Source organism: Erinaceus europaeus, chromosome 16 (assembly GCF_950295315.1).
Source record: "Erinaceus europaeus chromosome 16, mEriEur2.1, whole genome shotgun sequence".
Taxonomy (NCBI): domain Eukaryota; kingdom Metazoa; phylum Chordata; class Mammalia; order Eulipotyphla; family Erinaceidae; genus Erinaceus; species Erinaceus europaeus.
Genome location: NC_080177.1, coordinates 69,889,501 through 70,032,656, shown reverse-complemented (window position 1 = coordinate 70,032,656; position 143,156 = coordinate 69,889,501). Strand labels below are relative to the sequence as shown.

Here is a 143,156-nt window from a genome sequence, read left to right as displayed (position 1 = left end):
CCTCTAAGAGCCAGGAAAAATACAAAGGTGACCTGAGACTGGACCCAATATTTCACATGGCAAAAAAGAGTCTATGTGATGGGTGGCATTTAGAAAATGCCCTATATAGTCAGACATTAGCCTGCCCTTATGCATGTATCCTGACATTTGTCTCCCTGGTATATGTACAGTTAAAAATAGTCTTGGGGGCGGCAGGCAGTAGCACAGCAGGTTAAGCGCACATGGCACAAAGTGCAAGGACCAGCATAAAGATCCTGGTTTGAACTCCTGGCTCCCCACCTACAGGGAGGTCATTTCATGAGAGGTGAAGCAGGTCTGCAAGTGTGTCTATCTTTCTCTCCCCCTCTCTATCTTCCCCTTTCTCTCTGTCCTATCCAGCAACAACAGCAATGGCAATAATAACAAGGGCAACAAAATGGGAAAAATGGCCTCCGGGAGCAGTGGGTTCACAGTGCAGGTACCGAGTCCCAGTAATAACCCTGGAGGCAAATATATATATAGATATTCTTTAGGGGGTAGGGGGTGGCACACCTGGTTAAGTGCTCACATTATAGTGCACAAGGGCCCAGGTTCAAGCCCCTAGTTCCCATCTAAATGGGGAAAGCTTCATGAGTGTTGAAGTAGGGCTGCAGGTGTCTCTGTTTCTCTCCCTCTCTACTTCCCCCTCCCCTCTCTTTCTCGATCCAATAATAAGCAAATATATATATATATATATATTTAAATTCTTTGATGTTCCTCATTCCTATTTGATGTTATCCCTACCTTTGTCAATAAAGACCTTGTTGGAGTTTTCTGCTTGGGATTGTACACTCACACTGTCCCATCATGGGATGTCGTGTGTGTGTGTATCATCTCCTGGCTCTTCTATCACCATCAATGGTGTCAGAAGTGAATCCCTCCATCCTGGGTCACAACAGTCTCAGGATCCAGCAGTGTAAGTTGCTGCTGACCCTGGGTTAGAGAAGCCACCTCCTGCAGCCTCCTGTTATGTGTCCAAAAGCTAGCCACCTCCCCACCAACACATGCTGCTCCACCATGCTGGACACAGAGTCTCCATGGAACTGCCAGAGACAACTTCAGGAGGCATCAAAATCCTCTGCAGGATGCCCTCCCTGTTCTCTGTGGCCTAGATGTCTGCTGCCACACACTCAAGCACTCTGGCTCTGCTAAGGAAAACCAGGGGGCGGTGGGGAATACTCTCTGACCATAATTCAGGCAACTCTGTGTCTCCCCACTGCTAACTCCATTCCTAATTTTCTTTAATTTTTAAGACTTATTTATATAATGAATAGGAGGGAGAGAAAGATGAGCTAGCAGATAGACAGATAGATAGATAGATAGATAGATAGATAGATAGATAGATAGATATGGACAGAGAGAGAGGGAGAGACCAGAGTACCACTCTGGTCATATGCAGTGACAGAGATCACACCTGGGGCCTCAGCTTTGGAAAGTATGTGTTCTACTTGCTATCTTTTAGCCCAATCCCATTAATGGTTCAAGAAACGACAATGAGGGGTGGGTATAGATAGCATAATGGTTATGCAACAGGCTCCAAGGTCCCAGGTTCTATAAGAACTCAACCACAATAAGAGCAGTGCTGGGATGGGGGGGGGGGGAATATATAGTAAGCAGTCTAGAAGATGGCACAGTGGATAAAGCAGTGGACACTCATCCATAAGTGCATACAGCTTCTTTTTTTCTTTATTTTATTTTATTTTATTTTTTTAACTGGGGGAATTAATGGTTTGCAGTCAACAGTAAAATACAATAGTTTGTACATGTGCAACATTTCCCAGTTTTCCACATAACAATTCAACTCCCACTAGGTCCTCCTCTGCCATGCATACAGTTTCTGCATAGCTGTCTGCTTGGCTGCTTAATAACAATTCTTTGCACAACCTTCACAATTCTGTAAAGTTGAAATGAAGTCAAAACAAAAAACTAAAAGAAAATGATGACTTCTTCCCATCAGGTTTGATTAAAAGCAAAATGACCCAGGTAGAAGGAAACTGTCTTCTCTATAGTGACAAGGTCATTGTTTACACAAATGAAATTGATGTCTTCCACGTGGAAATCAGCTGTGCTGCTACTGCTTATGAAAAGGCTCCTCACTTTCCCATCAAACTGAAATACAACTTTTTGTTTATATTCAGTTTGTGGGCATAATGAGATCTTTTGTAAACTCCCCCCTCTATTTGACCACCTAACTACTTAGTAATTGATGTCCTTAGCATTCTGATTTCCTAGGAGTCGGGTAGTAGTGGAGCAGGTTAAGCGCAGATGGCACAAAGCGCAAAGACTGGAGTAAGGATCCTGGTTTGAGCCCCGGCTCCCCACCTGCAAGGGAGTCGCTTCACAGGCGATGAAGCAGGTCTGCAGGTGTCTGTCTTTCTCTCCCCCTCTCTGTCTTCCCTTTCTCTCTCCATTTCTCTCTGTCCTATCCAACGACATCAATAGCAACAACAATAAACCAACAAGGGCAACAAAAAAAGGAATAAATAAATATTTTTTTAAAAAGCGTTCTGATTTCCTATGAAATTTAAAACATATTCTTCTGTGTGAGAAGGCAACCACTTCACTGCTAGTTTTTAATGTTTCCTCCCCCAAAAAAATTAAAAAATAAAAAACTTCCTTAACTGGGTCAGCAAAATAGCTCACTTGGATAGTACTCTGCTTTGCCATGTGTACAACACAGGTTCAAGCCTGACCCCCATGGGGCAGAGTGGTGGTGCGCCTGGTTGAGCACACATGATACAGTGCACAAGGACCTGGGTTAAAGCTGCTGGTCTCCACCTGCAGGGGGAAAGCTTTGTGAGTGGTGAAGCAGTACTGCAGGTATCTCTCTATCTTCCCCTTCCCTCTCAATTCTGACTGTCTCTATCCAGTAATAAATAAAGATAATTTTTTTTAAAAAATTAAGCCCAGCCCCCACCACAATGAAGAAAGAGCTTCAGTGCCGTGGTCTCTTGCCTTCTGTCAAAAAAAAAAATTTTTTTTATTAAGATAGTTATTCCTTCAGTTACAATGCTGTTCATTTTACTCACATATTCACATATACACATAGGTTAATATTCTATTCACGTTGCCTTGTATTTCTTTTGGAAAGACTCGTTTTTTTTTCTCTAATATTAAGACTTCCACAGGCACCTAACCCCAGCCATAACCCTGGAAGAAGGGAAAAAAAAAATTAAGACTTTCCAAAAGCATAACCAATCCTCCTATTCACTCAGGTTTTCTATAAAGTGATGTTCTTAAAAAGGTTACCTTTCTTGTTAAACACACAAAGCATTTTATAGTTTTTTTGTTGTTGCTAGAGTTCTTGCAAATACATTGTTTTCTCCACTTGCTATCCCTTAGTGATATTTTACTAAAATCTCTTAGGTGTCATATAACTATATCACCAGCTTGAAGAAATGTGTTCATCTCTTCTTTTCTGATGTGTTCATCAGCGATTTCATTTTATGCCACTGTATTTGCTAGAAAGCCAGCAAGATAATATCAAGTAACAATATTGGTGGCAAGCATCCTTATCTGCCTCTTAAATTTAATTGAAACCATTTTTCAATTAGCTTTACTAGTACATTGAGGAATTGGTTTTTGTTACATATAAGAACTCTGTTTCTATTCCTATGTTTTATAGAATTTTAAAGTTAAGAACACAGTAAATGGTTGCTAAATTTTATCAAGTAATTTCCCAGCATCTATTGATAGGATCATATTATTTTTCTTTAATCTGTTGTTGTCACAGAGTTTCCTAGATTCGCTGATAGTGAACACACTTATATTTCTGGAGTAAGCTTTCCTAACTCTTGATTTATTTTCCTTTTGATGAATGTTAGATATTCTTTACTGCTTTTTAATCTAGGCCTCCTTCTGTGTTCTAAAGCAAGCTTGGTCTCTATCTCTCTCTTTTATTTCCAGGTTTTAGGTTTAAGTTATTTTGTTTCCACAAAATGAATCATGGAGATTTCCATCTTTTCCTACCACCCAGAACAGTTTAAATAACACTGAATTATCTGGTCTTGAAATATTAGGCAAAATAAAGCTATAAATCTATCTTGTTCTTTCTCTTTTTTCAACATTAAATCTTTCTGGTCCTTAATATTTAATTGTGGGTGAGGGTAGGTAGCATAATGGCTATACAAGGAGACTCATGCCTGAAGCTCTGAGGTCCCAGGTTCAATCCCCTGCACCACCATAAACCAGAGCTGAACAGGGCTCTGGTAAAATAAATAAATAAAAAAAATTAAAAATTTAATTGTTTACATTTAGGTCACGGTATCTTGCTTGTCCAATACTCATCATTTACAGTTAGCAAAACATCATTTAAAAAATAATAAGTACATTCATGCCACAGGATTCCATCGGATTTCTCATAATTATGTTGTCTTAATATTGCACTTATCCACTCATTCTGAAATTCCTAATCTTGAATGAAAAGTTCTTACAGTGGTCCAGGAGGTGGCACAGTGGATAAAGCATTGAACTCTCAAGCATGAAGTCCCAAGTTCACTTCCTGGCAGCATATGTGCCAGAGTGATGTCTGGTTCTTTCTCTCTCCCTATCCCTCTCATTAATAAATAAATAAATAATTTTTTTTAAATTCTTACAACAGCAAGAGAAAAAAAGTTCTTACAACTGAAAACAAAACATTTTCAACAAAGTAAACATTGCAAGAGGAATAGGCAATGATGAAGCATAAGTGATGTGCAGAAAACAGAAATACACGTACGTGGTTTATAAAGGTTTTGTTTAATCTGACCGGCTATCTTATGTCAATCAGTGCTGCCTAAATACTCTTGTGGAGACACCTGCAGCATTGCTTCACCACTCGTGAAGCTTCCCCCTTGTAGGTGGGGACCAGGGGTTTGAATCTGCATCCTGAATCATAGAACAAACAACTTTTATATAAGACTCTAGGTCTGCTCCCCAGTATCACATATGCCAGAGTTGAGCAATGCTCTGGTCTTTTTTTCTTGTTTAGAGAAATAAATCTTTTTTTGAATCAACATTGTGTATATTAAAAATAGAATCGCCAATTACATTGTGCCATCTGAACAATGGCTTAACTACACATCGGAATTAAACTTACTCTCCCACAATGAAAACTACAAAGTAAGGAAGTTGCTTAAGAAATCGTCCCAGAACTTCATGAGTCTTTATTTTGAAATGATCTATGTAGAAATGAACACAGTAAATTTTTGAAAAGACACACTCCTTGATTCAATCCAACAAAGATTTATAACTCCGAGACTAAAGGAAAAAAAATTCTGAAGAATCCCAGGAAGACAGTAGTAATGAGGTTACCAAAAGAAACGAGGATAATGTGACCAGGGAGGTGGCTCAATGGTCCATGCCTAGAGGGGCAGGTTTCATCCCTGGCACCACACATCCTGAATGTCTGCCTTTCTCATGAAATAAAATAAACAAGTCTGATGCAAGGGGAAAATAGCACAGTGGTTTCTGCAACAAATTGTCATGCGTGTGGCTCCAAGGTGCCAGGTTCAACCCCTGACACACTCCACATTTCTCCTGATGAAACAAGGTCACAGGATTCTCTTTGTAATTCTCAGCACAGCTGAATATTTGAGTAACAATCTGTTTGTCATAAGCCTCAAATCAAAGTGCTAAGGTACAAAGGCCTCTTTCAATCAACAGCTGATAAATAAACATAATTTCATTGCTAAAGGCAGATTTAAAAAAAGAAAAAGATAAAGAATGTTTGCCTAGTTCCTAGTGCTGCTGTGACATCGATTTCAGAGTCAAAGAGAGGGGTCTAAATTATAACAACTGATAACAAAGCACCAGCTAAGTTTCTCAGATGTAGGGTCATTATCTGGGGTACTCATTTTAAATCACTTTGGGAAAGAAAAATTATTGAGGCTGAACTTCATAAAGTCTGAAAAGGTAGGGTGTGTGTGTGTGTGTCTATTTCTCAGGCACTAAGAAAAGTCTGCAGGTCTTGATAAGGAAGTTTAAATTGCCTTAAGAAAACAAAGGCATCTATAATTGGTGGAAACATTATTGTGCAAGTTACAATCGAAACCATGATCATTATCGCAAAATATAGTAACTAGACCCAAGTATGTAGAGTCACATTCCTTTCTCACTTTTCTTTCTTTCTCTTCCTCTTTCTTTCTTTCTTTCTTTCTTCCACTTCATTAGTGGGGTTCAGTGGGCAAACGCTAGAAGAAGAAGTGGGGTTCAGTGCTATTATGAATCCACTGCTCCTGGCAGTTTTTTTTTTCATATTTTATTTGATAGGACAGAGAGAGATTGAGGGAGGAGGGGAGGGAAGATCGGGAGAAAGAAAGACAGACACCTGCAAAGTTGCTACACTACTTGTAAAACCTCCTCCCTACAAGTGGGGAGTGGAATCCGGGTATTTGCACGTGTTAATATGTGCATTCAACCTGGTGTGCCATCGCCTGACATGTTGTAATCACTTTCTAACAAACTAAACACCTCTACTTGAAAACAGAGTTCCCCTTAACTAAATTATTGCAACAAGTGCCACCATGCCAAGATATGCTGCTACTGCCTTTTTGCTTCGAATTGTATTCAGAGATGCCAAGCCAAAGATGTCAACCTTTCAATCCCAATCATTGGGTGAGACCTTTCCTAACACATGGGATCACCCAGCAACCCTTCAGATGGTGTTTTCTCTATCAAAGTTACAGATCCTAAATATAGGCTAGGGCCTAGGGAACTGGATACATATCCACACATATCCATAAGTTAGCAGCAACTATATACCTCACAGTAAAAGTGCTTAATAGTCTGCTGTGATTAGACTCAGAACTAATTAGCTGGGGGGAGGGGGCTGGTTGGTAATTCAGCTTTCTAGTCCTATTCTCGACTCTGACACCATATTATCAACAATATTTTTAGAAGCCAAGCAGTGACACACCTGGTTAAGCACTCACATTACAATATTTTTAGACTGCCTCTATGTTAGTTATCAAGCTGAAGCAAAAAATGATCCAAGTCATGGGCCTTTAGGAACATGAGTAAAATAGATTCTTAGCTTCTTTCACCATAAAATCTCTATTCTCATCTTCTCTATTCCTACTTTTTGGTTCCTGTTTATTAAACATTTTGTCCTGGTTTATATCTTACTGCCTTTCACCCACCAAGTTGTAGATGCTACTATGATTCCATCCTGAAGTCCCTAGGCAGAAGAACTCACCGATATGTCCCAGAACCTCATCTTTCCAGAGCCCTACCCAACTAGGGAAAGATAGAAACAAGTTGGGGGTGTGGATTAACCTGCCAACATCCATGTCCAGTGAATAAGCAACTACATAAGCCAGAACTCCCACCTTCTTCACACCATAAAGAATTTTGGTCCATATTCCCAGAGAGGTAAATGTTAGGTATACGTTAGACCAGAGGGTTCTGAACTCCAGTTCGATTGGGACCCAGAGAGAGAAGGAAGGACATACAACTGAGGGGTAGGGAGCATCTGGGAGTACTTCAATCAGAGCTCAGAACTCACCCAAGGACACAAGTGACCAATGCCTAATTCTCATCCTGTTGGGTGGATTCAAACTGCTTCACCTGATGTTGCCCCAATAGGCCTGGAAATGGCTTCCTCCAACCTCTACAGGCTTCCCCTGTGGCCAATTCCTGGCACTCTTACTCCCACCTGTAGAGATGGTGAGGAGATGGGAGTGAGAGAGTTTTCAGAAGCTAGAATGCCCATGCAGAGCACTGGCCCACATATGTGCACTGGGAGACCTGACAAATGAGCATCGCAGGGCAGCACCCCAGGGAAACAGTGGGAGGCTTTCAGCACCCATTGACCTGGATTTGTGAATCAAGGGGGAGCACAGGCTCCTAAGGATTTCTCCCAGTGAGATGAATAACTTTGGGAGAGATAGGATATTGTATGGTGTTTGTAGAAAGTTATATTGTATTGAAATTGAAATATGCACTATGCACAAGGACCAAGTTCAAGTCCCTGGTCAACACCTGTAGGGGTAAAGCTTCACAAGTGGTGAAGCAGTATGGCAGGTCTCTCTCTCTCTCTCTCTATCTCTCTGTCTCCCCTTCCTCCTCAATTTATCACTGTCTCTATCCAATAAATAGTAAATAAATAAAATATTAAAAGAAGAAACTGAAATCTGCTGAGAATGTAGCCTAAGTCATCTCAACACACACACACACACACACACAAAATATATGTGATTCTGTTTGTTAATGCTATCACAGTAAACCAGGGGAAAAAATGCAGTCCCACTCTGCATTTCTCTCTATCTATTCCACCCAGGACCTCAGCTCCCAGCTCCAGTGAGAGAGGGGTCAGGATACTTAAGGTACTATGTTACCGGGTGGGGGTTCTTTCATCCCTGTTAGATCAGGTCTGCCTCCTGTTCAGCAGGAGTCCCCAGTTTCCAAGGCACAGCTGAGTTTATTACTTTAATTGAGAGTGTTGGTCTTTACATCTTCAAAACAACAAAAACTTTTACTTGCAAAGTTGGACTAAGTGCAGCTAAGAGAATTGGGGAGAAACTGAGAGAAGCTCATTATACTAATGCTCAGGGGATCCCAGCCCCAGCAAAACTTTGGAGAAGAGCAGATCCCTTAAGAAAACAAATCTGCAATCCAAAGCTTTCAGACCTGATGCCACCTTCACAAATGGATGTGTTTGTTCCAGGAGCAGTTCACCCACGATGCCCTAGAAGCCCCTGTCCACAGAAGAAATGCCATCTCACAGGTACAGGGCCAGTGTGAGGAGGAACTAAGTCAGCATCAATCCCAGTCACTCCTCTTAGTCCAGGATGAGGGGAAGGGAGGACTGCACCACATGAAGACTCTACTCTCCCCAAGCTTGCCCTAGGGAGCACCTGCTGGAAAATGGAGGACGGCAGCACCCTCTGAACTCACCGGGTCCTGGGAGCTCCACGAGGACAAAGTCCAAGGACACCATCCTCCCACCCAGGTCGTGCAGCCAGCCACTCTGGAAGCGTTGGTCAGGGCAGGTGTTCTTAGAGGATGGCACTGAAGTCAGGAGTGATGCAGCCCGCAGACCAGCAACCTGACGTCTACACGTGGAGCCCACAGACCACATAGGAAACTCAGGAAACACCCAGGAGAGCCAGGCATCCTCTGCAAGTCTGTGAGTGGTGTACTTTGGATGGGCTGCTGGAACTTTCCAGAGGGCTATTAGACCAGTGAGGTGACCTCGACCTTGACACTACAGAGGGTGGGAGGGCAGAAGTAGCTTCCTCAAACCATCCTCATTCAAACACTAGTTTTTTTTCTACTCCTTTGCAACATGTTGACAGGCCCTGATCCCATGTGACTATCACTCCTATATTCAGTGTTTTCCCAATCAGAGCCATTAAATCACTCACTCACATTAAGAAACTCACCCCACCTTTACCATGTAGGATTCTTCCTTTAGAAGACCCAAAGCTCTGAACAACATCAAGTCTGAGTAAAAATCTTAATGCTTTTTCTTAGATGGTGAAGGCCACCCTCCTAAGGATACTAGAAGCGTCCAAAAGACCACGCAGTTCCAAACAAGGTAGGACAAACTTCCAGACCATCCATAGAGACTGTTGCATTGACTGCTACATGACTGACTCTTAAAGCAATGCATTTAAGTCCAGTTGCTGGTGCAACAATGACCTGGTGCTCAGCTGCCAAGAAAATATCCCTCTCACTCATTAAGCAAGTAGACCACTTCCATTTTTGCCATCAGGTTATTATTCAGGCTCAGTGCCTGTACAACTCCATGATTTCTGGTGGCCGATTTTTGTTTGGTTGGTTGGTTTGTTGGTTTGGTTTGGTTTGGTTTGGTTTGGTTTGGTTTGGCTTGGTTTTTTAATGGTAGGTGAAAGATAGACAGGGAGAGAGAGAGGAGAGACAACTGTAGCAGTGCATCACTACTTGTGACGCTTCACCCTGCAGAAGGGGGGACCAGAAGGCTTGAACCCAGGTCCTCAAACATGGTAACATGTGTTTTCCCGGGTGAGCCACCACCTAGTTCCTTCCATCACTTTCTTTTTTTTTCTTTTAATTATATTTATTTATTTTTCCCTTTTGTTGCCCTTGTTGTTTTTATTGTTGTTGTTGATGTCATTGTTGGATGGGACAGAAAGAAATGGAGAGAGGAGGAGAAGACAGATGGGGAGAGACAGATGGACACCTGCAGACCTGCTTCACCGTCTGTGAAGCGACTCCCCTGCAGGTGGGGAGCCGGGGGCTCGAACCAGAATCCTTACTGCGGTACTTGGACTTTGTGCCACGTGCGCTTAACCCGCTGCGCTACTCCCCTCTTTCCACCACTTTCTTTTGTATCTGGAAGCAAACTCCCACACACACAAGTGTTGACCTGTTCTTGAAATAGTATCTCCCGGCCTGTTTATGCGCTGTATCGTTGCTCTGGTCACAGTGTCTTTTGCGGGTCATCGGTCATCCGTGTGAGCTCTTGAATGAGACTGCATCTGGAACTTCCTCTCCCCCTCCACTCTAATCTGGCTCTTCTCCGTTAATCTACATATCTTCTCTTTCTCTCACTGTTTCCCACATAGGACTTCTAAGTATGACTCACTCTCTTAGCTCCTGATGGTGCTCTGGACATAACATTTCTGCTGGGTTCCGCTTTTGTTCTGGAAAGAGTTGGTCGCATTTTCTCGATCACCTGGACTCACCTTTGAACCAGGATTGAGCTGGAGACACTTCTTTTGCAATTTGTTAATGAATTTAGAAAACATTCGACCTAGAAATGACCCCTGGGGAGTAACTTTTGTTATGCCCCCAGAGACAGATCAGTTATTTGGTGTTCTCTGAAAGTGAATGAGGGGCTGGGTGGTGGCGCACCTGGTTGAGCACACATTACGATGCGTGTAAGGACCCAGGTTTGAGCCCCAGGTCCCCACCTGCAGGGAGAAAGCTTTGTAAGTGGTGCAGCAGGACTGCAGATGTCTTTCTTTTCTCCTTCTCTCTATCTCCCCTTACACCCTTGATTTCTGGCTGTCTCTATCCAATGAATAAATATAATAAAAATACATACATAAAATAGACTTAATAAATAAACAGTGAAAGGTAGGTGTCTGTGGAATGTTTGAATGGTGTGTCCTGTACTAAAGGAACAATTTCTGTAAAGGTTAGTCATCATCCTCTCTACTAATGCCCTCTAGCTTCCCCTTCATCCTAGGTGCAGAGACCGGGAGCCATTATTTTATTATTATTATTATTATTATTATTATTATTATTATATAATACTACAGCTCTGACTGATCATTAAGCTAACAGTAGATAATGCTTAAGGTAGGAAATTTTCAGGAATAGTGACTTTAAAGAGAAGTCTTTTTTTTTTTTTTAAAGGATATACATGTGGTCCCAGAGAACCTGTGTTCAATTTCCAGCAACATCATAGCCAGAGTTGAGTAGAGCTTTGATCTTTCTCATCCTCACTCATAGATATGTTTTTTTTCTCCTTCTCCTCCTTCTTCTTCTTTATGCCACCAAGGCTATCACTGTAGTTCTACTATTCTTGGTGGTCAGTTTTATTTTTACTTATTTTTTCATGTAGAGGTACAAATAGGGAGGTAGGAAGAGAGGAGGAGGAAGAGATGGAGCAAGAAAGAGAGGAGCCTGCAGCACTGCTTCACGGCTTAGCAAGTTACTCCCTGCAGATGGGAACTAAGAGTTTGAGCCTGAGCATTCAATCATGTGTGCTTTACTATAGCAACCACCACCTGGCACAATAAATATTATCCAAAGTAATCAAGGCAAATTTTCTGTATTGAAGTTATAGTTAAGCCTCCCTGAAAAACAACACAGAAAATCCTCTAACACAGAGACATAGCAGGGATCAAACACGACACAGATACCCCAAGAGTTTAAAAAAAAATCAACTCTGGATAGTCAGTGCTGGGGGTGGGTATTCTTCACAGAAATAATGGATTTCTTCTTCTAAAAAAGGTGATGCTCATTCCTCTAACTTCCAGGAGCCTCATCCTCCAAAACATCACAACCCCTGATGTCACACACCTCTGATCAGTCAGCCCCAGCAAAGGGCAGAAGAATCAAGGAGAACCACACCACCATCACCGAGTTTGTCCTGCTGGGGCTCTCAGATGCCTGTGAGCTGCAGATGCTCATCTTCCTGGGGCTCCTCCTGACTTACCTCCTCACTCTGCTGGGGAACCTCCTCATTGTGGTCATCACCCTCCTAGACAGGCGCCTCCACACCCCCATGTACTACTTCCTCCGCAACTTTGCTGTCCTGGAGATCTGGTTCACCTCCAACATCTTCCCCAAGATGCTCACCAACATCCTCACTGGAGTCAAGACCATCTCCCTCCCAGCATGCTTCCTACAGAGTTTTCTCTATTTCTTCCTAGGCACTGCAGAGTTCCTCCTCCTGGCGGTGATGTCCTTTGACAGGTACGTGGCCATATGCCATCCTCTGCGCTATGCCACCATCATGAACAAAAGGCTCTGTGTCCAGCTAGTCCTCTGCTCTTGGACAACAGGATTCCTTCTTATCATCTTTCCAAGTGTCATCACAATTCAGCAGCCATTCTGTGGCCCCAATGTCATCAACCATTTCTTCTGTGACAATTTCCCCCTCCTGGAACTCATCTGTGCAGACACAAGCCCGATAGAGCTCCTGGGCTTTGTGGTCGCCATCTTCAGCCTGCTGGGCACCCTGTCTGTCACGGCCACCTGCTACGGCCACATCCTGCACACCATCCTGCGCATCCCCTCAGTCAAGGAGAGGCAGAAAGCCTTCTCCACCTGCTCCTCACACATCATTGTCGTGTCTCTCTTCTATGGCAGCTGCATCTTCATGTATATCCGGTCAGGCAAGGGTGGCCAGGGGGAGGACCACAACAAGGTGGTGGCTTTGCTCAACACTGTGGTCACCCCCATGCTCAACCCCTTCATCTACACCCTCAGGAACAAACAGGTGAAGCATGTGTTTAGGGAGCAGATGAATAAACTCTTCTTATAAGTTCTGTGGTCAATGGATAGATAAGATTCCAGACTATTTAAGGGGATATCAGAACCTTGCAAGACCGAGTCATTTCTTATCACAAAAGGTCCTAAATCTTGTTTCATGAGTGCAAGTCAGCATAAACTCAAGTTCTTTCTGGACCTCCAAGTCATGTTTATAAATTATGAAATTAATAGAATGTTTCTGATGCTTTTATATGTGTCTGCCTATCTCCATAGTAAAACATCACTTTGAGAACAGGAGTTGGCTCTGCAATTCACTATACACCACAGGAAGCAATGTACTGTCATAAACCATGTAAATCCTCATAAGTACTTGAAGACTGATTGATTTGGTATGGCCTGTTTTCCCAACACTCTCAGAAGAATCTGGTCTTTTAGAAATGGCCTCATTTCCCAGAATCACTCTTTTTACTGGTAATGCTCCTATCTGCAAGAACTCAAAAATTACAAAGGCTAATTACTTATTATATATATACTACCTATGCTTTCTTAGTATTTAAATTCATCAGAGCAGGGGTAGATAATATATTCATTATGCAAAGAAACTCTCATGCCTGGGGCTCCAAAGTCCCAGGTGCAATCCCCACCCCATGTCACACACACACATACACACACACACACACACATACACAATCATAAGCCGGAGCTGAGCAGCACTCTGCTGAGGAAAAGAAAATGAAATAAAGAGAAAAAACTCATCAAAATTGTAAGGAAGTTATAGGACAACATCAAGAATCAACATTTGCATCATAAAAGGGTGCCAGAAAGAGAAGAGGGGGAAAAAAGGAAAATAACTTTTTTTTTTTTTTAAAGAAAGGCAGACTACCACACTCAGCACCTCATTTGGATGTGTCTGGAGTCTTGGCAGCTTGACTATCCTACATTCACCTACAAATGGACCTTGAGAGCTTGTCTGGAGGTCCTAGCAGGGGAGCGTAGCTACTCATATAACCTGGACCTAAGACTGTTCCGTCTCTATTCAGGGGAAAGCTGTTCTCTTCAACTGATCGTGCAGCTCAGGAGGGACGCACATGGAGCAGTGAGGGAGGAAGGGGACACCCGTCTAATCAGCCAGATCAGCCAAATCAACCCCGGCAATCAATGGGGTGACAGATGTTGTAGCCAGATCACCCTCACATCTGAAAATAATTCTTTATTTGAAGAAGTATTAGCCAGGAAATCCATGAAACTGAAATAAATAGATCCTCACATCCAGAAAGCTCTAAGAGTTCCAAACAAACAAACAAATAAAATCCAAACTTAAGTATACCAAGATATATATATAATACTGAAAATGGCAAAGATCAAAGATGTAGAGAGGATTTGTAAACCAGCAAAAGAAAAAGCAGTCACCTAAAATGTAATTTCCATAAGATTCTCAGCTAGAGCTCTAAAAGCTAGAAAAGACTAGCAGGATATTAACAGAAAAGACCTACATTCAATAATACTCTACCCAGCTAGGCTATCACTCAGGTTTAAGGGAATAATGAAGAACTTTCTAGAAAGAAAAACTAGTTAAAAGAGTTGGCACTAAACTGGTCCTACAATAAACACTAAAGGGACATCTAAAAAAGGAAAAAACTATATAGAGGAAGTGGGAGGTTCCTGCTGTCTTATGGTTTAAGAAGACAATAGATAGTTATTGCTATAATCATATTATTTGGTAATTGGGTTAACTTTGAAATATCTTTTTGTTAGGATTTGCTGTATCATACACAACATCACCATAATTTATGTCCTTTGACATTACTTGTATATAGCTGTGCCACCGGTTTCTTCTGTTCTCCCTGGTCTAAGCTTTTTATTTATTTATTTATTTCCTTTTGTTGCCCTTGTTGTTTCATTGTTATAGTTATTGATGTCGTCGTTGGTGGATAGGACAGAGAGAAATGGAAAGAGGAGGGGAAGACAAAGAGGGGGAGAGAAAGATAAGACACTTGCAGACCTGCTTCACCACCTGTGAAGCGACTCCCCTGAAGGTGGGGAAGCCAGGGGTTCGAACAAGGATCCACTCGCTGGCTCTTAAGCTTTGCGCCACCTGTGCTTAACCCGCTGTGCTACCGCCTGACTCCCCTGGTCTAAGCTTTTAAGAAAGTCAACATATCAAAGACTCAGCCTATGTATTAAAAAGATTCAGTCTGTGCTTTAAGAAGTTTGAGACATTCAATCAATTTTCCCCTCTCATATTAATTAGTGATTTATATGACTACAAATCAATAGGAGTGTACATAAACACCAATCCCACCACCAAAAGACTGTGTCGCATTCCATCTCCCCTCCCCCCTACCCCACCCCCAACCTCCCACCCCTCACACCCCGTGAAGCTTAGCATCCACCCTCACCCTCAACCCAGGGTTTTTACTTTGGTGTCCTACTCCAAATTTAGTCAAATCCTGCTTTTAGTTTTCCTTTCTGTTCTTCTTTCTCAACTTCTGTTTATGAGTGGGATCATCCCATACTCATCTTTATCTTTCTGACTTAGCTCACTTAACATAATTCCTTCTAGCTCCATCCAAGATGGGTCAGAGAAAGTGGATTCATTGTTCTTAATAGCTGCATAGTATTCCATTGTGTATATATACCACAGCTTTCTCAGCCATTCATCTGTTGTTGGGCACCTGGATTGCTTCCTGGTTTTAGCTACTATGAATTGTGCTGCTATGAATATAGGTGTACAAATATCTTTTTGGTTGGGTGTTATGGAGTCCTTGGGGTATATCCCTAGGAGAGGGAACAATGTGTCATATGGAAGGTCCATGTCTAGCCTTGTGAGAGCAGTCTCCAGAGTCTAGCCTCTGGAGACTGCTCTCCAGAGAGGCTGGACCAATTTACATTCCCACCAGCAGTGCAGAAGGGTTCCTCTGTCCCCACAGCCTCTCCAGCATTTGTTGCTGCTGTCCTTTTTGATGTATGCCATTCTCACAGGAGTGAGGTGGTATCTCAATGTTGTCTTTATTTGCATTTCTCTGACAATCAGGGTTGCATTGGATCGACCTTCTCATGGTGCATCCCGTGAGTACCCATTCATTGGGGAAACTGATGATCCTTCCTAGCCGACTGAATCCACATGGATCCCAGTCACTTTCAAAGCCAGCAACAAGCAGCTCCTGACAGCTTTGCTGTTGACTGGTTACGGAAGAAGGGCAAACGCTAGAAGAAGAAGTGACCTGGAGCAAACTTCCCAGCCCTATGTTTTAATTGTTTTATTTCTTTTGAGGGGGACAAAGAGACTGAAAAGCATGTTATCATAGTTTCCACTATCCATGAACTGCCTTGGGGCTCCCACATGATACCAGCGCTCAAACCTAGGACTTCACATGGAAGAAATTATATGCCTTATCAGTTAAGCTACCTCCCAAGCCTTAAAAAAAAAAACAAAACACTTTCCTAGTCTCCTTATTCAGATGGGTGAAATCAGTTAGCTGGGCAAGAAATGTCATTGCAGAAATAAGCATTTTGTAAGCAGTTAATATTTTGGGACAGCAAAATTAGCTCTTAGATAGTGTGCTGCTTTGTCAGGTGTGACCAAGGCTCAAGCCTGGCCCCCACTGCATTAAGAAAACATTGACGCTTTGGTTTGGACACACATATACACACAGCTCTCTGTATCTCTTTCTGAAAAAAATAATTTTTTAAGTCAGCCCAGAGCAGTGAAGCCTGAGGATGAAAAAATAAAGTTGATGTTTCAAAACTATGATACATGGGGTACTGACTAGATACTGGAAAGGATAAAAAATGCAGTCCAACTCCTGCTATCAGGATTTACTCAGGATTATTCAGAGCTTGTAGAGAGATACAGAGGGGAAAACCAAGCATAATAAATTATTTAGTGGGGCCGGGTGGTGGTGCACCTGGTTGAACACACGTTACAATGTGCAAAGCCCTGGGTTTGAGCCCCAAATCTCCATTTGCAGGGGGAAAGCTTTGTAAGTAGTGAAGCAGTGCTACAGGTGTCTCTTTCTTTCCCCTTCTCTATAGTCTCCTACCCTCTCAATTTCTGGCTGTCTCTACCCAATAAATAAAGATAATTTTTTTAAAAAATTAAAAATTTTTTAATTATTATTTATTTCCCCTTTTATTGGCCTTGTTGTTTTATTGTTGTTGTTGTTGTTGTTATCGTTGTTGGATAGGACAAATAGAAATGAAGAGAGGAGGGGAAGACAGAGAGGGGGAGAGAGAGAAAAAGAGACACCTGCAGACCTGCTTCACGGCCTGTGAAGTGACTCCCCTGCAGGTGGGGAGCCAAGGCTCGAACCAGGATCCTTATGCTAGTCCTTGCACTTTGCGCCATGTGTGCTTAACCCACTGCGCTACTGCCCGACCCCCTAAAAATTTAAGTTATGGGGATCGGGTGGAGTAAGAATCCTGGTTCCAGCCCCTGGCTCCCCACCTGCTGGGAGGTCACTTCACAGGCAGGCAGTGAAGCAGGTCTGCAGGTGTCTGTCTTTCTCTCCCCGTCTTAGTCTCCACTCCTCTCTCGATTTCTCTCTGTCCTAGCCAACAACGACAACAATAATAATAACAACAAGAATAACAACAAGGGCAACAAAATGGGAAAAATAGTCTCCAGGAGCAGTGGATTCATAGTGCAGGCACCGAGCCCCAGCAATAACTCTGGAGGCAAAATAAATAAACAAATAAATAAGTTATAAATTATTTAGTGAGGTCAGGGAGATAGCCTAATGGTTTATGCAAAAGACTAATGCCTGAGGCTTCAAGGTCCTAGGTTAAATACCTAGCACCACAGTAAGACAAAGCTGAGAAGTGTTCTGAAGAGAGAAAGAAAGAAAGAAAGAAAGGAAGGAAGAAAGAAAGAAAGAAAAGTTGAGGGAGGAAGGAAGGAAGGGAGGGAGGGAGGGAGGAAGGAAGGAAGGAAGGAAGGAAGGGAGGAAGGCTAAAGTATAGTTTAGCGCAATACCAGAATATATATTTATAGATAAGCGTGTGATTAGATAGATACTGAAGAGAACTACTCAGAATAGTTTTCCATAGAAAACTGAACTTTTCCAAAGGTTGGAAAAACATTTCAAATAGGAAGAAGTGCATATGCAAAGCGTGGAGGTGAGAGAGAACGTGACACTTTCAAGTGAGCATTTAGCTTGGTTCTGTGAGAAGAATGATGGGAAAAGAAACTAGAGTCATAGGTAAACCACAAAGACCAGAAGGATGTTTTTTGGAGGGGTGACGTTATCATAGACTAGAAAATAATACAATGTGTTTTGTTGCTTTGATTTTTTTTTTCAGTTTGTCTATTTGTTGTTGGTGATGGTGGTTGGTTGGTTGTTTGGTTTTACCAGAGCACTGTTAAACTCTGGCTTCATGAAAATGTTTATGCAGTACAACTATTGTAAAACTAATGTGAAGATACTATTTAAAAAGATTTTCCCCCCCCCAAAAAAAAGAAAATGTTTCTGGATAGGCACTATGCAGTCTTCTCAGCCCAATACCATGTGTTTTGTGTACTTACAAGCTCATTCTAGCAGAATATGAAAAGATTCGGAGAGAAAGAAAGAAAAAAAAACAGAGCAGAGCTCTGGCACATGACACAGTGGTGTCAGGGATCAAACTTGCGACCTCCTGCCTGCAAGTCTGTTTTCCAACCATGGAGCAACCTCCTTGGCCCCAGGGAAAGAAATGTAATCGCAGAAGGTAGAGTAAAATCATTTCACATTTAGAATTCAGGTTCAGGAAAAGTCCGATGAGCCAGGGTCAGGCTTGTGTCCTGAGAACTTGCATTGTAGGGAGAAGAGCAGACCTGAGGGGGGAACAAGACTCACTCACAGGCCATGGGTGCCTGGAAGAGACTTGGTACTTGGTCCTTCAGTCACATATTCATGTCCTGTGCTTTACCAATTAAGCTTCCTGGAAATTAAATCTTTGATGATCTAGTCACATCTACAAATATGTATAACAATCATTTCACAGTGTATGTATATTAAGTCATCCGAGTGTATGCATTAAACACATGTAATTTTATCACGTCTCAATACAGCTGAGAAAAGTAGTCCTAACTTACATATATATATATATATATATATATATATGGGATGCCAGAGTACTGCACAGTCCTGGCTTATGGTGGTTCTGAACATCTATGAATAACCATTATACTATCTTTCTAGTCTCTAATATTTTTTTTCAATCATTCCCTTTTTACCTTCCCCTAGACTCCACCAGCCAGCATCTCTGGTTCCAGTGAAGTCAAGCTTCCAGATAAGTTGTTACAACCTGTAAACAATAACAATAGCAATGCTTCATATTAAGCAGGAGCCACTAGTTTCAAGGACAATTGCTTGAAGGAAAGTAATTTGTTGCTCATAGTAGCTAACCAAAGAAACTTCTGTTTACAAAGCTGAAGTAATACAGCCAGGAAAATTGGAGAGGGGCTGAGAGAAGCTCATTATACTAATGCTCAGGGGATCCCAGCCCCAGCAAAACTTTGGAGAAGAGCAGATCCCTTAAGAAAACAAATCTGCAATCCAAAGCTTTCAGACCTGATGCCACCTTCACAAATGGATGTGTTTGTTCCAGGAGCAGTTCACCCACGATGCCCTAGAAGCCCCTGTCCACAGAAGAAATGCCATCTCACAGGTACAGGGCCAGTGTGAGGAGGAACTAAGTCAGCATCAATCCCAGTCACTCCTCTTAGTCCAGGATGAGGGGAAGGGAGGACTGCACCACATGAAGACTCTACTCTCCCCAAGCTTGCCCTAGGGAGCACCTGCTGGAAAATGGAGGACGGCAGCACCCTCTGAACTCACCGGGTCCTGGGAGCTCCACGAGGACAAAGTCCAAGGACACCATCCTCCCACCCAGGTCGTGCAGCCAGCCACTCTGGAAGCGTTGGTCAGGGCAGGTGTTCTTAGAGGATGGCACTGAAGTCAGGAGTGATGCAGCCCGCAGACCAGCAACCTGACGTCTACACGTGGAGCCCACAGACCACATAGCAAACTCAGGAAACACCCAGGAGAGCCAGGCATCCTCTGCAAGCCTGTGATGGGCTGCTGGAACTTTCCAGAGAGCTAGCCCAGTGGGGCGAAAATAGTGTGGATAGTCCAATATCGCATTCTCTACAAATATCACCCAGCTGTTCCTTTATCCCAATCTAAACTGTGTCCCAATTTTATTTTCCAGGTACTGGCAAATACTTCTTAGTTCAGTTTGACTGATCATTAAGGTAGTACTTTAAGTAAAAGACTCTGGGGTGGGTGGGTGGGTGGGGAGAATACAGGTCCATGAAAGATGATGAATGACATAGTGGGGGTTGTATTATTAAATGGGAATCTGGGGAATGTTATGCATGTACAAACTATTGTATTTACTGTTGAATGTAAAAAATTAATTCCCCAATAAAGAAATAAATTATTTTTTTAAAAAAGGTAGTACTTTAAGGAAGAAAACTTCCAGGGAAGCTGATTTAGAGATAGATAGATAGATAGATAGGTAGGGGGTGGGAGACAGTCTAAGGATTCTACACCATTCTGAAATATGCAATGCTGAGGATCAAACCCAGAGCCTCATTCAGCCTCACTCAGTGGGCCTTGCACTTTTCTTTTTTTTTTTTTAATTTTTTTTTTTTTTTATCCCTCTGGGAGCATGGACCCAGGGTTATTGTGGGTTGCAGAAGGTAGAAGGTCTGGCTTCTGTAATTGCTTCCCTGCTGAACATGAACTTTTCTAAAAGAGTTATTTCCCTGAGCACCAAACTGACTTCTTACTGCCAAGGAGGTGGTGCATGTAATCCTGGGTTTGATCACCAGCATCACATATGCCAAGGTGATGCTCTAGTCTCTCTCTCTCTTACCCTTCTCTCTCATAAATTAAAAAAAAATTTTAACTTTACTTTATATGATAGGACAGAGAGAAATTGAGAGGGAACTGGGGTAGAGAAGGGGAGACAGAGACCCTGCAGCCCTACTTCACAGCTCATAAAGCTCCTCTCTGCAGGTGGAAATAAATATATATTTTTTTAAACCTGACTTGTGCTTGCACAATGTGAGCTCCACTCTCAGTATCGATTTTTTCCTTTATTTATTTTTATTTTATTTTGATATGACAGATAAGTTGAGAGGAAAAAAGAAGATAGAAAGGGAGAGACAGGGGCCAGGTGGTGGCACATCTGCCTGAGTGCACGTTACAATGTGCAAGGCCACAGGTTTCAGTCCCTGATCCCCACCTGCAGGGGGAAAGCCTCACAAGTGGTGAAGCAGTGCTTCAAGTGTCTCTGTCTCTCTTCCTCTCTATCCCCCCTTCCCTTTTGATTTCTGGCTGTCTTTATCCAATAAATAAAGATAATTAAAAAATTAAAGAAGGGGATAGAGACACCTGAAGTACTGCTTTACACATGGTAACATGCATTTTTTAATTTTTTTTACTGATTTAATAATAATTGACAAGACTGTAGGATTAGAGGGATACAATTCCCACCATGAGAGTTCCACATCCCATCCCTCCACTGGATGCTTTCTTATTCTTTATCCCCCTGTGGGTATGGATCCAGGATCCTTATGGGGTGCAGAAGGTGGAAGGTCTGCCTTCTATAATTGAATCTCTGCTGGACATGGGCAACGGAGAGGTACAACCATACTCTTAGCCTGTTTCTATCTTTCCCTAGTGGGGTAGGGCTCTTCTACCAGGTGCATCATCACCTAGTGACCTAAAACATGACCTCTAGAGAGAGATCTTTCCAAGGGCTTTGAGCTTCTCCTCTTGAAAAAAAGAAAATTAACCCTGCAGTCATCACTTTTAGTCTAAAGCACAGGCATGACAAGAACCCGCTGAAAATGTAATTCTCACTCCTCTCACTTCCAGGAGCCTCATCCTCCAAAACATCACAACCCCTGATGTCACACACCTCTGATCAGTCAGCCCCAGCAAAGGGCAGAAGAATCAAGGAGAACCACACCACCATCACCGAGTTTGTCCTGCTGGGGCTCTCAGATGCCTGTGAGCTGCAGATGCTCATCTTCCTGGGGCTCCTCCTGACCTACCTCCTCACTCTGCTGGGGAACCTCCTCATTGTGGTCATCACCCTCCTAGACAGGCGCCTCCACACCCCCATGTACTACTTCCTCCGCAACTTTGCTGTCCTGGAGATCTGGTTCACCTCCAACATCTTCCCCAAGATGCTCACCAACATCCTCACTGGAGTCAAGACCATCTCCCTCCCAGCATGCTTCCTACAGAGTTTTCTCTATTTCTTCCTAGGCACTGCAGAGTTCCTCCTCCTGGCGGTGATGTCCTTTGACAGGTACGTGGCCATATGCCATCCTCTGCGCTATGCCACCATCATGAACAAAAGGCTCTGTGTCCAGCTAGTCCTCTGCTCTTGGACAACAGGATTCCTTCTTATCATCTTTCCAAGTGTCATCACATTTCAGCAGCCATTCTGTGGCCCCAATGTCATCAACCATTTCTTCTGTGACAATTTCCCCCTCCTGGAACTCATCTGTGCAGACACAAGCCCGATAGAGCTCCTGGGCTTTGTGGTCGCCATCTTCAGCCTGCTGGGCACCCTGTCTGTCACGGCCACCTGCTACGGCCACATCCTGCACACCATCCTGCGCATCCCCTCAGTCAAGGAGAGGCAGAAAGCCTTCTCCACCTGCTCCTCACACATCATTGTCGTGTCTCTCTTCTATGGCAGCTGCATCTTCATGTATATCCGGTCAGGCAAGGGTGGCCAGGGGGAGGACCACAACAAGGTGGTGGCTTTGCTCAACACTGTGGTCACCCCCATGCTCAACCCCTTCATCTACACCCTCAGGAACAAACAGGTGAAGCATGTGTTTAGGGAGCAGGTGAGTAAACTCTTCTTACAAATTCTGTGGGCACCAGGGCTGAGCTAATTCAGACTGAGCTCATCCAGATTAGCTAAAGGTATATCAGGCCCCTACAAGTATCAGTCCTTATCAGAAAAGGTCCTGATGACTGGTTTCCAGGATGTCACTCACTGCAATTCTGTATAAACTTGAAAGCTTCCTGAACCCTCATATCAACTTTTTTTTTATCAAAGTGATTAGTTATGCTCATCCCATTGATTTTGGCCTGATTTTCCAACAGAACAACATACTTGCTGAAGGCCAGATCTATCTCTGTAGTTAATTACAAGTATAGAGTGACAATCCATTATCATAGATCATATAAATGTACAGTATGTACTTGCAGACTAGCTTAAAACTTTGTGCCTGAGGCTGGGAGTATGGATCCACCTGTCTATGCCCATGTTCAATGGGGAAGCAATTAAAGAAGCCAGACCTTCCACCTTCTGCATTCCACACTGACCTTGTGTCCATATTCCCAGAGGGTTAAAGAACAGGAAAGCTATCAGGGGAGCGGATGGGATAGGAGCGGAGATCTGGTAGTGGGAATTGTGTGGAGTTGTACCCCTTTTATCCTATGGTTTTGTCAAGGTTTCCTTTTTATAAATAAAATAATAATAATAAAACGAATAGGAAAGCTATCAGGGGAACAGGATAGGATATGGAGTTCTGGTGGTGGGGATTGTGTGGAGTTGTACCCCTCTTATCCTATGGTTTTGTCAATGTTTCCTTTTTATAAAAAAAAAGAAAAACAACTTTGTGCCTGTGCCTCTGAGACAGTCAGTGAAAGAATAGTTCTGTTGGCACTGTCTTTGTTTCACACGTATAGTCCTCTTTCATGTACACACTCCTATCATCAAGAACTAAAAATCACTAAAACTAATAGCTTATTATTTTGAAAAGATGATTATATTAATTTCTTATTTCAATTGATAATACTTATTCTACCAACTAGTCAGTGCTTCCCTGAATCTAATGTTCCCATCTGTAAAAATGGAATAACATCACACATACACACACATACGACAATGAACCACAATGAAAGTCACATGGGACATTCTATGATAAGTGTCTTATATGGTAGCTGATACATATAAGTCCTCAACAAATGTTGTTGTTTTGCGCGGGCTATGTTGTTTTTGCCGGGCTGGCTTCACGGGCAGGTAACAGACGACCAGGGACTCATGGTTGAGCTGTAGGCAGTATCTCTTTATTCATGCAGGACGCAGCGCAATCTAAGACGAGCTAAGCTAAACTAAAGGTAAAGTACCCTAAAACTCACAATGCTGTCTTTATATATACTTGCCAAGTAGGGTGGAAACAGGATGTGACATAGAGAGGGTGTAGAGAAAAGTGACTGCCGAAAATCAGAGTGTGACAAGGAGGGGGTGGAGCAGGCGAGAATCCTATCACTGAACCACCAATGCCCTGGAGGGAGTGCTTTATGTAAATGTAAAAGTGATTTATGTAAATAGACCAAAGCTTTGAATGGGATTAAATCTATCCCTATATAGGCATATAGTTAAGCAGAAGCCAGGGGGAGCTGGCATACTATCCAACAAAATGTTAGTTCCTTTTTGTCTATTTTTAACCCTACCTCCCTTCTTCACCTTTGAATTTCACACTAGTCATTATCTGGTATTAAATATTGCTATTAGACATAATTTAACTAAACTGTTGTAAATTACAATATAAAAATTTACATTAAATGTGATACAGTGTACATACAGTATTTGTTCTATTTCAGTTTGAACCTATCATAGTCATGATTTTGATAAAGACAAAAATAAAGTCGTGATGATAAATGTATAGCATGTATTAGCATACTAATGCATTCCCAACTAATTATCATACTAATGTCATATTTTGAAAAATGTAGTTCATATTATGGGAGATAATACTACACTGTTCCTTCTGAAGAATTTTAAATCTAAAAAGAAAATTTAAAGGACACAAATAGCCCTAATTCAGAGTAATTACTTTTTAAAATGCTAATGAAATTGAAACAGTTATCAAAAATCTTCCCAAAAATAAAATTCCTGGACCAGATGGTTTTACAAATGATTCTACAAAACCTTCAAAGAAGAACTAATACCTCTACTTTTAAAAGTCTTCCAGAAGATTGAAGACACTGGAGTACTCCCTGCCAGTTTCTATGAAGCCAACATCACCCTGATACCAAAAGCAGACAGGGACACAACCAAAAAAGAAAACTACAGACCAATATCTCTGATGAACATAGATGCGAAAATATTGAACAAAATTCTAGCCAGCCGGATACAGCAGTATATCAAAAAGATTGTTCATCATGACCAAGTGGGGTTTATCCCAGGCATGCAAGGTTGGTTTAGTATACGTAAATCAATCAACATGATCCACCACATCAACAAAAGCAAGACCAAAAAACACATGGTCATATCAATAGATGCAGAGAAAGCCTTTGACAAAATACAACATCCCTTTATGATCAAAACACTACAAAAAATGGGAATAGATGGAAAATTCCTGAAGATAGTGGAGTCTATATATAGCAAACCTACAGCCAACATCATACTCAACGGTGAAAACTGGAGGCATTTGCCATCAGATCAGTTACTAGACAGGGCTGCCCAATATCATCATTACTATTCAACATAGTGTTGGAAGTTCTTGCCATAGCAATCAGGCAGGAGCAAGGAATTAAAGGCATACAGATTGGAAGAGAAGAAGTCAAACTCTCCCTATTTGCAGATGACATGATAGTATACACAGAAAAACCTAAGGAATCCAGCAAGGAGCTTTTGGAAATCATCAGGAAATACAGTAAGGTGTCAGCCTACAAAATTAACATTCAAAAGTCAGTGGCATTCCTCTATACAAACACTAACGTAGAAGAAATTGAAATCCAGAAATCAATTCCTTTTACTATAGCAGCAAAAACAATAAAATATCTAGGAATAAACCTAATCAAAGAAGTGAAAGACTTGTATACTGAAAATTATGAGTCACTACTCAAGGAAATTGAAAAACACACAAAGAAGTGGAAAGATATTCCATGTTCATGGGTTGGAAGAATTAACATCATCAAAATGAATATACTACCCAGAACCATCTACAAATTTAATGCTATCCCCACCAAGATCCCAAGCACATCTTTTAGGAGAATAGAACAAATGCTACAAATGTTCATCTGGAACCAGAAAAAAATGTATATGATTCTTTAGTAATACATTTGAAAACCAGGAGGAAATGAATAACTTCCCTCAAATAAGAAAGATGCCAAAGCACTGGGGCCAGGGTACCCCCATGTGGTGCTGGGCTCAAACCCAAGTCACATACATAACAAGGCAAACATTCACCAAGTGTGTTATCTTCTGGCCCCAAGAATAAAAGTCTGATAAATGCTACAACATGGATAAACTGCGAGGACCTAGAGAGGACCTACTAGAGTAGCCAAGTCATGGAGACAGAATAGAATAGCAGTTACCAGGGGCTGGTGGTGGAGTGGGTTACTAGATTTAAGGTTTGGCTATGGGAGATGAAAAAAAATGTTGAAATGATTGTAGTGGCAGACACATAACTGTCACTGCACCTTGCACTTAAAATTGGGACTGGGGAGGGGATTCAGTCATAGAGCTATACCTTGCACGTGTGAGGACTGGGCTTGATCCATGACACTACAAATGACAGACCAACGCACTGATAACTTTCACTTTCACATTCACATTCACATTCTCTCTTCCCCCCCTCTCTCTCTCACACACACACACTAGAAAAATTGTTAAATGTGCCAGGGTGATAGCTCAGCCATAGAATACATGCTTTCAGGAGTCAGGCGGTAGTGCAGCGGGTTAAGTGCACATGGCACAAAGTGCAAGGACCTGTTAGGATCCTGGCTCAAGTCCCCGGCTCCCCACCTGCAAGGGAGTCCTTTCACAGATGGTGAAGCAGGTCTATAGGTGTCTCTCTGTCTCTCTTCCTCTCTATCTCCCCCTTCTCTCTCAATTTCTCTCTGTCTCTATCCAATAACAAATAAATAAATAAATAAATAAATAAATAAATAAATAAATAAATAAAAAGATTTGGGGGAAAAATACATGCTTTCCAGCTATGAGGCTCTGAAATCAACTCCCAGCACGTGCATGCATATGCGCGCGCACACACACACACACACACATATCAAGTGACTAAAATAGTCAATTTTTAAAAGAATTTATTTATTTACTAATGAGAAAGATAGGAGGAGAGAGAAAGAACCAAACATCACTCTGGCGGTACATGTATCAAACTTATAATTTCAGGTATCAAACCCTGGACCCCATGCTCAAGAGTCCAATGCTCCATCCACTGAGCCACCTCCCAGACCACTCAATTTTGTTACATGTATTTTTCTGTAATAAAAAAAAATACAGAAGAGGACTAGAAAGACAGCATGATGGTTCTGCAAAACACTTTCATGCCAGAGGCTTCAAGGTCCCAGGTTCAATACTTAGCAAGAGCTGAGCAGTGCTCTAGCATCATCTGTCACTCTCTGTGTGTGTGTGTGTGTGTGTGTGTGTGTGTGTGTGTGTGTGTGTGTGTGTGTGCGCGTGCGCACACATGCGTGCATGCATATCTCAGTAAACTAATTTTTAAAAAGGGGACAGGTGGTGACAAACCTGATTAAGTGCACACATAACCATTTACAAGGACTCAGATTCAAGCCCCTGGTCCCCACCTGCAGGGGAAAGCTTCACAAGTGGTGAAAAAGGGCTGCAGGTGTCCTCTGTCTCTCTCCCTCTCTATCTCCCCCTCCCTGTCAATTTTTCTCTGTATATATTTAATAAATAAATAAATAATTTTAATTACAATTAAAAAAATAAAGAAAGGTGTCCAATCAAAAGCATGCAAAATAATTTCAGCTTCTCTCCTCTTTCTCATATATCTTATCATCAATCGTCACTCAGATCTGTGGATTATATATTCAAAATATTCTAGATAGAATTATATCATTTCATGCTACCACCACCACTAGGCTTTTTCTTTTTTGTTTGTTTGTTTCTTTCTTTCTTTCTTTCTTTTTTTGTAGACCACCTTCCATTCTTCTAGTTTCTCTGTCATTTACTTGCCAGCCCACTGATCACCACACAGGAGTGTGAAAACACAGGTAAGAGGGAACTGGGCTTGCAGAATACATACACACGAAGGCAAACAATCTATAGCCTTTCTTTCAGGGGAGGGGCACTACAGTCAAACTGACTCACTGACTCATCTAAGACGGGCAGCTAAATGGCAGACACTCACTTACCTTTCCAAGCAAATCATTGACTCTTAAATTCTTTTTTTATTTTACTAATGATTTAATATTGATCTATACAATAACATGTCAACAGGGATATAATTCCATACTGCTCCCACCACCAGAGTTCTAACTGTCCAGTTCCTCCACTACAAGCCACAGCAGTTCTAAGGTTGCAGACATGGGTTATCATCTCTACAACTATCTGTCTCCATTTGTATATAATTGCCCCCTTTTTCTTCCAGATCCAGTCCTCTCTTCCCCTCCAAGGCTTTCAGAACCCTATTACTGCATCCAACTGTCCCTCCCATTTCCCTCCTCTCTCTCTGAGTTCTGATGGAGTTGGTTGACTCCTAAATTCGTATCACTTTTTGCAGTCAAGTTAACTCAGCCAGTTTTATCTGTAAAAAGTAGGGAATACTTTGGTGAACAAAGGAAAAAAGTAAGATTACAAATTAGTTTTAGGGGGGCCAGGGGATAGATTATACAGGGATGCATACAGCTTATAAAGAAATATCAGTACGAAAGAGCCAGAGACAAAGTTGGAGACTGCTACCAACACCCTCCTACCAACTCCCCTCAATGGACAGTGAGTGCCATAGGGACCAGGGACCATGTTTCATTCACCATCTCGGTCATCCTCAGTGCTTAGCACACATGCTGGCGCAAGCTTAGTGTCTGTTGAATGACATCCTAATCAAAGATGCCTCCCCCTTCTGCCCCTCCCTCTCTAACTCATGCTTCAAGTCTCAATGTATATATCCCCTCAAAGACATGTTTTAATCCTTTAGTGCAGTTGATCTCCTCTGAGCTCTTCTTCAGAACACTATTCACAACAGAAATTGTTGTTTAATGTCCTTTGGTCCCCACCCACCCACCCCCAAGACTCTGCCCGTATATCTCTAACATATAGACCAGTGCTTATCACACTACAAGCACTCAAGAAGAAATTGTTCAAAGTTTTAATAACTGTGGTTCATTGTTGCAATCAAGCTCCTTAGAAGTTTCTAAGGTTCTCAAGCCAGAAAAAAAAGTAGTTTCCACCCCAAAGTCAATGAAAGTTAAGAGGTAAGGGACCTTCCCAGTCCCTGCTACCACCCAGGGTAATGAACCTCAGGGGAAGCACACCTCCAATTGGCAAGGTAAGTGAGACAATCTCTAGGCTGATTTAAGCTTGAGCTTGGTACTTAGTGCTCCTCTGAGATATTATGGATGTCAGACCGAGCCCCGGTAGCCCAAGTCTGAAGCCAGCTCCACAGAGACATGGACTCCACCATTCAAAGAATACAGCAGAATCCTCAATGGGCATCAGGACCCCAGATGCGTATGTACCATTAGCCAAAAGCTTCTTAAGCCTAACAGAAGGTAAGTCTTGTGAATCTACCTAAAGCGGTGTATGTCTCTGAGTTAGGAAAGAGAGGACAGATGAATAGATAGGCTTCTCCATCCACTTCCCTAGTGAAGTGATCAAACACTGACAGTAATGGGACAAGGGGCCATAGAAACTTTCCAAGAAACAGGGCAGCCACTCAACACTTGTAGGGTTGATTCAGAGAGTTCATTTCTAAGATCTGGGAATGTATCATTGGCAACACTGTTGGGAGTTGCTCTTTAAGGAAGACCGGTTGTTCTGGTGATACAGGCAACAAAGAGGAGAAGATCTGTGTCACTGTCTTTCACCTGCAGACCATAGAACTGATCTGGTATTTCCTTCACTCTGAATCTCACTTGAGTCCTCCAAAAAGTGTAGTCCTTGGACAACGCTGCAGAGTCAGCAGCTTCAAGAGTCATCAACTTCCAGGAGACAAACAAGCACCTTGCCTAGTAGCTAGTAAGGTCACCTGCATGTTGCAGTGTTTGGAATAGTTCAAGGGAAGCTGATTCCTCAGCATACTTTGCCTACAAGCCTGTTGTCTGCTCAGAGGCCCCTGGTGGACTGTGGCACAGTTGGTTTCTTCGATGTCTTCATCATTCTCAACGTCCTGACTCATGTCCCGTTAAAGAGGTACAGTACCGCTAAGGCTTTTCTCACCATTTTCATAGCAGATATTTGTTCTCCCTTGATCTCTCCTCCAGTGTCTAGCCAGCTCTGAATTCAACTGGGCTCCTTGTGGGCTTGCCATAATTTTTTTTAGGCTAAGTCACTGCAAACAGTAATAAAAAGAAGAGTGAAAAAAAAAAAAAATCTCAACAACAGCCCAGAATTAAATGGCATTTATGTTCCTGTTTTCATTTCTTCTACATTTAAATGTATATTTCACACAGATGTACTGTGGTGTCTTGCCACTTCCCTGATTCAACTTTATCACCTTTGCTCCTGCTCCAGTCTCAGCTCTGGCTTATGGTGGTGCTGCTGAGTATTGAAACTGGGATCACTGAGCCTCAGGTATGACAGTCTTTTGCATAAACTTTATGCTGTCTCCCCAGCCCTATTTTTTATTATTATTACTGATGAAATTAATCTAAATTATCCAGTGTGATATCTATCAAAAACATGTTCTCTTCTATTTAGACCAGTTGCATATCACATGTGACACTCAAAAGGCCTTCCAATATCTTGTTAATATTTAACAAAAGGTCTGGAGTAGCATGACAAATATTTGTAATAGTAATATATGGGGAGGAAAAGGTAGAAAATGTGTGATCTATAACACAACCATATGCAGCAATAAGCACCACATAAGAATAGCTAAAGACACATAGGAATGAAGCAAAACCTTAAGGAAATGTGTCTCTGTGTGACTACAAGTGATTCTTTGTATTGCATTTCTCTTTATTGCCTAAAATTTCCATAATGAATTGGTAATACTTTTTTCATTTTTATTTTTAATACATATTTTTTACTATTTATTTATGTATTCCCTTTTGTTGCCCTTGTTGTTTTATTGCTGTAGTTATTACTGTTGTTGTCATTGTTGGATAGGACAGAGAGAAATGGAGAGAGGAGGGGAAGACAGAGAGGGGGAGAGAAAGATAGACACCTGCAGACCTGCTTCACCGCCTGTGAAGCGACTCCCCTGCAGGTGGGGAGCCGGGGGCTAGAACCGGGATCCTTAAGCCGGTACTTGCGCTTTGCGCCACATTTGCTCAACCCACTGTGCTGCCGCCCGACTCCCAACTTTAATACATATTATCTAAAATTTCACTCTCTTCAACTATTACTTTTTTATCAATTTTTTATATTTATTTATTTTCCCTTTTGTTGCCCTTGTTGTCTTTTTTATTGTTGTTGTAGTTGTTGTTATTGATGTCATTGTTGATAGGACGGAGAGAAATGGAGAGAGGAGGGGAAGACAGAGGAGGGAGAGAAAGACAGACACCTGCAGACCTGCTTCATTGCATGTGAAGCGACTCCCCTGCAGGTGGGGATGGGGGGCTCAAACCGGGATCCTTACACCAGTCCTTGTGCTTTGTGCCACATGCGCTTAACCTGCTGTGCTACCGCACGACTCCCCTCAAGTATTACTTACTGGCTATTATCCTGTTAGAGTATTAGTAACAATAGGAAGAAATAAAAAAGTTTTAAAAAGCTAATATTACAAGATGGCTAGCTCTGTGGCCAGCCTTGTACTAAATGTTAAGCATACGTTATTCATTCATATTCTAAAATGACTTTTTATCTACTATTGTCATTCTGCAAACAGGGTTCTGGTAAGGTTAGAAAACAAGGCCCAGAGAAGTAAATAATGAAACTTAGATATAATCTCTCAAACTTCAATGTTTCCTGTGACAAGCTCTAGAAGTAGCACTTCATCAATGTTTCAAACACCCAGATTCAGTGGTTGTAAAATTTGTCTAGGGAAGAATATTAAGGGACTTGGAGGCCCCTGGACTAATATGGTGAAAGGTGTCATCTCCTCTAAAGGAAAAGAATAAGAGAGACTTAGGGTGGGGGTAGATAGCATATGGTTATGTAAAGAGACTCTCATGCGGGGCTGGGCGGTGGCACCCCTGGTTGAGCGCACATGTTACAGTGTACAAGAACCTAGGTTCGAGCCCCTAGCCCCCACCTGCAGGGGGAAAACTTTGCAAGTGGTGAAGCACTGTTGCAGGTGTCTCTCTGTCTTTCACCCTCTATCCTTCCCTCCCCTCTCAATTTCTGACTCTCTCTATCCAATAAATAAATAATTTTAAAAAAAAGAGACTCTCATGCCTGAAATTCCAAAGTCCCAGGTTCAATCCTCCACAGCACCATAAAATAGAGTTGAGCAGTACTCTGGTATAAGAGAGAGACAGAGAGAGAGGGAGACAGAGTCGGAGAGGAGAGGGAAAGCAAGGGAGAGCAAGAGGGGGAGAGAGAGAGATTGATTTAATACACAGTTTCTTTAAAAAAAAAAAAAGATATGGCAAGAGGAATAGCAACTATGAAGTCCACTCTGCATTGCCACTTCATATTTTCAAATGTGAAAATTTCACTTTCACATATTGTCACTTCAATGCCACTTTATTTACTCTGTGGAGACTCTGTTTTGCTAGTTAAAACCAAACAAACACCACCCGTCCGTCCTTTGTTTACAGATGTCAATTCTTTGCAAAATGGCTTCCTGATAAAAGGGAAAATTCATTAGATGAAAAATATATATTTCTGGCTGGAGAGATAGCTTACCCTGAGAGAGCACCAGCTTGCATTCCTGGGGGCCTAGAGGCTGGACAACATACTCTAGGCTACACCCGAGGAAGATGGGTCAATATTGGGGCAGCTTGGAACATTCCTACTAATGACCACAGAATGTGAGCTTAGATCTACAGGAATGCAGAGGTCACATAGGCTCTTAAGCTGAATATCTAGTCCTCTCTTAATCCCTCCTCTCTCATTCTCCTTCTCTTTCATAATAGGTAAATCTTTAAAAAGAAAAAATAATAAGATATGGCAACAGCAAAACTTTTACCAAAGAATCATATAAAATTAACTGAAATTGGATCAAAGTACATGGCTTGATACTGATTCAATGAAGGATCTGGACAACTATAGCCTGAGGATAGACAGAGCTGCAAGTCAAACAGTCGGGGAATGTCAAGTCCAAATACAATGCTCACTGGCCTTTCTCTCTAGTTCCAGAACATCATCCATAGAACATCACAACCTCCAATGTCACACACCTCTGATCAGTCAGCCCCAGCAAAGGGCAGAAGAATCAAGGGGAACCACACCACCATCACCGAGTTTGTCCTGCTGGGGCTCTCAGATGCCTGTGAGCTGCAGATGCTCATCTTCCTGGGGCTCCTCCTGACCTACCTCCTCACTCTGCTGGGGAACCTCCTCATTGTGGTCATCACCCTCCTAGACAGGCGCCTCCACACCCCCATGTACTACTTCCTCCGCAACTTTGCTGTCCTGGAGATCTGGTTCACCTCCAACATCTTCCCCAAGATGCTCACCAACATCCTCACTGGAGTCAAGACCATCTCCCTAGCAGGTTGTTTTTTGCAATTTTTTTTCTATTTCTTCCTAGGCACTGCAGAGTTCCTCCTCCTGGCGGTGATGTCCTTTGACAGGTACGTGGCCATATGCCATCCTCTGCGCTATGCCACCATCATGAACAAAAGGCTCTGTGTCCAGCTAGTCCTCTGCTCTTGGACAACAGGATTCCTTCTTATCATCTTTCCAAGTGTCATCACATTTCAGCAGCCATTCTGTGGCCCCAATGTCATCAACCATTTCTTCTGTGACAATTTCCCCCTCCTGGAACTCATCTGTGCAGACACAAGCCCGATAGAGCTCCTGGGCTTTGTGGTCGCCATCTTCAGCCTGCTGGGCACCCTGTCTGTCACGGCCACCTGCTACGGCCACATCCTGCACACCATCCTGCGCATCCCCTCAGTCAAGGAGAGGCAGAAAGCCTTCTCCACCTGCTCCTCACACATCGTCGTCGTGTCTCTCTTCTATGGCAGCTGCATCTTCATGTATATCCGGTCAGGCAAGGGTGGCCAGGGGGAGGACCACAACAAGGTGGTGGCTTTGCTCAACACTGTGGTCACCCCCATGCTCAACCCCTTCATCTACACCCTCAGGAACAAACAGGTGAAGCATGTGTTTAGGGAGCAGGTGAATAAACTCTTCTTATAAATCATTTATGAGCTGAATGCTAAAATTCCCACTTTTTGCTTGTCTGTTTGCTGATCTTCACAGTTTTTTTTTACCCACATCAAATTTAACAAAAATCCTTTTCATTATCTGGCTTTATTGAATTTATTAAAAAGAAGCAACTTGGTTTCCATAGGAACACCTTTGTTTTTACATGCACATCTGATTGTTGTATATTTGTCCGCTTAAAATGTGCAATTATTTTGGAAAATCCAATTATCAGGGAGGTTTGGAAATGACTAGCTCTTTGTATAAGTCATCTGATGTTAATGAAAATAATCATGGGTTCAACAAAAGTGTCTAACTGCAAAGTAGACATAACCATTTTGAGAAAGAGTACGTATAGCATGAGAGCGGCCACTGAAAGTCCACAAGTTGTGTTCAGGTCCAAGCTACCTACTAATCATTCATTATTATGAAGCGAGCAAGACTTCTTTGTCTCATACTTAAATGTCTGGAGACAGTAATAGTAGCTACCTCAGAGAAACCTTATTGACATGGCTACATTAACATGTGTAGAATGAGGAGTCAGGTGGTAGCAAAGCGGGTTAAGCTCACGTGGCGCAAAGCGCAATAATCAGTGTAAGAATCTCAGTTCAAGCCCCCGGCTCCCCACCTGCAGGGGAGTCACTTCACAGATGGTGAAGCAGGTCTGCAGGTGTCTATCTTTCTCTCCCCCTCTCTGTCTTCCCCACCTTTCTCCATTTCTCTCTGTCCTATCCAACAATGACAACAGACTAATAATAACTACAACAATAAAACAACAAGGGCAACAAAAAGGAATAAATAAATACATAGTAAAAAAAAAGATTTAAAAAATTTTTTAAAAAATGTGTAGAATGCTTAGCACAGGGCTTGGTGTAGAATAAAAGCCATGCTCATTGCTGGGTTGTATGTTTTTCTGAAGAAATAATAGAATAGGTAAATGTAAATTAGCAAAACATTTAGGATCTTGCTGGAAAGTAGAGGTAGGTTCTCAATTCATTTCAAACTGAGGTAAATCAAAAAAATCAATTGATTAGGTAATTTATGAAAGCACAAAAAAAAATGAGCAAAAGTTATCATATTAAATAGGTTGAGGGAGGTGCCCAGGAGATGGCTTGGGGAGTAGAGAGCAACCTTGCCGTGTGTGATGGCCTGGGCTCAACTCCCAGCACCACATGGAAGCACTCTGGAGGGTGGAGCAGTGCTTCGGTGTCTCTTTTTCTAGCTTTCTCTCTCTCTCTAAAATTATGAACTTCAAAAAGATGGTGCAGAGGGAGTTAGTTATTTAGCAGTTATCATGCATGTACAAAGCCTGAATTCGTTATCATGCTGCATAGAAGATGTAGAAGAGAAGGCTGGTCTGGGGAGATAGCATAATAGGCAAAAAGTCTCTAGTGGTTGGTGGTTGGGGGTCGGGCGGTAGTGCAGCCGTTTAACCGCACATGGCACAAAGCGCAAGGTCCGGCGTAAAGATCCCTGTTGCAGCTCCGGGCTTCCCACCTACAAGAGGGTCGCCTCACAGGCGGTGAAGCAGGTCTGTAGGTGTCTATCTTCCTCTCCCCCTCTGTCTTCCCCTCCTCTCTTCATTTCTCTCTGTCCTAGCCAATAACGACGACATAAACAACAATAATAACTACAACAACAATAAAACAACAAGGGCAACAAAAGGGAAAATAAATAATAAAAAATATATTTTTAAAAAAAGTCTTTAGGGAGTAGCAGATTAAGCGCACATGGCACGAAGTGCAAGGACTCGCATAAGGTAGTTTCACAGGCAGTGAAGCAGGTCTACAGGTGTCTATCTTTCTCTCTCCATCTCTGTCTTCCCCTCCTCTCTCCATTTCTCTCTGTCCTATCTAACAATGATGACATCAATAACAATAATAACTATAACAACAATAAAAAGCAACAACAAGGGCAACAAAACGTAAATAAATAATTTATTTTAAAAGTCTTTAGTGGTCTGACATCCCAGGTTCAACCTCTGCTACCACCATAAACCAGACCTGAGCCGTACTCTGGTAAAAATAAATAAATAAATATTAATATTATTAATAACAATAATTTTAAAAGGAAAGTAGAGGGAGTTTTCTTGGTATCTTTCTTGTTTATAAGATTTTATTGAGGTAGCCTTAATTGATTTTTTAATTTATTTTTTATTGAGGGGATTAATGATTTGCAGTTAACAATAAAATACAGTAACAAAAAACAAAATACAGTAGTTTGTACATGTATAACATTTCTCAGTTTTCCACATAACAGTTCAACCCCCTCTAGGTCCCCTGACATGATGTCCCAGAATCTGAACCTTCCCCCTCCACTCCAGAGTTCTTTACTTTGGTACAAATACACCAAACCCAGTTCAAGTTCTGCTTTGTGTTTTCTTATTTTCCAACTTCTTCTTTTTTCTTATTTAGTATTGGTGATTTGATAATGATCAATAAGATTGTAGGATGACAGAGGTACAATGCATACAGTTCCCACCACCAGAGTGCCATATCCCATCCCCTCCATTGGAAGGCTCCCTATTCTTTATCCCTCTGGGAGTACGGACCAAAAATCTCTAATAGGAGCAGAATGTTGGAGATCTGGCTTCTGTAATTGCTTCTCCACTGGAAATGGACATTGGCAGGTCAATCCATACCCCCAGCCTGTCTCTACCTTTCGTAGTAGGGTAGGGCTCTGCAGAGGTGGGGCTCGAGGTGAGGTCATCTGCCCAGGAAAGGAAGGTAGCCTTAATTTATAACATTCTATAGGTTTTAGCCATAGGGGTTTTATGTTTTTTAAAATATTTATTTATTCCCTTCTGTTGCCCTTGTTGTTTTATTGTTGTAGTTATTATTGTTGTTGTTGATGTCATTGTTGTTGGACAGGACAGAGAGAAATAGGAGCGAGAAGGGGAAGACAGAGGGGGGGAGAGAAAGACACCTGCAGACCTGCTTCACCGCTTGTGAAGGGAGCCCGAGGCTCAAACCAGGATCTTATCCAACAACAATAATAACAAGGGCAACAAAAACAGGAAAACTGTCCTACAGGAGTAGTGCATTCATAGTGCGGCACCGAGCCCCAGCGATAACACTCTAGGAGCAAAATAATAATAGTAATAATGATAATGATAATAATAATAATAATAATAATAATTCTTCAACACATGCTTAAAGGAATATCTATAATCCACCGAAGGGTAACCATACAAACCCATAACAAATAACATGCATTATACTAAAATGCTGAGTGAACTGGAACAAAAATAGACATGCTAACCAGTGGGACAGAATTGAGAGCCCTGAAATAAGCCCCCACACCTATGGTCAACTAATTTTTTATAAGGATGCCCAAATTATTAACCAGAGAAAGAAGAGTCTCTTCAACAAAGGGTTCTGGGAAAACTGGGTTGAAATGTGCAGAAGAATGAAACTGAACCACTACATTTAGTCACACATAAAAGTAAACTCCAAATGGATCAAGGACTTGTATGTTAGAACAGAAACTATCAAATACTTAGTGGAAAATATAGACAGTACTCTTTTACATCTAAATTTTATAGGCATCTTCAATGACACAAATCCAATTGTAAGGAAGATAAAATCAAAAATAACCCATGGGACTACATCAAATTGAATTGTCTCTGTAAAGCAAAAGAAACTACTTACTACCCAAACAGACTCCTTAGTGAATGTGAGAAGTTCTTACATCAGACAAAAGACTAATAACCAAAATATACAAAAATCTCACCAAACTCAGCAACAAAAAACAAATTATCCCATCTAAAAACTGAGAGAGGATATGAACAGAATATTCACCGAAGAAGATATGCAAAGGGCCAATAACACATGAGAAAAAAAAATGCTCAAGTCATTGATGGTTAGAGGAATGCAAAAAAAGACAGTGAGATACCATTTCATCCCTGTGAGAATGTCATATATGAAAAAGGATAACAACAACAAATGCTGGAGAGGTTGTGGGGCAAAGGAACCCTCCTGCATTGTTTGTGGGAATGTAATTTGGTCCAACCCCTACGGAAAGAACTCTGGAGAACTCTCAGAATGCTAGAAATAGACCTACCCTATGACCCAGCAATCCCTCTCCTTAGGATGTATCCCAGGAAACCAAACATACCTGTCCAAAAAAATAAGCGTATGCTAATCTTATAGCAGCACAATTTGTAATAGGCAAAATCTGAAAGCAACCTAGGCGCCCAACAACAGATGAGTGGCTAAGAAAGCTGTGGTACATTATATACAATGGAATATTACTCAGCTGTGAAGAATAATGAATTCACCTCCTTTTTCATGTTTTTATTATCTTTATTTATTTATTGGTTAGAGACAGTCAGAAATTGAGAGGGAAGTGGGAGAAAGAACCAGACATAACTCTGGTACAATCTGGTACAATCTCTGCTGCCAGGGATTGAACTCGGGACCTCATGCTTGAGAATCCAATGCTTTATCCACTACACCACCTCCCAGACCACTCTGGTCTTTCTCTCTATGCTTTTCTCTCTGTATCTCCCTTTCACTAAAGTAAAATGAATAATTTTTCCCTTTTTAAAAAAATATTTTATTTATTAATGAGAAAGATTGGGGAGAGAGAGAACCAGACATCACTCTGGTATATGTGTTGCCAGGGATAGAACTCGGGACCTCAGGACTGAGAGTCTAGTGCCTATCCACAGCACAACCTCCCAGGCCACAATATTTTTTTTCTCTGTTGAGGAGGGATTAATGGCTTACAGTCGACAATAAAATACAGTAGTTTGTAGATGCGTAACATTTCCCAGTTTTCCACATAATAATTTAACCCCTTCTAGGTCCTCCTCTGCCATCATGTTCCAGAACCCCACCCCACCCCCACCCCCAGATTATTTTCCTTTGGTGCAATACACCAACTCTAGTCCAAGTTCTGCTTTGTGTTTTCCCTTTGAATAAAAGAATTTTTTCATTTAGATCTTTAAAAAGAGTTATATCTCATAAGAACATAAAAAATGTGGAGGGCAGGGCTAGATAGCATAATGGTTATGCAAACAGACTCTCATGCCTGAGGCTCCCAAGTCCCAGGTTAGTCCCTGGCACCACCATAAGCCAGAGCTGAGCAGTAAAAAAAAAAAAAAAAAATGTGGAGCAGATGCTGATGGAGCTGGAAGGCTAGCGTTTTTCCTCTCTCTCTCTCTCTCTCTCTCTCTCTTTCTCCCTTTCTTTCTCTCTCTCTTTCTTTCAGTTACCACCAGGGTTATTGCAGGTGATTGTTAGTGGCATTAGGAACCCACTGCTCCCCTTGGCCATTTTTTTTTTATTTTCTATTTTGATTGATAGGTCAGATAGAAATTGAGAAGGGATGAGGAGAAAGACAGGGCTAAAGAACGAGAGACAACTGCAGACCTGCTTCACTGCAGGTGAAACACTCCTGTTGTGGGTGGGGCTGGGGACTTGAACCTAAGTCCTTTGCATGGTAACTTGTGCACTTAACTGGGTATGCCACCAGAAGGCCCCCCACCGTGCCTATTTCTGAGCAAAGTTGGGCATTTTTTCCCCTTTTATGATAAAGACAGAGAGGCAAGAGAAGTTGAGAGAGGGTGAAAGAGGCCACAGTGCTGAAACTTTTTTAGCATAGTAGAGGCTGGTCTCAAACCAGGTTGGCACACATGGCAAAGCAAGGTCCTATCCAAGTGAGCTATTTCACCAGCCCTGGGCATTTGGAAGTGAGACTGTCCTACATGCCACTTTACCTGGATGTCTTACACAGGGTCAAGACCCAGACATTCAAGAAAAATGTATTTAAGGAACAAACCCAGATCAGCATCTTTGTGTCATCTCTCTTTTTTTATTTATGTTTACTTATTTATTTTATATTTTATTTATTTTATTTTATTTATTTTATATAAATATAAAAATATATTTTAACCAAACCACTGCTCAGTTCTGGCGTATGGTGATACTGGGGATTGAACCTGGGACCCTGGAGCATCAGGTATGAAAATATTTTTGCATAACCACTGTGCTATCTCCCATGTCCTTTGTGTGTCATCTCAATGGGCAAATCTCTCTTACCTTTCCTCCAAGTTAGTTTTCCGTGAGCAGCAGCTGGAGGAACAGGAACCCTGGTGTGTTCCTTCAGCTACTTCCATACAGCCTTCAAGATCTGTCCTCCTGGGAGGGGAAGAGTTTAGCAGAGCCTTCACTTGAGGTATCTCCAGCAAATTAATTAAGTGATTAAGGCAGAAGTACAATTATAAATCAACTTTGTTCTCCAGGGAACATGCAAAGAATGCTTTTCACTCATTTGTTAGAACTCTGTAACATGGTGGCCAGGGAGCTAGCTCAATTGGAAGAGCTGGGAACCTGCATACCTCAGGCTCCCAGTTCGATTCTGAGGGCCACATATACCAGAGTGCTGATTTTACTCCTCTTTACCCCTCTGTCTCTTTCATGTGAACCCCTCGCTCTACTTAATATGAAACAGAATAAAACAATTAAAATCTCTAGTATATTATTTGAAAGAACAGAACCCCAGGGGCCGGATGGTGGTACACCTGTTATAATGCACAAGGATCCAGGTTCAAGCTCCCTAATCTCACCTACAAAGGGGAAGCTTCGTGAGTGGTGGAACAGTGCTACAGATATCTCTCCTTATTTCTCCCTTCCTCTCCATTTCTCTCTGCCTTTATCTAAAAACAAGCAAATGCCAAAGGTTTCTAAGCTGGTAGTGGTAGATGAATACAGTGAAGGGAACCGTGCCGTTCTGTTTATAGGAAGAAGGTGGGTAAGGAAATAACCTGGAGCCAGGTGGTGGAGCACCTGGTTGAGCGCACACATTACAGTGCACAAGGGCCAGGGTTCAAGCCTCTGGTCCCCACCTGCGGGGGAAAGCGTCACAAGTAGTGAAGTAAGTCTGCAGGTGTCTCTCTTCCTTTCTCCCCCTCTATCTTCCCCCTTCCCTCTCAGTTTCTCTCTGTATCTACCCAATAATAAATAAATATAGGGCCCCACACCTATGGACATCTAAGCTTTGACAAAGGGGCTCAGACTATTAAATGGGGAAAGCAGAGTCTCTTCAACAAATGGTGTTGGAAATAAGGGTTGAAACATGCAGAAGAATGAAACTGAACCACTGTATTTCACCAAATACAAAAGTAAATTCCAAGTGGATCAAGGACTTGGATGTTAGACCACAAACTATCAGATACTTAGAGGAAAATATTGGCAGAACTCTTTTCTGCATAAATTTTAAAGACATCTTCAATGAAACGAATCCAATTACAAAGAAGACTAAGGCAAATATAAACCTATGGGACTACATCAAATTAAAAAGCTTTTTCACAACAAAATAAACCACTACCCAAACCAAGAGACCTCTCACAGAATGGGAGAAGATCTTTACATGCCATACATCAGACAAGAGTTTAATAACCAACATATATAAAGAGCTTGCCAAACTCAACAACAAGACAACAAATAACCTCATCCAAAAGTAGGGGGAGGACATGGACAGAATATTCACCACGGAAGAGATCCAAAAGGCCAAGAAACACATGAAAAAATGCTCCAAGACTCTGTCAGAGAAATGCAAATCAAGACAACAATGAGATATCACTTCACTCCTGTGAGAATGTCATACATCAGAAAAGGTAACATCAGCAAATGCTGGAGAGGGTGTGGGGTCAAAGGAACCCTCCTTCACTGCTGGTGGGAATATAAGTTGTTCCAACCTCTGAGGAGAACAGTCTGGAGAACTCTCAGAAGGCTAGAAATGGACCTACCCTATGATCCTGCAATTCCTCTCCTGGGGATATATCCTAAGGAACCCAACACACCCACCCAAAAAGATCTGTGTACACATATGTTCTTGGCAGTACAATTTGTAATAGCCAAAACCTGGAAGCAACCCAGGTGTCCAACAACAGATGAGTGGCTGAGCAAGTTGTGGTATATATACACAATGGAATACTACTCAGCTGTAAAAAATGGTGACTTCACCATTTTCAGCCGATCTTGGATGGACCTTGAAAAATTCATGTTAAGTGAAATAAGTCAGAAATGGAAGGATGAATATGGGATGATCTTACTCTCAGGCAGAAGTTGAAAAACAAGATCAGAAAAGAAAACACAAGTAGAACCTGAACCGGAATTGGCGTATCGCACCAAAGTAAAAGACTCTGGGGTGGGTGGGTTGGGAGAATACAGGTCCAAGAAGGATGACAGAGGACCTAGTGGGGGTTGTATTGTTATATGGAAAACTGGGGGATGTTACGCATGTACAAACTATTGTACTTACTGTTGAATGTAAAACATTAATTCCCCAATAAAGAAATTAAGATAAATAAATAAATATAGGGGGCTGGGTATTGGCTCACTGGGTTAAACGCACATAGTTACAAAGCACAAGGACCTGCACAAGGATCCCAGTTTGAGCCCCTGAATCCCCACCTGTGGGGGGATATGTCGCTTCCCAAGTGGTGAAGCAGGTCTGCAGATGTGTCTCTGTCTCTCTCCCTCTCTATTTCCCCCTCCCCTCTCAATTTCTCTCTGTCCTATCCACAGCTAGGAGCTGTGGATTCATGATGCAGGCATCAAATCCCAGTGATAACCCTGGAGGTAAAAATAAAAATAAAGACTAAAAAAAGAAAGAACAAAACCTGATGAATGGATGGATGTCTGTACAGTGTAAGGCAGCAGAAATCTGCCACCCCAGATACACCTTTGGGAAAAGGTTACTTTCCTAGGAGGAGCCACAGAGGCAAATGAAGAGGGGAGGCCCCAACAGAAGCGGATGGCCAGAATCGCACCTTGAATCTTGCTTTCATGTCCAATTGGGTTAGGAGTCCTCTGCTGCCACTCAACTCTAACTGGGTGTGGGCAGCTAAATTCTTCCTTGATTATCTGCACCAGGTTTCAGAGGCAAAGGTCCACATAGGGTGCCCCACTGGCTGAGCATAGGTTGCAGTCATACTCCAATTGTACCCCTTGACGGTGAGACAGGGTCCTACTTACCCTCTGTCTCCCTACCTCCCCAGCTCAAAATTGGAGTTGAACAGCCAAGACCTTGTCTTGCCACAGTGGTAGCCCTGTTCAGGAGGGGTGACATTGACTAGGGGAGTCTTAATGAAGCCACAAAGTTGTCACTCTGATTGTGATAAGAAATATCACCTGGGGGAGGGGGGTCGAGCGGTAGCCCAGCAGGTTTAGCACACATGGCACCAAATGTAAGGGCTGGCCTAAGGATCCCGGTTTGAGCCCCCAGCTCCCTACCTAGGAGGGTCGCTTTACAAGCGGTGAAGCAGGTCTGCAGGTGTCTTTCTCTCCCCTTGTCTTCCCCTCCTCTCTCAATTTCTCTCTGTCCTATCCATCAACAACAACAGCAATGGCAACAATAAAAATAACAATAACAAGGGCAACAAAAATGGGGAAAATGGCCTCGAGGAGCAGTGGATTCATAGTGCAGGCACCCAGCCCCACCAATGAAAGAAAGAAAGGAAGGAAGGAAGGAAGGAAGGAAGGAAGGAAGGAAGAAAGAAAGGAGAAAGAGAGAAAGGAGAAATATCACTTGGAAGAGGTCAGGCAGTGGCCCACCTGGTTACAGTGCGCAAGGACCCAGGTTCAAGCCCTTGGTCCCCACCTACAGGGGAAAAGTTTCACGAGTGGGGAAGCAATGCTACAGGTGTCTCTCTCACCCTCTCTATCTTCCCCTTCCCCTCTCAATTTCTCTCTGTCTCTATCCAATTATAAATAAGTAAATTTTTTTTAAAAAAAAAGGAAGGAAGGAAGGAAGGAAGGAAGGAAGGAAGGAAGGAAGGAAGGAAAGAAAGATCACCTGGAGCCGGAGGCAAATTCTACATGCTAAGTAAGGCATAGTGTTAGTATGCCTGAGGTCCCAAAGTTCAACCACAGCTTCACCCACAGCACCGCCATAAACTAGAGCTGAGCAGTGCTCTGGTTGTTTTCTATCTCTGTCTCTCTCTTTCTCATTAAAATAAATAAATAAGGAAACAACCACACCCATCCAAAAAGATCTGTGTACACCTAGTTCATAGCAGCACAATTTTGTAATAGCCAAAACCTGGAAGCAACCCAGGTGTCCAACAACAGATGAGTAGCTGAGAGAGTTGTACATACCACTCATACACACCACTCAGCTATTAAGAATAATAAATTCACCTTCTTCATCTCATCTTGGATGGAGCTTGAAGGAATCATGTTAAATAAGATAAGTCGGGAGTCGGGCAGTAGCGCAGAGGGTTAAGTGCACGTGGTGCAAAGCGCAAGGACCTGTGTAAGGATCCTGGTTCGAACCCCTGGTTCCCTACCTGCAGGGGAGTCGCTTCTCAGGTGGTGAAGCAGGTCTGCAGGTGTCTCTCTTTCTCTCCCTCTCTCTGTCTTCCCCTCCTCTCTCCATTTCTCTCTGTCCTATCCAACAACAACAACAATAATAACTATAACAATAAAACAACAAAGGCAACAAAAGGAAATAAATAAATTTAAAAAAAAAACAAGATACACCAGCAAGAGAAGGATGAATATGGGATGGTCTCACTCCTGGGCAAAAGTTGAGAAACAAGAGCAGAGAGAGGAAACACAAAGCACAACTTGGACTGGTGGTGCATTGCACCAAAGCAGAGAGCTCTGGGGAAGGAGGGCAGAAAGTGGGTTAGAGGGTAGGCGTGGGCATGCAGGGCACAGTATACAGTGAGGAACCTGATTTGGGAGAGAAAATGCTTTGCAGACACCGATCTTGGTGAGATGAGGAATTCTTCCGTATGCCGACAACTGTGCTGTAACCCATTAACTTCCTAATAAAAACTAAATGCAGAAATGTGCCAGTCAGGTAACCTGAAAAGCATGTGTCATGTAACAAGGGGCACTGGTTCCTCAATTCTTAGTTCCAAGCCCTTTTCACTTCTTGCTGTGTTGCACTGCCTAGTATGGTAGAAGCTGATGACAGCGGCTCTCTTTGATTCATCCTTGGTTTCAGAGGGTACTCGCTCAGCATTTTATCAATATTTGTTTATGTAATTTTATTTTTATTCTATTTTAAAAAGTATTAGTGATTTAATAATGATTAACATGATTGTAAGATAACAGGAGTATAATTCCCTACAGTTCCCACTTCCCACCACCAGAGTTCTGTGTCCCATCCCCTCCATTGGACGCTTCTTTTTTTTAAACTTCACTTATTTATTTATTTATTTACTAGCTAGAGACAGAGAGAAATTGAGAGGGGAAGATAGAGAGGGAGAGAGACAGAAAAACACCTGCAACATTGCTTCACCACTTGTGAAGCTTTTCCCCTGCAGATGGGGACCAGGGCCTTGAACCTTCGTCCTTGTGCACTATAACCTGAGCGCTTAAACAGGTGCGCCACCATCTGGCCCCCATTGGAAGCTTTTTTTTTTTTTTTTTTTTCTTAAAGTGTGAGATATTTCCCTGGCTGATGGCATTTTCACTTTATGGATTATTCAAGGTTAAAAAATGTTTGAAGCAATGACTCTGTAGTAGGAATGCATCTTTCATATGATATTATCCTATTACCTTCTGCTCCTGACACTTTTCAGCTTTTCTGCTATAGGTAGGATGTCACATCTGTGTTTCATATGTTAAAACAAACATATCAATGATTCATAAACATTGTCACAAACTTTAGTGTTAAGTTATATAATGTTTCACTTTAAACAATTCACTTCTATTGGAATTTTTCCTCAATTTTAAGTGGAATCTAGGCTTTCACTAAGCAAAATAATTCTGATATCAGTGTCCAAAGTTCCAGTACTTTAATTAACTTCTGTAAGTAAATTTCTAGAAAGAGGCATAACTTCACTACTGCAAACTCACTTTCTTAGTTTTCCATTTTTATTTAATTCTACTTATAATTTCTGACCATTAAGAAAAGTTTATGCCTGTGGCGCAATGGTAAAGCTTTAGACTCTCAAGCATGAGGTCCCAAGTTTGATCCCCGGCAGCACATGTGCTAGAGTGATATCTGGTCCTTTTTCTCTCTTCCAATCTTTTTCATAAATAAATAAAATCTTTAAAAAAAGAAAGAAGAAAAAAAAAAAAAGCTTATGCTTTTTGACTGGCAAGTTAACTCCTCTGAATAGTGTGTCTGCTTGGCCATGCACAGGACTGGGGGGGGGGGGGACTTTCATGCTGTGGTTCCCCCCCTGTTGGTATCTTCTAATTCTGCTTTTAAAAACCCCTTCTGTTTCATTTGGTTTAAATCCCCCCTGCTTAACACTGCATTCTATTTACATAACCACTTCATTCTATTTGCATAACCGCTGTTAACAAGCACCACTCTCCCTCCAGGGCATTAGTGGTTCAGTGATAGAATTCTCGCCTGCTCCACCCCCTCTCCTTGTCACACCCTGATCCTCTCCTTGTCACACTCTGATTTTCACCAGTCACTTTTCTCTCCACCCTCTCTATGTCACATCCTGTTTCCACCCTACTTGGCAAGTATATATAAAGACAACATTGTGAGTTTTACGGTACCTTGAGTTTAGCTTAGCTCGGCTTAGATTGTGCTGCGTCCTGCATGAATAAAGAGATACTGCCTACAGCTCAACCATGAGTCCCTGGTCGTCTGTTACCCGCCCGTGAAGCCAGCCCGGCGAAAACGACACCCCCCCCCCATCTCCTTATGTCTCTCTGTCTCTTCCTAGCTCACAAAATTGAATCAGGGTGATGAAGAAGCCCTAGTGATGACATGAAGAGAGAGAGAGAAAGAGAGCTTTATAAGTGGTGAAGCAGGGCTGCAGGTGTTTCTCTTTCTCTGTCCCTTTCTATCTCCCCCCCACCCTCTTGATTTCTGGCAGCCTCTATCCAATAAATAGATAATAAAAAAATTTAAAATATAGTATTAATTTTTTTTTTAAGAAGAGATCTGGAAATAGTTCCAGAAACACCTAATCTGCAGCTCTGCCTCCCAACATGTAGTCTCCTAGCCAGGAGGACTTAAAAGTAGCCATGAGAAAGAGAAGAGTGTTGAGGCATGATTTGAGAGAGAGATAGACCTCCGTCCCCCACTTAGTGCAATCCTTCAATAAAACCTTCTCTTCCTTTGGACAAATAATGTTAGTGGGCTTTTTACTGATGTCAGGCAGAAGACTGAATGGTACTTTAACACTTAAGCTCAGTTATGTATGCTAGAAATGAATATCCATAGACAGCAGAGCTCAGAAAGGGCTGGAATTGAGAAAACACAAAAACAAAATGCCTGAAATGAGTTTTGAAAGAGAAGCAAATAGCAAGTAAGCAGAAGAGAGATGCTAGGTTCCTGGGCTGTGGGAACAGCTTTGGCCATAGCCAGAGGCTAAAAGGAGAACAGAGAAGCCAGAAAGAACAAAGTAGGCTCTTCATTAGAGCTGAGTTTCAACCTCTTCGGGAAGGAATGGTGAAATTTTGATAAGATATTGGGGGGGGGGGGGTGTATGAGTCTTTATAACTGTGGTAACTTATAATCAAACCTTTGTCTCGAGTCATTGTTCAAGTGCTATTCAGACAAGCCAGTTACCCCATGCTAATGTAGAACCTCTTTGTTTTATGCAAAATAGTCAGCTCCAATCTACAAAAGAGCTTCAGGCCTCTATTCAAGTGGAAATGAATATCTCCTTCTGGTTCAGTAATAAAAACCCCCACCAGAGCCTTTCCTGGACAGTCAGAGAATCCCGCAATCACTCTCTTGCTCTTGCACAGCATGGAAAAGAAAGCCAACCAACAAGCCAAAGCCTCACTGTTCCCATGCAAGAGGTCCACACAGACGACACAGATACCAAAGGCAGAAAATAGACGGGGATCTCAGACATACAGTGTTGGAAAGGGCAAGGACTGGAAGCCTTAAGTTAGGTAACCAGGAGACAAAAGCCAAGTGCAGATCTTGTGATAGGGACCAATACGTAGAAAACCATGTGACGGGAGGTCAGCACGGCTGGGCCCATACACAAGATTCGTCAAGGGTGGGGACTGTGGGGGCCAAGCGGTGGTGCACCTGGTTAAGTGCACCATTACAATGTGCAAGGACCCAGGGTCAAGCCCCGGGTCCCCCACCTGCTGGGGGAAAGCTTCACAAGTGGTGAAGCAGGGCTGCAGGTGTCTCTCTGTCTCTTTTCCTCTCTACCTCCTCCTCCCCTCTCAATTTCTGCCTCTATCCAATGACAAATAAATACAAATATAATTCAAAATGATAATAATAATAGTCTGAGACTGTGTAAAAATCATGCCCCTTTTAATTTTTTTTTTTAGAGAGAGAGAGACAAAAAGATAGAGAGAAAATAAAAGATAACACTGCAGTGGAAGCCAGGCTCAAACCAACCTGGGTTGTGTACATGGCAAAAAGGCCAATAGGCTCACTATCCAAGTGAGCTATTTCACTAGCCCTCTCATGTTGAAGCAGAGTATATTGAAATTAATGGCAACTGTAGCAGGCTCCTCCAGGCCACCCATAAATTCTAAACCAAACCCCCTCTTCCTCTTGGTGTTTGTAAAAGCCCTGGTGGACTTAGAGCTACCTTCTGGTGTTTCTAAAAGTCCTGATAGCCTTTGACCTTTATGACCTCTGCCCGTCTCTGAGTCCTTGTATGCATAATAGTGAATCCTTTTTTTGTCAACTTTTCTTTATCTGTAAAAGGGAAATCTTACAGCACATCATGGCCCAGAAGTTTTTTGGCATTTCCGGGTCTGGTGTGTCAGAAATAAAACTCTGTTTTCTAGTAACCCCTAAGTGTTCTGAGTTTGTCTACCAATTCCCAGTTTTACAATGTTCCAAAAGGGGAAAAAAAAAAAAAAAAACCTGGGGCTGGGGAGATAGCATAGTGGGCCTAAGGTTCTAAGGCCCCAAGTTCAATCCCTAGCACAACCCTAAGCCAGAGCTGAGTAATGCTATGGTAAAAAAAAAAAAAAAAAAATCTAAACTATAAGAATGTATTAATTCATGTGTATACAAGGATCCACAACCCTAATGGGTTGTTAGGTGTTCCTGTCACTATCAACCCTAGGGTTCAAATAATCCTCCATCTCCAAGATCCATCCTTCCCTTCACTACACTTCACTACTAGCCAAGTGACTGCATACTCTGAAACTAAGATGGAAAAAAATAAAAGAACTAGTTTACCTGCACAGTGAGCTCAACTATAAACATATGTGGGGACAGGAAGCATAACAGGTGAAAAAGAGGGAACATTACAGAATTATGAACCTAAAGGTATTAAAAGTAGCCATAGTTTGTAACTTTTTAAGTTTCAGCAACAAACTCAAGATAGAGGGAGTCAGGTGCAGCTGGTTAAGCGCATGTGGTGCGAAACACAAGGACCAGCATAAGGATCCCGGTTCGAGCCCCCAGCTCCTAACCTGCAGGAAAGTCGCTTCATAGGCAATGAAGCAGGTCTGCAGGTGTCTATCTTTCTCTCCCCCATCTGTCTCCTCTCCTCTCTCAATTTCTCTCTGTCCTATCCAATGACAGCAACAACAACAACAATAATAATAACCACAACAATGATAAAACAACAAGGGCAACAAAAGAGGAAAAAATGATCTCCAGGAGCTGTGGATTCGTGGTGCAGGCACCGAGCCCCGGCAATAACCCTGGAGGCAAAAAAAAAAAAAAAAAAAAAAACTCAAGGTAGAAGACAGCAGCTGGGAAGAATTTTAATCCTCTATTAAATCTGCCATGTTTTATAACAGGAGTAAATAACAGTTAAAGTGCACAGCAAAATAACTTCAGGCTTCTTCCTGGTTTATTACAGAAGTTCCTTCTTCTATTAGCTCACAACATTCAGTTCTGCTTCCATTTGCCCTAAAGTTTCTAGGTAAGTATCAGCCAACAAGGAAAGTTCACTTAAGACCTGACACAATATTTGAAAAGTACCTATAATGTAAGATCAGAGGTTGGGTTTTTTTTTTTTGGGGGGGTTGTTTTTTTTGTTTTTCTTTTTCTTATTTTTATCCAATATCACAAGATGATGGCATTTTTAAGTACACATCTTCCTTATGGAAAGACTATTTCTTTTTTATTTTTATTTATAAAATGGAAATATTGGCAAGACTATAGGATAAGAGGGGCACATTTCCACACAACGCCTACCCCCAGAGCTCCATACTAATCCCCTCCCTTGATAGCTTCCCTATTCTTTATCCCTCTGGGAGTATGGACTCAGGATCATTATGGGGTGCAGAAGGCGGAAGGTCTGGCTTCTGTAATTGCTTCTCTGCTGAACACAGGCATTGGTAGGTCAATCCATACTCCAAGCCTGTGAGAGACAATTTCTTATTCAACATGAAGTCTATTTACTGCATCTTGAATAATGAAAATTTCCCCTTCAAACTGTTAGAAGTTAAACTCTGTATAGTCAAGCTTTTTACTCTTTTTTTATGAGAGGTAGAGATTGAGGGAGAAAGGATAGGAGGAAGGAACCAACACTGTTTAACTCTGGCTTAAGGTGCTGCTGAGTATTGAACTAGGACCTTAGAGCTTCAGGAATAAAAGGCTTTTTGCTATTTCACAATACCCCCCCCCTTCCTTTTCTTTTAATTGCCACCAAGGTTATTACTGAGGCTCGGCAATTTTGTTCTTTTATTTGATAGGACTGGAAGAAATTGAGAGGGTTGAGGTTGTAGGGATAAAGGATCCCTCCTACCTAGTGGGGCTTGAATTGTTAAGTGGAAAACTGGGAAATGTTATGTACTTACAAACTATTGTATTTTACTGTCAACTGTCAACCATTAATTCCCCAATAAAGAAATTTTTTAAAAGGTTCCCTCCTGCACTGCTGGTGGGAATGTAAATTGGACCAAATTTTGCGGAAAACAGTCCGAAAACTCTCACAAAGCTAGAAATGGACCTTCCTTATGATCCAATAATACCTCTCCTAGGTATAAATCCTAAGGTATCAAGTACACCCATCCAAAAAGATATATGTACACTTACGTTCATAGCAGCACAACTCCTAATAGCCAAAACCTGGAAACAACCCAGATGTCCACTAACAGATGAGTGGCTGAGAAAGCTGTGGTATATATACACAGTGGAATGCTACTCAGCTATTAAGAAGAATGAACCCACCTTCTCTGAACCCATCCTGGATGGAGCTAGAAGGAACTATGTTAAGTGAGATAAGTCAAAAGGAGAAAGACAAGTATGGGATGATCCCACTCACCAACAGAAGTTAAGAAAGAAGAACAAAAAGGGAAACACAAAGCAGAAATTGACTGAGTTTAGAGTATTGCACCAAAGCAAAAAAACTCTGGGGGGAGGGGGGAGGCTATATTTTCAGCTCCACTAGACAGGGGTAGGGGTAGGGACACAGACCTTTGGTGGTGGGAATGGTGTTAATATACACTCCTATTAGTTTATAGTCTTATACATCACTATTTAATCAATATGAAAGGGGAAAAAGAGATTGAATGTCTTGAACTTTTTGATGCATAGACCCCATTTCTAAGTATATATTCCTTTAATCTAAGCACTTAAGGTTTCAAATTGGTGACCTAATTGAATTTTAAGAGTGGGCTTAAATTATTAATACATTGCTAATAACACCTTCTAAAAAATATTAAATCACTATTTCTGTCAGGTACATTCATAGCCATCCCAGACTAGCAGTAATTGAAATAATTTCAGACAATCATATTCTTTCTTTCTTTTTACTAGAGTACTGCTCACTCTGCCTAATAGAGGCGCTGGGGATTGAATTTGGGACCTAAGATCCTCAAGAATAAATGTCTCTCGCATGATCACCATGCTCTCTCTCTCCCCTATCATACTTTTGTGCAGCTCTCAGGAATCTACCAAGGGCCTTCTGTATGTATAATACCACAGATAGTATCCAACACAATTTTTCCCCCAGAGCACTGCAGCTCTGGCTTATGGTGGTGCGGGGGATTGAACATGGGACTTTGGAGCCTCAGGCATGACAGTCTCTTTGCATAATCATCATGCTATCAACCCCCACCCCCAATTTTTTTCTGTATATATCCCTAGAGGAGAGAGAAGCCAAAAGAGATGCAACATCATCCATGGAGTTCTGCTGTTGCTGGTGGAGAAAGGAGAGAGTGAGGGACAGGGGAGAAGGGGGGGGGCGGAAGAGGAGAGAGGTGGAGAAAGAAAAGAGAAAAGAAAAAAGAGAAGAGAAGAAAAGAGAAAAGAAAAGAAAAAAAAGAAAAGAAGGGAAGGGAAGGGAAGGGAAGGGAAGAGAAGAGAAGAGAAGAGAAGAGAAGAGAAGAGAAGAGAAGAGAAGAGAAGAGAAGAGAAGAGAAGAGAAGAGAAGGGAAGAGAAGGGAAGAGAAGAGAAGAGAAAAACTCTTCCTGCGCCCATCCTGTTAATGAGACCCTTTGAGCATTTTTACCCACTTCAAATATGGCCGCCAAGCTCCACTCGCCCTTACCTTCTGATCGTGCTCTGGCTTCATGCCCATTTTCAAAAGGGCCGCCTCTCACGGGCCTGCGCTTCTGACTGCGCAGGCGCGAACACAGGTCCTCTTTCCGCCAAAATGGCGCTGGGGGTCTTGCACGGCCGCCGGGAGCTTCTACGCCTCCTACGACCCCAACGTCAGGTAAGACGGTCCCAGGGCTGAGAGCCAACCTTCTGCCCCGTCCCTTCGGCCTGAGCGAGGGGCAGCCCGCGCCTGGGGTTTGAGCACGAGCTGTCCTAGAGCGGTCGCGTGAGGACACTGGCGGGCCACGTCCGGAACCCATTGGGCCCAGCGGGCCTGGGCTCGAACTCTGCCCCGAGAACACTTTTCCCTCTCAGCCCCCAGCTCTGGGCCCCGGGGAGAGCCTGCGGCGACACTGACACCACAACCCCCCACCCCGGGTGCATGTTGTAGCCTGCTGTTGCGGGGGGGAGCATAATGGCCGGCTTTTGCACCCGCGAAAGGTCACCGTCTTCCTCTGCTCACTCAGTTCCACAGCGTCCCGGGAGTCTTGCACTCGCCCCGGAAACTCCCCACCGCGGGGCTCCTGTTCCCAGCCGGACGGTGCTGCGGGCGCCCGCGCTGTGTCCTCCTGGCCGCCCCCGGCCCCCGCGGCCTCAGGACCTCCGCCGTGTGGTTTGCAGATGCCCAGGTAAGAGGTGCTTCTGGGCTGACAGGCGTTTGTTTCGATTAGGGGTGGAACAGAATTGTCTACACTCTAGGCAGCCCAGCTCCCCAAAATTGTAGCACGGGGCAGGGGTAGCACACAGGGCTTGCGTGCAGGAGGCCCCAGGTTCCATGCTGGCACCTCCAGTAGACAGGACCCAGCAGTGCTCTGGTCAGAAACAAACAAAAAGCTGCATCTGCCTGTGATAGGTTTTCAGGTCAGTGGAGAAACAATAGAGTTACACCAGGAGGGGGCCGGGCGGTAGCACACCTGTTTAAGCGGACATGCAAGCACCGACACGAGGATCCCAGTTCGAGCCCCGGGCTCCCCACCTGCGGGGGGGGGGGGGGTCGCTTCACAGGCGGTGAAGCTGGTCTGCGGGTGTCAGACTTTCTCCCTCTCTGTCTTCCTTTCCCATTTCAATTTCGCTCTGTCCTGTCCAAAAAATCGAGAAAAAAAATGGTCACCAGGAGCAGTAGATTTATAGGATTTGTAGTGCAGCCACCAAACCCCAGCAATAACCCTGGAGGGGAAAAAAAATACACCGGTAGAGATTAATGTTTCTACACAAGACACTGTTTGCCAGAGTAAGTAATTACTAGCCACTGATGGTGATACTGAGATGTGATTACATACAGATGTGTGTGTATGTTGAAAAAATGGTAACTTCTATATCTGCCACTTGACTGCGTGGATATTAATGTTTCTCTGGATGAGACCAAGATGATTTGGAATTACAAACTGATGCGTGCGTGCGTGCGTGTGTGTGTGTGTGTGTGTTTATTGGCTAGAGATAGAAACGGGGGAGGTAGGGAGAGACACCTGCAGCCCTGCTTCACTCCTGAAGTTTTCCCCCCATGGGTGGGAATTAGGGGCTTGAACCTGAGTCCTAGTGCATTGTAATGTAAACACGTAACTAGGCGCACCACTGCCTGGCCCCTACAAACCGGGTTGTTTTAAATAAAGGTTGGAAATATAATAGCTTCAATATGAGCAAACTCAAGAGTTTGAAAAACACTGAAATGTCATGAACTCTTAGGCTAAGTAACTTACTGTCATGTCGGAGGAGATGAGGCTGTCCTCTTTAGTGCTAGCCTGGGAGAATCGAGTGGTATTAGAGAGTCAAAAAAAAAAGGACCCAGGGGTTGGGCGGTGGCGCAGTGGGTTAAGTGCATGTGGCACAAAGCGCAAGGACCAGCATAGGGACCCTGGTTTCAGCCCCCGGCTCCCCACCTGCAGGGGAGTCGCTTCACAGGCGGTGAAGCAGGTCTGCAGGTGTCTGTCTTTCTCTCCCCCTCTCTGTCTTCCCCTCCTCTCTCCATTTCTCGCTGTCCTATCCAACAATGAACAACATCAACAATGGCAATAATAACCACAACAAGGCTACAACAACAAGGGCAACAAAAGGGGGAAAAAGTGGCCTCTAGGAGTGGTGGACTCATGGTGCAGGCACCAAGCCCAGCAATAACCCTGGAGGAAAAAAAAAAAAAAAAGAAGGAACCAGTATTGGTCAGCACAAGAAGTTTCTTGATTTCTTCACTTCTACCAACTGACTATTACACATGACTTCGTTTGCACAGGTTCAGGCCCCTCCAGTCATTCCTGCAACTCCCTCACCCACAGCAGTGCCGGAAGTGGCTCCTGGAGAGACTACAGATATACTGCAAGCTGTTACAGAACCGAGCTTCAGTGAACTGGGGCTTAGTTCATTCACCCCCGTGGGACTGGTCCAGAACTTACTGGAATCTATGCATGTTGAATTCGGCCTGCCTTGGTGGGGGGCCATTGCTGCATGTAAGGAGGATATATTCTGGACACTCGTAAAGTATAGGGGGCCTTAAGGTTCTGGCTCTAAAGATAGCCATTCTCTGAGTGTGTTGAGAAAATGCAGGAGTTTGGGCATCAAAAAAGCAAATGGATCAAATGAGGGATAGATTTAATGGTTTTGTGTTTTTTTGTGGGTTTTTTTTTTTTTTTAATATTTATGTATTCATGAGATGGATAGGAGAAAGAACCAGATTTCACTCTGGTATATGTACTGCCGGGGCTCAAACTCAAGACTTCATGCTTGAGAGTCCAGCACTTTATCTACTGCACCATCTCCCACATCACTAGACTTATGATATATATATATATATATATATATATATATTTTTTTTTTTTTTTTTTTTTTTTTTTTTGGCAGAGCTCTGCTGAGTTCAGCTCTGGTTGATAGTGCTGATGGGGATTGAACCTAGTACTTTGGAGCCTCAGGCATGAGAGTCTCTGCATAACCCAATGCTATCCCACCCATTACATTCTCTTACATTTATCTATTATTGGATAGAGACTGTCAAAAATCAAGGGGGAAGGGGGTGATAGAGAGGAAGAGAGACACCTGCAGCACTGCTTGACCACTCACAAAGTTTTCCCCCTGCAGGTGGGGACCAGGGGCTTGAACCTGGGTCCTTGCACATTCTAACATGTGCGCTCAACATGTGCACCACCTCCTGGGCCCTTGTTTATTTATTCATGAGAAAGATGGGAGAAGAGAAAGAACCAGACATCACTCTGGTACATGTGCTGCCATGAACTCAGGACCCCATGCTTGAGAGTCCAACGCTTTATCCACTACACCGCTTCCCAGGACCACCACCCCCCAATGACATTTTATGATTATGTCAATGAGGGGGGGGGATTACAGCCTAAAGAACTTTACTTTTGTAAGATTTATTTATGAGAGGAAGAAAGAGAGAGCCAGGGTATTACCCTGGCATATGTAATGCCAGTGATTCAACTTGGGGCCTCATATTGAGAGTCCCCATGCTTTGTCCACTGTGTCACATTCCAGGCCGCTGAACTTACGCTTTGAATCTTACTATACCTTGCGCCTGCTGCCATTCTCCCCGTGTGTGTGTTTAGCTACTACCCTGTCTTCCCCCATTCATGACTTTTAAGAGTGTTCTGTCTCCAGGGGACTTACTTACCTCTCTGTACTTTTTGAGTATCAGCAGCCTGCATCTTATTGGCTGTTTTTGTTTGTTTGTTTGTTTGCCTTGAGATCTGTTCCTCCCAATGCAGCCTTTCTTGATTTTCTTTCTGGCTTTCTGACCACACCTTCCAATGTCCTAATACTGCACATGCCTTTTCAGTCCTAGTATTTAGGATTCCAGCCTTAGGTCCCTCTCGCTTCTTCATCCTGCACATCACAATGTTGATAAAGCCTAAATCTATCTCCCCCACTCCCCAGTCTTTGCTCAGCCCAGACATACTTGCTTATTACAGAGATCATAATCTTTTATGATAATCTTTTTTATCATAATCTTTTCTTTATCATAATCTTTTTTACAGCGATCATAATATTTGTTGGAATATTCAGGAAATATGAAGAAAAGAAATAAGGGTGAGGAGAAATAGCGTAGTGATTATGTAAAATGGCTTTCATGCTTGAGCACCAGTCGTCCCAGGTTCAATCCCAACACCACCATAAACCAGAGTTTTGAAGTAGTCTGGCAAAAATAAATGCTTGGGGTGGGGGGTCGTCAAGTGGTGGCACAGCTAGAAATGTGCACGTGCTATCGTGTAAGTACCTGGGTTCAAGCCCTCAGTCCCCTCCTACAGGAGAGAAGCTTCATGAATGATGGCGGGGGGCAAAGGAGGTGCGGAGAGGGCCACTGGGAGCGATGGAGTCTTGATGCAGGTACTAAGCCCAGCAAGATTGTCAGTGGAAAAGAAAAGAAAAGGAATAGAAACTAAAACAGGCAGGGGTAGATAGCGTAATGGTTATGCAAAGAGACTCTCATGCCTGAGCGTTCAGAGTGTCAGGTTCAATCCCCAGCACCACCATAAGCCAGAGCTGATTAGTGCTCTGGTTAAAATAGAAAAGATCCGAGCCCCAAGTCCCCACTTGCAGGGGGAATGCTTTGCAAGTGGTGAAGCAGTGTTGCACTTGCCTATCTCCGCTTCCCTCTCCATTTCTGGCTGTCTATCTAATAAATAAACATAATTTTTAAAAAGAGAGAGACAAGACCTAAAACAATAGGCAGCTAGCTTACCTCCTCCTGGGATTTCTAGGACAGTGGCATTCATACTTCGTTCCTGGTGGGTCTAGGTGGTGGTACGGTGAGTATAGTACTGAATTTGGAAGCATGAGGTCCTGAGTTTGATCCACAGCATCCCATTTGCCAGAGTGATACTATAGATAGATGTGTATATATTTCATATATATATATATATATATATCCTATATTAGTAAGTCAAGACTATCATTTTTTAAATGATATTTATTGGATAGAGACAGAAATCAAGAGGAAGGGGGAGTTAGGGGAGAGAAAAAGACACCTGCAGCACTGCTTCACTGCTTGTAACTTCTTTTTTTAACCAGAATACTGCTTAACTCTGACTTGTGGTGCTGGGGATTGAACCTGGGACTTCAGGGCCTTAGGCATGAAAGTCTTATGCATAACCATTATACTACCTCTCTCCCCCATCCAATAAGTAAAATCTTAAAATATAAATAACTTTTAAAAAAGATTTTGTTTATTGAAGAACAAGATCAGAAGAGAAAACACTATGTAGAACCTGGACTGGAGTTGGTTGGTGTATTGCACCAAAGTAAAAGGTTCAGGGGTGGGGCGGGTGCCGGGCTTCAGGTCCTGGAACATGGTGGCAGAGGACCTAGTGGGGGTTGTATTGTGATGTGGAAAACTGGGAGATGTTATGCATGTACAAACTATTTACTGTTGACTGTAAAACATTAATCCCCCAATAAAGAAATTGATAAAAAAGAAAGGGATCATGGAAAAAATTACATGCAGTGAGGAAGGGAAAAGAAGCAGCAACAACAATCGGGGAAAAAAGATGCCTTCCAGGAGCAGTGGATTCATAGTGTAGGCACTGAGAGTCCCAGTGATAACCTGGGTGCAAAAAAAAAAAGCCACGTGGAGAGAGAAAGAACCAGACATTACTCTGGTGCATGTGCTGCTGGAGATTAAACTCAGGACCTCGGGCTTGATAGTCCAATGCTTTATCCACTAGGATACTTCCCATTACCACTAACTCTATTCCTAGCAATTTCAGTATTTTATAAAAGCATCTCTGAGCAAATCAAAGACCAAGGCTTGAACAATTTCATAGCCAGACTACCCTCTGGATTTTTTTTTTTTTTTTTTTTTTTTTTTCTCTTCATATACTGGGCTTACACTTCATCCTGGGGAGGGGAAGCAGGTCCCATTGATAACAGAAATTTGGAAAACAGTGATCCAGAAAGTTACCTGAGACACCTTTCTGTTCAAGGGCCCGTAGTTCTTAAGAGATAGTTGTCACATCAGACCTTTGCTAAACAAAGCACAACTCCTGTGGTTTCTGTTCTCCAGGCACCGTCCTCGCCCGCTGCCTGGTGTTTCCTCTCATTGTGAAGGGCCAGCGAGAGGCGGCCAAGATCCATAACCACTTGCCAGAGCTCCAGAAGTTTTCCACTCGAATCAGAGATGCCAGGTTGGCAGGAGATCATGCTGAGTGTGAGTCATTTGCAGAATGAGTGTGGAAGAGGGCCGCATGGCAGTTTTTCTGACATTCTGCTGAGGGGAAGGAACAGCTTAAGTCAGGACTTGAGACAGGTGGCTTCAGAATATTTATCTGCTTCTTGGGCCAACTGACTCTGGCGACTGACCAGGGTGAGATGAGATTTCATGGGAATGGGAGTCCGGTGGTAGCGCAGCAGGTTAAGCGCACGTGGCACAAAGCACAAGGACCGATTAGGATCCTGGTTTGAGCCCCCGGCTCCTCACCTGCAGGGGAGTCGCTTCACAGGCAGTGCAGCAGGTCTGCAGGTGTCTCTCTGTCTTTCTTCCTCTCTGTCTCCCCCTTATCTCAATTTCTCTGTCTCTATCCAATAACCAAAAAAAAAAAATTCATGGGAATGACGAGGGGGCGGGGCTCCCCAACCATTAACATCCCCTCCCTTCACAGTTTACAAGATCTCCTCAGAGATGACATTTTACCAGAAAAAGCACGATGTTAAACTCATGAGACCTATGATTCTACCTCTGACTCAGGTGAGCAAAAATAGTGCCCTTCTTATTTCAGCCTGACCCAGTCAGGTTGCCTCTTCTGTTTTCCGTGCTGTACCCTCACCCCGCCCCCAAGCGAAAGGTGGTAAGTTGCATGATTTTCAGCAATGGAAAAACGGTTGCGGGTTCAAGACTCAGACCCAGCCAATGGAGTCAACAAGAAGAAATTTCATTAACGTTAATGGAACACAGAAAGAGCTCATACTCTTAAAGAATTCTGGGCCCCAGACAAAGGGAAGGTCCAGCTTATACAGGGGGCTGCAGGGTTAAGGGGGTGGGACTTGTACCCTCACTCAGGGCCTGACTGCCCCTGTTACTGTTGACTTTTCCTGCATAGCTATATCTGGGAAAAGTTGAACCTCAGGACTTAAAAGCCTCATGACCTGTCAGGATAAAAATAGGCCACTGGGAGGGTGGACACATTTTTCAGGGTCTCCTGTTACTTGGGGCTTCTCCTTCCTGCCGTTTGGTTAGTTAACTGACATTCTCTTTTCTATTTCACAATGAGAAAGAATGTCCTCTCTGCTCAAGGATGCTGACATTTGACACTATGTTTTGTGGAATAGGCCCCAATCTTCATCTCCTTCTTCATTGCCTTGAGAGAAATGGCCAACCTTCCTGTGCCCAGCCTGAAGACAGGTGGCCTCTTATGGTTCCAGGATCTCACACTATCTGACCCCACCTACATATTACCACTGGTTGTCACTGCTACAATGTGGGGTGTCCTTGAGGTAAGCCCAGGTTGGCCCAGTGCCTGGTCTGCATATTAGGGCTAGAAGTAAGTAGTTGTGGGAAGTGGTCATTCGTCACTCCTTGGAGGGAGAATTGATAGATAAGAAATATGGGGGCTGAATGGTGGTGCACCTGGTTGAGCGCACATGTTACAGTGCACAAGGACCCAGGTTCAAGCCCCTGGTCACCACCTGCAGGGGGAAAGCTTCACAAGTGGTGAAGCAGGGCTGTGGGTGTCTCGCTGTCTCCCTACCTCCCCCTTCCTCTCAATTTCTGGCTGTCTCTATTGAAAAAATAAATATTAAAAAATTAATAATAATAATAATAAAAGAAATATGAACCGGGACTCCAGGACATGATTTGGTGGATAAAGTATGCACCTCACTTTGCCTGAGGGCTGGGTTTGATCCCCAGGACCACATGGGAATACCACGGACAGCACCAAGTAGCTTCTATAGATGGTAGAGCCATGCTTTGATGTCTCTCTCCATTTTTCTCTCAAAATGTAGAATAAAAATTGGGCCAGAGCGTCAACTCAGCAGTGTCTGGCATGAGTTCATTCTCTGTCTCGTTTAAAAAGGTAGCAGAGTGCTGGTCTAGGAGGTGGGAGCAGTGGATAAAGCTTTGGACTCTGAGGCATGAAGTCCCAAGCTCAGGCCTTGGCATCATGTACAGAGTGATGCTCTGATTCATATTCTCTCTCTCCCCCAACATATTAATGGGGGGGGGGGAGATAAGCCAGATTTACTAAAATTAGAGACAAACATCTCTAATCTTCTATACTTTTTTTCTTCTTCTTCAGTTAGGTGCTGAGACCGGTATGCAAAGTTCTGACATTCAGTGGATGAGAAATTTTATCAGAGTGATGCCTCTAGCGGTCTTACCCATAACAATCCATTTCCCAACGGTAGGTGATGGCTTAGCGACTGGCTCAGCTCCTTTCAGCCAGGCCAGCAACCTCTCAGCGCCTCAGCCCCTTCTCTGTCTTCTGGTGCAGGCAGTGTTTGTGTACTGGCTCTCTTCCAACGTGTTTTCCCTGGTCCAAGTGTCCTGCCTCCGGATCCCAGCCGTCCGCACCGTGCTTAAAATCCCCCAGCGTGTTGTCCATGACCCCAGTAAATTACCCCCACGGGAAAATTTCATAGAGAGCTTCAGAAAAGGTAAGAACCCCTTGACCCTGCCAAACTGGACTGGGGAAAGCTGCCTGGAAATGGATGTGAGCCCCCCCACCTGCTCCCCTTCCCACAGGCTGGAAGAACGCTGAGATGGCACATCAGCTACGGCAGCGTGAACAGCGTTTGCAGAACCAGTTGGAACTAGCATCCAGGGGTGAGTAACCAACAGCCCTTTCAGGCTGACTTCCCTCATTGGCTCCTTTCCCTTTGTTCATCCAGATTTGCATTCTCTTTGTCACCCAGGTCCCTTACGACAGACCTTTACCCACAACCCTCTGCTGCAGCATGAAAAGAATCATCCTCCGGACACCCCCAGCAGCAGCAGCAAACCAAAGTCAAAGCAGCCCTGGCGTGATACACTGGGCTGAATTCCGTCCCCCGTTCCTTCTGGCAGGAACTTGGTCTCTCTAAGATTTAGCCTCAAAATGAGATTGGATGCTGAGTCCTTGCCCCAGACTAGAACCCAAGAGGCACAGAAGATGTTGATTTCAAAGACTCTCACACCGAGGTGTAAAAGCACTGCGTGGCCAGGGGACCTTCCTGCCCACGGAGTTAGTGAGCCTCTGTACTTGCTATGTGCTACTTGCTGGTATTTATTAAACATGGAGATGGATTGTGTATTTTGGGAAAATGCTCTTGCTGGTCATGTTCTTGGAAAAAGCATCAGTTGCACTGTGGCGTTGAGTTTATGTGGGGCTGGGTAGTGGTGCGCTCAGTTGGACACACACATTTCCATGCACAAGGGCCTGAGTCCAAGCCCCAGGTCCCCACCTCCAGGGGGAATCCTCAAAAATAGTGAAGCAGTATGGTCTATAGGTGTCTTTCTCCTCCCCCCTCACTAAGTTTCTCTCTGTCCCTCTTTAAATAAATGGGTTTAGAGGGGGCTGGGTGGTGGCACACCTGGTTGAGCGCACATATTACAGTGCACAAGGACCCAGGTTCGAGTCCCCAGCCCCCACCTGGAAGGGGAAAGCTTCACGAGTGGTGAAGCAGTGTTGCAGGTGTCTCTCTTGTTTCTCTCCCTCTACCACCTCTTTCCCTCAGTTCCTGGCTGTCTCTATCCAATAAAGATAATTTTAAAAAATGAAAAAAATTTGGTGGCGCACCTGGTTGAGTGCACACATTACAAATGGGTTTAGAACAGACTGGCAGGGCAACTCACCTGCATGGTGCGCCTGCCCTGCCACATGAGGGAAGCGTTGGTGCTGTGTTTTCCCCTCCCCCCATCTGGAAAATCAGTTTGGAACAGTAGTGGTGTTCCCATCCACACCTGCATTGTAGTCATGGAGGCCGGGTATGGGTATAAGGATTGTGTCTAGGGTAACCACATACTGCAAGATAACCTTTAAGAAGTAACCATGTCCAGGCAGGGGTAGATAGCATAATGGTTATGCAAACAGACTCTCATGCCTGAGGCTCCAAAGTCCCAGGTTCAATCCCCGCACCACCATAAGCCAGAGCTGAGCAGTGCTCTGGTGTAAAGAAAAAAAAGTTTTTTTTTATGAGTAGCCATGTCCCACACTGACATCAACCAGAGCTGAGCAGGGCTCCAGTAAAAAATAAATGGGAGTCGGCAATAGCATGGCGGCTTAAGTGCAGATGGTGCAAAGCACAAGGACCGACATAAGGATCCCAGTTTGAGCCCCCAGCTCCCCACCTGCAGGGGGAGTCATTTCACAAGCAGTTCTGCAAGTATCTATCTTTCCCCCTCTGTCTTCCCCTCTCTCCATTTCTCTGTCCTATCCAAAAACGACGACATCAGTAACAAAATGATAACTACAACAATAAAACGGGCAACAGAAGGGAATAAGTAATCCATCCCCTCCTAGTTTTATAAATATTTTTGGAAACCTAAGGATGAGTAGGTAGTGTTGAGTATTGCTCCTGTCTCTACTGTTTTCCAGACAGGAATAAAAGCCTCTCCTTTCTTGAAAGAAAAAATATATATGCTCTGGAGTGATAATCAGAAAAGCTGAGAGCTGGGGAGAGAGCATAATGGTTATGTAAAAAATGTGCAGACCTGAGGCACCAGAGGTTCCAAGGTCAATTCCAGCACTGCCAGAAGCCAGAAGTGAGCAGTGATATGTCAGGAAAAGGGGAAGGAGGATGGAAGGGAGGGAAGAGAAAAGACCAGGAGTTGGGAGTCTTGATTCTTTTTTTTTTTTTTTTTTAAGAATTTATTTATGAGAAAGATAGGAGGAGAGAAAAAGAATCAGACAGCACTCTGGTACATGTGCTGCCAGGCATTGAAATCGGGACCTCATGCTTGAGAGTCTAATACTGCATCCACTGTGCCACCTCCCGGACCACAGGAGTCTTTATTCTAACACCCTAGCATCTGGCTACAGCAGTTTAAGTATTCTTGGGTGTAGAGACTGATTGCCTCAGCCTTCAACTGCCTTGAGAGGAAGAAAGACTCTGATGCATGAAATCGTTTTGGGTCTTCTGCCAGGCTAATGGAAGCCGTCAGAGAGACCATTTAGAATGAGACCACTCAAAGTTTAGGAACTTAATAACCCTTTTATTGCCCAGCACCTGTGACAATTTTGTCTCTCTAATGGAGACAGGACACTTGAGCATTCATTTAGCCCTTTCAAAGGAAAAGAGTGGATGGACACACCCAGAGGTGAGTGAGTATCTTCACACACAGGAATGTGCTGCTCTCCATACAACCATCATCAAACCCACGCCTGATAGGCTCCCCACCGGTCTGCCACACCATCCGCCTCACTGGGGAAATACCTAGCAAAACAAATAAATTACTCTCTGTTTCTCAAAAAGCAAGTTCAAAGATCACTGAAGCTGCCTAGTCCAGGTTTCTGGACAAGTGGCTCCAGAGAAGTGAGCTTCCCCTGTCAGCTTCCTCGGTGCCAGCCAGAGGGACACAGAGCCCCCCCGCTTTCTGCTTCTCAGGACTCTAGGTAACTGTTTAGTTGGACTTGGAATTTTGTTGCTTAGACGTCTCTCCTCCATCTTCCAAATCCATCTCGGCAGCAATCGACATACATACAAGCTGGAGGTACCGTGTGGCAGATGCTACATACAAGGAGAAGTCTGAGTCAAAACTGAACAGGAACTGGACTGAGTTGCAGGTGGCACTGGACAGGGCTGAGGCTGAGGTAACAGTTCATATAATGAACCGAACTGCAGGGTTAAAGGGAAGAGACTCGTGGGAGATGGGCTGAACGGGGGTGGAAGGGTATGGTACAGTAACGACAGCGGGGTGACATGAGCACCAGGGTTAAAGGGAAGAGACTGGTGGGAGACGGGCTGAACGGGGGTGGAGGGGTATGGTACAGTAACGACAGCAGGGTGACATGAGTACCAGGACTTACCCACGACCCTTCGGAGGCAGCTAGGTCGTTTGTGCTCTGGCACTCTGATGATGAGGAAGTAAAAGGGCAAGCCTGAGAGGGCGATGCCGATGCCAATGAGCGAGTTGATTGTGTCACTGTAGAGTGGGACAGCCACCAGGAAGACGGTGCAGAGGCAGAAGACAATGGGGAAGAAGAGGCTGAGCTGAAAGCATAGGGGAGACAGCTGGATATTAGACGGCCTGGACCTGGGCGGCCCACACGGCCCCAGCTCTTGGAAAGGGGAGACCCCGGGTGAGACGCATTAACATCCCCTCCACCGAGTCCTGGGCTAAGGTCTCAGAAGAAACGGAATTTCCCCCAGTGACGGAACCACACGGGAAGGAGAGTCACCTTGAGGGGACGTGGCCGATCAGGCTCCTTCCAGCGCAGGTAAAGCTGGCCCATAATGGAGAGCCCCACGAAGAACCAGTAGCTGAAGCTGTAGTAGTTAATGAGCTGGAAGACGTCCTCCACGCACAGGTAGATGAGCGCCATGAGTCCCTGCGGGTGTGAGCCCAGTCGGCCCCTGGGGTCTCCTCACAGTATTCACTGATTGTCCCTATCAGTCCTTGTCTGTCCCCTCCCTCTTTACCACCCTGGTTTCAATCCCTCTTTCCATTTCTACTGAGTCAGAAGTTTTTAAAAGAAAAACAGTTTGGGAGCTTTTGGTTGTTAATGTCAGTTCACTGTTCAAACACACCTTGAAAACAATTTCTCAATCTTTTTCCCAAAAGCCTCTCCACTACCACTTTCCACATTGCTCTTAACTTCTAAACTTTCTGGTGTTTTTTCTTTTAAATTTCTTTTTTTTATATATTTATTTTATTTATTTATTCCCTTTTGTTGCCCTTGTTGTTTTATTGTTGTAGTTATTATTGTTGTTGTCGTTGTTGGATAGGACAGAGAGAAATGGAGAGAGGGAGGGGAAGACAGAGAGGGGAGAGAAAGGTTGGTGTTTTTTCTTTTAAGCTAGTGTTCATTTCTACTGTTTTAAGCCTAGCCTTTAAAATCCACCTCAAGATGACTATGTTTAGGGGAGAAAGTAAAGAGATGAAAGACAGGGCCGGGTGGTGGCACACCTGGTTGAGCACAAATGTTACAGTGAGCAAGGACCCAAGTTTGAGCCCCAGTCCCCACCTGCAGGAGGAAAGCTTCATGAGTGGTGAAGCAGTGTTGTAGGTGTCTCTCTCCCTCTCTGTCTCCCCCTTCCCTCTCAATTTCTGGCTGTCCCTATCTAATAAATAAACATAATTTTAAAAATATTTTTATGAGGTGAAAGACAGTTACCAGATGGTTTCACTCATGTGGAATCTAGAGAACAGATAACACGTGAACTTGCAAGCAAACTGTTTCTAAGACTTGTGAACACAACAGCCTTTCTCTTTGTATCTTTGGCAGGTGGGAGGGTGGGGAGTGTGATGTGGAACTACAATCCTGTCACCACACCTCAGGAGATCACTCAGAGCACATGTTCTACTTTGCACAAGGACCCAGGCTCCAGCCACTGCAACGGGAATGCCATGCAGGGGTGTGTGGGGGGGGGGTCATGAACAATGGAGCCGTGTGGTGAGGTTCTCTCTGTCTCTCACCTATCTGGACAAAGGACAAAAAGGCAGGAGCAGTGTAATCACAAAGACAAGAAGTCCTGTCAGAAAAAAAAAAAAAAATCCACTAAAATGTGCATTCTCCAAGACTCCTCACTCTGTGTCTCTGTGCTGATAAATGTGGTCACTTCCTGCCTTGAACACTATGGCGCTCTATTTTGGATGGTAGCACTGCATTGTATCCCGGGTACTGGGTGCCCTGTTCTAAAGCAGAAGCTCCCTTGGCCTAGAAAAGAAGCCTCTCTCAGAGGACATGCTGTGGCAGCTCACGCAGTTTGTCCATAATAGATTTTCCATCATTTGTTTTATTTCAAGGATTTACTCATTTATTTATTAATATGAGAGAGAACCAGATCAACACTCCAGCATATGCAGTGTGGGAGATTAAACTAAGGACCAGGGGTCAGGCAGTAGTGCAATGGGTTAAGCGCATGTGGCGCAAAGTGCAAGGACAGGCACAAGGATCCCGGTTCAATCCCCCGGCTCCCCACCAGCAGGGGGGGTCACTATACAGGCGGTGAAGCAGGTCTGCAGGTGTCTGTCTTTCCCCCTCTCTGTCTTCCCCTCCTCTCTCCATTTCTCTGTCCTATCCAACAATGATGACGGACGACAATAAAAAGCAAGGGTAACAAAAGGGAAAATAAATCAAAAAAAATTTTTTTAATAAATAAACCAAGAACCACATTTTTGCAAGGCAGGGACATTCCTCACGGTGGCCCCTGTCATTTGCTTACATACTCGGGAGCTTTTGAGAAAGCTAAAACTAGCATCTACTAAGGCCATCACTTTTTTTTTTTTCTTACCAGAACACAGCTCAGTGCTGGCTTACAGTGGTGTGGAGGATTGAAACTGGGACCTGGAAGTTTCAGGCATGAAAATCTGTTTGCATAACCATTAAGTTATCCCCCCACCCCCCGCCCGCCCAAAATCACTTACATTGAAGAGCAGAGCAGGTACTGGTGTAAAGCGCTCGACATGAATCATGCAGATGGCATCGGGGAGATGGCCTTCTCTTGAGCCCACAAAGAAGAGCCTATTGGGGGGGAAGACGGGGAAAGCTGACAAGCTAGCAGGACCCAGGCTGTGGTCTGGTTCACATGCCACACTGCCTACCCTTCAAGACTTTTGATGATACGCTACTGTGATTAGTGATAGATGGAAACTGCTGGGGGGGGAGGGGCTGGGAGGCAGAAGGGGGATAAGAAGAGTGAAATATCAAGTGTCATTTGCGGACCAGGAGGTAGCATAGTAGTTATGCAAAAGATTTCCATGCCTGAGTGGTCTACAAGGTGGCACAATGGATAAAGCATTGGGCTATCAAGCATGAGGTCTTGAGTTCGATCCCCAGCCACACATATACCAGAGTGATGTTTGGTTCTTTCTCTCTCTCTCTCTCTCTCCTCCTGTCTTTCTCATCAATAAATAAAATATTTAGGGAGTCAGGCAGTAGCGCAGTGGGTTAATCACACGTGGCGCAAAGCTCAAGGACTGGCATAAGGATCCCGGTTCGATCCCCCAGCTCCCCAACTGCAGGGGAGTTGCTTCACAGGCAGTGAAGCAGGTCTGCAGGTATCTATCTATCTTTCTCTCCCCCTCTTTGTCTTCCCTTCCTCTCTCCATTTCTCTCTGTCCTATCTAATATCAATAATAACAACTACAACAACAATAAAAAAGTGCAACAAAAGAGAAAATAAATATAATTTAAAAATTTTAAATAAAAAAATAAAATCATAAAAAAATTTTTTTTCAGGGCCAGGAGGTGGCACACCTGGTTGAGCACACATGTTACAGTGTGCAAGGGCCCAGGTTCAAGCCCCTGGTCCCCACCTGCAGGGGGGAAAGTTTCACAAGTGGTGAAACAGTGCTGCAGGTGTCTCTCTCTGTCTCTCTCCTTCTCTATCACCCCATTCCCTCTCAGTTTCTGACTGTCTCTATCTAATAAATAAAAATTTTAAAAATTACAAAAAAAAAGTTTTTTTTCATGCTTGAGACTCCAAGGTCCCAGGTTCAATCCCTCGCACCACCACAAGCCAGAGCTGAGCAGTGCTCTGGTAAGAAAGATCATCCGGGAAGCACTGAGGTCTGGGTGCTGTGAATCCTGCCCCTGCCCTAGCTCTTTACAGAATCATACCTAGAAGCAGCCACGATGGAAGCGTTGAGGCCACCAAAGCAGGATACTGCAACTGCCAGTGATATTGTCCAGTTGAACATTCCAAAAATCTGGTCTGCAAAAGTCTAAGGGAAAAGGAATGGGGGGGAAAAAATGTGTCCTTAGCCGAGGCCAGAAAGAGATGATGAAGTCAGGGATGGGAATGCCACAGACTCCCCTACTAGAAAGCCAAACCTGCTTCCACAACGAGGAATAAATCCAGTATCCTAAACATACCCTCAAGGACTACCCACTTCTGGAGACTTCCAGGGCTGAGCTATGCCCAGAAGCCCACAGACACACCACAGCCTTCTCCGGCTAGTGAAAATCCTTTACCACAGCAACAGCGTCACTGGCCAGGATGTCGCCCATGTTTAGTACGGTGTAGTAGGCCACATTGGTCAAGATGTAGATGATGGTGACGATGGGCATGGAGATGCCAATGGAGAGGGGCAGATTCCTACAGCCAAACAGGATAATGGGTAACGTTAGTCCCGAGGCCACCCCCACCCCCTCTAATCCTTAGGCTGACACCCAGGTCCAAGACAGGCATTTCCCCAGACCTTTTACCTTTGAAGTTGCCTCAGATAGTGGCTTAAGCTCTTAAGAACTAAAGAGTGTATATTAAACACAAGGACCCACGCAAGGATCCGAGTTCAAGCCCCCCCCACACACACACACACTCCCCATCTGCAGCAGGGATGCTTCACAAGCAGCGAAGCAGGTCTGCAGGTGTCTGTCGTTCTCCCTCCCTATCTCCCACTCCTCTCTCAATATCTCTCTGTCCTATCCAATAAAAAGGGAAAAAATGGTGTGGTCCAGGAGGTGGCGCAGTGGATAAAACATTGGATTCTCAAGCAGGAGGTCCCGAGTTCAATCCCTGACACCACATGTACTAGAGTGATGTCTGGTTCTTTCTCTCTCTCCTGCTATATTTCTCATTAATTAATAAATAATCGTTAAAAAATAGAAGAAGAAGAAGAAAGAAATTAAGAAATAGAAGAAGAAGAAGAAAGAAAGAAAGAAAGAAAGAAAGAAAGAAAGAAAGAAAGAAAGTGTTGTTAAAATTCGTAGGCTCTAGCCGGGCTGGCTTGCTTCACGGGCGGCTAACAGAGACACGGAGACAATGGCTGGGCAGGGAAGCTGTATTTCTTTATTCAGGAACAACGATTCATAAACTAAGACAAACTAATCACCAAACAGAACTCTGCTGTCTCTTCGCTGCGGCGCAAACACTCTTACTCTCGAACTCAGGAACTCTCCAACTCTGGAACTCTCGAACTCTGAAACTCTTCCACTGTGGAACTCTCTCTTACTCTGTAACTCTCAGAATCTCTGGCACTCAGGAACCCTGGAACTCTGGCGAGGTTCCTAGGGGCGGGGCCAAGCGGGCCCGCGAAATTAGCAGGCCTGATCTAATTCTCTTGGCGGGGGAGAACTAGAACCCAATGTAAAGCATACAACAAGAAAGAAAGAAAAAGAAAGGAAGAGGGGGAAAAATGGCCACCAGGAGTGGTGCATTCAGAGTGCAGGCACTGAGCTCCATCAATAATCCTGGAGGCAAAAAAAAAAAAAAAGACTAAACAGTGTCAATGGGGTGTGGTCCAGGAGACGGCACAGTGGATGAAGCATTGGACTCTCAAGCAGGAGGTCCTGAGTTCAGTCCTAATCCCTGGCATATGTACCAGAGTGATGTCTAGTCCTTTCTCTCTTTCTCATGAATAAATAAAATTCTCGGAGGGGGGGGGAGGAGTGTCAAAGAAAGGAACGGAACGTCACAGAAGAGTTTAACAGGGTCCGCGTGATAATGCACCCAATTAATCACCAGGCACAAGGGCCTGGCTTTGAGCCCTCAGTCCCCTCCTGCAGAGGGTCTGCTCAATGGGCAGTGAAGTGGGGCAGCAGGCATCTCTCACTCTCTCTTTATTCTCTATCTCCCCATCCTCTCTCAATTTCTCTCTGTCCTGCCTAATAAAAATAAAAAGGGAAAAAATTCACGGCCAGGAGCAGTGGATTTCTAGTTTCGGCACCAAGCCCCATCCATAAAAAATAAATAAATAAATAGAATTTTAAACAAAGAGCTAAACAGAAATGAAAAGGCACATGGTCCAGGTCTGAGACCAGCTTCCACCACCTGTCAGAACCTGCAGCGCTGTGGTGTCTAGCAACTGTTGTTTCGTTTTCACCACAGCACTGCTCAGCTCTGGTTCTTGGTGGCGCCAAGGATGGAACCTGCGAGCCTCGGGCATGGAAATAACCACTGTGCTATCCTAACACTAACAGCTGCGTCTAACAACTGTATCAGCATAGTAGCACAGTAAGACGAACAGTTTCTTGGCTTGATTTGTTTATTTTTGTTACACCCAGAATTCTCGTGTTGTCAAGATTCCTTCTTAAAGATCGTCAATATTGAGAATTTTGCTCTTACTTTTTTTCCAACACTGAGACTGAACCCAAGTTTCTGCATAGGAGTGACACTGAGCAAACTCCGAGCCAACATTGTCATTCCTTCTTTTAGCACAGTCCATCCATGGAGCCCCCTGATGCCTCCACATCCTCCTAGGTAGTGCCAAGCCTCCAATCCAGGCCCTCATACATGGTGAGGTGTGTACTCTAACCAAGTGAGCCATTTACCAGCCCATAAATGTTGGTTAAGTTTGCAGTTTTTTTCAATTTGGGTGGTCAGGGAGATGGCTCAATGGGCAAAGCACAGGACTTAAATGCATCAGGCCCCAGGTCCGATCCTAGTAATGCATATGCCAGAGCACAGCAGTACTCTGGTTCTCTCATAAAATGAAAAAGAAAAGAAAAAATAATAAAGTAAAAGAAAGGAGGGGAGAGGAAAGAAGAAAAGAAAGGAGAGAGGGAGGGAGGGAGGGAGGGAGGGAGGGAAGGGAATATGGATTATAAAACCAGAGAAATAGCACTAGCCACAGCAAAACAAATTTTCCTGCCTCAGGCACCAGAGATCACAGATTCAACCCCCAGCACAACCATCAAGCAGAGCTGAGCCGTTCTCTGCTAAATGTGTGTGTGTAATCATGAAGTTACGAAGGCCAATCGCGACATTTAGCATACCCAGAACAAGACCCCCGTAGGAAGAGTGATGAACAAGAAACCTGGGAAAACATGTCCACCACACCTTTTCTTTTTTAAAAAAACTTTATTAGTAACTTAATATTGATTTACAAAATTAAAAGCTACATGGGGCATAATTCTGTACCTTTTTCACTATCAGAGTTCTGTATCCCCATTCCCTCCATTCGAGGCTACAGTAGTTTGCAGATATGGGTTGGCTATTATTTCTATAGCTGTGTATATATTTTTTTTTTTAGCTGTGTATATTTATAATACTTGCCCCTTTTGATTTTTTTAATTATTGGATACCAACAGAGAGAAATTTAGGGGGGAGGGAGAGAGTCAGAGAGATACCTGCAGCCCTGCTTCACCACTTGTGAAACTTTCCCCTTGCAGGTGGGAACCAGGGGCTTGAACCTGGGTCCTTGGGCACTGTAGTGTGTGCACTCAACCAGGTGCACCACCGCCTGACACCCCCCCCCCCTTTTTTCCCTATGGTCCTCCCTTCTTTTCCTAAGTCACTCCTACACCTATTATTACTTCCAAATGTCCTTCCTTTTCTCCTCTTCTCTCTCCAGGTCCTGATGGAGTTGGAGTTCAGAGCCCTCTGGTCATATTCCTCTATCATATCTCCCCCTGCTAGAAGTATGGACCAAAAAGATTTTGGGGTGCAGAAGTCCACCACACCTTTTTTTAAAAAAATATTTTTTAATATTTATTTATTTTCCCTTTTGTTGCCCTTATTGTTTTTTTATTGCTGTAGTTATTATTGTTGTTGGATAGGACAGAGAAATGGAGAGAGGAGGGGAAGACAGAGACGGGGAGAGAAAGATAGACACCTGCAGACCTGCTTCACTGCCTGTGAAGTGACTCCCCTGAAGGTGGGGAGTCAGGGACTCGAACCAGCATCGTTATGCCGCCGTGGACCACACCTTCTTACTCAGTTTGAGAGCCTGGGATGCCATCCTAACTGGTGGTGATCAAGAGAACGACCAGGTCTTTCAGGTGTGGCACACCTGGTTGAGTGCACGTCACAATGCACAAACCCTAGGGTTCAAGCCCCCAATCTCCAATTGCAGGGGGAAAGCTTTGCAAGTGGTGAAACAGTGTTACAGGTCTCTCTCTCTCACACTTTCTTTCACCCCCTTTCCTCTCAATTCCTGGATGTCTCTATCCAATATATAAACAAAGATAATTAAAAAGAAAAAAAATTACGAGAAATGCCGTGCTAGCGTGGGGGTGCCTCTTCCCAGATGCAGGGGTTGGAGAGAACTCGACCAGAGACAGCCTGGGCTGTTACTCACTCAGCGAAGCGGGAGAGATGACTCATGAACTCGTGATGGAGTGGCAATGCAATGTCTTTACTGATCAGAGAGCCAAGGCTTTTAAACAGTAGACCCGGGAAGTGGCAAGTCGTTGGAAACAGAAATGGCTAGGAAGGGGGTGGAGAAAGACAAAAGTGGACTGGGATAGGTAGGAACTTCCTTAGCAACTATTGCAAGGGTTTTATCTGGTAGGATTAATATTACCCTGCAGGCAGGGAGGGTCTCAAGGTAGAAAGAAGATAGATCAAAGGAATGGAATGGGTGGGGAATCTCTTAGGCAAAACAATGATTACGTAAATAGGCCATATAATCAGGAATGCAGGGTGCTTTGTGAGGCTCCTCACAATCACATCTCCCCCTTTCCTTTTATCTAATGGCCATAGTATCAGGAATGCAGGATGCTTTGTGAGGCTCCTCACAATCACATCTCCCCCTTTCTTTTTATCTAATGGCCATAGTATCAGGAATGCAGGGTGTTTTGTGAGACAGGGAGTCTAACAGGACAAGACACACCTTTGGGGTTACTCCTGTCCCTCCTTGCTCAGCCTCTCGGTAGAGAGAGAGAGAGACTAACAGGGTAGACGCACTCCTCAGGTCAAACCCTGCCAGGCTCAACCACATCCTCACAATTTCCCAACAGAGAAAGACCTCAAGGTCCTTCTAGCTCATAAGTCATAATCTGTATAAACCTTCTTCACTGTGTGTGGATCTCCTTACACACACCACCACTTCTATCCCCTACCAAAAAAAAGGAGGGAGGAGGCAAATGACTCTCAAGTCATTCCACATTATTCCAGTAGGTGGCAGCACCACTAGGCCGCCATCCTACCATTCCTTGCTCCCGGGGCTGCAATTCTGGATGTGTACCAAGCATTTCATTTTGCTTCTCAAAGCCAAATGCAGTTGGTTGTTATTCTTCTGACTGAATGTTTACAGAGCATCTCTGGAACAGTGGATCGGTAGATTTGCTTTACAAATCTGAGGTCCCTTACCAGTTGAATCTCCAGCATCCAGTTTAGCCAGGGCAATGCTCTAAGTCACTCATGCTCCCTCTCTTTCTCACTAAATAAATAAATTTGCTTTTAAAACAAAAGGATAGATGGAGGACGGGTGGTAGTGCATCGGGTTAAGTGCTCATGGTGCAAAGTGGAAGGACTGGAGCAAAGACCTGGTTTGAGCCCCCCCTGGTCCCACCTGCAGAGAGAAAGCTTTGCAAGTGGTGAAGCAGAGTTTCAGGTGTCTCTCTGTCTCTCTCCCTCTCTATCACCCCCTTCCCTCTCGATTTCTGGCTGTCTCTATCCAATAAATAGAGATTTTTTTTAAAAGCACACTATCCAAGTGAGCTATTAAAAAAAGAATATGCCCACTAAAAAATCAATACAGTGAATGTGAAAAGGCCTTTTATTTACTTTTTTCTTCTTAACAAACTCAGAACAGTGGCAGAGAAACCTCAGTGGTAGAGCCTAGTTACTAGCATGTGTGACATTCTGGCTTACATGCCAGCACTGTATCGCTAGAGTGATGCTGTGGCTCTCTCACTCTCAATTAAGTGTACACACATTTTTAAAGACAACTTATTAACAACTATACACCTGGGGGCCAGGTGGTAGTGCATCTGGTTGAGCACTCACACTAACATGCTCAAGGACCCAGGTTCAAGCCTCCTGCCCCGCAACTGTAGGAGGGACATTTCATAAGCAGGGGAGCAGGTCTGCAGGTGTCTCTCTTTTTCTCTCCCTCTTCCCTCTCAATTTCTCTCAAATAAAACAGAAAGGTAAATAAATAAATAAATAAATAAGTAAATAAATAAGGGGGAAATGGTCAGCTGGAGTGGTGGATTCATGGTGCCAGCACTGAGCCCCAGAAATAACACAGATGGCAGTTAATTACTTCCTTAATTAATTAATTAACTTAAAACTACACACTTTGGTTCCATTACTGTGATCATTGAGAGTTTACTTCTCTGGGCTTCAGATATCCTCTCTATTAATGGTGGTACAGTAGATAAAGTGTTGGACCTTGAGCATAAGGCCCTAAGTTTGCTTCCTGGCATCTCATGTGTCAGAGTCTCTCTTATAAATGAATAAGTGCATAAGCAAATATCTTTTTAAAATATAAAACAGGGCAGGGGTAGATAGCATAATGGTTATGCAAACAGACTCTCATGCCTGAGGCTCCAAAATCCTAGGTCCAATCCCCTACACCACCATAAGCCAGAGCTGAGCAGTGATCTGGTAATATATATACATATATATATATATATATATATGACAGGGTTGGTTTAAAAAAAAAATAGCAGGGCGGGGTGGTGGCACACCTGGTTGAGTGCACATGTTCCAATGCTCAAGGACCCAGGTTCAAGCCCCTGGTCTCCACCTGCAGGGGTAAAGCTTTGCAAGTGGTGAAGCAGTGTTGCAGGTGTCTTTTTTTCTCTCTCCCTCCCTATCACCCCCTTCCCTCTTGATTTCTGGCTGTCTCTATCCAATAAATAAATAAAGCTAATTTTTTAAAAAATGGCCTTGGGAGCCTAGTGGTAGCCCAGCCACTAGATCACACACATTCCCACACTCAAGGATCCAGGTATGAGCCCCTAGTCCCCACATGAAGGGGAGGAACTTGCAATGCTCCAGATGTCTCTCCTTTTGCTTTCTCCCTCTCTATCGATCTCTGTCTCTCACCCTTTATGGAAGAAAAAGGGGGGAATTTGGTTGCTGGGAATGATAACCCTGGCAGCAAACAAGCAAATAAAAAAGCGACCTTGGCAGTTGTTGTGTGCTATCTGGCACGTGGTAAGAGCTCAGTAAATGTGGACTGTCACCACTGCGGAGCAGAGTCGCCGGTGAGGCACCTACCTCTCAGGATTCTCAATCTCCTCCGTGACATAGTTGAGTGTATCCCAGCCCGAGTAGGAGAACAGAGCCGAGTACAGGGCCAGGGCGATGTCTCCCATCGCAAATGATGAGCCATCAAAGGAATTCTCAAAGTGAGTGGAGGCTCCTGGAATGCAGAGAACAGGGGAGGCAGAAGGATGGGCGGCCCACTCCAACTCCAAGCTGATCCAGTGAAAGAGCAGAGAAACGTGGCCAGAACAGCAGGTGAGTGACTTAGACCCTTTGGCAGCAAGATGCCAGTGGAGGGACAGAAGAGAGACTTCCACAGGGAAGGGCAGAAATGCAGGGCACAGGGTTCTTGACAGGAAGGAGCTGCTGGGCTTCCTAGGGTAAGAACTCAACACAGAGTAAAGGGATTAGAGTCATGTAGTTCTGTCCTTCCCCTTTATAGCCCCACATGGAGTTGATAGATTGTGCAGGAAGAGCAAGGGCTCACATGTGGAGTAAGTATGTCCACACCTGGAAACTGGAAAGACGCAGATACAAGGAGTCCATTTCTGCACTTGTCCACTCGTCAAGGGAAGGGTAATTAGTCAGTCATAGCACTGGGCTCAACAATCTACAGAAGCCAGTTCCCAGGGACCGATTGACAGACCTTTTGCCAATTTCAACCTCCTCTTGAGTGTAACGTGCACAGACATTAAAAAAAAAAAAAAAGCAGGTTTTGGGGTGTTGGAGGTAGTAACATAATGGTTGTGCAAAAGAGACTTTCAAGCCTGAGGCCCCAAAGTCCCAGGTTCAAGTCCCCAAGCCACCATAAACCAGAACTGAAAGGTACTCTGGTAAAAATAAACGAGCAAGCAAGCAAACAAATAAGACTTTCATGCCTAAGGCTCCAAAGTCCCAGGTCCTATGTCCACACCACCATAAAAAATAAAATAAGTGGGGCCAGACAGTGGGCCACCTAATTAAGTGCTCAGACTACAGTGCGCAAGGACCCAGATTCAGGCCCCTGGTCCCAGCTGCAGGGGGAAAGCTTCACAAGTGGCGAAGCAGGGCTGCAGGTGTCTCTCTGTCTCTCTCCCTCTCTAACTCCCCCAACAATCTCAATTTCTCTGTCTCTGTCCAATAATAAATAAAAATAAAATAAACAGACTTCGGGGTCAGTTTGCCTGCACACAAATTTCAGCTCCAGGGCTGGCAAGTTACCTCACTGTGCACAGTGCACCTGCTCTGCCATGCACACGACCCAAGTTCAAGTCTGTCCTCAATGCCAGCACCACACTGGAGAAAGTTTGCTAGAGTGTCTTTCCCTCTCTCCTTGTGTCTCTGTCTCTCTATCTTCACTTATAACAGTGCAGCCCCAAGGACACAAGAAAAAGATAATTTCAGCTCTACTAACTAGTTGGTGATCCAGGCACTAAATTTAATTCTAGGGGGCAGATGATTGGTAACATGTACATGTCACAATGGTCAATGACCTGGGTTCAAGCCCAATGCTCCCGTCTGCAGGGGAAAGCTTCACAAGTGGTGGAACAGGTCTACAGTGCTACAGGTCTCTCTCTCTTCCTCACTCCCTCTCTCTCTCTCTCTGTCTCACTCTCTCTCCCCTTCCTCTTCAATTTCTGTCTCTATTCAGAATAAATAAATAAATTTTAAATTAAGTAATATAAAAGTTTTAAAAGGGAGTTAGGCGGTAGCACAGCAGGTTAAGTGCAGGTGGTGCAAAGCGCAAGGACCGGCATAAGGATCCCGGTTTGAATCCCCAGCTCCCCACCAGCAGGGGAGTCGCTTCACAGGCAGTGAAGCAGGTCTGCAGGTGTCTATCTTTCTCTGCCCCTCTCTGTCTTCCCCTCCTCTCTCCATTTCTCTCTGTCCTATCCAACAACAATGACATCAATAACAGCAACAATAATAACTACAACAACAATTTTAAAAAGGTTTAAAAATAAAAGAAATTTGGGAGTCGGGGGGTAGCGCAGAGGTTTAAGCACACATGGCACAAAGCGCAAGGATCGGTGTAAAGATCCCGGTTTAAGCCTCCGGCTCCCCACCTGCAGGGGAGTCGCTTCACAAGTGGTGAAGCAGGTCTGCAGGTGTCTATCTTTCTCTCCTCCTCTCTGTCTTCCCCTCCTCTCTCCATTTCTCTCTGTCCTATCCAACAACAATGATGACATCAATAGTAATAATGACTACAACAATAAAACAACAAGGGCAATAAAAGGGAATAAATAAATATTTTTTTAAATTTTTTAATTAAAAAATAAAAGACATTTAATTCTGAAGACTGAGAAGACAGCATGATTAAGCAAAAAAGACTTTCATGCCTGAGGCTCCAAGATCCCAGGCTCAATCCCCAGCACCACCGTAAACCAGAACTAAGCAGTAATCTAGTAAAAGTTAAAAACAGTCCTGTAGCCTCAGTGTCCTTATGTGTAAACTGGGAATAAGAATAGTGCCTGCCATGCGAGACAACGTGTAAGAAGCATTTACAGAAAGCTGGTGCAGAATACACTCAACACATATTAGCTGCTACCAATGTGACTTCTTACCCTGGCCAAGTCTAACGCTGCCCGCGATGATCACAGCAATCAGCGCCACGAGTTTGGCGTAGGTGGAACCATCTTGGACCCTGGTTCCCCACTTAACATTAACACAGTTAATGAAGGTTAATAAACCTGAAAGAAAAATCATAATGGTGAGTGATTACCCGGAGGGCCTTAGGCTCCCAAGCAATTCTTCTAGTACCACCCACTGCGACAGACTTTTCTGGTCAAAGACAGAAGCGTCTAGACTACCCTGCTCTGCGCCGCAGCTCTCTGCCCAAACTGTCTTCACCATCATTACCCAATGGCACTTGCGGAGAACCTGCGTACATAGCATCACACACACTTACATTGGAGACACAAATGTGACTGGAATTGCTTCCATACAATGGGTGATAACAAGTTGTGATATATCCTGGGTGTTGGTTCTGAAAAGTCAAGGTCTCAAGAGTGGGTGGTAGCATACCCAGCTGAGCATATGCATTGCCATGCATAAGGACCTGGGTTCAAGTAGAGGGTCCCCACCTGGGGGGAAGGGGAAGCTTCACCAGCAATGAAGTAATGCTGCAGATGTCTCTCTTTCTCTCTCCCTCTCTACTTCCCTCTCCCCTCTCAGCTTCTCTCGGGAGTCAGGCAGTAGGGCAGCGGGTTAAGTACAGGTGGCGCAAGGACAGGCGTAAGGATTCCAGCTCGAGCCCCCGGCTCCCCACCTGCAGGGGCGTCGCTTCACAGGCGGTGAAGCAGGTCTGCAGGTGTCTGTCTTTTTCTCCCCCTCTCTGTCTTCCTCTCCTCTCTCCACTTCTCTCTGTCCTATCCAACAATGACAACATCAATAATAACAACAGTAGAAACAAGGGCAACAAAAGGGAATAAATATTTTTTTTTTAAAAATTCTCTCTGCCTTATCAAATAAAAGGGGGGGGGTCACTGTTGTAAATGCCAGGTTCACCATGCAGGCACCAAGCCCCAGTAACAGTACTGGTGGCAAAAAGAAGAGGAGGAGGAGGAGGGAATAAAAGAAAGAAAAAGAGAAGAGAGGAGAAGAGAAGAGAAGAGAAGAGAAGAGAAGAGAAGAGAAGAGAAGAGAAGAGAAGAGAAGAGAAGAAGGGAAGGGAAGCAAAGCTAGCATCTCTCCGGCCTCTCTGCCCTGCACCACCTGTTGGTAGGGCAACAGGTGATTCTGCTTTTACTGCTAACCTTGGGGAGTCTGCTGTAACCTATCCAGTGTCTGGGCCAGCAGGTCAGGACATGTGGCCCAGGATTAAGATCAGGGCCAGACTTCCTGCCATGGCCTGCCAGCTCAGCTGCTTGTTTTTGTTCTTGGAAAGACTTTGGGAATAGAGTTTCCCATAGAATGTGAACAGGGCATTTTTCATGACTGGACGTTACAGAATTAAGAACCAAAAGCAGACTGCAAGTCCTACCCTGGCGGAGAGGCAGTCTGTTGACCTGGCAGAGAGTCCGATTCATTGTAAAGTGTTAGGTACATCTGTCCACAGCATAGGCAACTTCTCTGAAAAGCATCTGTATCTTTCATCAGAATCTCAGAGGAAAAGAAGTAACAAATGACTACCTCATATAAAGAAGCCCACACGGTCTGTTGGGTTGACCAGTAACCCCAGGATGTGGCAAGAAAGTCAAAAGAAATAAATCTGGGGTGGACGGGCGTAGATAACATAATGGTTATGCAAAGAGACTCTCATATTTGAGGTGCCAGCATCCCAGGTTCAATCCCCCCATGCTACAACAAACCAGAGCTGAGCAGGGTTCTGGTAAAAAGTAAACCTGTAACTCAGCAGGATTTTCCCACTCCCCGCCCCACACACACCCCACAGCTTGTGGAGCAGGCAAATAGGCACAGGGCACACTTTCCTCACCAAGACTAGGGACTCACTTCACTGCTCTCACCCTCCCAGCTCAGCAACATCATAATCACTCTCCCAAGAGCTCCAGGCAAGATCAGAGCCAGCCTATCTTCCCAGGAGAGATACAGAGGTCTGGAGCCCACCTACCTGCTTCAGGTTACCAGCACCCTTGTCAGACCCAGCAATGGCTTGGCCCCCATAGCCCTTAACCCTCCAGTTTGTCCAGTCCAGCCTTGTATCAATATAGCCCAGGGTCTGGGGAGATAGCATAATGGCTATGCAAAAGACTTTCATGCCTGAGGCTCTGAGCTCTAGGGTTTAATCCCTAGTAACACCATAAACCAGAGTTGAGCAATACTGATAAGAAAAAGGACAAAGAGGGGGTAGGCGGTAGCACAGTGGGTCAGGCTCAGGTGGTACAAAGCACAAGGACCAGCCTAAGGATTCTGGTTCGAGCCCCCAGCTCTCCACCTGCAGGAGAGTCACTTGATGAGCAGTGAAGCAGGTCTGCAGGTGTCTATCTTTCTCTCCCCCTCTCTATCTCCCCTCCTCTCTCTATTTCTCTCTGTCCTATCCAACAACAAGGACATCAATAATAATAATAATAATAACCACAACAATGAAAAAAAAAAGGGCAACAAAAGGGAAAAAATACCCTCCAGGAGCAGTGAATTTATGGTAAAGGCACTGAGCCCCAGAAATAATCCTAGAGACAAAAAAAAAAAAAAAAAAAAAAAAAACTAACCCAAAGGTCACTTCATCCTGAGACACAGGAAAGGCCAGGATCTCAGAACCGCTGTCTCTGCTTCTCCTCCTCCTTTAGAGCTGCCTCCTGCTCTACTCACCCCAAGTTTTTCTCTGCTTTTCTGGGACAGAGGCATTCCAGTCCTGTGCTAGCACTGGCCTTCCTGCCTAATAAACAAGACAATAAATAACCAAACCTTATCTGAGGGGTAGGCAAAAATGCATCCCTGTCTTGAGTTAATTATTAAAGACACGAGCGAACACGAGTCCCTCTAAGCACTGCCACAAAATGGCCAAAGTGCCCATCTCACCCCCCAAACACACACACACATACACACCTTTCAGAATTGTTAATCCTTCTTAGTCAGTCACCCCATTCAGCAGGCCTTGGGTCCCTTCTCCCCATCCTGTAACCTCTCCACCCCTGTGCCCTTAGACTCTCCAGCTAACTCACAAATAGAACTCCAGCCACGTTTCCAATGGGAAAAAGAAAACTGATACTGTCATGCTCACCGGGGAGCAGGACCCACTGGTTGAACTTCATGGTTAATCCCCAGGATAACCATGGCTCATAGGACCAAACTGGAAGAGGCTTAAGGGACTAGTTCTGGCTCAAGTCAGCCTATAGCTGTCTGCCATCAAGTTCTGTTTCCAGGGATGTGGGCAGGGAAAAGCCAGCTCATTCTCCTTTTACTACAACAAATTCTAATAAAGAAAAATATATGCAAGTTAAGTGCATGTGGTGCAAAGCTCAAGGACCGAGAATAAGGATCCCGGTTTGAGCCCCCAGCTCCCCACCTGCAAGGGAAGTAGCTTCACAAGCAGTGAAGCAGGTCTGCAGGTGTCTATCATTCTCTCCACCTCTCTGTCTTCCCCTCCTCTCTCCATTTCTCTCTGTCCTATCCAACAACAACAGCATCAATAACAACAACAATAATAACTACAACAATAAAAAAATCAAGGGCAACAAAAAGGAATAAATAAATATTTTTTTAAAAGGAAGAAAAATATATGGATTGTAGCCCAGGAGGACACAGGGCTGCAGCACTGAATTTACAAGCATGAGGTCTTGAGTTTGATCACTGGCATTTCACGTGCCAGAGTGATACTCTGGTGTACATCCTCACTCTCATTTTCATTTTAATCCCTTCTGCTTCCCTCCTTCCATTCATTTTTATCTGTTCTTTTAACCACCTACATCACACACACACACACATTTCTGAGTCAGCTGCTGTCTGTGTTGGGAATCCTATAAAAGTCTAGGGTAGAAAAAATCATGTCCCTCTGGGTTTTTCAAGGCTGGGAAATTCATTTAAAAAGCATAAAACAGATCAAAAAGAGAGAAAGTAAGGAGAATCATAATAAAAACACATGTCCCTCCTGTATGTTTGGGGGAGATCTAGAAGTTCTGAACCACTCACCCATGTGGTCCCAAGCACAATCCTAAGTAACTTTGTAACAAAGAGGAGATGGGAAAGATGAATGGAGGGTCAGCTAAAATGACCAGGTTCAGGGTTGGGGTAATAGCATACTAGTTATGCAAAATATTTTCATGCCTGAGACTCCTGAGTTCCAGATTCCATCCCCTGCACCATTATAAACCATGGTTGAGCAGAACTCTAATAAAAAAATAATAATTAGCTAATTAACTAATTAATTTTAGGGTGGAAAGATGATTCACCCTGTAAGGTGCACACTCTGCTATGAACAGGGACCCAGGTTTGCGCCCCTGGTCACCACATGTGAGCCCCTGCACAAGGGAAGCTTTATGAGAGGTAGAACAGTGCTGGAGTGTCTCTCTATCTGCCTTTCTCCCTTTTCTCTTTTTCTCTACATAGAAGAAGGAGGAGGAAGAGGAGGAGGAGAAAAGTTTCATGGCCCAGGCAGTGGCACAGTAGATAAAGTATAAGGTTCCCAGTGCTATCTCTAGCATGCATGTGCCAGAGTGATGCTCTGTTGAAAGAAAAAGAAAGGAGGGGAGAAGGAAAGGAAAGGAACGGAAAAGAAAGGAAAGGAAAGGAAAGGAAAGGAAAGGAAAGGAAAGGAAAGGAAAGGAAAGGAAAAGAAAGGAAAGGAAAGGAGAAGAGAAGAGAAGAAAAGAAAAGGAAGGAAGGAAGGAAGAAAAGGCAGGCTTGGGCAGGGGTGTAGCTAGCATAATGGTTAGACAGGCTTAAGGTTTCTAAATCCCAGGTTCAATTCCCCACACCACCATAAACTGGAGCTGAGTGGTGCTCTGGTTTTAAAAGAGAGAGAAAGAGAGAGAGAGAGAGAGTCCACCAGAAGCAAGGGAGTCACACAAGTTTAGAGATCCAGTGATAAACCTGGTGGCAAAATAAAATAATCTCCTGGAAGAAGGGGTGAGGTCAGCTGGGTTACAGGAGGACGTGAGCAGAGCAAAGGCACGTTAACTCAGGTTCCACCCTCTCCTCAGGCCAGATCCTCCCTGGACGTCTATTTCAAAGGTCATTATACATTATACTCCATTATATTTCCAGGGTGGCTCTTATCAAATTAACTTTCTACCAAGGACATACTCTGGAGGTGGCAGATTTTTTTGTTCCCCTTCTAAAGAGTCCGGGGAGCAGAGTGATTGCCGGAGAAAGCTGGAGAGCTGGCCCTCACCTTCCCCGGTGTCCCGCTTCCTCCGGGGACTCTTGGCCATGGGAGCACAGAGCAGGAAATGGGCATGGCGGGCTGTGGTGCTGACTGGGCTCTTTGTCCGGCCCTGGTGGATACAGCTGACTGGAGGCCCGAGCCTAGCCAAGTTTACCGTTAGTTAAAGTGGAGCCAAAACTCCTGCTTGGGAAATCAGGGGAAGGAGAGAACAGTGGAGCTAGGATAACATGGACTCGGGCGCAAGTTAACCTCTCCAGTGCCCACGCCCTGCTCCTTCCAGGTGCAATTCAGTATCCACCCAGCTCAAGGCCAAGTCCACAGGAAAATGGCCTGAAATCACCTTGGACCTTTGACTTGGGTTGAGCTGCACTGCTGACCTGACCCCTGAAGCAGAAGCTGCAAGGAAGTCACTCCTGCAAGCATCTGAACAATAGCCGCTGAGTGGACAAGCCCAGCCCACACAGGCTTTCCTGCACAGGAGGCAGGTCTGGCATTCACTATAGAATTAAAAGCCAGAAAAAAAAAAAATAAATAAATAAATAAATAAAAAGAATTAAAAGCCAGGAGAGTGGGGTAGATAGCATCATGGTTATGCAAAGAGACTCTCATGTCTGAGGCTCCAAAATCCCAGGTTCAGTCCCCCACACCACCATAAACCAGAGCTGAGCAGTGCTCTAGTAAAAATAATAATAATAATAATAATAATAATAATAATAATAAATTAAAAAACAAATAAAATCCAGGAAAGCACTACGTAGGTTGATCCAGAATGGAACAAGTTTCAGGTCCATCCCAGATCTAGTCTCTCTGGCCCAAACTGTAGTTCCTGGGAAGGAACATGATTAAACCTACAATTCCCAGCACCAAGCTTTAAATACATAGACTACTACACACTGAATTTAGTAATTTAAGATTGTATTTATATCTATTATTCATCATTTTATTGTTTTCTAACCAGAGGACTGTTCAGCTCTGGCTTATGGTACTGCCAGGGTTAGAATCTAGAACCCTGGATTACAGGCATAAAATCATGTCATCTCCATGACCCTATGATTGTATTTAATACTATTTAAGATTTCTATTTAATCCATCTTCTGCTATGAATTCCCAGTGACTTTAGGCCCTCAATCCTTTATTAGGCAACTCATTCCACTTTTAAAGAACTCTGGGTGGAGGATAGATAGCATAATGGCTATTATGCAAAGAGACTTTCCTGCCTGAAGCTCCCAAGTCCCAGGTTCAATACCCTGCACCACCATAAGCCAGAGCTGAGCAATGCTCTGGTAAAAAAAAAAGGGGGGGGGGAAGAACTCAGTTAGCAAGCAAAAAGTCAGCACAGTGGTTATGTAAAGGACTTTCATGCCTGATACTCCAAAATCCCAGGTTTAATCCTCAGCACTATCATAAACCAGAGCTGAGGGAGTCGGGCTGTAGCGCAGCGGATTAAGCGCAGGTGGCGCAAAGCACAAGGACCGGCATAAGGATCCGGTTCGAACCCCGGCTGCAGGGGAGTCGCTTCACAGGCGGTGAAGCAGGTCTGCAGGTGTCTTTCTCTCCTCCTCTCTCCATTTCTCTCTGTCCTATCCAACAACAACAACAACAATAATAACTACAACAATAAAACAACAAGGGCAACAAAAGGGAATAAATAAATAAAATAAATTTAAAAAAAAATTTTTTAATAAATAAATAAATAAATAAACCAGAGCTGAGTAGTGCTCTGGTAAAATAATAATAATAGTAATTCCTTTCCAGGCTGGGCAATGGCTCACCCAACAACATGGTATATGCACATATCATATTACCATGTGCGAGGACAGGGGTTCAAGCCCGTGGGCCCCAGCTGCAGGGGAGTGGGTGGGGGCATTACACCATACAAATGTCCTATCTTATAGTTCTGTAGGTCAGAAATGTGAGTGGGTCTCACTGGGCTAGAACCACAGTGGCAGTAGTGCTGGGATCCCTGCTGGAGAGTCTTGGAGGAATCCACTGAGGAATCCATTCCTTGCTCGCTAGGAACCTGCACATGCCCCTTGCTTCATGGTCATCTTCGATGTCAGCCAGGGCTAGTGGCACCTCTCACATTACATCACTCTCACACTGACTTCTGCCTCATTGTTCTGGTGATAAAGGAGTGATAACCTTGCTTTTCAAGAAAGAAAAAGAAGCATTCTGCATTGATAATTTGAGGTCATTCCTATCCTAATCTGGGGTCTATCTGTCAGACCTGGCTGGCAAGGATGAAAAGAAAGACCTCTTGTAGTCCTTATGGACTAACTAAAAACAAGCTGTGTTAAATTCATTTCATGGGGAGGGGGGGTTCAATTTACATTTTTTCACTTATTCATTGGTTATTCTTTATTTTTTCATTTTAATTGGGGGATTAATGGTTTACACTAAGTACAGTTGGTGACACATGGATAACATTTCTTATCTCAACATGATAGATGTCTGCAAGACACTCTCAACAGGATCCACCTGGCTCAAACCAGGATCCTTACTCCGGTCCTTGCGCTTTGTGTCATGTGCGCTTAACCCACCGCAGTACTGCCTGTCTCCCAAATTCATCATTCTCAGTAGCTGAGTAGTATTCCACTATGTATATAAACCACACCTTACTCAGCCACTCATCTATTGTTGAACATCTAGGTTGCTTCTAAGTTTGAACTATAGCAATTTACATTTTTTATTTCAATTGTATACCACACAAAAGCCACAGTGGATGTCATAAGAACATACTTGATGGATCTTTGCAAATAGAGTGCTTACCTAACCAGCATCCATATCAAGAAACTACCCACCCCAACCCACAACCCTCTCTAAAATCCAATAAAAGGGGGAAAAATGGCTTCCAGGAACAGTGGATTCATAGTGCCAGCACTGAGCCCCAGCGATAACTCTGGAAGCAAATAAACAAATAAGTAAATCCTTATCATATTTGAATATCCATATTAAAGTTGAAAAAATTAGATTTCCTTATTTACTGATGAGAAAGGAGAGAGTACCAGAAATTTAACCTGACATATTTGACGCTAGGAATCAAACACAGACCCTCATGCTTGAGACTACAATGCTTCACCACACACTTTGCCACCTCCCAGACCACAGTATTAAGAGCTTTAGGGGTCTGCAGCCAATTAAGCTGACCATGCTGCCCTCCCCATGGCTCTCGGTGTGCAGTGGCTGCAAACAGCAGCCTCCTGGGTAATGTATGCAGCCTGTTGCTTGTATAGACTGCCCTAAGGGACCCTGGAGACAGCCCTAAGGGACCCTGGAGACAGCCCTTCCTACTCTGTGTTCATTTTATGCCTGACCTCCTACTGTCCCTAATCTTAGGCTCCAGACGGGAATGTGAGGTGCTTTTGGGAAGCCCCAGGGCACCGTGGCCAGAGTCCACATTTGCCAGGTCATCATGTCCATCTGCACCAAACTGCAAAACAAAGAGCATGTGATCAAGGCCCTGCGCAGGGCCAAGTTCAAATTCCCTGGACACCAGAAAATCCACATCTCCAAGAAGTGGGGCTTCACCAAGTTTAACGCAGATGAACTTGAAGACATGGTGGCTGAAAAGCGCCTCATTCCAGATGGCTGTGGAGTCAAATACATCCCCAACCGTGGTCCCCTGGACAAGGGGCAGGCCCTGCACTCCTGAGAGCCTCAGAGGTGTCCCTTCATCAATGACAATAAATCAAGATCCTGCTTAAAAAAAAAAAATAAATTTTAAGAGCTTTATGGGTTAAATGGCATGCTGTCTTAGATTTTCTAGAAAAATGTAGTGGTATGAGCGAACTCTGGTTAGCATACTCTTACATGTTTGACATTTCCCATAATAAGACTTTTTGGCTTTTGTTTTTGCCTACAGGGTTATTGTTGGGGCTCAGTGCCTGCACTACAAATCCACTGCTCCTGGAGGCTATTTTTTTCCCTTTTGTTGCCTTTGTTGTTTATCATTATTGTTATTATTGTTGTTATTGATGTCGTTGTTGGATAGTACAGAGAGAAATGGAGAGAGGACAAGAGGACAGAGAAGAGGAGAGAAAAGACAGACACCTGCAGCTTCACCGCTTCTGAAGTGACGCCCCTGCAGGGGGGGGGGACCTCAAGCCTGGATTTTATGCAGGTCCTTGCGCTTTGCTGCGCTTAACCCGCTGTGCTAATGCCAGGCCCCCAGACATTTTTTTAAAGTATCGAGGCACTGCTTCTACTAACGCAACTGATTTGAATAAGAGACAATCAATGAGTTGAGGTATTCACCACTAGTCATACTCTTTATGAAGAAAACAATGATATTTATGCTCTTTCTGATGAGTCCACAATCATATTATTCCTACTTAAAAAAAAAAAAAAAGATGTATTTATTTATTTATTTATTGGGTGAGGGTGGGAGAATCAGAGCATGGCTCTGGCCTGCTCAATGCCAGTAATCAAACTCAGGAATCATGCCTGAGTGTCCACCTCCCAGGATGCTCTACTTTATTTTTGCTTTTGTTCTCTTGTTCTCTATACTTGAGGGAAGAATTCCAGGCACTGTTACTATGGTTTCCAGGCACTGTTATTATGGAAGACACTCAAGAAACTTTCCTCAGTGGAACCCAAGAGCCTCTGATAGCAATCCTTCCCGAGGCAGCAGAGAGTATTAACAGAGGACAGTCTTTACACACTTTTAAAATGATAAGCACAGGGGCCCAGACTGGGTGGCACACTGGGTTACGCGCACATCTTAAGTACGAAGTACAAGGACTCACGGAAAGATCCCGGTTTGAGCCCAGCCGCACCGCCCCCTCCCCGGCTCCCCCCCCCCCTGCCGCCCCGCCCCGCGGCTCCCCACCTGCAGGAGGTCACTTCACAAGCAGTGAAGCAGGCAGGTTTGCAGATGTCTTTCTCTCTCCACACCCCTACCTCCCCCCCACTCTATCTTCTCCCCTCTCAATTTCTATGTCCTATTAACAAAAAAAGGGGGGGCGCCAGCAGCAGTGAATTTATAGTTCCGACAAAAAAAAGTGGTCCAGGAAGTGGCGCAGTGGATAAAGCATCAACTCTCAAGCATGAGGTCCTGAGTTCAATCCCCAGCAGCACATGTACGAGAGTGATGTCTGGTTCTTTCTCTCTTTCCTCCTATCTTTCTCATTAATAAATAACTAAAATCTTAAAAAAAAAAAAAAAAGCGATAAGCCTGGAGGCAAAAAACCAAAATAAATAAATAAAGGAGTTGGGTGGTAGTGCAGTGGGATAAGCGCATGTGGCAAAGCGCAAGGACCGGCCTAAGGATCCCAGGGGAGTCACTTCACAGCCGTGAAGCAGGTCTGCAGGTGTCTTTCTCTCCCCTCTCTCTGTCTTCCTTCCTCTCCTCTCTCCATTTCTCTCTGTCTTATCTAACAACGATGACATCAATAACCACATTAATAACTACAATAATAAAAAAGGCAACAAAAGGGAAAATAAATAAATATAAAAATATTTTTAAAAAATAAAGGGGAGTCGGGCTGTAGCGCAGCGGGTTAAGCGCAGGTGGCGCAAAGCACAAGGACCGGCATAAGGATCCCGGTTCGAACCCCGGCTCCCCGCCTGCAGGGGAGTCGCTTCACAGGCGGTGAAGCAGGTCTGCAGGTGTCTGTCTTTCTCTCCCCCTCTCTGTTTTCCCCTCCTCTCTCCATTTCTCTCTGTCCTGTCCAACAACGACAACAACAATAATAACTACAACAATAAAACAAGGGCAACAAAAGGGAATAAATAAATAAAATAAATATTAAAAAAAAAAAAAAGAAAAAAAATAAAATAAATAAATAAAATGATGGGCACATATTTGCAATGAGGGAGAACAGACCTCTATTTGGTTACAAAAGGAAACCTATTTATAGGCAGAGAGCTAGAAGCAATACTGGGTGGTACTGTTTATTTCATCTGCTGGGGAAAAAAGGGGAAGTCAAGTCCTTTGACAGGCCAGTGTATCTTGGCCTACTAAAATTAGCCTCTCATTACAATGTAAGAATCAAAACGGAGGGGCGTGCAGCCCATGTTATAGCAGAGCCGAATCTCTTTCTGATAGGCTCCAGCAACCTCAGGAACAACACTTTATTTTTCTCTTTTGTACCAGAGCTGCTCAGCTTTGGCTCACGGTAGTGCAGGGGATTGAACCTGGGACCTTAGAGTCTCAGGTGTGGAAAGCCTTTTGCATGATCGCTAAACCATCTCTTTGATGTACAACCCCACTTTTGAACATATTCCATATTATAATCAAATATGAAAGTCTCCTGCTTGCAAGAAAAGTTAAAGCAAATATTTTTTATATTTTTATCTTTTTTTTATTTGCTTTTTCCCCCCTTTTGTTGCCCTTGTTTTGTTGTTGTTGTTGTTATTGATGTCGTTGTTGTTGAATAGGACAGAGAGAAATGGAGAGAGGAGGGGAGAGAAAGAGAGACACCTGCAGACCTGCTTCACCGCCTGTGAAGCGACTCCCCTGCAGGTGGGGATCCTTAAGCCATTCCTTGCGCTTCGTGCCACATGCGCTTAACCCACTGTGCTACCGCCCAACCTCCCAATTTTTTTAAATATTTATTTACTTATTGAATAGAGATAGCTAGAAATTGTGAGGAAGGGGAGATAGAGAGGGAGAGAGGCAGAGAGACACCAGCAGCACAGCTTCACCACTTGTGAAGCTTTCCCCCTGCAGGTGGAGACCAAAGGCTTGAACCCAGGTCCTTGGCGAACTGTAATGTGTGCGCTTAACCAGGTTCGTCACCATCCCACCCCAAACATGTTTATTTTTATAGATACAAATAGATACAAATCCAAACCGCCATTCTCAAATCTTCTATTACTCAAAATGTGTTATTACTAAGCAAATTTCCCACCTTTGTTTTGTTTTGTATGAGGAAGATTCATTGATGATACAAAAAGAGGAAGAGAGAGGGTGGGGGTAGATAGCATAATGATTATGCAAATGGACTCTCATGCCTGAGACTCCAAAGTCCCAGGTTCAATCCCACCCCCACCCTCACCCCCCACCCCCGGCACCATCATAAGCCAGAGCTGAAAAGTGCTCTGGTTAAAAATAAATAAATAAATAAATAATAACAAAAGAAGTAGAAAAAGAACATCACTCTGGAACATGAGATGCTAGAAATCAAATTCAGGGACTCATGCTTGAGAGTCCAACACTTATCCCCTGCATCACTTCCCAGGATGCAGTTTTCCACACAATATAGCTGAGAGTTTACAAAGCACCCCAATTTATACTTTTATACTTTTATCTGTGCATTTTCTCCTTTCCTCTGAAACCTCAGTGTGATTAGACACGGTCTCCCAATCTCCCTGAAATCTACTCCACCCTTTGCAAGAGTCCATGCTTCGTCATGACCCCTTAGCATTCACAGCCAAGTACTGTTCTGTGTGCTCTCAGATTTTCAAGTACACAGCCCTCGACCGACAGAGATAAACATTCCACCCACCACTCCGCTCCTACTCTTGAACGTCAAAGTCACCAGTGACTCAGGTATTTTCTGAGGGGTGACATCATTCATCCCACAGCAATCAGCAGATGGACAGATGTCCATGGGTTTAATTGGCCTGAGCAAGCTCCTCATCACATGCTGTTTAAGAAAAGAAAAAAAGGGGGCGGGCGGTAGCACAGCAGGTTAAGCACAAAGAACAAGAACCGGTAAAGATCCAGGTTGGAGCCCCCGGCTCCCCACCTGCAGGGGGGTTGCTTCACAAGCGGTGACGCAGAGCTGCAGGTGTCTATCTCTCTCTCCCTTTCTATCTTCCTCTTCCTCTCAATTTCTAGCTGCCTCTATCAAGTAAGTAATGATAGTAAAATAAATTTTAAAAATAGAGAAATACGGAGTCGGGGTGGCGCTGCGGGTTAAGCGCACCTGGCGCAAGCGCAAGGACGGGCACAAGCATCGCGGTTCGAGCCCCCGGCTCCCCACCTGCAGGGGAGCCGCTTCACAAGTGGTGAAGCAGGTCTGCAGGTGTCTAACTTTCTCTCCCCCTCTCTGTCTTCCCTTCCTCTCTCCATTTCTCTCTGTCCTACCCAACAACGAAAGCAAATAACAACAATAATAATAACAACGATAAACAACAAGGGCAACAAAAGGGAAAAAATATCCTCCAGAAGCAGTGGATCCCAAGCGTAAGCACCAAGCCCCAGCGATAACCCTGGAGGCAGAAAAAAAAATGCACATCTCCAGGGCCAGGTGGTGATGCACCCAGTTAAGCACATATAGTACTATGCTCAAGGATCCTAGTTCAAACCCCCAGCTCCCCACCTGTAGATGGGATGATTCACTAGCAGTGAAGCAGTTCTGCAGGTGTCTATCTTTCTCTCTTCCTCTCTCAATTTCTCTCTGTCCTATACAATAAAATGGGGGGGAGGGGTGGCCGCCAGGAGCAACCAGTTCGTAGTAACAGCACTGAGCCCCAGCCATAAACCCTGGAGGCAAAAAACCCTTGTTCTCTATCTCATGTTACACTCTCTCTCTCTTTCACATGCAATAAATAAACAAGTCCTTGAAAAAACAATTAAGTTAAAAAAATAAAAATAATAATAATTAAAAAAATTAAGGTCCCTGAAGAAATCCCTGATCTATTGCCTAACACCAGGCATCCCAAGACTTCCCTCCTTTGCTCGGCTGTGTTGTTTGCATTGGCTAATGCTGGTTTAACATGAGCTTTCTGCCCTCAGAATCACTTTCTCTTGCCAGTTTCCTTAGCGTACTAGCAGTTTCCTCCATCATTCCCAGGTGCCGAGGTATTTTTCACATGGTTCTCTTGAAAAGGTCCACAAATGTGTTCACCTTTCCAGACTACAGAACCATTTTGCTTAGGTTTCATGGCAGGAAGACACGGAAGTCATGACCCCTGTGGGTTCTACTCCACCTCCCCGGAACACACCAGCACTTTAGTGGGGCTGTGTCCCACTCAGAGGGAGCAGTCAGGCAATCTGGGAATCTTCTCTCAGAATGGCTAACCTCCCTCAGTGATTCCAGTGAATACCCAGAGTTGGAACCCATCATCCCTGCATTGTTCCCCAACCTTACCGAGGTTCTCCTCAGACCTCTTTGGAAAAACAGAGAAGAAAGGAAGAACCCTGAGAATCTTGAAGAACTTTGAAGAACCCTGAGAATTCCTCCCCTCCCTGCTGCCGCCAAGTTTGCCCCATGGGCCCCATACCAGAAAAGGACCCAGAACCCTGACGCCAGCCTGCTTGCTGCTATAATTACAGCACAAGACATGCAAGCTTCCTGACCTCCAACTTTTTTAAATGACTCTTGGGAAAAATCCCTCCTGGAAATGTGCCAAGCTTCCAAGTAGATAGTTCAAAGGGTAAAACGCCAGCTGGGGGCCAAGCGTCTGACTGTTCCACCTCCTCAGCTCCAAGTACATGAAGTCAGTTGTTCTGGTACCTGAAGATGCTGTGGGAGGACAGAATCTCAGAAACACACGTGGGATCCAAAGTTCTTCAACTTGGCAAGCTGCTCTAACAAGCACTGAATGAGCTGTCTGTCCTCTCCCGAGTTCCCACAGTGCCCCTCGGTTCCCCCCCCCCACCATGTAATCTCTCTGTTTCTCTTCAGAAGGTGCTGAGGAGATGCTCTAGGGGAATTAAGGAAGGAGCTCAAGACAATGAGCTCCAAGGCTGACTGCCTGTTGGAAGAAAAGCACACACTTTCCTGCAGCCAAGCTGAATCTAGAATTGTGCATTCTGTCCCTTCACCGAATCAGTACCTATTACATGCAGTTCTCTGGGGCCAAAAGCCAGGGGTATAAAGAGTTTGCCTTACCCAAAAAGAATAGAGTGGGCCCAAGGATATAGCATAGTGGTTATGCAAAAAGATTTTTCTAGAGTGCCGAGCTGGTGTAATGGCTCTGCCCACAGACTCTGAGGCAGACAGACAGGGCTTCAGGTTCAAAGCCTGTCCTCCCCGAAAGCCTAGGGGAAAAAAAAAAGACTTTTTGGAGCTAGGCATTGGCACACCTGGTTAAATGTACACACTATAGTGTGCAAGGACCTTGGTCCCCACCTGCAGGGGGAAAGCTTCACAAGTAGTAAAGCAGGGCTGCAGGTGTCTCTCTGTCTCTCTCCTTCTCTCTCTCCCCCACCCCCTCTCAATTTCTCTCTGTCACTATCCAATAATAATAAAAAAAAAAAAAGTGGTCTGGGAGGTGGTGCAGTGATAAAGCTTTGGACTCTCAAGCATGAGGTTCCAAGTTCAATCCACAGCAGCACATGTACCAGAGTGATGTCTGGTTATTTCACTCTCCTCCTGTCTTTATCATAAATAAATAAAATCATTTAAAAAAAAAAACCAGATTTTTCTGCCTGATGTTCGCAGGTCCATGGCACCACCATAAGCCAGAGCTGAGCGGACTTTGGTTATAAAAGAGAAAGAGAACCATGACTCTTCAACATAGTATTGGAAGTTCTTGCCATAGAAATCAGGCAAGAGAAAGAAATCAAAGGAATACAGATCGGAAGGGAAGATGACATGATAGTATACACAGAAAAACCTAAAGAATCCAGCAGAAAATTACTGGAAGTTATTAGGCAATATAGCAAGGTGTCAGGCTACAAAATCAATGTACAAAAATCAGTGGCATTTCTTTATGCAAACACTAAATCTAAAGAAGAAGACATCCAGAAATCACTCCCATTTACTATTGCAGCAAAATCAATAAAATACCTAGGAACAAAGCTGACCAAAGAAGTGAAAGACTTGTATACTGAAAACTATGAGTCGCTACTCAAGGAAATAGAAACTGATGCCAAGAAATGGAAAGACATCCCATGCTCATGGATTGGAAGAATAAATATCATCAAAATGAATATTCTCCCCAAAGCCATATACAAATTTAATGTGATACCCATCAAAGTTCTACCAAGCTTCTTTAACAGAATAGAACAAAAACTACAATGATTTATCTGGAACCAGAAAGCACCTAGAATTGCCAAAACCATCTTGAGGAAAAGGAACAGAAATGGAGGCATCACACTCCCAGATCTTTATAACTATATTATAATGCCATCATCATCAAAACAGCCTGGTACTGGAACAAAATAGGCACACAGACCAGTGGAACAGAATTGAAAGCCCAGAACTCAACCCCCACACCTATGGACATCTAATCTTTGATAAAGGGGCCCAAAGTATTAAATGGAAGAAGGAGGCTCTCTTCAATAAATGGTGCTGGGAAAACTGGGCTAAAACATGCAGGAGAATGAAACTGAACCACCTTATCTCACCAGAAACAAAAATCAACTCCAAGTGGATCAAGAACCTAGATGGTAGACCAGAAACTATCAAATACTTAGAAGAAAACACTGGTGGAACACTCTCCCACCTAAACCTCAAGGACATCTTTGATGAAACAAATCCAATTGCAAGGAAGACTAAAGCAGAAGCAAACCAATGGGACTACATCAAATTGAAAAGCTGCTGCACAGCCAAAGAAACTATCACACAAACAAAGAGACCCGTCATAGAATGGGAGAAGATCTTCACATGCCATACATCAGAAAAGAGACTAATAACCAAAATATACAAAGAGCTCAGCAAACTTAGCATCAAATAAGCAAATGACCCCATCCAAAAATAGGCAGAAGATATGAACAAAACATTCACTTCAGAGGAGATCCAAAAGGCTAACAAACATATGAAAAACTGCTCCAGGTCACTGATTGTCAGAGAAATGTAAATAAAGACAACACTGAGATAACACCTCACTCCTATGAGCATGGCATACTCAAAAAGGACAGCAGCAACAAATGCTGGAGAGGCTGTGGGGACAGAGGAACCCTTCTGCACTGCTGGTGGGAATGTAAATTGGTCCAGCCTCTCTGGAGAGCAGTCTCCAGAGGCTAGACTCTGGAGACTGCTCTCACAAGGCTAGACATGGACCTTCCATATGACCCAGTAATTCCTCTCCTGGGGATATACCCCAAGGATTCCATAATGCCCAATCAAAAAGATATGTGTACACCTATGTTCATAGCAGCACAATTCATAATAGCTAAAACCTGGAAGCAACCCAGGTGCCCAACAACAGATGAGTGGCTGAGAATACATAATGGAATACTATGCAGCTATCAAGAACAATGAGCCCACCTTATCTGACCCATCTTGGACAGAGCTAGAAGGAATTATGTTAAGTGAGCTAAGTCAGAAAGATAACGATGAGTATGGGATCATCCCACTCATCAACAGAAGTTGAGGAAGAAGAACAGAAAGGGAAACTAAAAGCAGGATCTGGGGGTCAGGCAGTGGCGCAGTGGCTTAAGCACATGTGGTGCAAAGCGCAAGGACCGGCGTAAGGATCCTGGTTCAAGCCCCTGGCTCCCCACCTGCAAGGGAGTCCCTTCACAGGCGGTGAAGCAGGTCTGCAGGTGTCTGTCTTTCTCTCCCCCTCTCTGTCTTCCCCTCCTCTCTCCATTTCTCTCTGTCCTATCCAACAATGAAGACAGACAACAATAATTATTACAACAATAAAGCAACAAGGGCAACAAAAGGGAATAAATAAATAAATTTTTTTAAAAAGCAGGATCTGACTAAATTGAGAGTAGGGCACCAAAGTAAAAACCCTGTGGTGAAGGGGAGGGTGGACATTCGGCTTCCCGGGGCGGCGGGGGGTGGGTGGGTGGTGGTGGAATGGGACACAGTCTTTTGGTGGTGGGAATGGTGTTTATATACACTCCTATTAAAGTGTAGTCATATAAATCACTATTTAATTAATATGAGAGGGGGGGAAAGTGATTGTATGTCTCGAACTTTTAAAAACACAGACTGAGTCTTTTTTAATACATAGGCTGAGTCTTTGATATGCTGACTCTCTCAAAAGCCTAGACCAGGGAGAACAGAAGCAACCAGTGGCATAGCTATATACAAGATACTGGGTATTATACCCCAAACCCTAACAAAGGGACTTTTCAAAGTTAACCAAATTACCAAATAATGTGATGATAACAATAACTATCCATTGTCTTCTTGAACCCTAAGACAGCAGGAACCTTACATTTCCAATATATATTTCCCCCAGTCCTGGAACCTTAGGGTGGGGCTCACTTTCCTGCATGCTTCTCTCAATGCATATCAAATAATACTGTACCCACCATCGCAACCTAATCAATGCAACGAGTGCCACCCCAGCATGCTTCACTTCAGACTGTCCAGAGACTTCAGGTGTGGAATGACAACCCTTCAGCTTCATTACTCAGGTGAGACCTTTCCTTTCATAGTATTCTCTAATCCCATTCCAGGTGGTTCACTTCCTAACAAAGTCCCAAAACCTAGATATACACCAGGTCCCCTGATAGAGCATATGTTCACACGTGTCCATAAACCAGGGCAACATATGTACCTGAAAGCAGCAGTACACAAGAGTCTGCAGGGAGTACCCCCCAACACTTCCTCTGCACTATTCCAGCCTTTAGGTCCATAATTGTTCAATTATTTGTTTGGCTTTGTATGTTAACTCTCTTTTCAGCCACTAGGTTCCAGAGGCCAGCAGGATACCAACCAGACTTCCCTGGACTGACGACCCCACCAATGTGTCCTGGAGCTCTGCTTCCCCAGAGACACACCTTACTAGGGAAAGAGAGAGGCAGACTGGGAGTATGGACCAACCAGTCAATGTCCATGTTCAGCGGGGAAGCAATTACAGAAGCCAGACCTCCCACTTTCTGCACCCCATAATGACCCTGGGTCCATGCTCCCAGAGGGATAGAGAATGGGAAAGCTATCAGGGGAGGGGATGGGATATGGAGATCGGTGCTGGGAACTGTGTGGAGTTGTACCCCTCCTATCCTATGGTTTTCTTAATGTCTCCTTTCTTAAATAAATAATCAAATAATTTTTAAAAAGGGGAAGAGAATATAGTAGTCTGTACACAGCAGATTCTGAACAGGTGTTTGGTGCCTGAATGGTAAATCTAGTAAAATGGACAAAACATGAAACCAGAAGAATGAGGTCACAAACTTGGCAAGAACAGATAAGGTAAGGCAGGAGCAGAAACATCTGGGACTGCTAATGCTGGGTGGTAGGTGAAAGTACAATGATTCAAGAAAAAGGGGCGGGGCCAGATGGTGGCACACCTGATTGAGCACACATGTTACAGTGCACAAGGACCCAGGTTCAAGGCCCCCGGTCCCACCTGCAGGGGAAATGTTTCCCAAGTGGTGAAGCAGGACTGCAGTGTCTCTCTGTCTCTCTGCCTCTCTATCACCCCCTCCCCTCTTGATTTCTGGCTGTCTCTATCCAATAAATGAAGGTAATAGTGCAAGGACCGCCGTAAGAATCCTGGTTCGAGCCCCCGGCTTCCCCACCTGCAGGGGGGGGTCACTTCACAAGCAATGAAGCAGGTCTGCAGATGTCTATCTTTCTCTTCCCCTCTGTCTTCCCCTCCTCTCTCCATTTCTCTGTCCTATCCAACAATGACAATATCAATAAAACAACAATAATAACTACAACAATAAAACAAGGGCAACAAAAGGGAATAAATATTAAACAAAGAACTAGAGAGAGAGCTCACTATGTGGAGCACGCACATGGGCCAAGTTCAAGCCCCACATGTATCCCATATCCATGAGGCCACTCAGTATCTCCCTTGTATAGCAGACCTCTTAGCATTCCTTGTAGAGTTGGTATCATCCTTGCAGGTCTTTGCACTTAGTACTATGTGTGTTTAATCAGGTGCACCACTGCCCCACCCCCGGGGATTCTTCCTTTATAGTTTGATCTTCGTCATTTTTCTTATGCTTTCTTGTATGTTTATTATGTCAGACATCATGCTAACTACATGAATCTCCTCATATATTAATTAGGACGCTTTTTTAAAAAATTACCTTTACTTATTTATTACAAAGAGACAGCCAGAAATCGAGAGGGAAGGGGGTGACAGAGAGACACCCGCAACACTGCTTCACCACTCACAAAGCTTTGCCCCTGCAGGTGGGGACCAGGAGCTTGAACCCAGGTCCTTGCTCATTGTAACATGTGCGCTCAACCAAGTGTGCCACCACCGGCCCCAAGACCTTTTTTTTAACCAATGCACTGCTCAGCTCTGGCTTATGGTTGTACAGAGGATTGAGCCTGAGAGCCTCAGGTATAAGAGTCTGTATGCATAATCATTATGCTATCTTCCCCACCCACTTTTTTTTTAAAGATTTATGGGGCTGGGCAGTGGCACGCCTGGTTGAACGCATGTGCTACAATGCGTAAGAACCCTGGTTCAAGCCTCCCAGTGCCCCCACCAGAAGGAGGAATGCTTCATGAGCAGCAAGGCCATGTTGCAGGTGTCTCTCTCTCTCCTCTCTCTCTCTCTCTCTCTCTATCTCTCCTTCCTCTTAAGTTTTCTGTCAAGTAATAAATAAAAGATTTGCTTGTTAAGTTAATATAAGAGAGATAGTCAAAGGAGATAGAGGAAGAGAGAGGACCAGGGCACTACTCAGGTCTGAAATAAAAAGGGCATGGTTAGGGATTGAACCTGTGGCCTTTGGGGCCTCAGGCGTGTAGGTTGGTGCTCTAACAGGCTGAGGTCTCCCCAGTTGAGTTTTTGTCATTTAAATCACAGTGTGTCTTGATGTGCATCCATTTGGCTTATTTTACTTGGGACTCCGTGAGCTTCCTGGATCTGGGCATCTGTCTCCTTCCTGACTCTGGGGAAGTTTTCAGCTACTTACTCAAGTAAGAGTTCCCTCTCTCCTCTCTCTTCCTCTCTTCCTTTTCCTCACCCTCTCCTCTCTTCCTCTCCCACTCTCCCCCTTACCTGTCCTTCTCCTTCTCTCTCCTTCCTGTGGGACCCCTACGATAAGAATGTTGTTCCCCAGGGAGTCGGGCGGTAGCGCAGCGGGTTAAGCGCAGGTGGCGCAAAGCACAAGGACCGGCACAAGGATCCCGGTGTGAGCCCCCGGCTCCCCACCTGCAGGGGAGTCACTTCACAGGCAGTGAAGCAGGTCTGCAGGTGTCTGTCTTTCTCTCCTTCTCTCTGTCTTCCCCTCCTCTCTCCATTTCTCTCTGTCCTATCCAACGACAACAACAATAAGACAACAAGGGCAACAAAAGGGAATAAATAAATAAATATTTTTTTAAAAGAAGAATGTTGTCCCTCATGGCCTAGGCAGTGGCACAGTGGCTGAAGCACTGACCAAGGCATTAGATAGAGTTCAATCCCTGCATCACATAAACCGGGCTGCTTCTCTGGTGTTTTCTCTCACTAAAAAAAAAAAAAAAAAAAAAATTCTTTTTAAGAATACTGTTCCTCTTGATGTTGTCCCATAATTGTCTTATAAAGAGAAAACATGATGGGCGATTGAGTGACCCTTTTAGATGTGGCAGGACTCTGGTGAGATCATATCTGTGCAAAGACATGAAAGGTAGAAGAGGCCAAGCTCTGGGGCCAGGTGGTGGTGCACTTGGCTGGGGGGACACGTTACAATGTGCAAGGGCCTGGGTTCGAGTCTAGTCCCCACCTGTGGGTGTGGGGGGTGCTTCATAAGTGATGAAGCAGGGCTGCAGGGGTCTGTCTCTCTCCTTCTCTAGCTCCTCTCCCCTCTGAATTTCTCCCTGTCTCTATCCAATAATAAATAAATAAAACTACAATTTAAAAAAAAGAGAGAGAGGGAGGGCAAGCTCTGAGGGTGCCTGAGAAAAGAGGCCTCCCCACAGTAAGCAGGAAAACAGCGGGCAAGTGGAGGAACAGCGTGAAGACTGGAGCAGCTGGGGCAGGGAGACGGGGCAGGGGACTGTGAGCTGAGTCAGGGAAGCTGGATGGCGCAGGTCTGTGGCCCCTTCATGTTCCTCCTCCAGTCCTGCCATCCTCTCCCCAGCAAGCCACGGCCCCTGCTCCTAGCCCTCCTCATACATGATGTGGTCAGTTCCCTTCACGCAGGGCACCCACCTTTCAACTCTGCTTTCTTTTGTTTTATTGTTTTCAATTTTATTTTGAGAGGGAGGGGAGGGGGATAGAGAAGAAGGCAGCTGCAGCATTGCTTCACTGCTTAGGAAGCCTCCCATTCTGCAAGGGGGGACAAGGGGCTTGAACTGGGGTCCTTGTGCATGGTAACATGTACACTCAACCAGGTGCGCCACCGCCTGGCCTCCTCACCTCTGCGTTCTAATGAAGGCACCACATTCAGTACATGTTTCTTGACTAGTCAAAAGTTCCTCCTGAGCTGGCAGGAAAGCTCACCTGGAAGGGAGCCTGTTTTGCTGTGAGTGTGGCCCACGTTCCAGGCCCAGTCCTAGGAGAAGCTTTCATGCTCTGGTGCCTTTCTCTCTCTCTCTCTCTTTTAAATATTTTATTTATTAATGGGAGGGATAGGAGGAGACAGAGAGAAAGAGAACTAGGCATTACTATGGTAGGTGTGTGCCAGAGATTGTGAGTCCAGTGCTTTATCCACTGTGCCACCTCCCAGACCTCTCCCCCCCTCTCGTATATAGATAGATAGACACATAGATAAATATATTTTTAATTGAATTTTGAGTCCCACTTGCAGTTGCCAAGGCAGGGCCAGGTCAAATGATTTTGCAGGCCTTGTAAGGCCTACAAGTCAGACATTCCCCAAGCTAGCACATGGGGTACAGGGGATCAAACTTTAAACCTCATGCTTGAGAGAGAGTCTATCCTGCGGTCCAGGAGGTAGTGCAGTAGAGAGAGAGTCCATCCTGCAGTTCCTATGGTTCAGTGAAAAATGTGTCCTGGAGGACAGCTGTGTATCTTTCCAAAATTCAGTTCAGACAACACATTCTCTGCAACATCTTCCTAAACTATCTTCCCCACAAAAAGATTGCTGTCCTGTTTGTTACTAGGGCACCTCTCTCACAACACTTACTAGATTGCATTACAATTACTTGGTTTTTGTTTTTACCAGAGCACTGGTCAGCTCTGATTTACAGTGTTACTGGGGATTGATTGTAGGGCCTTTGGTGCCTCATAACTTGATGCTATTGCCCCAGCCCTGCAAGACAATTACTTGTGAACATGTCAGCCTCACTCTTGGACTGAGCTCTTGGCTGGCAGAGTCCAGACCTCATGCTTCTTTGCATCTCAACACTGAGTAGACTATCTCTCCTACATAGCATGCCTCAAATCTTTCTTCCTTCCATCCTCTCTCCCCCCCCCTCTCTCTTATTCTAAGTTACAATGGGGAAATAAGTTTATTAGAGTCAAGTGAGGCATCAGATGGGCAAGTTGAAAAGAGAGATTCATGATCCGAGAGGTGACACAGTGGATATAGCATTGGATTCTCAAGTATGAGGTCCCAAATTCAATCCCTGACAGCACATGTACAGGAGTGATTTTTGGTTCTCTCTTTCTCTCCCTCCTATCTTTCTCATTAATAAATAAATAAAATCTATTTAAGAGAGAAAAGAGAGATTCAACTGCCCACATGATATCAGAATTGGGAAATTATTTAGAAATAGACAGCAAGGAAGATAAAGCCTGTTGCTGAGGAGTTATTCTGATGCAGTCTCTGCCCCCAGGTTTTACTACGCCCCTCGAAATCCTAGCAGTGCCCCCTTCAACCAATCCTGGCCCTATACATCACCCCTGGTTGTCACCCAATAAAAAGCCCCCTCACCCCCCCCATCTGGGCTCTCAGCTCTCCCTCTCTGAGATCTCGCCCCCTGCTCTCCCCCGTGGTCAGGTAGTGGGGACCTGCCATTGCTGGCTGGCCCCATGTGGTCTGAACCAAACCCCCCCATCCTATAATAAAGATTTGTGTACCCCTTTGCTCTGGACGTCCACTCTCTTCTCCGCGGTGCAGCCCAACACCAGACCGCCACAAAAACAAAAGCCAAAGTCAAAGGGTATTTTGAGCAGAAAGATTCAGAGAAATGGGGAGAAAAATCCCTCATCCACACCCTCTCATTCCCGTGGGAAGCAGGGATGGTATGCCCTCAAGACAGGTAACCAGAAGGACCTTATGTCTATCATGAATGACTAAAGTCCTCTCTTTGCTGAATCTCAAGTAGCCTGAGTCTTCAGGTCAAACAGAATGTCTTTCTCTCTCTCTCTCTCTCTCTCTCTCTCTCTCTCTCTGCATTTAACCTATACAAGGTGTTCATCAAATAATGGCTAGAGAGGGGGGAGAGAAGAAAAAAAAACTAATGAATCAGAAATCCCTAAATTCTTACAATCTCAGTTGCCCATCTGAACCTTCTAGATCTCCTTGTCCCTCTGAAGTTATTAAAGATAGAACAAAGTCCAGACGAGCCTTTCATACTCCTATGCCTCAGTTATTGAACCATGGCCACTCCGGAAGATAACAAGACGTAGGAAGAAGAAATATAAACAGTCAAAAGAAAGAGTAATTTCAAACATAATAATAAATATTTTCCACTTGAGTTGTGATTGATGATTTTCACGGAATCTCATTTCCTTCTTCTAATAGCTTGGGAGTAAACAGCTACTTCACTCAACCAGTGTCACACGCTATTGAGCCCCCCTCCAACACTTTACACTCTGTCAGAATTGTCTCAAAGACTTGTCATAAATCCATGCACAAAATTCTGTACCCTCTATTCACTGGAGAGCGTTCTGCAGACTAATTACAACTGTATCTGTTTTGCACATATTCTTACACAGGTGAGTGTGTGCATGCATGTGTATGTGTGTGTGTGAGTGCGTGTGTGCGTGCGTGTGTGTGCTCATGTGCATACACACAAGCGTGGGTTTACAAGAGTTTCAGTGTGTCTCTATTGCCATATTAGAAGCAGGAAGTTAAAACGGGGGATGGGGGCCAGTAGGTGGCACAGCGGGTTAAGCACACATGGTGCAAAGTGCAAGGATCAGTAAAAGGATCCCAGTTCAAGCCCCAGGCCTCCACCTGCAGGGGGTCACTTCACAAGCGGTGAAGCAGGTCTGCAGGCATCTACTCTCCTGTTTTCCCCTCTTCTCTCGATTTCTCTCTGTCCTATCCAACAAGAAGGACACCAATAACAACAACAGTAGCAACAACAACAATAAACAATGAGAGCAACAAAAGGGAAAAAATAGCCTCCAGGAGCAGTGGATTTGTAGTGCAGGCACTGAGCCCCAGTGATAACACTGGAGGCAAAAATATATATATATATGAATAACAAAGGTAGAAACAATGCCAGAACCGAGGAATCACAGCTATCAAAGATGTCACAAATTAAACTCATAAAATAAAACCAGAACTGACATCAGGGGGCCAGGTGGTGGCGTACCTGGTTGAGTGCACATGCTACAATGCACAAGGACCCAGGTTCAAGACCCCAGTCTCCACCTGCAAGGGGAAAGCTTTGTGAGTGGTGAAGCATTGTTACAGGTGTCTCTCTGTCTCTCTCCCTATCACTCCCTTCCCTCTTGATCTCTGGCTGTCTATCTAATTAATAAATAAAGATAATTTTAAAATAAATAAAGATAATTTTTAAAAAGAAGAAGAAAAACTGAAGTCAGACCAACAATGGGAGTTTACTGAGGAAATGAACATTCTTCCCTGTCCCAGTAGCCTGGAAAGGACTGAGAGTCACACAAGAGTTCAGGTGATAGCTCCAAGGTATAGTGTGCCTACTTTGTCCCGTACATGACTCTGTTCAAGCCCAGTCCCCCTCCCCCGTGGCACTCAAGAAAACTTCATTACTTCGGTATCTTTCCCTCTGTCACTGCCTCTCTCTTTCTAGATGAAAAAGTAGGCTTGGAGTGGCGAAGCCGTAGCACCACCAACAGCAACAAGAAAATGTTCTGAGCTACGAAGGTGACCCTGAGTCACCAAGGAGTCACACATCATCTTTTTTTTAAAAAAAATTATGTTTATTTATTTATTTTCCCTTTGTTGCCCTTGTTGTTTTTCATTGTTGTTGCAGTTGTTATTGTTGTTATTGATGTCATCCTTGCTGGATAAGATAGAGAGAAATGGAGAGAGGAGGGGAAGAGAGAGGGGGAGAGAAAGATAGACACCTGCAGACCTGCTTCACTGCCTGTGAAGCGACTCCCCTGCAGGTGGGGAACTGGAGAGTTTGAACCGGGATCCTTATGATGGTCCTTGCGCTTTGCGCCACCTGCGCTTAACCCGCTGCGCTACCGACCGACTCCCACACGTCATCATTTTTAAGGAGATCTCATGGCCTAGTGAAAAGAGCCTGATTGTGGCCTGAGGTCCAGAGTTCAATCCCCAACTCCATGTGTGCCAGAGTGATGCTCTAGTTCCATCTCTCTCTATCTTTCTCCACTTTTTAATTTTATTTTTGTAATTTGCAACTATTTATCAAGTGTTTCTATTTTTTTTAATATTTATTTATTCGCTTTTATTGCCCTTGTTGGGTTTGTTGTTGTTGTTGTAGTTATTATTGTTGTCATCATTGTTGGATAGGACAGAGAGAAATGGAGAGAGGAGGGGAAGAGAGAGGAAGAGAGAAAGATAGACACCTGCAGACCTGCTTCACCGCCTGTGAAGCGACTCCCCTGCAGGTGGGGAGCCAGGGGCTCGAACCGGGATCCTTACGTTGGTCCTTGCACTTTGCGCCACCTGCGCTTAGCCCGCTGTGCTACTGCCTGACTCCCTAAATTTATTTTTATTAGATTTATTTATTTACTGAATAGAGACAGCCAAAAATGAAGAGGGAAGGCGGTAAGAGAAAGGGAGAGAGGCAGAAAGATACCTCCAGACTGCTTCATCGCTCACAAAGTTTTCTCCCTGCAAGTGGGGACCAGGGGCTCGGAACCTGGGTCCTTGCACATTGAAACATATGCACTCAACAAGGTGTGCCACCACCTGCCCCCCCCGCCTGCTTTTTTTTTCTTTACTAGAGGGGATTGTTTACAGTTGGCAGTAAAATATAGCAATTGGTACATGTGTAACATGGTAGTCTCTTTTTTATCAATCAATAAATAAATCGTGGGAGTCAGGCGGTAGCCCAGCGGGTTAAGCACACGTGGCACAAAGTGCAAGGACCGGCCTAATTATCCCAGTTTGAGCCCCCGGCTCCCCACCTGCAGGGGAGTCACTTCACAGGCAGTGAAGCAGGTCTGCAGGTGTTTATCTTTCTCTCCCCTTCTCTGTCCTCTCCTCCTCTCTCCATTTCTCTCTGTCCTAACCAACAATGACAACATCAAGAACAACAACAATAACTATAACAATAAAACAACAAGGGCAACAAAAGGGAATAAATAAATATTTAAAAATAAATAAATCATTTAAAGAGATATTTCAATGAAGATGGCTAAAATAATAGAATTCTGGTGCTTACAGGGATTCAGTCATCTTGAAAACCTTACTCAAATGGAACAACCCTTACTGTATACCAGTTATGTAACTATTGTGGCCTGAGAGGTAGTGCAGTAGTAAAGCACAGGGCTTGTAAGCCCTGGCATTTCACATGTCAGAGTGAGACTGCTTCTCTCTCTCTCTCTTTCATCAACAAATTATTTCTATTTTTTTATTCAAATATATATCTCCACATTGGAGAAAGTTTCAAGAACAAGAGATAGTAAAATTGGTTTCCCTTGTAAGTTGAATTACCAGATCATCTATAAATGCCACAAAAGAAACAACAGATCACATGCAAGACTTCAAGGGGAAAATCTTCTTGCAATACAAAAGATGGCCTTCTTCTCCTCTTGAACTGCTGCCAGCATGTCAAGCACACAAAAAGGACCCCAGAGACAACAGCCTTGTTTCTGTACAGCAGTAGGAACAGGGGGGCTGGAAAGAGGGTTCAGGAGTAAAATGGGGCCAAGAAGAAATTAGAAGAAAAGGAGGCATAATATAGCTCATCGGGGAGGGCGAGCATCTTGCTCAGCTTGGAGTCCCAGCACCACATGAGAAGTGCTATAGCACCAGGAGACACTCGGTATTGGGACGTCTCTCCCTCCCTCTTTGTCCATCTAAATCAGGGGTGGGGAATGTGAGACCCTCAGGGCATTTATACTGGCCCTGCTGGGGCAACCCAAGATGGAACTTGAAATTCAAAAAAGAAAAAAAAAAGCCAGGGGCTTTTTTCATAGCAAAATTAAGTGCTAAGTTTTAAGTTGATAATTTTGTATGGCCTACATATGATGCTATAAATATCCAGATGGTCCTGGCAGAAAAAAAAATGGTATCCCACCCCGATTCAATGAAAAAGCCAAACTGGAGTACTAAACACACACACACACACACAGCAAAAGGCTGCCTCTATCAAATGAAGAAAAAGAGACATAAAGCTCACGGAAGGGGCCAGGAAACAGCTCACCCAAGAGAGTGCATATCCTGGCTGGGTTCAAGCCAGCATCATGTGAGCACCATGGACAGCATCAGGGGGTGGCTCCATGAATGGTGGAGCAGTACTGTGATGTATCTCTTCTCTGTAAAAAAAATTAATAGGGGGCTGGCTGGGAAAGAGCTCACCTGGTAACGTGCATATTTTATCACACATGGGAACCCAGGTTTGAAACCCCAGAATCACATGGGAGCACTGTGCACATCTCCATAGGGAAGTTCCATAAATAGTGGACTAGTGCTGTGGTATCTCTCCCCTCTCTCTTCCAATCTAAAATTAAAAGGAAAAAAAAACCTGCCGGTAGTGGAATCATGCAGGTTCAATACACTTGCAGTAAAAATAATAATAAGAGGCAGGCTGGGAGTATGGATCAACCAGTCAACACCCATGTTCAGCGGGGAAGCAATTACAGAAGCCAGACCTTCCACCTTCTGCATCCCACAATGACCCTGGGTCCATACTCCCAGAGGGATAAAGAATAGGAAAGCTGTCAGGGGAGGGGGTGGGATATGGAGATTGGGTGGCGGGAATTGTATGGAGTTGTACCCCTCCTATCCTATGGTTTTGTCAATGTCTCCTTTTTTAAATAAATAAATAGATAATAATAATAGTAGGGGCCAGGTGGTGGCACACCTGGTTGAGCACACATGTTCCAATTCACAAGGACCCGGGTTCAAGCCTCTGGTCCCCACCTGCAGGGGAAAGCTTCACAAGTGGTGCAGTGCTGCAGGTGTCTCTGACTCTATCCCTTTCTATCTCCCCTTCCTCTCTATTTCTGGCTATTTCTATCACATAAATAAAGAAAAGATATTTTTAAAAATTAAAAATAATAAATAGTAAATGAATAAATAAAGACTCTTGGGTGATCCAGGAGGTAGCGCAGTGGATAAAGCATTGGACTCTCAAGAACGAGGTCCCAAGGGACTGGGTGGTGGCGCACATGGTTGAGCGCACATGTTACAGTGCACAAGGACCAGGGTTCGAGCCCCTGATCCCCACCTGCAAGAGGAAAGCTTTGCGAGTGGTGAAGCAAGGTTGCAGCTGTTTCTCTCCCTATCACCCCCTTCCCTTTCAATTTCCACCTATCTCTAATAAATAAAGATAAAGAAAAGTCTTTTAAAAGAAATAAATAATAAGTTCCTGAGTTCAATCCCTGGCAATACATGTGCCAAAGTGATGTCTGGTTCTTTCTCTCTCTCTCCTCTTATCTTTCTCATTAATAAATAAATAAAAGCTTAGAAAAATTAAAAAATACTCTCTGGAGAGGTTAGTCCAGTGAGTATCTGTATCTGGGCCAGAATTCCCACTGCACTGCTGCTGGAGCAACTGCCCCTTAAACAGACAGAATCCGTGAGCTGCTCCACAATTGGGGGGGGGGGGGTTGGCAGAATCCGCAAGGCCCCAAAGTCTCACAGGCCAGGAGAACAGAGACACCTGAGGGAAGGGATGTGGGGTTCAGTCTCTCAGAGATGCCAGTGTGGCTATGCTGAAAACACAGATTTAAGTCATATTTTATTAATGAGATGGAGATATAGTTACAGTGCAGTAGAATGACAGCTTAAAGTATCTAACCCACAGAAAAACTCACTCAAGTGAAAAAGGATAGTCACTGTGGCATTCATTACCTGTAAGTCTGAGAAACTGGAACAAATTTCAAAGGCCATTAACAGAGGGGGGTAACTAGTTAAATACACAGCATATCCTTAAAACAGATTATAGGAGTCGGGCGGTAGCACAGCGGGTTAAGCACAGGTGGCGCAAAGCCCAAGGACCTCCGTAAGGATCCTGGTTTGAGCCCTGACTCCCCACCTACAAGGGAGTTGCTTCACAAGCGGTGAAGCAGGTCTGCAGGTGTCTGTCTTTCTCTCCCCTCTCTGTCTTCCCCTCCTCTCTCTTATTTCTCTGTCCTATCCAACAATAGTGACATCAATAACAACAACAATAAAAACAAGGGCAACAAAAGGGAATAAATAAATAAAATAAACTAACAGAGCATTATAAAAGTTAAAAGTGGATCTATAATAAAAGAATATTAGAGCTGGGTGGTGGCATACCTGGTTGAGAACATATGTTACCATCTTAATATATGTAACATATGTTACCAAGCCCCTCGTCCTCACCATTAGGGGAGAAGTGTCACAAGGCTGTAAGGGTCTCTTTCTCTCCCTCTCTATTTCCCCTTCTGTTCTCAATATCTCTCCTCCATATCAAATAAATTTAATAAACAGGAAGAAAGAATGAAAGAAAGGAAGAGGGAAAGGAAGGAAGGAAGATAGGAGAGCAAGAGAAAGAGGAGAAAGAAAAGGAATGAAGGAAGGGGGATGGAAGGGAGGGAAAAGAAAGATGAATCTTGAAAAATGTATACTGTCACTAATAAATTATAAGGGGGAAAGCAAGTTTTAGAATTATATGTGTGAGGAGTAGACAGCATAATGGTTATGCAAAGAGACTCTCATGCCTGAGGCTCCAAAGTCCCAGATTCAATCCCCTGAGCAGAGCAATGCTCCATAAAAAAAAAAAAAAATTTAAATTGTGTGTAGACTTCTCAGCTCTGGCTTATGCTGGTGAGCGGAATTGAACCTGGGCTTGAGCGTCAGGCATGAGAGTGTCTTTGCATAACCATTATGCTATCCTCCCCCACCCAGTAATAATTTGTATATGCTATGATTCCATGTTTGCAAACCAAAGTGGAGGCTGGGAAAATAGCTCAACTGGTAGAGCACAGACCTGAGGTTCCTAGTTCTATCCCTGACACCATACACTACTAAACTGATGCTCTGCTTTCTCTTGTCTCTGTGTCCAATGCGAAATGTGCTCTCTCTTGCTCTGTCCTCTCACTCTCCTTCTCTCTCTCATACATAATAAAAAACACAAGTCTCAAACACACACACACACACTACATTTCTTAAAGGAGCAAGGGAAAGAAATCAGAAAGGGTGGTCCAGGAAGTAGCACATTGGCATGAGGTTCCCTCTCTGTTCAGTTGCCAGCACAGCATGTGTCCGAGTGATGCTCTATTTTCTCTATTTATTTATTTATTTATTTACTTATTTTCCCTTTTGTTGCTCTTGCTTTTTTTTATTGTTGCTGTAGTTATTGTTGTTATTGATGTCATCGTTGTTGGATGAAGAGAAGACGGGAAGACAGGGGGAAAGAAAGATAGACACCTGTTGACCTGCTTCACCACCTGTGAAGCGACTCCCCTGCAGGTGGGGAGCTGGGGGCTCGAACCTGGATCCTTACGCCAGTCCTTGCGCTTTGCGCCACATGCGCTTGACCCACTATGCTACCGCCCGACTCCCTATTTATTTATTTTTATTTATAAAATGGAAATACAAACAAGACCATAGGATATGAGGGGTGCAATTCCAAAACAATTCCCACCACCAGAACTCCGTATCCCATCCCTCCCCTGATAGCTTTCCTATTCTTCTTTTTAAACCCATATATTTTTTTAAATGTTATTTATTTATTTTCCCTTTTGTTACCCTTGTCTTTTTATTGTTGTAGTTATTACTGTTGTTGTTATCGATGTCGTCGTTGTTAGGACGGAGAGAAATGGAGAGAGGAGGGGAAAATAGAAAGGGGGAAGAGAAAGATAGACACCTACAGACCTGCTTCACCACTTGTGAAGAGACCCCCCCCCCCCGCAGGTGGGGAGCTGGGGGTTCCGGTCGGGATCTTTAAGCTGGTCCTTGCGCTTTGCGCCACATGCGCTTAACCCACTGCGCTACCGCCTGACTCCCAGCTTTCCTATTCTTTAACCCTCTGGGAGTATGAACCCAGGGTCTCTTTGTTTGATTTCTTTTGTTAATAAATAAATAATTCTTTTAAAATATTTTATTTATTTATTTATTTATTTATGAGAAAGATAGGAGGAGAGAGAAAAAGAACCAGACATCACTCTGGTACATGTGCTAACAGGGATTGAACTCAGGACCTCATGTTTGAGAGTTCAATGCTTTATACACTGTGCCACCTCCTGGACCACAATAAATAATTATTTTTAAAAATTGGGAGTCAGGCGGTAGCGCAGCAGGTTAAGTGCACGTGGCGCAAAGTGCAAGGACCGGCATAAGGATTCCTGCTCAAGCCCCTGGCTCCCCACCTGCAGGGGAGTTGCTTCACAGGTGGTGAAGCAGGTCTGCAGGTGTCTATCTTTCTCTCCCCCTCTCTGTCATTTCTCTCTGTCCTATCTAACAATGACATCAATAACAACAACAAAATTAACTACAACAACAATAAAAAACAAGGCCAACAAAAGGGAAAATAAATAAATATTTTAAAAAATCACAGGGCCAGGTGGTGGTGCACCTGGTTAAGTGCACACATCACAGTGCACAAGGACCCAGGTTCAAGCCCCTGGTCCCCACCTGCAGGGGGAAAGCCTCACAAGTGGTGAAGCAGGGCTGCAGGTGTCTGTCTCTTGCCCTCTCTACCTCCCCAACCCCTCTCAATTTCTCTCTGTCTCTATACAATAATATGAAAATAAATTTAAAATTTTTAAATATTTTTTTAAAAATCACAAAGGGCCACATGGTGCAAAGTGCAGGGACCGGCGTAAGGATCCCGGTTTGAGCCCCCAGCTCCCCACCTGCAGGGGAGTCACTTCACAAACGGTGAAGCAGGTCTGCAGGTGTCTATCTTTCTCTCCCCTCTGTCTTCCCCTCCTCTCTCCATTTCTCTCTGTCCTATTCAACAATAACAACATCAATAACAACAATGATAATAATCACAACAACGATAAAACAACCAGGGTAGCAAAAGAGGAAAAAAATAGCCTCCAGGAGCAGTGGATTCACCACTGAGCCCCAGCAATAACCCTGAAGGCAAAAAAAAAAAAAAAAAAAACCACACAAATGGCTCATAAACCTCTCATGGTGCTTACCACTGAAATAAGCAGAGAAATAAATTCTCTTTTAAATTCTCTGACACAGTTTAAACTTTCTCACGGAACATACTTTGAGAGCCAGAGTATCACTCTGGCATATGCAATACTGGGGATGGAACTCAGAACCTCATACCTGAGAGGCCAGTGTTCCATCTACTGTGCCACTTCCCCAGGCTGTAACATAAGTTCATTTAATAACAACAACAACAACAACAACAACAAAAGGTACAACATGGACTGGGGAGATAGCACAGTGGTTATGCAGAAAAGGCAGGTTTTATGCCTTCGGTATCAAAGGTCCCAGGTAAACCCCCAGCACTACCAGAAGCAGTGCTCTGGTTTAAGGATTGTGAGAGGGTTTGCTTTCCTATCTTCTCCTTCCTCCCAACTGGACTCACACCCAGGCTCCCCTGCGTCAGGCTCCCCTACACACACACACACACACACACACACACACCCCGCCCCCAGCCCCCCAGCCCCACTTACATATGCAGGCAGCAGCCAGCAGGCGGCCGGCAGCATAGGGAGCCAAGCAGCTCGGAAAGAAGGGTTGCACCAGGTAGTTGGCAAAGGTGATGGCAATGATGGCCTGGCTGGTAGGCTCGATGATGAGGAGGGAGGTCCAGAGTCTGATAAAGGCCAGGAACCCACCAAAGGCTTCGAGGATGTAGGCATAGCTGGCCCCCGACTTCTTAATGGTGGTGCCCAGTTCTGCATAGCAAAGGGCCCCAAAGACAGAGAAGAGGCCCCCCACGGCCCAAATGACCAAGGAGAGGCCAAAGGAGGCACTGTACATGAGGACACCCTTGGGGGACACAAAAATGCCGGAGCCAATCATGTTCCCCACGATGAGGCACACACCGTTGAGCAGTGAGATCTGCTTCTTCAGCTGCACCTGCTCCGGCCCAGGGCTGACCTCCTCGGCCTGGGAGGGATCCCCCGCCTCCTGCTGAGGGGCCACTTCATACTTGGTGGCAGTAACCATGGTGGAGCAAGAGGAGAAAGCCTTCACCAGCTTCCTGGCATCGCCCTCTATGGAAGAAAAGCATTGTGTATCAGTGAGTGTGTGTGTGTATGCGTGCGTGCGTGTGTATGTGTGCATGTGTTTGCGTGTGTGCGCAAGTGTGTGTGTGTCTATGTGGATGCAGCCAACCAGAATGCCCCCCATGCACGCTCAGAGGACTTTCCACCTCCCATTAATCCCTGTCTAGCTGACACATCAGATCAACTGCAACTAGATTTATCTTTTTTTTTGTTTGGCCATTATTAGGGCATCACTGCTTGAGACTGTTTTGTTTTGTTCTATTTTTTTTGTTTGTTATTTTTCTTTTTAAATCTTTATTGGATAGAGACAGCCAGAAATCAAGAGAGAAGGGAGTGACAGGAAGGGAGAGAGAAGGAGTCTGGAGGTAGCGCACTATTAACCTACTGCTCCTGGTAGTCATTTTTTCCATTTTACTGGATAGGACAAAGAGAAATTGAGAGAGAAGGAGAAGATAGAGAGGAGAGAAAGAGAGACACCTGAACCTGCTTCACTGCTTGTGAAGTGACCCCTCTGCAGGCGGGGAGCCGGGGTTCCAACCGAGATCCTTGCACAGGTCCTTGCGTTTAGTACTATGTGCACTTAACCCAGTGTGCCATCACCTGGCCCCTTCTTTTTCTTTTATTTTACTGAGACAGATGAGAGAGAGAGAGAGAGACCAGAGCACTGCTCAGCTCTGGGTTATTGGTGGCACTGGGGTTGAACCTGGAACCTCAGAGCCTCAGGCATGAAAGACATTTTGTATAACTATTATGTTATCTCCCCAGCTCCCACCATAGATTTATTTTATCTTATTTTGCTTATTTTTTAAAAATATATTATTTATTTTATTTTTGAGAGAGATGTAGCGAGAGAAAGAGACACAAAGAGAGAAACACCAGAGCACTGCTCAGCTCTGATTTATGGTGGTGGGAGATTGAACTTGGGACTTCGCAGCCTCAGGCATGAGAGTCTTTTTGCAAAACCATTAAGCTGTCTCCTCCACCCTCTCTCTCCCCACACTTCTCTCTCCAGAGAGAGAAACAAAGACAAAGTGTGGAGGTTAGAGAAAAGCCCCGAATATTGAGAACAGCCGTTAACCCGAAACCAACTGTTTCTTGTTCCAAGTAAATATTTCCACCTGTACACACCCTGTGCTAACTATAAAAAGGTGAGATGAAAAATGATCGAGGTTGCAGACTCTCCCCCTCTCCCCTTGCGTAGAGGGGTGTCAATGGCCCAAGCTTAAGCTTGCTAATAAAGGCTCTTGCTATTGCATGTGATTCTGGTCTTCTTTGTGTGAGATCGGGACTCAAAATTCTGGGCATAACAAGAAGGTCTTATGTGGGGCCAAGGATTAAACCTGAGATCTCTCATTCTTTTGAGATTCATGGTCTAGCGGTCAGCTACTGGACCCTTCTCCCCCCCACCCCACCCCCGCCCACCCCTAGAGAGTGTTGACAACTAGAACATTTAAGGGAGGGCATTCATGCCCCAGAAAGTCTGTTTCTCGCCATTAAACTGATTTTCAAGACAGAGAATTAAACCCTGCTTCTGGCTGAGCCTGTTGTAACACAGGAGAGAAACAGACACTGTTTGAGCCAGGCATTTTGGTCTTCCTCTGCCCCAGGTCTGCCCGTCCTCCAGTTTCAGTGTCACTTGTCACCTGCGTTGAAATGCAGTATTAGAAGCTTGCCCCCTACCTGCAGGGGAAGCTCCACAAGCAGTGAAGCAGGTGGAACTCCTGCTTCACTATCTCCTCCTTCTCTATCACCCCTCCCCTCTCAGTTTCTCTCAGTCCTATCACATATTTAAAAAAAGAAGAAGGGAGGGATCAGGCAGTGATGCACCTGGTTATGCACACACACTGCAGTGCTCAAGGTTGCAGGTTCAAGTCCCTGGTCCCCACCTGCAATGGGAAAGCTTCACAAGCGGTGGAGCAGGGCTGCAGGTGTCTCTCTGTCTCCCCCTCCCCTCTCAATTCCTCTCTGTCTCTATCCAATAATAAATAAACAAATATGTTTTCTTTTTAAAGGGCAGGGGAGACAGCATAATAACTATGTAAATTACTTTCATGCCAGAGGCTTCAAGGTCCCAAGTTTAGTCCCCAATACCACCATAAACTAGCGCTGAGTAGTGCTCTGGTCTCTCTCTTTCATTAAAATAATTTTTTTTCTTTTTCTTTTTAATATTTAATTATTTATTTTTTTTTGTTGTCCTTGCTGTTTTTCATTGTTGTTGTTGTTGTTGTTGATGTCGTCGTTGTTGGATAGGACAGAGAGAAATGGAGAGAGGAGGGGAAGACAGAGAGGGGGAGAGAAAGATAGACACCTGCAGACCTGCTTCACCACTTGTGAAATGACCTCCCTGTAGGTGGGGAGCCAGAGGCTCAAACCAGGATTCTTACTCCGGTCCTTGGGCTTTGTGCCACATGCGCTTAACCCACTGCGCTACTGCCCGACTCCCAAAATAAAATATTTAATAAATAAAAACATACATATTTTTAAAAGAACTAACCTTTGAATTTTAAGATTGATTTTTTTTTTAAACTGGAGCACTGCTCAGTTTTGGCTTATGGTGGTGCTGGGGATTGAACCTGGGATCTTTGGCACCTTAGGAACAAGAGCCTTTTTGTATAACCAGCATGCTGTCCCCCCCAGCCCAGGGCCAAATCTTACAAAAAGCTCATCTGTGATTCTCATCACAACACTGCTCCACACCCCACACCGGACTCCAGCTCTGGCAAACTACTAGCTTCAGAGATCTCTTGTACCCCTTAACCCCACGGAGGTGAAGTCTTCAGCCAGAGCACACCCACACTTCTCATCACTTCTCCTTTCCCAGGTACCTCCTGCCCTCAGATCCCTCACATCCACAGTTACATTACCTGCAAAAGTCTGAGACAGGGTCCAGCCAATGGGTGACCCAACCTAGAGACAGCTGCTCCCCACGCAGACCTGCTCCCCACCCAGGAGCTGGAGAGAAAGCACCCAGAGTCAAGGGCAGGGAAGCAGCTGGAGCCAGGCCCCCAGAGCGGCAGAGGAGGGAGGCAGACAGGCAAGTGGGAAAACATGAGGTCTAGGAGCTCTGGGCCAGAGGAAGTGAGCAGGAGGTTGGGGGTGCCGGAAGTGGGTGATGGAGAGGGGAGGAAGGCACACTCACCCCCAGTCCTTGGGGACAGGCAGCTTCCAGGCAGGCAGGCAGGAGACAAAGTCCCAGTGAAGCCTCCAGTGAGCGAGAGGTCTGACCACTCCTATGAACCAGCAGTAAAAGGAAAGGTCTGACCCAGGCTTAGGAATTTAAGTCAAATCTAGAAGTGAAGACGGGTGGAGGGGGCGGGGAGGGGGAAGGAGTGTTAAGCAACTGTCTGGGGCCAAGGTTCACTGGCCCTTCACATCTGCAAAAAGGGGCAGCTGGGAGCTCTGGGCTCAGCACTTTCCGAGATAAGAAGGCAGAGCTGCTGGAATCTCCTGTGTCAGCTCTGCCCCGGGGCTGGGGACCCAGAAGAAAAAGGACAGAGTCAGCGGGGATACAGTTCCTGGAGCTTGGTGCCTGAGGACTGGGCAACAGTTAAGAAAGAATGGCTGGGTTATCTGGGACCTTGGGCCCCACCCAGGCCCCACTTCTCTCTCAAGCCCCAGGAAGAAAGGCAGGAAGGCTATAGTGTGACACAAAGACTTATTCTCCAGCTGAGATTAGAGGAAGTGTAAAGGCAGTCCCGTGATTGGAAGATAACTCACACACTTCCCCAGAATCTGAGAGGGCTGGTACCCTCCAGTCTCCAGTCAGTAAAGAGACCAAGGTCAAAAGGGAAGACCAGCCCTCTGGCTACAAGCCCCACCTGCTCTTGCTCCCTCACACTCTGCAGGGACCAACGCAGGTGCCAGGAAGAAGGCTCTGGGCTAGAGCTCAGGACTTGCACATGTGAAGCCACGGGTTTGGCCAGTGGCGCAGCAAATGTTGGACTGTACTCTGATCTCTCGCTCTCTCCCATTAAATAAATAAATGAATCAATCTTCAAAAAGAAAAAGACTGAGGGGGTGGAGAGGAGATACAACGCCATGGTCATCGAAAGAGACTGGGGCCCGGTGGTGGCGCACCTGCTTATGCGCACATGTTACAATGTGCAAAGGGCCCAGTTCAAGCCCCCCGTCCCCACCTGCAGGGAAAAGCTTTGCAAGTGGTGAAGTTGTGCTGCAGGTGTCTCTCTGTCTCTCTCCCTCTCTATCGTCCCCTCGCTCTCGATTTCTGGCGGTCTCTATCCAATCAATAAAGCTAATAAAAAAGTTTTTTAAAAAGAAAGAGACAAAGGGACTCTCAGGCTTGAGACTTCAAAGTCCCTGCCTCACCATAAACCAGTCTGAGCAGTGCTCTGGTGTCTCTGTCTCTGTCACCATAAACCAGAGCTGAGCAGTGCTCTGGTGTCTCTGTCTCTGTCACCATAAACCAGAGCTGAGCAGTGCTCTGGTGTCTCTCTGTCTCTGTCACCATAAACCAGAGCTGAGCAGTGCCTGGTGTCTCTCTGTCTCTGTCACCATAAACCAGAGCTGAGCAGTGCTCTGGTGTCTCTCTGTCTCTGTCACCATAAACCAGAGCTGAGCAGTGCTCTGGTGTCTCTCTGTCTCTGTCACCATAAACCAGAGCTGAGCAGTGCTCTGGTGTCTCTCTGTCTCTGTCACCATAAACCAGAGCTGAGCAGTGCTCTGGTGTCTCTCTGTCTCTGTCACCATAAACCAGAGCTGAGCAGTGCTCTGGTGTCTCTCTGTCTCTGTCACCATAAACCAGAGCTGAGCAGTGCTCTGGTGTCTCTCTCTCTCTGTCACCATAAACCAGAGCTGAGCAGTGCTCTGGTGTCTCTCTCTCTCTGTCACCATAAACCAGAGCTGAGCAGTGCTCTGGTGTCTCTCTCTCTCTCTGTCACCATAAACCAGAGCTGAGCAGTGCTCTGGTGTCTCTCTCTCTCTCTGTCACCATAAACCAGAGCTGAGCAGTGCTCTGGTGTCTCTCTCTCTCTCTGTCACCATAAACCAGAGCTGAGCAGTGCTCTGGTGTCTCTCTCTGTCACCATAAACCAGAGCTGAGCAGTGCTCTGGTGTCTCTCTCTGTCACCATAAACCAGAGCTGAGCAGTGCTCTGGTGTCTCTCTCTGTCACCATAAACCAGAGCTGAGCAGTGCTCTGGTGTCTCTCTGTCTCTCTGTCACCATAAACCAGAGCTGAGCAGTGCTCTGGTGTCTCTCTGTCTCTGTCACCATAAACCAGAGCTGAGCAGTGCTCTGGTGTCTCTCTGTCTCTGTCACCATAAACCAGAGCTGAGCAGTGCTCTGGTGTCTCTCTGTCTCTGTCACCATACACCAGAGCTGAGCAGTGCTCTGGTGTCTCTCTGTCTCTGTCACCATAAACCAGAGCTGAGCAGTGCTCTGGTGTCTCTCTGTCTCTGTCACCATAAACCAGAGCTGAGCAGTGCTCTGGTGTCTCTCTGTCTCTGTCACCATAAACCAGAGAGAGTTGAGCAGTGCTCTGGTGTCTCTCTGTCTCTGTCACCATAAACCAGAGCTGAGCAGTGCTCTGGTGTCTCTCTGTCTCTGTCACCATAAACCAGAGCTGAGCAGTGCTCTGGTGTCTCTCTGTCTCTGTCACCATAAACCAGAGCTGAGCAGTGCTCTGGTGTCTCTCTCTCTCTGTCACCATAAACCAGAGAGAGCTGAGCAGTGCTCTGGTGTCTCTCTGTCTCTGTCACCATAAACCAGAGCTGAGCAGTGCTCTGGTGTCTCTCTGTCTCTGTCACCATAAACCAGAGAGAGTTGAGCAGTGCTCTGGTGTCTCTCTGTCTCTGTCACCATAAACCAGAGCTGAGCAGTGCTCTGGTGTCTCTCTGTCTCTGTCACCATAAACCAGAGCTGAGCAGTGCTCTGGTGTCTCTCTGTCTCTGTCACCATAAACCAGAGCTGAGCAGTGCTCTGGTGTCTCTCTCTCTCTGTCACCATAAACCAGAGAGAGCTGAGCAGTGCTCTGGTGTCTCTCTGTCTCTGTCACCATAAACCAGAGCTGAGCAGTGCTCTGGTGTCTCTCTGTCTCTGTCACCATAAACCAGAGCTGAGCAGTGCTCTGGTGTCTCTCTGTCTCTGTCTCTCTCATTAAAAAAGAAAGGAAGAAATTAAGACAGAAAGAAAAAAAGGAAGGGGTGGGGGTAGATAGCATAATGGTTATGCAAAGAGACTCTCATGTCTGAGGCTCCAAAGTCCCAGGTTCAAACCCCTACACCACCATAAGCCAGAGCTGAGAAGTGCTCTGGTAAAGAACGGGGCAGGGTAAGAAAGGAGAGAAGGGAGAGAAAGGAGAAGGGAGGGGGGGAGTCAGAGACAAGGAGGTGGTGCATAAGTTACAATGTATGAGGACCCAGGTTCAATTCTCTGGTCCCCAGAAGCAGAGGGGAAGCTTCACTCAGTAGAGCAGTGTTGTAGGTGTCTTTCTTTCTTTCTCCCTCTATCTCCCTTGTCCCACTCCATGTTTCTCTATTTCTAGCCAATAAGTAAATAAATATTTTTTAAAAGAAAGAAAAAAGGGAGCCGGGTGGTAGCCCAGCAGGTTAAGCACACGTGGCGCAAAGCGCAATGACCGGTGTAAGAATCCCGGTTCGAGCACGCAGCTCCCCACCTACAGGGGACTCGCTTCACAGGCAGTGAGGCAGGTCTACAGGTATCTGTCTTTCCCTCCTCTCTCCATTTCTCTCTGACATCAATAATAACTACAACTATAAAACAACAAGGGCAACAAAAGGGAATAAATGAATAAATATTTAAAAGAAAAGAAAGAAAGAAAAAAACACAAGTCAAGAGCTTCGGGTTTTGTGGAACAAGTCCAAATTCCTATACACATGTCCTCTAAATACAAGTTTAGGGGCGTGATAGATAGCTCGTGGGGAGGCTGGAGCCCACACAGGAGTTGTCACAGGGGGTGAGGGTGAGCTCTGGTGCTCTGGTGTCTGTCTCTGTCTCTCTGTGAATGAAAAGGAGACCCAGAAGCAGTAAAACCAAGCATGTGGAAAGCCTGTCTCCTCAAAGAGAGAGATATATTGTTATTCTTATATATTGTAATTTCCTAAAAATATGAGGAAATAAGATTTTACTCAACTATCCTGGACAGATGACCAAAACAGGAAGCTGAGCATTTCGGGGAAATCACAGTTTTATTCTTTTTTTTAAAATTTATTTATTTATTCCCTTTTGTTGCCCTTGTTTTACTGTTGTAGTTATTATTATTGATGTCATTGTTGTTGGATAGGACAGAGAGAAATGGTGAGAGGAGGGGAAGACAGAGGGTGGGAGAGAAAGACAGACACCTGCAGACCTGCTTCACCACTTGTGAAGAGACTCCCCTGCAGGTGGGGAGCCGGGAGCTCGAACCGGGATCCTTCCGCAGGCCCTTGCTCTTTGCGCCACGTGCGCTTAACCCACTGCACTACCGCCCAACTCCCCACAGAGCTGTATTCTATCTGTGTAGCTCACTTTAAATCTGGTGTTCTGGGTCTCTTTCATACCCTCTTTTATTCTTACATGTATATTCTGAAATCCTCACACATTTTTTTTCCCTTCCAGCATCAAGGTTTCACAGCTCCAAACTAACTTTTTTTTCTTGCCTCCAGGTTTATCACCGGGGCTTGGTGCGCGAACACCAGGAATCCACCGCTCCTGGAGCTATTCTTTTCCCTTTTTGTTGCCCTTGTTTTATCGTTGTTGTGGTTATTACTAATGTTATTGATGGTGTTGTTGTAGGATAGGACTGAGAGAAATGGAGAGAGGAGGGAAAGACAGAGAGGGGGAGAGAAAGATAGACACCAGCAGACCTGCTTCACCACCTATAAAGCAACCCCCCTGCAGGTGGGGAGCCGGGGGCTGGAACTGGGATCCTTATGCCAGTCCTTGTGCTTTGCGCCATGTGTGCTTAACCTACTGTGCTACCGCCTGACCCTCCTCAAACTAACTTTTTTCAAGTAGAGAGACAGTGATAGAGACAGAAGCAGAGAAACACAGATACTACAGCACCAAAGCTTCCCCAGTATAATGGGGGGGGCTGGGTTCAAACCTGAACTGCTGGCATGGCAAAGCAGGCACCCTCTCAGGTGAACTCACTTGAAATGCAACAAACTCCCCTTTTTAATTATCTTTATTTGTTTACTGGATAGAGACAGAGAGAAATTAAGATAGAAGGCGGATATAGAGAGGGAGAGAGAGAGAGACAGAGAGACACCTGAAGGACTGCTTCACCACTTGCAAAACTTTCCCCCTGCAGGTGGAGGACTGGGGGCTTGAACCCGCGTCCTTGAGCATTGTAACGGGTGTGCTCAACCAGGTATGCCACCACCCAGTCCCATTCTTCTTCTTCTTCTTCTTCTTCTTCTTCTTCTTCTTCTTCTTCTTCTTCTCCTTCTCCTTCTCCTTCTCCTTCTCCTTCTCCTTCTCCTCCTTCTCCTCCTTCTTCTCCTTCTTGTTCTTCTTCTTCTCCTCCTCCTCTTCCTCCTCCTCCTCCTCATCCTCATCCTCTTCCTCCTTCTTTAAACTAGAGAACTGCTCAACTCTCTGGGTTATGGTGATGTGAAGGATTGAGCCAAGAGCTTCCAATGCTCAAGCATGAAAGTCTATTGCATAACCAACCCACTGTGCTATGTCCCCAGCCCTCCTCACACATTTTCCAACCCCTTTGGCCATTCTGTTACCAAAGAATGGAGTTTTTTTTTTTTTCCCCTGAGGAGCATTTCTACTCTACGTTCTCCCATCCTAACTTATTAGTATTAGTATTATTTCCTTTTATGACCCAGGAGATGACACAGTAAATGGAGCACTGACCTCTAAAGTGTGAGGTCTTCAGTTGGGTACACAGCATTAGATGTGCCAGAGTGAGTGGCTCTTTCTCGCTTTCAATAATAAATAAGTAATTTTTTTCTTTTTGAATTCTTTTGTATTTATAATGGAAAGAATGAAAGAAATGAGTGAGAGAGGATGAGAGCACTGATCAGTTCTGGCATTAGCCGCAGCTTCTGGAGTCTCAGTCATACAAGTTGGTGTAGTAGGCTGAGCTAGCTCTCCAGTCTCCCCTTAAAGAAAAAAAAATTTATGGCTGGGGTTGATAGCATAATGGTTATGAAAGAGACTCTCACACCTGAGGCTCTTAAGCCCCAGGTTCAATCCCCCTGCACCACCATAAATACCAGTGCTCTGGTAAGAAAAAAAAAGGGGGGAGGAGGAAAAAGAAAGAAAGAAAGAAAGAAAGAAAGAAAGAAAGAAAGAACAATTTTAGCAACCTGGGATGTGACACAGTAGCTTAAATGTTGGACTCTCAGCATGAAGTCCTGAGTTCAAGGCCTGGTATCACATTCACCAGAATGTGCTCTGGTCCCCAACCCACCCCAACCATTTTTCTTTTTTTGTTTGTTTTACCAGAACACTGCTCAGTTCTTGCTTATGGTGGTGCTGGGAATTAAACCTAGCAGCTCAGAGTCTCTGGCATTCAAGTCTTTTGCATAACCGTCATGCTGTCTAAAAAAAAAAAAAAAAAAGGTTAAGTGCACGTTACAATGCACAAGGACCCAGGTTCAAGCCCCTGGTCCACCCCCAACCCCTCACCGCCTGCAGGGGAAAAGCTTTGCAAGTGGTGAAGCAGTGTTGCAGGTGTCTCTCTCTATTCTCTATCCCTCTATCACCCCCTCCCCTCTCGGCTTCTGGGTGTCTCTATCCAATAAATATATATATATATATATATATATATATATATATATATATATATATATGGCTGGAGGAGATAGCATAAAGGCTATGCAGAGAGACTCAAATGCCCGAGGCTCTAAAGTCCCAGATTCAATTTCCCAAACCCCAAACCAACATAAATCAGAGCTGAGGGAGTTGGGCGGTAGCACAGTGGGTTAAGTGCAGGTGGTACAAAACGCAAGGACTGGTGTAAGGATCCCAGTTTGAGCTCCGGCTCCCCACCTATAGGGGAGTCACTTTACAAGCAGTGAAGCAGGTCTGCAGGCGTCTATTTTTCTCTCCCCCTCTCTGTCTTCCCCTCGTCTCTCCATTTCTCTCTGTCCTATGCAACAACAATGACATCAATAACAATAATAACTACAACAATAAAACAAGGACAACAAAAGCGAATAAAAAAATAAATAAAATTTTAAAAAAGAAACTTAAAAAAAAGTAGAGCTGAGTAGTGCTCTGGTAAAAATTAAAATAAGTAAAAAATATTTTTTTAATTAGGAGGGGAGGACAACTAAATAGCTTACTTGGACAAGTGTGCTGCTCTGTCATGTACAAAGCCCAGGTTCGAACCTGGACCCCATCACACTGAAGGAATCTTAGATTCTCTCTCTCTCTCTCTCTCTCTCTCCCCCTCTCCCTCCCCCCACAGCTTTCTCTGGATAAATAAATAATAATGTTTTTCAATGTTTCTTCAACCAAGAGGAATTCCTTTGTACTGTCTTGGGTCCTCACTCCCAGACAGCAAGCTTCTTCCAAGTCACCCTCACAAATAACTGAAATCTAGACTAGTTTGACCTTTTCAATCACTTCCTTTTTGTTGTTGTTGTTGTTGTTGCTTTGTTAGAAACAGAAAGGTAGAGAAAAAGCAGAAGAGCCCCCTGCCCTCCCTTTTTAATTTTTAAAAAAATATTTATTTATTCCCTTTTGTTGTCCTTGTTCTTTATTGTTGTAGTTATTCTTATTGTTGTCATTGTTGGATAGGACAGAGAGAAATGGAGAGAGGAGGGGAAGACAGAGAGGAGGAGAGAAAGACAGACACCTGCAGACCTGCTGCACCGCCTGTGAAGCAACTCCCCTGCAGGTGGGGAGCCCGGGGCTAGAACCAGGATCCTTAGGAGGTTCCTTGCACTTCACGTGCGCTTAACCGGCTGCGCTACCGCTCGACTCCCCCCCCCTTTTTGTTTCTTAATTTTTGTAACCAGAGCGCTGTTCCACTCAGGCTTTTGATGGTGCCAAAGATTGAACTTCAGACCTCAGAGTCTTAGGTGTGTTGTCTGTGGGTTATAATGTTGTGGTTTGATTTTTAGATAGAGAGAGACTGAAAGAAACCACAGTGTTGAGGCTTCCTTCAATGTGGCAAGTGCCAGAGTCAAACCTGGGTCATATATATATGGCAAAGCACTACCGGAGGGAGCTATTTTATCACCTGTTGAACGTCTTTTTGCATAACCATTATGCTAGCTCCCCTGCCCTCCAGGTTCCTTCTTAAAAGCTCCAGGAGGGGGGTCCAGCGGTAGCACAGTGGGTTAAGCGCAGGTGGCACAAAACGCGAAGGCCAGTGTAAGGATCCCGGTTCAAGCCCCCGGCTCCCCACCTGCAGAGGAGTCGCTTCACAGGTGGTGAAGCAGGCCTACAGGTATCTATCTTTCTCTCCCCGTCTGTCTTCACCTTCTCTCCCCATTTCTCTCTGTCCTATCCAACAACGAATGGCATCAACAATAATAATAATAATAACCACAATGAGGCTACAACAAGGGCAACAAAAAGGGGGGAAAATGGCCTCCAGGAGCGGTGGATTCATGGTGCAGGCACTCAGTGAGCCCCAGCAATAACCCTGGAGGCAAAAAAAAAAAAAACCTCCAGGAACAGCTAACATTTACTAAACATTTTCTTCTGCCAGACACACTGCTAAGTACCTAAATGCCTTATCTAATGTGCCTCCCCTACATCCCTTTAGGGCAGTCACCAGATCACTGGGTGCTATCAGGGAGCTATCAAGGCCCTCATCTCTCCTCCCTCTCTGAGCAGCTCAGGCTGCAGGCCTTCCTGAGACAAAAAAACAAACAAACAAACAAAAAACCACTTGGATAGCTCCCCACCTGGGGGACCTAGTGATTAGATTTAAAGGCCTTCTTCAGAAGCTTGGGCTAAAGGCACTGCGATTATAAGATGTCACTTCTAAAGCAAACAAAAGCATACCGAATTATTTCATCAGGTCTGCCCTTTTAAAATTAAATTCAATGGCGCAAGAGGTGGGCAAGGGACATATGGAGGAAGGACTAAGCAAGGAGGAACCCCTGAGGGAACGTGAGGAAAGAAAAATGCGCAGGATTTGGTTCCTGGTTGATCATAATCTGAGAAGGGACGTCTTCTTCATGGAAACCCACTGGAGGGGAAGCCAGACTCCATCAAACAGCACCCCCTAGCGGTCCCATCAGGAAGCGCTCTGAGGGAACCCTTTCCAGGTACTCTTCAGTGGGTCAGGTAAACTGGGCAGGGAGTCTGTCCTTCACAGAAAGTGCCCCCTCCCTCTTTTTTTCCCCCCTCAATCACTACCTGGCACCATCCATCTCTGGCAGCTCGCATTCCTCCTGACCCCCTGGCTGTCTGTCGGGGTGGTGGGGGCTGCTCCTTCCATCCAGGTAGCCTGGGGCCCGCAGAACCCCCTCCTGAGGGGCTTTGAAGAGCCTGGGAGAGTCGGGAACCCCACAGGTGACATCTCTCACCCACAGCACCCCTTGATTTGACCTCACGTGATGGATTTCACCCCTGAGGACCCAATGGAGGGTTCAAGACAACACCCTGGTCTCAGCCTGAGGGAGACAGTTCCAGATCCGGGTTCAAGGAAAGCCAGCAGCCCATCCTCCAGCACGTGGACGGCTGATCGCAGACTTGGGAGCCCCCGCCCTGACCCCACCCAGGAATGGCAACACCAAAACACACAGCCTCCAGCAACCTCGGTCCAGCTGGGGCAACGAAACAACTATAACAGAACACTTCCCTCCCTCCCAGAGAAAACCCCACCACCACCTTGTCCTGCCTTCCCAGCTCCAACCACCTTCCCTGACAACAGGAACAGAAAACAAATACTCAGCTACAGCTAGAGGTGCCTTCCCCCATCACCCCAAGCTGGGAGCTCGGCTCCTCCCTCCTTAGTCCCTTTAAAGAGAGAGAAGAAAGAAATTGTTTACTCCTGTGGCCAGGACTTACATTAGCAAAGAACTGGGGTCTCTGGGGAGAGAGCTCTGCTTGGGGGGGAGGGGGGACCGGGCTCGGCTCTTGGGTTAGCCCCTTTTTAATACTCTCACTCCATCCTTCGCCTGAGTTGGCCTCTCTCACCCAGGGTCCCTTCCCTCCCACCTCTTACCTGTCCCGCGACCTTTGGGCAGGTAGTGGGAGGAGGGGTCACCGGCAGGCTCTGGGGGAGGGGAAGGTGCTGGGAAGGGGGACCCGGGGGAGGGCTCAAGCTGCCGCAGCTGTTGACACTGGGAAGCAGAAAAGGCAGACGGTGACGGACCGAAATGGAAAACAGGAAAACACATGTGTGACTCTGGCCGGCAGCGGGGAGGGGCCAGGGGACGGGCTGGAGCAGGACTGCTACGCAGCCAGGCACCTTCTCCTCCTCCGAGCCTCGGCTCCTTCTTCCCCCTGCTGCTCCTCAGCTTCCTGATTGCCGAGTACACTGAACACCTGAACTCTCAGGGAGACGGGCAGTGCCCTCCTGGTGCCCTCTACAGCACCCCCCCCCTCTCCCCCGTTTCATTTCCTGCTCTATCCTCAGCCCTGCAGAGGGGTCAGGACACACAGCTAAGGGCAGAACTCTCTGTCCATCTCAAGAGTCTCAGGGCCACCCCAGCCCTGATGTAAGACAATGTCTGCCAAGGAAGGTCACTGGTGGGGCACAGCCGAGCACACGCCCGCACACTCAGCAAGGGGCATCGCTCAGGGCCTCAGCTGGTGTAGGTGCTGTAGGTATGTTTGCCAAGAAAGAGCCTGCAGACTGGGCCAAATGAAGCCCAGACAGGCTGGACAGGCTGGTGAACTGGCTCCCCTTCAGAGAATTCTTTAAATAAGGTCATGTTTACTTAGCAGAAAGAGGGGAATACCGATTTATTCTTGGAACAAAATCTGTAAACCTGGAAGTCCAGAAGGTGGCACGGTGGCTAGAAGCTGAACTTGAAAGCATAAGGTCCTGGGGATGTTGGCAGGTGGCTCACCCCATTAGAGCACACATGTTGCTATGTATGAGGACCTGGGTTTGAACCCCAGTCCACCAAATGGCAGCACCTTCAGAGCAGAAGCTTCACCATCCACCATCCTTGGAGTGTTGATGTCTCTGTCTCTGTCTCTCCTTTTGTCTCTGGCCCTCTGTTTAGAGGAACGAAAGAAACAGCCACCAGGAACATTAGAATGATGTAGATACCCGGTCCCAGTGATAACTCTAGTGGGAAAAAAAAGTCCTGAGTTTGATCCCTGGCATTGCATGTGTCTGAATAATACTCTGATTCTCCTGATCTCTCTCTCTCTCCTCCTCCTTCTCCTCCTCTTCCTCCTCCTCCTCCTCCTCCTCCTCCTCCTCCTCCTCTCCCTCCCTCCCTCTTTCACATTAGTAAATAAAGCTTGAGGGGAAAGGGCAAATACACAAATATAGACAGATAGTTGTAGTAATAATAGTTAACCCTTATCTGCAATCTTGGGAGATTTACAATGGAGAGATTAGGGATTCAGAACTGGTGGTGGGAACAGTGTGGGAGTTGTATCCCTGTTATCTTGTAATTTTGTACATCAGTATTAAGTCACTAATAAAAAATTTAAATATTTATTTATTCCCTTTTGTTGCCCTTGTTGTTTTATTGTTGTAGTTATTATTGCTGTTGTTATTGATGTCCTTGTTGTTGGATAGGACAGAGAGAAATGGAGAGAGGAGGGGAAGACAGAAAAGAGGAGAGAAAGAGAGACACCTGCAGACCTGCTTCACCGCTTGTGAAGCAATTCCCTTGTAGGTGGGGAGCCAGGGGCTCAAACCAGGATCCTTACACCAGTCCTTGCACTTTGCACCACCTGCGCTTAACCCACTGTGCTTCCAACCGACTCGCACTAATAAAAACATTTTAAAATAATAAATAAATAAATCTTTCTTAAATGTAAGCCTCATTCTTTCTGGTTTTTAATATTTATTTATTTATTTTCTCTTTTTGTTGCCCTTGTTTTATTGTTGTAGTTATTATTGTTACCGCTATCATTGTTATTGGATAGGACAGAGAGAAATGGAGAGAGGAGGGGAGGACAGAGAGGGGGAGAGAAAGACGGACACCTGCAGACCTGCTTCACCGCCTGTGAAGCGACTCCCCTGCAGGTGGGGAGCCGGGGGCTCGAACCGGGTTTCTTATAGCGGTCCTTGCGCTTTGCGCCATGCGTGCTCATCCTTTCTGTTTTAAAATAGAAGATGCTGCAGCCCAGGAATGGAGGAGATTTGAGTGTGAGAAGATGCTGCAGCCCAGGAATGGAGGAGATTTGAGTGTGAGAAGATGCTGCAGCCCAGGAATGGAGGAGATTTGAGTGTGAGAAGATGCTGCAGCCCAGGAATGGAAGAGATTTGAGTGTGAGAAGATGCTGCAGCCCAGGAATGGAGGAGATTTGAGTGTGAGAAGATGCTGCAGCCCAGGAATGGAGGAGATTTGAGTGTGAGAAGATACTGCAGCCCAGGAATGGAGGAGATTTGAGTGTGAGAAGATGCTGCAGCCCAGGAATGGAAGAGATTTGAGTGTGAGAAGATGCTGCAGCCCAGGAATGGAGGAGATTTGAGTGTGAGAAGATGCTGCAGCCCAGGAATGGAGGAGATTTGAGTGTGAGAAGATGCTGCAGCCCAGGAATGGAGGAGATTTGAGTGTGAGAAGATGCTGAAGCCCAGGAATGGAAGAGATTTGAGTGTGAGAAGATGCTGCAGCCCAGGAATGGAGGAGATTTGAGTGTGAGAAGATGCTGCAGCCCAGGAATGGAGGAGATTTGAGTGTGAGAAGATGCTGCAGCCCAGGAATGGAGGAGATTTGAGTGTGAGAAGATGCTGCAGCCCAGGAATGGAGGAGATTTGAGTGTGAGAAGATGCTGCAGCCCAGGAATGGAGGAGATTTGAGTGTGAGAAGATGCTGAAGCCCAGGAATGGAAGAGATTTGAGTGTGAGAAGATGCTGCAGCCCAGGAATGGAGGAGATTTGAGTGTGAGAAGATGCTGCAGCCCAGGAATGGAGGAGATTTGAGTGTGAGAAGATGCTGCAGCCCAGGAATGGAGGAGATTTGAGTGTGAGAAGATGCTGCAGCCCAGGAATGGAGGAGATTTGAGTGTGAGAAGATGCTGCAGCCCAGGAATGGAGGAGATTTGAGTGTGAGAAGATGCTGAAGCCCAGGAATGGGGGAGATTTGAGTGTGAGAAGATGCTGCAGCCCAGGAATGGAGGAGATTTGAGTGTGAGAAGATGCTGCAGCCCAGGAATGGAGGAGATTTGAGTGTGAGAAGATGCTGCAGCCCAGGAATGGAGGAGATTTGAGTGTGAGAAGATGCTGCAGCCCAGGAATGGAAGAGATTTGAGTGTGAGAAGATGCTGCAGCCCAGGAATGGAGGAGATTTGAGTGTGAGAAGATGCTGCAGCCCAGGAATGGAAGAGATTTGAGTGTGAGAAGATGCTGCAGCCCAGGAATGGAAGAGATTTGAGTGTGAGAAGATGCTGCAGCCCAGGAATGGAGGAGATTTGAGTGTGAGAAGATGCTGCAGCCCAGGAATGGAGGAGATTTGAGTGTGAGAAGATGCTGCAGCCCAGGAATGGAGGAGATTTGAGTGTGAGAAGATGCTGCAGCCCAGGAATGGAGGAGATTTGAGTGTGAGAAGATGCTGCAGCCCAGGAATGGAGGAGATTTGAGTGTGAGAAGATGCTGCAGCCCAGGAATGGAGGAGATTTGAGTGTGAGAAGATGCTGCAGCCCAGGAATGGAGGAGATTTGAGTGTGAGAAGATGCTGCAGCCCAGGAATGGAGGAGATTTGAGTGTGAGAAGATGCTGCAGCCCAGGAATGGAGGAGATTTGAGTGTGAGAAGATGCTGCAGCCCAGGAATGGAGGAGATTTGAGTGTGAGAAGATGCTGCAGCCCAGGAATGGAGGAGATTTGAGTGTGAGAAGATGCTGCAGCCCAGGAATGGAGGAGATTTGAGTGTGAGAAGATGCTGAAGCCCAGGAATGGAGGAGATTTGAGTGTGAGAAGATGCTGAAGCCCAGGAATGGAGGAGATTTGAGTGTGAGTCCCAAGCTCAGTGTCTGGCGCTGCATATGCCAAGGTGAAGCTTTCGTTCTCTTGCTCTCTCATAAATAAACTAAACTTGAAGTGAAAATATGTTTTAAGGGGTTGGGTCATGGTGTGTCTGTTTGAGCACACATGATACAATGTTTAAGGACCTGGGTTCAAGCCACCAGTTCCCACCTGCAGGGGGAAAGTTTTACAAGTAATGAAGCAGTGCTGCAGGCGTCTCTCTGTTTCTCTCCCTCTCTTTCTCCCCCTTCCTCATAATTTCTGGCTATCTCTATCCAATAATATATATATATATATATATATATATACACACACACATATATATATATGTATATATTCCCCACCTGCAGGGGGGGTCGCTTCACAAGCGGTAAAGCAAATCTGCAGGTATCTATCTTCCTCTCCCCCTCTCTGTCTTCCCCTCCTCTCTCCATTTCTCTCTGTCCTATTCAACAACAATGACATCAATGATAATAATAACCACAACAACAATAAAACAAGGACAACAAAAAGGGAAAAAATAGCCTCCAGGAGCAGTGGATTCATGGTGCAGGCAGCAAGCCCCAGCAATATCCTTGGAAGCAACCATATATAGATAGATAGATAGATAGATAGATAGATAGATAGATAGATAGATAGATATAGATAGATAGATATATACATATATATATAAAATCTTCAGGGAGTCAGACAGTAGCACAGTGGGTTAAGCGCATGTGGCGCAAAGCGTAAGGACCGGTGTAAGGATCCTGATTCAAGCCCCCCGACTCCCCACCTGTAGGGGAATCACTTCATAGGCAGTAAAGCAGGTTGCAGGTGTCTTTCTTTCCCCCTCTCTGTCTTCCCCTCCTCTCTCCATTTCTCTCTGTCCTATCCAACAACAACGACATCAATAACAACAACGATAATAACTACAACAATAAAACAATAAGGGGCAATAAAGGAAATAAATATTTTTAAAAAAATCTTCTGGGGCCCACTTCTCTGCATACTGCTCTCAATTCAAATCAAATAATATTGCATCCACGGATCGCAACCTAATCCACGCAACGAGTGCCACCCCAACATGCTTCACTTCAGACTGTGACCAGAGACTTCAGGTGTGGAATGACAACCCTTCAGCTTCATCACTTGGGTGAGACCTTTCCTTTCATAGTCTTCTCTAATTCCATTCCAGGTGGTCCACTCCCCAATAAAGTCCCCAAACCTAGATATAGTCCATGTCCCCTGAGATAGAGCATAGGTTCACACGTGCCCATAATCTAGGGAAAAATATATACCTGAAAGCAGAAGTACACAAGAGCATGCAGGGAATACCCCCAACACTTCATCTGCACTATTCCAGTCTTTAGATCCATGATTGTTCAACAATTTGTTTGGCTTTGTATGTTAACTTTCTTTTCAGCCACCAGGTTCCAGATGCCAGCAAGATGCTGACCAGACTTCCCTGGACAGACGACCCCATCAATGTGTACTGGAGCTCCACTTCCTCAGCGCCCCACCCTACTAGGGAAAGAGAAAGGCAGACTGGGAGTATGGATCGACCAGTCAACGCCCATGTTCAGCGGGGAAGCAATTACAGAAGCCAGACCTTCCACCCTTTGCATCCCACAATGACCCTGGATCCATACTCCCAGAGAGATAGAGAATGGGAAAGCTCTCAGGGGAGGGGATGGGATATGGAGATCGAGTTATGGGAATTGTGTGGAATACCCCTCTTATTCTAAAAAAATTAAAAAATTTAAAAAAATTTAAAATCTTCAAAATTGGACAGGGGAAACAGCATAATGGTTATGCAAAGAGACTCTCTTGCCTGAGGCTCCAGAGTCCCAGGTTCAATCCCCTGCACCACCATAAGCCAGAGCTGAGCAGTGCTCTAGCTGCTATAGCTTGCCTGCCTCCACTCTTTCTTTCATATTTTATTTATTTATTCATGAAGAAGATAGGAAGGGAGAGAGAGAAAAGAAATAGACATCACTCTGGTACATGTACTGCCAGCGGTTGAACTCAGGACCTCATTCTTGAGAGCCAAATGCTTTTTTTTTAATAAATTTTTTAATTAATTTTATTTATTTATTCCCTTTTGTTGCCCTTGTTGTTTTATTGTTGTAGTTATTATTGATGTCGTTGTTGTTGGATAAGACAGAGAGAAATGGAGAGAGGAGGGGAAGACAGAGGGGGAGAGAAAGACAGACACCTGCAGACCTGCTTCACTGCCTGTGAAGGGACCTGCCTGCAGGTGGGGGGCCGGGGGCTCGAACCGGGATCCTGACGCCGGTCCTTGAGCTTAGCGCCACCTGCGCTTGACCCGCTGCGCTACAGCCCGACTCCCCTGCTTTTTTTTATATATATATTTATTTATTTACTCCCTTTTGTTGCCCTTGTTGTTTTATTGTTGTAGCCATTATTGTTATTGATGTCATCGTTGTTGTTGGATAGGACAGAGAGAAATGGAGAGAGGAGGGGAAGACAGAGAGGGGGAGAGAAAGAGAGACACCTGCAGACATGTTTCACCACTTGTGAAGAAACTTCCCTGCATTTGGGGATCCTTACACCGATTCCTTGCACTTTATCCAACGTGCACTTAACCCGCTGCACTACTGCCCAACTCCCAAGAGTTGAATGTTTTATCCACTGTGCCGTGTGTGTGTGTGTGTGTGTGTTTGTGTGTGTGTGTATGTGTGTATCACTCTTTCATTAAAATAAAACAAACAAAATATTTTTTTTAAATCTTCACAATTACAGCATATAACATGAATTTATCACAGGCAATTTTCTGCCAGAGACTTTTTGGTAAGCATATTAAGCCATCTAAATGCAGACAATAGATAAATCACTCACAGGGAGTGGCACTTCAAAACGCCAGTCCAGTTTCAGAGTTCCAACTGGGACTGTTGCCTTTGGCAGACTGTCAGTTGGCTGGACCTAGGACTGCTCTTTACATTTCACACCTGTACCTGTGTGTTGCAAAATGATTCCAGAAAGAGTCCAGGTAAGGAGTCAAACAGTCTGTGCCAGTAGATGGTAGCCAGGTTACTTTCACCAAGATACACACACAGAAATCAGAGCTGTCTGGGCACTAGATGTCTGAATTATTCCAAGGAATTATTCCACTGCCCTTTTATACCCAGGCTGATGCCCAGCTGGCCTTCCCTATAATCCCACTCTGGGATCACTTCCAAGCTGCAAAGGAAGAAAGCCCGCAAGAAAGCAGCCTTGAAGTTGCATTGGCCCTGCTCTGACCACTCCCCTCCAGCCACCCAGTCAGTATGAGGCTGGGTGCTGGGTGCTGGGTGCTGCACTCCAGGCCTATGCTTCCATCTCAAAGCCTTGGCTACTGCTCTTCCTCATTACCTGGAAATACCCCCCCCCCAATATTGTTCACTTCTTTTCTCAACCCATTCAAGTCTGTGATTCCATCCATAGAGTCCTCTTCCCTGCAGTGTGGGAAGGACACCTTCCTGGTAGTCCCCACCCCCTTCCCTGACACTTGACTTTTCCTCAAGGACACTAAATGCTGAAAGTCGGCAGTCACCTCCCTCCAAACACAGGCTCGCCTAGAGCTTTAGACACAGCATCCGGCCCTTGGAGACAGAAGGTCAAGAAATACTTGCCACCCCAATAAATAAAGAGTGAACAAGGCCGTCCCTTCTAGAGGGTTCCCCAGCGGGCTGGGCTCTGGGGATGCCCTTGAATGGATTCTTCAGACCCATTTGGCTGTTGTCACTACATTGGCTCCTGAACAAGTATTGAGAGGTATTTGGTCATTTGACTTTTTTTTTTTTTTTGCCTTTAAAACTCTTTTTCTTTACTTACTGTTGAATAGAGATAAAGAGAAATTGAGAGGGGAGGGAAAGAGACACCTGCAGACCTGCTTCACCACTCATGAAGCTTTCCCCCCTGCAGGTGGGGGCCAGGGAACTAGGAGACACCTTCCCTGAAGTGTAGGATGGACACCTTTGGGTAGTCCCCACCTCCTCCCCACACTTGACTTTTCCTAAAGGGCACTAGTACAGCATCTGAGAGCTGGCAGTCACCTCCCCCTTGAACCCGGGTCCTTGTGTGCTGTAAGGTGAGCACTTAACCAGGTGAGCCAACGCCTGTGTCCAGCAACACCCCCCCCCTTTTCTTTTTATTTTAAGATTGAAGGGAGGGGAAGCAGGTGTAATTTTCAGTTCTATTGGAAAACTTAGAATGGTTGCAGAAAGGACATTTTGCTTCGATAATGAGAAAAGTGCAAGGAAAAGATCGTGGAATGTGTCCTCCCAGATCCAAAAGGTTCTGAACTGTCAGGTCCATCCCAGTTCTGGAAGGGACTCCAGGGTGGTGGGGACCAGGTGTGACACACCAGGGAACCGCGCTGAGGGAGGCCGGCGCCCAGGTAGGCTGTGCAGGGAGCTCCCAGGCAAAGCCTGGAGCAGAAGCCCTGTTCTCCCTGGCCCCTGCCCTTCTTGCCCACCTTCAGCCCTGCACCCCCGCCTGGCTCGCCCCAGGGCTCACCTTTGTCCCTTCCTCCCACAAGCCCCAGCCGCCCCCCCACACCCTTAGCACCCCCTCTTCTGGCTTGTGGGGTGGAGCCTTGTCAGGAACAAGAATATTATTCCTGAACAAATTTGTGGTGACTCATGCCCAAACCTAGAATAGAATATTAATGTATAAGGAGTGTGAACTTAGACTAATACTAAAATGTGTGTTTGAAATAATATGGATATATAAGAAGTGTGTACTTGAAATAATATGTACTTGAAACAATAATATATACTTGAAACAACAATATGTACTTGAAACAATATTATGTACTTGAAATAATAAGAAATGTGTATTTAGGACATATATAAGAAGTGTGAGTGGTCTGGGAGGTGGCACAGTGATAAAGCTTTGGACTCTCAAGCATGAGGTACTGAGTTCGATCCCCGGCAGTACATGTGCCAGAGTGATGTCTGGTTCTTTCTCTCTCCTCCTTTCTCATAAATGAATAAAATCTTTAAAAAAAAAAAAAACTCATAAGAAAGAAAAAAAAGAAGTGTGAGACTATTAAGTGTGAAAGTATTCTTCCTCTGAGTGTGAAATGTTTTAATAGGTTAAGAATATTGGGATAAATTGTCTTTAAGTTTAGACTGTTTGATAAAGTTGAAGTGAATATTCAAACGTGAGAATGTTATTTTGAATTTGAAATATGAAAATGCTTATTTGAGTGATGAAACATTGTTAAAATTAAAGTGTTAAAATGCTCTTGAGTTTTAAGTGACGAAGTGAAGATAAAACTTAGAACCTTGGCCCCCAAGCCCCGCAGGCCCGCATTAGATAAGTACATGCCCTGAAATGTCCCTGCACCAGCACAAGATAAAGTCCTGTGCAGAGCAACCCTCATGTAGCCCCCTTAATTCTTTGAAATGCCCTCGCAGGCCAACATAAGTCTTATGCAGGGCAAGCCCAATGCGGCCCCAGAGGTCTCCGAAATGCCCCATACACCAGCACAAGATAACTTTTGAACTATAAGTTCAGAAGCTGCCATATCCAAAAGTCCAGGATTTTTATCCCTGAGCTAGGCTGGGGTGTGGGTTAGGTAATTTCCAGCCAATGAGAGTGGGGTCTTCCTGACATGTAGGTCTAACTTTATCAGGCTATACAGATGTGGGGCTTGCTCTGCACAGGACTTTATCTTGTGCTGGTGCAGGGACATTTCAGGGCATGTACTTATCTAATGCGGGCCTGCGGGGCTTGGGGGCCAAGGTTCTAAGTTTTATCTTCACTTCGTCACTTAAAACTCAAGAGCATTTTAACACTTTAATTTTAACAATGTTTCATCACTCAAATAAGCATTTTCATATTTCAAATTCAAAATAACATTCTCACGTTTGAATATTCACTTCAACTTTATCAAACACTCTAAACTTAAAGACAACTTATCCCAATATTCTTAACCTATTAAAACATTTCACACTCAGAGGAAGAATACTTTCACACTTAATAGTCTCACACTTCTTATATATGTCCTAAATACACACTTCTTATTATTTCAAGTACATAATATTATTTCAAGTACATATTGTTGTTTCAAGTACATATTATTATTTCAAGTACATATTATTGTTTAAAGTACATATTATTTCAAGTACACACTTCTTATATATCCATATTATTTCAAACACACACTTTAGTATCAGTCTAAGTTCATTAATATTCTATTCTAGGTTTGGGCATAAGTCACCACAAGTTTGTTCAGGAATAATATTCTTGTTCCTGACAGCCCCAGAGAGCTCCCCTTTGCAGAGCCTGCCCAGACACCTCTCACCATCGAGGGCCCCCAAGAAAAGTTCTGACTCACAACAGATGAGTGGCTGAGAAAGCTGTGGTATATATACACAATGGAATACTATACAGTTATTAAGAACCATGAACCCACCTTCTCTGGCCCATCTTGGACAGAGCTGGAAGGAATTATGTTAAGTGAGCTAAGTCAGAAAGATAAAGATAAGTATGGAATGATCCCACTCATTAACAGAAGTTGAGAAAGAAGAACAGAAAGGGAAACTAAAGCAGGATCTGACTAAATCTGGAGTAGGGCACCAAAGTAAAAACCCTGGGGTAAGGGTGAGGGTGGACATTTGGCTTCCCGGGGCAGCAGGTGTGTGGAATGGGACACAGTCTCTTGGTGGTGGAAATGGTGTTTATGCACACTCCTATTAATTTGTAGTCATATAAATCACTATTTAATTAATATGAGGGGGGGAAAGTGATTGTATGTCTCAAACTTTTTAAAGCACAGACTGTCTTTTTAAGACATAGGCTGAGTTTTTGATATGTTGACTCTCTCAAAAGCCTAGACCAGGGAGAACAGAAGCAGCCAGTGGCACAGCTATATACAAGATGTTGGGAATTATACAGCAAACCCTAACAAAGGGATTTTTCAGCATTAACCCAATTAACAAATAATGTGATGATAACAATAACTATCCATTGTCTTCTTGAACCCTAAGATAGCAGGAACCTCACATTTCCACTATAGAGCCTATACTTCCCCCAGTCCTGGAACCTTAGGGAGGGCACACTTTCCTGCATGCTTCTCTCAATTCATACCAAATAATATTGCATTTGCCCATCCCAACCTAATCAATGCAATGAGTACCACCTCAGCATGCTTCACTTCAGACTGTGTCCAGAGACTTCAAGTGTGGAATGACAACCCTTCAGCTTCATTACTCCAGTGAGACCTTTCCTTCCATAGTATTCTCTAATTCCATTCCAGGCAGTTCACTTCCTAACAAAGCCCCAAAACCTAGATATAGACCAGGTCCTGTGAGATAGAGCATCCATAAACTAGGATCCATAAACTAGGGCAAAATACATACCTGAAAGCAAAAGTACACAATAGTCTGCAGGGAGTACCCCCCCCCAACATTTCATCTGCACTATTCCAGCCTTTAGGTCCATAATTGTTCAACAATTTGTTTGGCTTTGTACGTTAACTCTCTTTTCAGCCACCAGGTTCCAGATGCTAGCATGATGCCAACCAGACTTCCCTGGACAGATGACCCCACCAATATGTCCTGGAGCCCCACTTCCCCAGAGCCCCAACCTGCTAGGGAAAGAGAGAGGCAGACTGGGAGTATGGATCGACCTGTCAACGCCCATGTTCAGCGGGGAAGCAATTACAGAAGCCAGACCTTCCACCTTCTGCATCCCACAATGACCCTGGGTCCATACTCCCAGAGGGATGGAGAATAGGAAAGCTATCAGGGGAGGGGATGGGATACGGAGATCTGGTGATGGGAATTGTGTGGAGTTGTACCCCTCTTGTCCTATGGTTTTGTTAATGTCTCCTTTTTAATAAATAAAAAAAAATTTAAGAAGAAGAAAAGTTCAGACGCCCCAAGGTTCTAGGGCTGGATGCAGACGGCGAGACAGGCTCTGATTCAGAGGGACCCCGGCCACATCCCCATTCCCAGCCGCCCCCTCCACCTGGACCAGGTGCCCGGCCCTTCTCGGGCTCCAGGAAGAGGGGGTATTGGGGGTGTTGGGGGTGTTGGGGCTGGGTGTCGGCGAAAGGCGACGAGTCTGCAGAACCCAGAGGCGCGCTGTCCACTCCCCCCCCTGCCCGCCCTCGGGTGAGAATTGACCGCGGAGACCCGTAGAGACATGTCCTCTCCCTTCCCTCTTCGTCCTGTTCGAGGTGAGGGTCAGTGCAACACCCTGCAGCCCCAGCTACACTGGGGAACTCTTGAGGTCTGGACGGCACAGCCCGTGGGGTAGGCGGCTAGGGCGCGCCGGGGGAAGGGTCCCGGGGAAGGGCGTCAGCTGCGCCCCGCTCTTCACTCCCCGCCCCTCACCCGGGGAGCAGCTGCATCAGCCCCGAGAGCCCGCAAGTGGTCGCCTCGGGCCGGGGGAGGCAGGCAACAGAGCTGCCGCCAGGGGGCAGCACGGCCCCGAAGATGGCTGGGAGGCTGGAGTTTGCATATACCACCCCCCACCCCAGGCAACAGCAAACTACCTTAAGACTTCAGTTCTGTGGCCAGAGTTTGTTTCCAATATTGATTGATCGGTTGCTTGGTTGGTTGATTGAGTGATTGATTGATATGAAAGAGAGGAGGGAACCACTTGACATATTCGATGCCCGGGACTGAACTCAAGACTTCGTGTCCACCAAATGCAAAACTCCAGCCCAATCACCACATAACCCCGCTGTGTGCTCTTGTTTGTTTGTTTGTTTGCTTGCTTGCTTGCTTGCTTTAGAGACAGAATTCAAGATGGAAAGGGAAGACAAGGAAAAGGGAATGACCCGGAAGATGGCACATTGGGCTCTCAGGCATGAGTTCAATCCTCGGCAGCACATGTACCAGAGTGATATCTGGTTCTTTGTCTCTCTCCTCTTATCTTTCTCATTAATAAATAAATAAAGAAGGAGAGGGGAGAAAAAGACACCTGCAGCTTTGTTTCACTGCTTACAAATCTTTCCCCTGCAGGACTGGGGAACCCACATCTTTGCACACTGTAACATGTACGCTCAGCCAGGTGTGTAACTGCCAATCTCTCTGTCCTATCCAACAAGGACAACAACAATAGAACTACAGCAATAAAACAACAAGGGCAACAAAAGGGAATGAATAAATAAATAAATAGTAAAAAATATTTTAAAAAAGAAGAAAAGAAAAAGAAAATCAGCCCAGAACAGCAGTAAAGCAGCTGTGATAACAGAAAGAAAGACAGGAAGGGAGGGAGAGAGAAAGGTCGAGGGTATATGCGGGTCCAGGATATATCTGTGGAAGAGCCCCTGATTTGCACTTAAGAGGCCCTAGGTTTGTTTTCTTTTCTTTCTTTTCCTTTCTTTCCTTCTTTCTTCTTCTTTTTTTTTTTTTTTTTACCAGAGCACTGCTTCTCAGCCGGGCATAGAACTTTGGAGCCTCAGGCCTGAGAGTCTCTTTGCATAACCACTATGCCCGCATCTGGTTTGTTTTCTTTTTTCTTTCTTTTTCCTCTTCTCTCTCCAGGTCCTGATGGAATTGGAGTTCAGAGCCCTCTGGTCATTATGAATGAGAGATGGAACCAGAGCAGTCATACAGCACATGGGATGCCAGGGATCAAAGTCAGGACCTCATGTGGGAGAGTCCAAAGCCCTGTCCACTGCACGGCCCTCATGTATTTGTTAGAAAGAGAGAGAACCAGAGCATCATTCTGGCATGTGTAATGCCGGAGAACTTGGGACCTCATGTGTGTGAATCCAGTCCTTTATCCTTTGTGCCCACCTCTGGGCTTGGCCACTTATTTATTGATGCAAGAAAACCAGACCATCACTCTGGTACACACAACACCAGGGATCAAATTCAGGGCTTCATGCTTGACAGTTCATTGCACTTGCCACTGCACCGCCTCCTGGGCTGTGCCTTGGTGTTTCTTTAAAGCAAACATTGCCGCTCTACAGAGATTCACAGAGAGCCTCCCTACTTCCAGACCAGTCTGATGGGAAAGCATGTAGTATGTAGCTGCCAAACATGGGAAGAGTTAGGCTGGGGTCACAACTTACCCTTCATTACTGGTTTTTAATAACCTACCCATCTTAAAGCTGGGTCATCTGAGACCATAGGAAATAAGAGGAGTACACCTTGCTTTTTTGTGGGTGGTTTTTGTTTTCGCATTTGCTTTGGATTTGTTTTGCTTCCCCATTAAGTGTCAGGACTCTAACCCTGCAGGATCTCACTACACTCAAGCTGTCTTTCTTATTCTGATGATTTTAGGTAGATATAAGAAATCATAGAACAGAGCTTTCCCTGCTACCGTATTTCCATCTGGTGTTAAGGCCCAAACTGGGGCTAAGTACGCAGTACGGCGTACAACATACCACGTGAGCTGTCTTCCAACCCTAAAATGTGTCCTGATAAGTTATATACATCATCAGATAATAGCATGCAAAGTAATGTGTTTTGTTTTATTTATTTATTTATTTATTTATTTATCTGCCTCCAGGGTTTATTGTTATTCGTGCCTGCACCACAAATCCACTGCTCCTAGAGGCTGGTTTTTTTTTTCCCCTTTTGTTGCCCTTGTTGTTTAACTTTGTTGTGGTTGTTGTTATTATTATTATTATTATTATTGATGTCATTGTTATTGAATAGGAGAGAAATGGAAAGAGGAGGGGAAGACAAACACCTGCAGACTTGCTTCGGGATCCTTACGCTGGCCCTTGCACTCGGCACCATGTGCCCTTAACCTGCTGTGCTACCGCCCAAAGTAATGTGTTGTATGAGTAGAAGGCTAATAGCCTCAGTTACCATGCTTCTTAGAAGGAGTGACAAATGGGAGTCAGGTGGTAGCGCAGTAGGTTAAGCACTCGTGGTACGAAGCGCAAGGACCTGCATACATATCACAGTTGGAGCCCCCAGCTCCCCACCTGCAGGGGAGTCGCTTCATAGGCGGTGAAACAGGTCTGCAGGTGTCTATCTGTCTCTCCCCTTCTCTGTCTTCCCCTCCTCTCTCCATTTCTCTCTGTCCTAACAACGACGACAACAATAACAACAACAGTAATTACAACAACAATAAAAAGCAACAAAAGGGAAAATAAATAGATAAATATAAATATCTATATGAGTGACAATGATGTGACAATTATCCAAGAAGAAAGAAAATGAAATATGAGTCAGCAAGATAATGTACTTGGGTAGTGTACTTGCTTTGTCAAGTTCAAGTCTTATCCCCACCTTTTTGAAGGAGGCTTTGGTGCTGTGTTCTCTCTCGTTCTTCCTTCTATGTATGTATTTGTTTACTTTAATGAAAAAGAGAGACCAGAGCACTGCTCAGCTCTGGCTTATGGTGGTGCTGGGGATTGAACTTGGGGACTTCAGAGCTTCAGGCATGAATGTCATCTGTATAACCACTGTGCTATCTCCCCAGCCGTGTGTGTGTGTGTGTGTGTGCATGTGCATGTGCGTGTGCATGTGTGTGTATGTGTCTGAAAAAATCGACCTGGAATAATGAAGCCTCATCAACAATAACAAAAAAGAAGAAATGTGAAATAATAAAGCTGAATAAGGGCAAGAGACTGGCAGACTTTAATGATGACTCTTTAGTCACTATCAGGCCACCCCATCAGCTGGGGCCCTATTCGGGGAGTCCTGAGATTCCCAAACAAACATGATAAGCCTACACCTTGAATAAATCCCTCTCTCCATTGTTTCCGGTCATCTCTGTCAGGAACAACACAATAGACCCCTTTGTGGGCCTCCCATAAGACCTTGTCCTCAACTTGGATCAACAACAGTAGAGAATGTTCCATCCTCAAAAGAGAGGCTGGACAGCATACTTTATGCTACACCTGAGGAAGATGGGTCGATATTGGAGCAGCTTGGAATGTTCCTACTCATGACCACAGAATGTGAGCTCAGATTTACAGGGATGCAGAGGTCACACAGGCTTCTAAGCTGAATATGGGCCCCAGACCAAATCAAATCGATGGGGTTTACAGTCAACAATATTTATACCCCTTTCCCATATTAGGGAGCTACTCTCTTCCCTGATGCAGCTTTCTGTCCCTTTTTCAGCCATGACATCCCCTCCCCAGACAATAACTTGGATCCACCTGCATATCAGATTTCAGGCTCAGAGAGAGAGAAAAAAAAAACTAGTATAGCTTTGAAATATAACTAAAATATGCCTACTTGCTATCTACAAAATGGAGGACCCCCACCCAACACTTCATCTGCACTTTTCCAGCCTTTAGGTCCATGATTGTTCAACAATTTGTTTGGCTTTGTATGTTAGCTCTCTTTTCAGCCACCAGGTTCCAGATGCTAAGCATGATGCCAACCAGACTTCCCTGGACAGACAACCCCACCAATGTGTCCTGGAGCTCTGCTTCCCGAGAGCCCCACCCTACTAGGGAAAGAGAGAGGCAGACTGGGAGTATGGATCAACCTGCCAATGCCCATGTTCAGCGGGGAAGCAATTACAGAAGCCAGACCTTCCACCTTCTGCATCCCACAATGACCCTGGATCCATACTCCCAGAGGGATAGAGAATAGGAAAGCTATCAGAGGAGGGGGTGAAGATAGGAGCGGAGATCTGGTGGTGGGAATTGTGTGGAGTTGTACCCCTCTTATCCTATTTTTTTTAATGTCTCCTTTTTTAAGTAAATTTTTAAAAATTTTTTTAAAAAAGAAAGAAATGTGAAATAAGACCTTCCAAACAACTCATCAACCTCAGAATCTGGTCACAAGCATGCAGAAAAGGAGAAAAGAATGGGGACCAGCCGTGGTGCACCGGGATAAGAGGAAGAGGTTACACAATGTTTTTAGTAGAACTAGCTACTCAGAGTCAGCTTCTTTCACATCATCATTACTTATCATGGCAGTTAAAAATAATAATAATACTAATAATAAAAGTACCTAATTTCCCAAGAGCACTTGTACACATATTACTATATGCTGATCTGACAGAAGGATATCTGAGTAAAGATATCGGACAAAAACTTGAGAGAATAACAAAGTGTTGATGCCAAATACGGTCATGGTGTCCTTGAGACGCAAAGGAGCTTGAGAGGGAAGAAGTAACAGCTCGGATTTTTGGTGTTTCACATAACTCTAAACTCCAGCCTTTTGCCAGATGGAACCCAGAGGTTGAAAGGCATCTATTATAGTTTTGGGTGACAGTCACTTTCTTGAGGCTGGGGAGTCTGATGAAGTCACTGAGGAGTGCTGTTCAATATCCGGGCCCCTCCCCCACGGCAGTCCCGGAGGCCCCTGAGAATGCTACTGTTCTCTTTTCTCCCTCTCACAATCCTGACTCACATTTCCTGTCCTTTACAGCCCATGGATTGTCCCTAGGCCACATCATTTAACCACATGAAAAGTGGAACTTTGTCTTTATTTTATTTTATTTTATTTTTACCAAGGACCTTTTCCCCCCTCCCATGCTGGGCATCCCAGTTTTCCTGATCAAACTTCCCATCCTGTCCCCAAAGTGCTTCACCTCCGGCTCCTGGACTTGCAGAGCTGTGGAGTCATTGCATGTGATCACCTCTGCATTCAGTTCACGTGACCCTCATTATTTGTTCAGCTTAGTGTACGTCCCATGCTAATGATTTTTGCAAACCAGTGGTGCTCTGACAGTGTATAAGTTATCATACTGGAAAATAACAACTTGGTTTTTTTGTTGTTTTTTTTTTTTTACTCCAGGGTTATCACTGGGGCTCAGTGCAGTGCCAGCACTATGAATCCACTGCT

At 44.7% G+C, this 143,156-nt stretch overlaps 5 protein-coding genes, 1 non-coding gene and 1 pseudogene across 9 annotated transcripts; 6 read left to right on the top strand and 1 right to left on the bottom strand.

Moving 5' to 3' along the window:
* Positions 1-11,998: 11,998 nt before the first annotated feature.
* Positions 11,999-12,976, top strand: LOC103126850 (olfactory receptor 6E1-like). The gene has a single exon (XM_007537769.1). It carries the CDS (start codon positions 11,999-12,001, stop codon positions 12,974-12,976), a length of 978 nt encoding a protein of 325 aa, XP_007537831.1.
* Positions 12,977-21,823: 8,847 nt separating this feature from the next.
* LOC103126840 (olfactory receptor 6E1-like) lies at positions 21,824-22,828 on the top strand. Its single transcript, XM_007537758.2, has one exon. The coding sequence runs from the start codon at positions 21,824-21,826 to the stop codon at positions 22,826-22,828; it is 1,005 nt and encodes a 334-aa protein (XP_007537820.1).
* A 10,319-nt stretch (positions 22,829-33,147) lies between these two features.
* On the top strand, positions 33,148-34,125 carry LOC103126829 (olfactory receptor 6E1-like). Its single transcript, XM_007537747.2, has one exon. The coding sequence runs from the start codon at positions 33,148-33,150 to the stop codon at positions 34,123-34,125; it is 978 nt and encodes a 325-aa protein (XP_007537809.2).
* Positions 34,126-52,514: 18,389 nt separating this feature from the next.
* On the top strand, positions 52,515-61,778 carry OXA1L (OXA1L mitochondrial inner membrane protein). The gene is made up of 10 exons (XM_060175346.1): positions 52,515-52,664; positions 53,014-53,175; positions 54,771-54,984; positions 58,545-58,688; positions 59,140-59,225; positions 59,807-59,971; positions 60,775-60,879; positions 60,970-61,132; positions 61,221-61,301; positions 61,391-61,778. The coding sequence occupies exons 1-10, from the start codon at positions 52,602-52,604 to the stop codon at positions 61,513-61,515; spliced, it is 1,308 nt and encodes a 435-aa protein (XP_060031329.1). The 5' UTR covers positions 52,515-52,601; the 3' UTR covers positions 61,516-61,778.
* Positions 61,779-63,647: 1,869 nt separating this feature from the next.
* Positions 63,648-125,676, bottom strand: SLC7A7 (solute carrier family 7 member 7). Of its 4 annotated transcripts, XM_016194544.2 has the most exons (11): positions 125,517-125,646; positions 115,555-115,645; positions 111,858-112,403; positions 78,043-78,168; positions 75,512-75,656; positions 68,593-68,716; positions 68,239-68,342; positions 67,044-67,140; positions 64,855-65,004; positions 64,483-64,666; positions 63,648-64,183 (listed from the first exon to the last, which is right to left on the bottom strand). In XM_016194544.2, exons 3-11 carry the CDS (start codon positions 112,354-112,356, stop codon positions 64,077-64,079), a joined length of 1,536 nt encoding a protein of 511 aa, XP_016050030.1. In that variant the 5' UTR covers positions 112,357-112,403; positions 115,555-115,645; positions 125,517-125,646; the 3' UTR covers positions 63,648-64,076. The 4 variants fall into 4 exon arrangements, with proteins under 4 accessions (XP_016050030.1, XP_016050033.1, XP_060031316.1 ...); XM_016194547.2 differs by lacking the exon at positions 115,555-115,645 and having other exon boundaries at positions 125,517-125,676; XM_060175333.1 differs by lacking the exons at positions 115,555-115,645; positions 125,517-125,646 and adding an exon at positions 121,829-121,917.
* LOC132533621 (small nucleolar RNA SNORA70) lies at positions 86,389-86,522 on the top strand. Its single transcript, XR_009545482.1, has one exon. It is a non-coding gene; the product is annotated as a small nucleolar RNA SNORA70 (small nucleolar RNA).
* Positions 86,410-87,061, top strand: LOC107523296 (large ribosomal subunit protein uL16-like; annotated as a pseudogene).
* Positions 125,677-143,156: the final 17,480 nt, after the last annotated feature.

Bases quoted from the DNA above. Each gene is read 5' to 3' on its own strand.
- LOC103126850 (XM_007537769.1), top strand. From the start codon at position 11,999: ATGTCACACACCTCTGATCAGTCAGCCCCAGCAAAGGGCAGAAGAATC.
- LOC103126840 (XM_007537758.2), top strand. From the start codon at position 21,824: ATGTCACACACCTCTGATCAGTCAGCCCCAGCAAAGGGCAGAAGAATC.
- LOC103126829 (XM_007537747.2), top strand. From the start codon at position 33,148: ATGTCACACACCTCTGATCAGTCAGCCCCAGCAAAGGGCAGAAGAATC.
- OXA1L (XM_060175346.1), top strand. From the start codon at position 52,602: ATGGCGCTGGGGGTCTTGCACGGCCGCCGGGAGCTTCTACGCCTCCTA. The intron at 52,665-53,013 runs GTAAGACGGTCC...CTGCTCACTCAG, and splicing joins TCCTACGACCCCAACGTCAG to TTCCACAGCGTCCCGGGAGT. The intron at 59,226-59,806 runs GTGAGCAAAAAT...TTTGTGGAATAG, and splicing joins TGATTCTACCTCTGACTCAG to GCCCCAATCTTCATCTCCTT.
- SLC7A7 (XM_016194547.2), bottom strand. From the start codon at position 112,356: ATGGTTACTGCCACCAAGTATGAAGTGGCCCCTCAGCAGGAGGCGGGG. The intron at 75,657-78,042 runs GTAAGAAGTCAC...TCTGCATTCCAG, and splicing joins CAGCGTTAGACTTGGCCAGG to GAGCCTCCACTCACTTTGAG. The intron at 64,184-64,482 runs GTAAGTCCTGGT...CCTTGTATGTAG, and splicing joins CTGCCTCCGAAGGGTCGTGG to CATCTGCCACACGGTACCTC.